The sequence below is a fragment of the Bufo bufo genome, chromosome 3, assembly GCF_905171765.1.
Source record: "Bufo bufo chromosome 3, aBufBuf1.1, whole genome shotgun sequence".
Taxonomy (NCBI): Eukaryota; Metazoa; Chordata; class Amphibia; order Anura; family Bufonidae; genus Bufo; species Bufo bufo.
The window spans coordinates 681,706,099-681,850,277 of NC_053391.1; the positions used below are offsets into that span (position 1 = coordinate 681,706,099).

A 144,179-nucleotide genomic window follows, 5' to 3' on the forward strand; every position below is an offset into this window, starting at 1 on the left:
GTTAACAATGGAAGAACAATGATTTCAAGCATCACCCTCCTTTTAACATGTCAAGTCTGCCATTTTAACCCAATCAGCCTGACATAATGATCTCCAGCCTTGTGCTCGTCAACATTCTCACCTGAGTTAACAAGACGATTACTGAAATGATCTCAGCAGGTCCTTTAATGACAGCAATGAAATGCAGTGGAAAGTTTTTTTTGGGGATTAAGTTAATTTTCATGCCAAAGAAGGACTATGCAATTCATCTGATCACTCTTCATAACATTCTGGAGTCTATGCAAATTGCTATTATAAAAACTTAAGCAGCAACTTTTCCAATTTCCAATATTTATGTAATTCTCAAAACTTTTGGCCACGACTGTATATTGTTTGTAACAAAGCTGAAACCAGCACTGAACCTCACATGGATCCAGAATTCTCCCTGTTTATTTCTCCAATTGTTCTGCTAAATTTATTTCAAGTTGACAGCTTAGGGTGTGTGCACTTTCTCAGGAGTGTGTCCTTTCTGATGCAGCTGGTGGCAGTTGAAGGATGAAACTGAGCATGTGCTTCCATCTCACTGAGCAGGACAGAGAAATTAGAAAAAACGCAAACAGCAGGTGGCGCTATACAGATAGATTTCATTGAATAAGTCAGTAGCTATAATACATTTTTAAGTAAATGCAATTACAAAATTATTCAGATCCAGGTGTTGGTTTGAAAACTGTAGACTATTTTTCGCGGAACAACGCCTTTAAGGGATTAAATGGACAAAAAGACGCTAAATTTTTAAAAAATGCCACCAAAATACCATTAAAAACAGTATAAAACGATTAATATATATTTAAAAAACACTATATCAGTCCTAAATTCTACATAAGAAAAACAGCCCTATAGTTGAGAGGGGCAACTTATTGTAAGAGCAGATTGATAGTGGACATCATATGGCAGCAAGAAGACAATGGACCTGCAGAAAGGGGATAAAATAAGAGCAAAATGTTGCTTGTTTTAGAGAAGGGGCGTCGGGGTTCCTGAACTGTGCAGCTGGATGACTGACAGGTTAAAGATAGGATCTGTGACCACCTAGTGGAAGTAGCTGGAAGCAGACAGGCTTCCTCCCATGTGCTCCAGTGTATGACCACAACTTCCCCAGGATAACACAAGTAGTAAAATATTTCCTAGGTTAATGCAACATCATGTGTTCGGCCAGAGGAAAGCACATGCAAGCAAAAAAGAGCAGTAAAGTGCAATTTGATATTCAAAGAAAGAAAGTTGCATTTTTTTTGGTTAAAAATATACAGTATAAACATTTCTTAAAGAGCAAAATCCCTGTATGGATTAAGGAGGTATTTTCTGAACTGGCACATATTAGAAGGGGGGATATTTTGTACAAGTTGACATTATAAGGTATTTTTTATACTGGCACACATTATAAGGGGGTAATTTCGGCACTAGAACGTGTTATAAGTAGGGCATGTTTTGTAGAAACAAAAAATAAAAAAATAAAAAATGCCCCTTATAGTGTGTGTCGGTACAAACAATGCCCCCTTCTGTGTGCCTGTACAAAAAATACTCCATCCTAGTGCCCCCAGTAGAGCCAATGTCCCCATAGTGCCCCCCATAATGAGTGTCAATACAAAAATATGACCCCTTATGCCTGCCAGTACAAAATGGCCCCTATTTAGTGCCCCTAGTAGAAAAAAATGCCCCATACTTTTGAGAAATGAGCGCATCCACAATAGAAGTGCTCATTGCCCACGGCCGGCTGCCACCATTGCCTCACCTTGCCTTGTTGGTGGTGCGCTCCTAAAGAGCTCCTCGGGTCACCACATGGGGGAGCTCTTTGAGCTCCAGGAGTGCAGCAATACCAGGGAAAGCCATCTCAGAGGGGTCAAATGTCTGTGATCAGCGTCATCGCCAATCGCAGATATTTGCCTTGGATGTCTCCCGTGTGGAACAGCAGAAAACAGACAGCTATGGTGGCTCACTCCACTCTGGAACGGGGGTCATCTGTACAGCAGCAGTCAGGAAGGGGTTAAAAGTCTAAAGCTTGTCCTACTTGATAAACCTATTTGTAAGAATTAAAACATTGACTGATATAGTCAATGGACCTTGAAAGTTTGGAGGATCAGTAGAAAGCAATGTTTTCATGAATCTTTTCCAATAATTAACTTACAAGGAAATCTTTCATCGGAAAATGGTCATAGTTGAATTGGAAATGAGCGAATCGATTCCAGACTAACTGAATTTGTCTAGAATTTCCCCAAAAATCATCTTCCGAAGTTGACGTTTTTGAGATTCGATTTGTCTGATTCGCTCTCAAAATGGCGCCCACCATTTTACATATCAAAGTACAGCAATGAGCACAGCAGGACAGACGATCACATGATCCTGGGCGGGGCTCTGGCTGGTGGGCCCGCCCATAATGCCTTGCAGTCAGCTGCAGCCAATCAGGAGGGACGATATAGACATAATAGAGTTTTTTTTAGCTAAGGACATTTACTGTACTGTGTACTGTGTGTTACTTCACTGCATCCGGCCATTGACAATCCTGTGCTTGATTTGCTATTTAAAGCTACAGTACTCCTTTTTTTCAAATGTTTAGAAGCCAGCTAGCAGCCCAATTTATATTAAAAAAAAAATCGCAGATTTTTTTAACCATCATAGTTGCACTGGACCCGGCACATTTAAAAAAAATAAGCTGTTACAAAGTTTCTCCACGTTTCTTCTTTTCTGAAGTGTCGCAGTCTGTGTATAATTTTACTGCATTTAGGGGGGTCGCTTATCAAACAGAAATACACCTAAATTAGGCGTTTTTCTGGCGCAGATTGCACCGCAAAGGTCACACTCACACCAGGTCTAAAAAGAAGTGGGCGTGACATGGGCGGGTGAAGTGCCCTGGAGAAAGGGGTACTTTGAAGTCTGGACATTTGTGGACATTTGCTTATTTCCCCCTATGCAAAGTGAAAACTTTTAAATTTATTTCACTTGAAAGGGTTAACTTGCACTGTTTATTACTGTGCAGCTGCAATTTATATGTATGTTGCGATATACAGTTGCTAGAAAAAGTATGTGAACCCTTTGGAATGATACGGATTTCTGCACAAATTGGTCATAAAATGTGATCTGATCTTCATCTAAGTCACAACAATAGACAATCCCAGTCTGCTTAAACTAATAACACACAAAGAATTAAATGTTACCATGTTTTTATTGAACACACCATGTAAACATTCACAGTGCAGGTGGAAAAAGTATGTGAACCCCTAGACTAATGACCTCTCCAAGAGCTAATTGGAGTGAGGTGTCAGCCAACTGGAGCCCAATCAATGAGATGAGATTGGAGGTGTTGGTTACAGCTGCCCTGCCCTATAAAAAACACACACCAGTTCTGGGTTTGCTTTTCACAAGAAGCATTGCCTGATGTGAATGATGCCTCGCACAAAAGAGCTCTCAGAGGACCTACGATTAAGAATTGTTGACTTGCATAAAGCTGGAAAGGGTTATAAAAGTATCTCCAAAAGCCTTGCTGTTCATCAGTCCACGGTAAGACAAATTGTCTATAAATGGAGAAAGTTCAGCACTGCTGCTACTCTCCCTAGGAGTGGCCGTCCTGTAAAGATGACTGCAAGAGCACAGCACAGACTGCTCAATGAGGTGAAGAAGAATTCTAGAGTGTCAGCTAAAGACTTACAAAAGTCTCTGGCATATTCGAACATCCCTGTTAGCGAATCCACGATACGTAAAACACTAAACAAGAATGGATTTCATGGGAGGATACCACAGAGGAAGCCACTGCTGTCCAAAAAAAACATTGCTGCACGTTTACAGTTTGCACAAGAGAACCTGGATGTTCCACAGCAGTACTGGCAAAATATTCTGTGGACAGATGAAACCAAAGTTGAGTTGTTTGGAAGAAACACACAACACTAGTTACTGTATATTGCGGTGTCCAACTGAACATTTGTTTTGCACAGGAACAGGTGATGCCTCCACTGTACTGTCAGAGAGTGGATTCAGCCAGGCAGGCGGTGTCATCACATTGTCACAGTGTGGAAAACAATACGTTTGTCAAAAGGAATCAGGTGTGGATCCATGAGGATTTTCACACACTGATGGCTCAGGCCAATGAATTGATCTGCCACTGCCGACAGTGGCTATTACCTGCGCAACCATGTCACTGCTGCAGTCTGTCTGCCATCATGTTGTTTATTGTTGCTGCAGAAACTACTACCCCTACTGCCACTACTCCTACACAGCCACATATCTCCTGTTCCATACTATACTGCTACCGCTGCTACTACTACTACCGTTATACAGCTGTTACCTCCCCTGCTTTGTCTGTCAGGTTCCATTCTGTTCTACTTCTCTGGCTACTAATGCCACTACTACTACCCCTACACAGCTGTATATTTCCTCTTCCTTAGGTTCCATACTTTATTTCTGCTACTACTGCTGCTATTACTGCCACTACACAGCTCCACATTTCCTGCTTGGCCTGACAGAATCCATCTTGTGCTGCCTCTGTGGCTAATACTGCCTCCACTACTACCCCTACATAGCTGCATATCTCCAGCCTTATCCATACAGTTCCAGTCCTGTATCTGAAAAAGGGATAATTTTAAGATGCTTGTTCAGAACAAGCCAATGCTTCTTCTGATACTAATGTGTGTATACAAACACGAGGAGGCATCACCCCCAAAAGGGGATCATTTTTAGGATACTCTTTCATTTTAAAACTCATAACAAATCCGACGACACAGAGTGTTATTATACAGGCTGTTTGTCACCATCCATTTACCCTTAGTCATATATGTCACTGTCACTTTAAGATTGCTAAGGCTATCTTGCCATTAGGGACGCCACACGTGCCAGGAGCTGGAAGCAGCGCTCTCTCCACCAGCGGTTCCATCCACCGACTTGAAAAAGGCGTCCGCAGAACCCCGAAACGCGTTGTCACTATAACAATATTAATAAAAACCTATTGGTTTTTAAAAAATATACCCCATTAGGGAGCTTGAAAGGGGTTGGATTCAGTTCCTAGGAGACCCCAGATATTCATACTGGACTTTTCCGAGCAGTTTCAATTTGGGTAGCATACCTGATTTGAATCTTCTGACTGATTCGTTAGAATTGGACAGGAAAAGAATTTCAAAAAAGTCAGTCCTTTTTAATCTACACCAGGGATTCTCAACCTGCGGCCCTCCAGCTGTTGCAAAACTACAACTCCCAGCATTCCCGTACAGCCTACAGCAGGGAATAGTGGGAGTTGTAGTTTTACAACAGCTGGAGGGCGGCAAGTTGAGCATCCCTGATCTGCACAAATACATTCCGAAGTATTGAAGTTTTCAAACTGGCCACTAGAGGGCACACAATTGACTGGCACTGCCTATATAGTACATCTCTTTTTACAGCAGTGCTGCAAATTGCAGACTTAGTGTTATTAGAAGGGTCATTCTGGAGTAATTAATGACAGAAACCTTTGGATGCATCCCCTTGTGTATATCACTGGGGCTAGCCGCCCTATAGGGGCATTTACTCCCAGCATTCCTTGTAGACACAACATTGGTTACTTAGCATATTCTTCACACCAGACACTGTACCAGATGTATCTAACTGCTCCCCCCTCCCGCATGATAGCAGCCCAGCTTTTAGGGGGGAGTCTGTTGATCACACACCCTTGCTGACTGCTTCCAATAATAGCCAGTAGAACCGTGAATGCAGCTCTGTATACCGTAAACCCAACCTTCAGCAGAATTTCCCAACTTTTTATCTGTTAAAAGCTTGGAAAGGTGACATTTTATAACCTATTATTATGGCTTAAATCTTTTATTTAGTGCAACAGTGGAGTCATGTGACAGGCGGGCTGCGTACATAATACGGAGCAGTGAAAGTGAAGGTCCAGGCGGGAGCGCAATGTATCAGAGATATAAATAGTGCACATGATGGAAGGAGGAAAAATTCCCAGTCCATTGTATAAAAATCAGCTACGTAATAATGAGATAACCTGGGGGAAGATCCAGTGATGGCTGTCGCCAAGTATTACAGCTCGGGGAGGTCCGCTCACTTACACTGGGGGTCCGGCATGACTTCACTCGTTATCTCTGTTAGTTCCCGGCGGAAACTTTTCATTCAGAGAATTGGAAGGAGCTGCGGTCATCTACTAAACAGGCAGGTGATTTATTATTATTATTATAACTATATTTAGTTTTTAGTATTATATTTCATAATTAATTTATTATTATATTTATTATTGCATTATATATTTTAAATATATTTATTATATACTTACCAACATCACTACTACAGCCTTTCACCTGCTCTCAGTCACATGTATATAGGGCAGGGATCAGGAACCTTCGGCACTCCAGCTGCTGTGAAACTACAATTCACAATGTAGATATGTGACTACTATAATACCGCCCCTAGTGGCCTGGAATGCAAATATGTGGCTACTATAATACTGCCCCCTAATGGCCTGAAATGCAAATATGTGGCTACTATAATACTGCCCCCTAATGGCCTGAAATGTACATATGTGACTACTGTAATACTGCCCCCTAATGTCCTGGAACGTACGTATGTGACTACTATAATACTGCCCTCTAATGGTCTGAAATGTAAATATGTGACTACTATAATACTGCCCCTAATGGCCTGAAATGTAAATATGTGACTACTATAATACTGCCCTCTAATGGCCTGAAATGTAAATATGTGACTACTATACACTGCGTGCAGAATTATTAGGCAAATGAGTATTTTGACCACATCATCCTCTTTATGCATGTTGTCTTACTCCAAGCTGTATAGGCTCGAAAGCCTACTACCAATTAAGCATATTAGGTGATGTGCATCTCTGTAATGAGAAGGGGTGTGGTCTAATGACATCAACACCCTATATTAGGTGTGCATAATTATTAGGCAACTTCCTTTCCTTTGGCAAAATGGGTCAAAAGAAGGACTTGACAGGATCAGAAAAGTCAAAAATAGTGAGATATCTTGCAGAGGGATGCAGCACTCTTAAAATTGCAAAGCTTCTGAAGCGTGATCATCGAACAATCAAGCGTTTCATTCAAAATAGTCAACAGGGTCGCAAGAAGCGTGTGGAAAAACCAAGGCGCAAAATAACTGCCCATGAACTGAGAAAAGTCAAGCGTGCAGCTGCCAAGATGCCACTTGCCACCAGTTTGGCCATATTTCAGAGCTGCAACATCACTGGAGTGCCCAAAAGCACAAGGTGTGCAATACTCAGAGACATGGCCAAGGTAAGAAAGGCTGAAAGACGACCACCACTGAACAAGACACACAAGCTGAAACGTCAAGACTGGGCCAAGAAATATCTCAAGACTGATTTTTCTAAGGTTTTATGGACTGATGAAATGAGAGTGAGTCTTGATGGGCCAGATGGATGGGCCCATGGCTGGATTGGTAAAGGGCAGAGAGCTCCAGTCCGACTCAGACGCCAGCAAGGTGGAGGTGGAGTACTGGTTTGGGCTGGTATCATCAAAGATGAGCTTGTGGGGCCTTTTCGGGTTGAGGATGGAGTCAAGCTCAACTCCCAGTCCTACTGCCAGTTTCTGGAAGACACCTTCTTCAAGCAGTAGTACAGGAAGAAGTCTGCATCCTTCAAGAAAAACATGATTTTCATGCAGGACAATGCTCCATCACACACGTCCAAGTACTCCACAGCGTGGCTGGCAAGAAAGGGTATAAAAGAAGAAAATCTAATGACATGGCCTCCTTGTTCACCTGATCTGAACCCCATTGAGAACCTGTGGTCCATCATCAAATGTGAGATTTACAAGGAGGGAAAACAGTACACCTCTCTGAACAGTGTCTGGGAGGCTGTGGTTGCTGCTGCACGCAATGTTGATGGTGAACAGATCAAAACACTGACAGAATCCATGGATGGCAGGCTTTTGAGTGTCCTTGCAAAGAAAGGTGGCTATATTGGTCACTGATTTGTTTTTGTTTTGTTTTTGAATGTCAGAAATGTATATTTGTGAATGTTGAGATGTTATATTGGTTTCACTGGTAAAAATAAATAATTGAAATGGGTATATATTTGTTTTTTGTTAAGTTGCCTAATAATTATGCACAGTAATAGTCACCTGCACACACAGATATCCCCCTAAAATAGCTAAAACTAAAAACAAACTAAAAACTACTTTTTTGGGTTCATTGAGAACATGGTTGTTGTTCAATAATAAAATTAATCCTCAAAAATACAACTTGCCTAATAATTCTGCACTCCCTGTAATACTGCCCCCTAATGGCCTGAAATGTAAATATGTGGCTACTATAATACTGCCCTCTAATGGCCTGAAATGTAAATATGTGACTACTATAATACTGCCCTCTAATGGCCTGAAATGTGAAGATGTGACTACTATAATACTGCCCCCTAATGGCCTGAAATGTAAATATGTGACTACTATAATACTGCCCTCTAATGGCCTGAAATATAAATATGTGACTACTATAATACTGCCCTCTAATGGCCTGAAATGTAAATAGGTGACTACTATAATACTGCCCCCTAATTTCCTGGAACGTACGTATGTGACTACTATAATACTGCCCCTAATGGCCTGAAATGTAAATATGTGACTACTATAATACTGCCCTCTAATGGCCTGAAATGTAAATATGTGACTACTATAATACTGCCCCCTAATGGCCTGAAATGTGAATATGTGACTACTATAATACTGCCCCCTAATGGCCTGAAATGTGAATATGTGACTACTATAATACTGCCCCCTAATGGCCTGAAATGTAAATATGTGACTACTATAATACTGCCCCCTAATGGCCTGAAATGTGAATATGTGACTACTATAATACTGCCCCCTAATGGCCTGAAATGTAAATATGTGGCTACTATAATACTGCCCCCTAATGGCCTGAAATGTGAATATGTGACTACTATAATACTGCCCCCTAATGGCCTGAAATGTGAATATGTGACTACTATAATACTGCCCCCTAATGGCCTGTAATGTAAATATGTGACTACATTAATACTGCCCTCTAATGGCCTGAAATGTGAATATGTGACTACTATAATACTGCCCCCTAATGGCCTGAAATGTGAATATGTGACTACTATAATACTGCCCCCTAATGGCCTGAAATGTGAATATGTGACTACTATAATACTGCCCCCTAATGGCCTGAAATGTGAATATGTGACTACTATAATACTGCCCTCTAATGGCCTGAAATGTAAATATGTGGCTACTATAATACTGCCCCCTAATGGCCTGAAATGTGAATATGTGACTACTATAATACTGCCCTCTAATGGTCTGAAATGTAAATATGTGGCTACTATAATACTGCCCCTAATGGCCTGAAATGTAAATATGTGGCTACTATAATACTGCCCTCTAATGGCCTGAAATGTAAATATGTGACTACTATAATACTGCCCCTAATGGCCTGAAATGTAAATATGTGGCTACTATAATACTGCCCCCTAATGGCCTGAAATGTGAATATGTGGCTACTATAATACTGCCCTCTAATTTCCTGGAACGTACGTATGTGACTACTATAATACTGCCCTCTAATGGCCTGAAATGTAAATATGTGACTACTGTAATACTGCCCCCTAATGGCCTGAAATGTAAATATGTGACTACTATAATACTGCCCCTAATGGCCTGGAATGTGAATATGTGACTACTATAATACTGCCCCCTAATGGCCTGAAATGTGAATATGTGACTACTTTAATACTGCCACCTAATGGCCTGAAATGTAAATATGTGGCTACTATCATACTGCCCCCTAATGGCCTGGAATGTGAATATACGATTAATATTCTGTACTTCTGGTCGCTTCCTTCTGAGGGAATAGATTATATTTTTTTAAATCAAGTTCTTGACATGACATCTGCAACGATAATGATGTTCTTAAAAAGTGCAGATTGCAGCAATCGCCTGATGATCAGTGAGGGCTGTGTACGGTACATTATATTCAGACTGGAATCCCCTCGATGCATCGACATAACCTCTGAAATATGTTCTGTATGTAGCAGTTCTGAATCCTCTGATTACTCATTCTGTTACATGTCATGGAGGTAGAAGCAGTGAAAACAGAAAGACAGATGTAGCAGTGCTGACTGTGTAATTGAATAAGTGTCATTGAATGGATGCAAGAGCGAGCAAAAATGTAACTCTGCTACACTGACTTACTCTGCTCTGCTGCATCTGTACCGCTATGTAGAACTAATCTCAAATAGAATAAGGCTGTATATATATATATGTACAGTCCTGATCAAAAGTTTAAGACCACTTGAAAAATGGCAAAAAAAATCCTATTTAGCATGGCTGGATCTTAACAAGGTTCCAAGTAGAGCTTCAACATGCAACAAGAAGAAATGGGAGTGAGACAAAACATTTTTTGAGCATTCAATTAATTGAAAATAACGATTAAACTGAAACAGGCTGTTTTTCAGCTGATCCAAAGTTTAGGACCACATGCCTATAAAAGGCCAAATCTGTGCAAAGATGTGGATTCATTGTCATTTTCTGTCAGGTAGTCACACGTTGTGATGGCAAAGGCAAAAAAACTCTCCCTTTTTGAACGTGGTCGGGTTGTTAAACGGCATGAGCAGGGTCTCTCACAGCGCGCCATCGCTGCTGAGGTGGGACGCAGTAAGACAGTCATTTGGAATTTTAATTCTAATTAATGATTTTCGTTCAGTAGAATTTGCTAAAAATCGATTTTTGAAATATGTAAATTACCTTGCTACCAGCAAGTAGGGCAACTACTTGCTGGTAGCAGCCGCATCCTCTGATCCTAATGACGCCCCCTCCGCTTGTTGATTGACAGGGCCAGGGAACGGAATCGTTCTCTGCTGGCCCTGCCTGTTTTCATTCAATATCTGGCGCCTGCGCCGCGGCCGTACCTATCTTCAATCTGCGCAGGCGCACTGAGAGGCGGCCACTCACTCGGCCGCTCCATCCTCAATGCGCCTGCACCGGGTGTAGATGTGACGTCATCGGCGCAGGCGCATTGAGGATGGAGCGGCCGAGTGAGTGGCCGCCTCTCAGTGCGCCTGCGCAGATTGAAGATAGGTACGGCTGCGGCGCAGGCGCCAGATATTGAATGAAAACAGGCAGGGCCAGCAGAGAACGATTCCGTTCCCTGGCCCTGTCAATCAACAAGCGGAGGGGGCGTCATTAGGATCAGAGGATGCGGCTGCTACCAGCAAGTAGCCGCCCTACTTGCTGGTAGCAAGGTAATTTACATATTTCAAAAATCGATTTTTAGCAAATTCTACTGAACGAAAATCATTAATTAGCTTATGTATGATGAGATCGCAGTGTAGGGATTATTGGTAAAGAAAAAAAAAAAAACGGTTTAATGGGGTGACAGAAGCCCTTTAAATGATCCTGAGGGTTATGGAACAAAAAAGTCAAGTGGAAGACCCAAAAAAATGTTACCAGCACTGAGCCGGAGGATCCAATTGGCTGTCCTTCAAGACACTGGACGATCCTCGACCCAAATTAAGGCCCTTACTGGTGCTGACTGCAGCCCCATAACCATCAGACGGCATCTGAGACTGAAGGGCTTCAAAAACAAAAAACGTCTTCAAAGACCTCGTCTCCTTGAACGCCACAGAACTGCTCGTTTGGACTTTGCAAGAGAGCACCAAACATGGGACATTCAAAGGTGGAAGAAAGTTTTATTCTCTGATGAGAAAAAATGTAACCTTGATGGTCCTGATGGTTTCCAACGTTACTGGCAGGACAAGCAGATCCCACCTGAGATGTTTTTGGAACAATGGAGCTGCAGGAAGTGCAGGGGCGTCAAACGGCAGCTGGCTATGTCCAGATGTTGCAGAGAGCATTCCTCATGACTGAGGGCCCTCGTCTGTGTGGTAACGACTGGGTTTTCAACAGAGGACAACGCTACAGTACACAATGCCCGCAGGACAAGGGACTTCTTCCAGGAGAATAACATCACTCTTTTGGCCCATCCTGCGTGTTCCCCTGATCTAAATCCAATTGAGAACTTTTGGGGATGGATGGCAAGGGAAGTTTACAAAAATGGACAACAGTTCCAGACGGTAGATGGCCTTCGTGCGGCCGTCTTCACCACTTGGAGAATGTTCCCACTCACTTCATGGAAACGCTTCCATCAAGAATGCCGAAACGAATTTTTGAAGTGATCAACAATAGCGGCGGAGCTACTCATTACTGTTGGAAGTTCATGTTTGGAAGTTGGATTTCTGTTTTGGGGGGGTTTAGTTTTTTTTTGGAGGTGTGGTCCTAAACTTTTGATCAGCTGAAAAACAGCCTGTTTCAGTTTATTCGTTGTTTTCATTAAATTGAATGCTCAAAAAATGTTTTGTCTCACTCCCATTTCTTCTTGTTGCATGTTGAAGCTCTACTTGGAACCTTGTTAAGATCCAGCCATGCTAAATAGGATTTTTTGCCATTTTTCAACTGGTCTTAAACTTTTGATCAGGACTGTATTTATATATATACAGTTTATGATGGTGTTGAACATGTTTGTACACTCATTGACCAAAAAAATACCTTACTACATGTCTGATTGCTGCAGAACTCGGCCTGTGTTATGTCTCAGGTAGATATATAGATGATTACAGGTGTGGTCTGATTAGACACTGAGTGTTGCCACAAGAGAGTGTAAAAGTGCTCCCCTCTCTGCCCTATAAAAAGGCTCTCAGAGGCTACTTTTGGGCAGTGTACTTCTTGGTGTCAGATCATTGACTGATAGACATGCCTCTACGATGCACTCAAAGACATTTTGACCAGCTGACAGACATTGAGAGGGGGCTCAATGTTGGACTGTGAGAAGCAGGATGGTTATTTGGATGAATTGCCTGCCATCTTGACTCTTCTGACCTACCGGTTAGGAGGTGTTGGGAGCAGTGGTTACATGAAGGCACATATGGTAAACCGGAACGGTGCAGACAGAGCACCTGTCACGTCAGTGTGTGGGAGGGAGACACCACACGGGACGAAGAAGGAGAGGGAACAAGGAACAAGACCTGAAAGCAAGGGAAGAAGGAAGGACACCTCCTAGTCAAATCCCTAGTCACAGTCCTGACTGGCTATCAGTATGAACAGACCCCAAAGGTAGGTGAGTTTATACGCAGGAGTACCTAGAGTCCTAACTCACCCTATAAGACCCTGGCAATAGTGACAGCACTGAGACTACCTGTTCCTCCAGAAAGGAAGGACGACCAGGAGTCTCCCTCAGGCCTACAACAAAGGGCAGGTAAAAAACAACACACAGATAAACCAAAACAAAATGCAAAAGGGAAAGGAAACAACTTTCCAGTAGCTATGGCAGCACCAGGAACTCAGTCGAGAACCAAGCACCAGCAGATCACAGATACCACTAAAGCTATAAACCACACAGCATTGTGGGAAAAGCAACTATAAATAAGGAAAGTTAAATGACCACAATAGCCACACCTGGAGGTTAGAGATGTGGCCAGTATCAGAAACAACACAGACGTCTATTGATCCACAAGGAAACCTGTCAGATCAAAGCACGTGTTGCCAGTCTCACAGATCTTCTGTCACCCACAGTAGCGCGGACATCCGTGACAGCTCCAGTACAGGATTGTTTGATCCTCCAACAAGCAACAGCAGCTCCCACAGTTTCACTGTCCACCATCCAGACACCGGTGGCCCCTTCATTACACCCCTGTCTCTGCCCAAACCATTTCCAGGAGCTTAGCAGAAGAAAACTTGGTGTCATGTCGCCCATTACGTGTCCTACCATTGACAGCCTGTCGCCTTTGATTGCAGTGGTGTCATGAACGAGAAACCCGGACTACTACAGACTGGAGCCATATTGTCTTCAGTGATGAATACAGGTTCTGTTTAGGATCCGGTCGAGTGGGAATATGGAAGCCTCGTGGTGAGACCTTCTATCCTTCCTCTGCTGTGGAGCGACCCACTGCCCCTACTGTGATGTGTGTGATGATCTGCGGAGCCATTGCATATGACATCACCCCTAGTAGTGATATAAGGGACACTGACAGTGATATGTGCAGGACATCCTACCGCCACATGTGTGCTCTCATGGCAGGGCTGACAACTGGTATTCTTCAGTAGGATAATGAACACACAGCAAGGGTTTCCCAGGATTGTCTCCACCAGATTACAACACTTCCCCGGTCACCAGAATCATCACTAATCCAACATTTATGGGACTAACGGAGACGCCAGCTTCACCAAACTACGAGGCTGCAGCATCTGTGGGCAAATGTTCCACAGGACACAATATGGAACCTGTATGCCTCCATGTCCAACTATATCTCATCTTGTATCCAGGCTAGAGGCCATATCTCATCTTGTATCCAGTCTAGAGGCCGTATTTCATCTTGTATCCAGGCTAGAGGCTGTATCTAATCTTGTTTTCAGGCTAGAGGCCGTATCTCATCTTGTATCCAGGCTAGAGGCCGTATCTCATCTTGTATCCAGGTTAGAGGATGTATCTCATCTTGTATCCAGGCTAGAGGCCGTATCTCATCTTGTATCCAGGCTAGAGGCCGTATCTCATGTTGTATCCAGGCTAGAGGCCGTATCTCATGTTGTATCCAGGCTAGAGGCCATATCTCATCTTGTATCCAGGCTAGAGGCCATATCTCATCTTGTATCCAGGCTAGAGGCCATATCTCATCTTGTATCCAGGCTAGAGGCGGTATCTCATCTTGTATCCAGGCTAGAGGCCGTATCTCATCTTGTATCCAGGCTAGAGGCCGTATCTCATCTTGTATCCAGGTTAGGGGCTGTATCTCATCTTGTATCCAGGCTAGAGGCGGTATCTCATCTTGTATCCAGGATAGAGGCCGTATCTCATGTTGTATCCAGGCTAGAGGCCGTATCTCATCTTGTATCCAGGCTAGAGGCCATATCTCATCTTGTATCCAGGCTAGAGTCCATAACTCATCTTGTATCCAGGCTAGAGGCGGTATCTCATCTTGTATCCAGGCTAGAGGCCGTATCTCATCTTGTATCCAGGCTAGAGGCCGTATCTCATCTTGTATCCAGGCTAGAGGCCGTATCTCATCTTGTATCCAGGCTAGAGGCTGTATCTGATCTTGTATCCAGGCTAAAGGCGGTATCTCATCTTGTATCCAGGCTAGAGGCCGTATCTCATCTTGTATCCAGGCTAGAGGCCGTATCTCATCTTGTATCCAGGCTAGAGGCCATATCTCATCTTGTATCTAGGCTAGAGGCCGTATCTCATCTTGTATCCAGGCTAGAGGCCGTATCTCATCTTGTATCCAGGTTAGGGGCTGTATCTCATCTTGTATCCAGGCTAGAGGCCGTATCTCATCTTGTATCCAGGCTAGAGGCTGTATCTGATCTTGTATCCAGGCTAGAGGCCGTATCTCATCTTGTATCCAGGCTAGAGGCCATATCTCATCTTGTATCCAGGCTAGAGGCCGTATCTCATCTTGTATCCAGGCTAGAGGCCATATCTCATCTTGTATCCAGGCTAGAGGCCGTATCTCATCTTGTATCCAGGCTAGGCTAAGGTAACCTCAACATTCTACTAGTTTTCTGCACTCAGACTGCAGTGCATTGTGGGAGCACAGACCAGTTATACAATGAGGGCTCAGCTGTTAGGTCACATGACCGCCAGCAGGGTGGAGCCAAACCTTACACTGATTCTAAGGAGGAGCTGACAGAATTCTTACTTTCGCTTTGGAGTAGAAATGAGAATGAAAAGAAATTTAGATCAAAATCAGCGCAAAATAAATAAAGAAAAGTATTTACAAAGCTACTGAACTTTGGATGTAAATTCTAAAGGTGAACTTTTTTTCTTGAAGTGGAGTTTTCCTTTAAACTCTCAATGTAGCCCTTTTAAGAGCTTGCCCATTCTAAGCGTACGGTTCCTGGAGAAATACTGGACACATAGAGTACCAAGGTAGTGCCATAGAGCACCTGTGTACGGCATACAGATACAGGCTATGTACATACGGTATATGTTATAGCCTAGAATTCTGCATTTTTCCAAATACCATCATACAGCGTCCATACAGGAGGCATACAGGGGTTGGCTTTGACCCCATTCTCCCTTACACACGTGTTCACATATTGCTACCTGTACTTATTATTTCCGCCGCTTTGTCCATTCGTTTCTAGTCAAAGACTAAACATGTAATTAATGATCAAAAGACTTCAGACTTTTAACCCGGGGCAAAAAGATTCCGTTCCACCAACAGCTGTCCGCATCTGCTTCACCTTCCTGAAGGCCCTTGTTCCTGCTATGCCTGATCTCACTCAGGTGTTAATACGTAGGGATATAAGGGGAATCCCACGGAGTCTAGAATAAGAATTTACTATATCAGCTTTGTAAACCTTCAGGCTTCTAGAAATTTGCATTTTGGAATTTCAGATGTAGCAGAGCTGGGTTTGTCGGATACTTCTTTGAGGATGCATTGTTTGGCGATCGTGATACCGGAATAATGCAGGAAAATTAATCAATATAATGAATTGCTATAGCATCATGCGCAATCAGCTCTGCTACATCTGTGTTTTATAGTCTAATCCTTGGTTGGAAAGTGCAGCGGTGGCAAGCAGACTAGGAGAAAAGACTGGTATACAAATCTCTTGTTTTGAAAGATTTTTTTTTTACCATGTCAAGATCCGTGTATATATTTATATAAAATAATACCGCCATAGAGTACACAAATAATACCTCCTTACTGTTAATATTCAAATAATACTACTACTATAAAATTGCTTTACAGTGTTCTCAAAATACAGTCCTTTAGTGCCCAAATAATTCAATGCAATTCAGTGCCTAAATAATACTCCCACAGAGTATCTACATAAATACCGCCATATACATATATATTTCTTCAAACTAATGGGGATGGTTAAAGGGTGTGATTACTTTTGCTATAATTTTTAATTGCCCTAATGCCTCTAAAAAATAAAAAAAAGTATCATTTTGTGTAGACGGTTCTTATGAAGGTCTTTCCTTGGTTAAAAGGATATTCTGGTTTTGACCTCAGGATAGGTCGTCAGTTTCAGACTGGTGGAGATCTGAGTCTCGGCACCCCACCGATCAGCTATTTGCTGTGTCCTCTTCATTGTTTACCTGCACAACGTGTACATTATAGCGGCGGTGCAGTGTAACTACAGCTGTTTGTCCTGTACAAGTGATAGGGAGATGGATTTACACTGCACCACCGCTATAGTGTAGAAGTTGTGCAGGTAAACAATGAAGAGGACAGAGCGCTTACACAAGAGCCACGTCCCCTTCGAATAGATGATCGATGGGGTGCCGAAACTCAGATCTCCATCAATCTGATGGGAGGTCATCAAATTCACAAATTCGGACTACCTCTTTAAAGATGAGAATAAATACTTGTCATGTGCTACATAATAGGAATATGCAGGAAGATCCATCTACAGGTAATAAAAATAACAACAGTTTCTATAAGGCAACTAGATATATATATATAGACTGAGCAAAAATATAAACCCAACACTTACAGTTTTGCCCCCATTTTGCATGAGCTGAACTCAAAGGTCTGAAACATTTTCTACAGACACAAAAGACCCATTACTCTCAAATATTGTTCACAAATCTGTCTAAATCTGTGTTAGTGAGCGCTTCTCCTTTGCCGAGATAATCCATCCCACCTCACAGGTGTGGCATATCAAGGTGCTGATTAGACAGCATGAATATTGCACAAGAGCCTTTTTCTTTTTCTTTTTTCTTGTTTGAGCTGAAACGTTGCCATCTGCATGGGTGATTAAATACCACTTTTCTACTTGGAGTGCTGTCCGTGTTTCTACTTTATATATATATATATATATATACACAGTACAGACCAAAAGTTTGGACCCACCTTCTCATTCAAAGAGTTTTCTTTATTTTCATGACTAGGAAAATTGTAGATTCACACTGAAGGCATCAAAACTATGAATTAACACATGTGGAATTATATACATAACAAACAAGTGTGAAACAACTGAAAATATGTCATATTCTAGGTTCTTCAAAGTAGCCACCTTTTGCTTTGATTACGGCTTTGCACACTCTTGGCATTTTCTTGATGCGCTTCAAGAGGTAGTCCCCTGAAATGGTTTTCACTTCACAGGTGTGCCCTGTCAGGTTTAATAAGTGGGATTTCTTGCCTTATAAATGGGGTTGGGACCATCAGTTGCGTTGAGGAGAAGTCAGGTGGATACACAGCTGATAGTCCTACTGAATAGACTGTTAGAATTTGTATTATGGCAAGAAAAAAGCAGCTAAGTAAAGAAAGACGAGTGGGCATCATTACTTTAAGAAATGAAGGTCAGTCAGTCAGCCGAAAAATTGGGAAAACTTTGAAAGTAAGGGCTATTTGACCATGAAGGAGAGTGATGGGGTGCTGCGCCAGATGACCTGGCCTCCACAGTCACCGGACCTGAACCCAATCGAGATGGTTTGGGGTGAGCTGGACCGCAGAGTGAAGGCAAAAGGGCCAACAAGTGCTAAGCATCTCTGGGAACAAGACTGTTGGAAGACCATTTCAGGGGACTACCTCTTGAAGCTCATCAAGAGAATGCCAAAAGTGTGAAAAGCAGTAATCAAAGCAAAAGGTGGCTACTTTGAAGAACCTAGAATATGACATATTTTCCGTTGTTTCACACTTGTTTGTTATGTATATAATTCCACATGTGTTAATTCATAGTTTTGATGCCTTCATAGTCATGAAAAGAAAGAAAACTCTTTGAATGAGGTATGTCCAAACTTTTGGTCTGTATATATATATATATATATATATATATATATATATATTCTTTACATGCCACATAATACCACCATACAATGCTTAAACAAGACTCCTACACAGTGTCCAAATAATATCTTCATACAATTACGGAATAAAACTCTGATACAGTGTGAACTGATGACCTATCATCTGGGTAGGTGATCAGTATCTGATCAATAAGGGTTTAACACCCGGGACCCCCACCGATCTGCTGTTTGAGAAGGCACCAGAGCTTGAAGTAGCGCCACAACCTTCTGCAACTTTGCGTAGGCCTGTGTCAACGCATTCATCGCTCACATGGCCTAGGTGTAGCCAGGGCCGGTGCAAGGATTTTTGTCAACACAAGCGAATCTACATTTTGGCGCCCCCCCCCCCCCATCATTTCACATTTCTGCCCCTCATGATTCATGTCCATTTCTTGCCCCCCCATGTGCCAATATCATAGTGCTATCCTCTCCTCCTGCCCCCTAATGTGCCAGTATCAAGTGCCTCTCTCCTCCCCCTCCATGTGCCAGTATTATGGCGCCAATAGCCCCTCCTAACAGTCTGGTATTTTAAAAAAAACACAATTTTTTTTTATACTTACCTCCATGTCAGTGATGTGATTGATGCAGGCCTCTTCCAGCCTGTGTTCCCACCAGCCTCGACTGTTGAAGATTTGGTGCTCGTGTTCTTATTTACTCTGTCTTTCAGAAAAGTTTATGCTGGGATTCGAACCCATGACCTTCTGTATCAGAGGCAAAGCACTTACCCACACAGCTATGAGAGCTGTATAGCCAGTTACTTAAAAAAAAAAAAAAAGACTTCTACTGTAGATAACTTTGATACCTAGTGTACAACCATACACATGACAGTTGCCCCAACACACCCAGCTCTGCTACATCCATACACAGTGTGCTGGGGAAGCTGTCATGTGTATGTACACTAGGTATCAAAGTTATCTACAGTAGAAGTCTTATATATATATATATATATTTTTATTTTTATTTTTTATTTTTATTTTTTAAAGTAAGTGGCTATACAGCTCTCATAGCTGTGTGGGTAAATGCCTTGCCTCTGATGTGAAAGGTTGCGAGTTTGAATCCCAGGAGAAACTTTTCTGAAAGACATGCTAAATGAGATTTAAATGCACCAGGGTCTCGTAGCTCAGAGAGTGTGTTGCTGCGGCTGCTGCCTCAGCCTGTCAGCTGCGTGCCGCTCGCTCTGTGACTGAGACAGCGAGGGCCGGGGGGCAGCCGGGCTGCTCGGCACACAGTAAGTTAGCAAGTTAATTGTTTGCCGCCCCCCCTTCTCTGCGCCCTCAAGCAGCCTTATGATAGAGCTGGCCCTGGGTGTAGCTCAACCCAATTGAAATCAATGGGGTTGAGCTGCAATACCAAGCACAGCTGTTATACAATCTACTGCGAGCGCTGCTGCCTTCTCGGGTGTCGTACCCCCACCAATCACATACTCATGACCTCATCCAGAGGATATGTCATCAGTTCAAAAAGCTCCAAAAACCGCTTTAAATAACACACCCGTGCAGGGTCCACGTAATACAGCCCCACAATGCTTAAATAAGACCCCCATACAGTGTCCACATAATATCTTAATGCAACGACTGAATAAGACTTCCATACAGTGTCCACATCATACCGCCATACAATGCTTAAATAAGACTCCCATACAGTGTCCACATACTGCCGCCATACAGATCTGTGCACAGCAGAATGCATTCGACTGACTTTGTTTCGAGGATGTATATTGACCGTGTCTGGAAGAGCTGAAATTCACGGTGATGTTAAACTTTTTGCCTTTTTTGTAGCGTAGGAGCACAGTTTCACGGAACGCCAGGGCAGTATTTCTACCTGCCATTTCCTATTTGGTTTAGCAATAAGACTTCTGGTGGAAGGATCTTCAGGAATTCTATTCATTAAGCAATTAAACGGCATGAAGAACAAGGTAAAGTATTCTGTGATCAAATGTCGCCCCTGTACGAGGCGAGACTCCCACATCTGGCACTGAGCATTCCTACGAGCAGGACAAGCCAAAACCACAGGGCTTATTAACATACATAAGGAACCATTAACATATGGCGGAGCAGCAGATTCTCTGCCATGATTACAATTCTTCACTTTCCGGCTCAGACCTGTACACACCAGCATTCTGGGCACTGCCATGTGCACTATATGGTACATTTATATAGACATGTCTTTGCGGTTGGTTTTGGGATCAATGTTATGCGCCTTTTACAGCTTTATTGTATGGCTGTTGGCTTTTAGGTATGGGCACATCAACTTTGGCACTACAGTTATCAGGCGGTAATATTATTTAGCCCAGGGGTGTCAAAGTTTGGTTTAGTTTGCTGACCTAGACCTTATAGCTAAATGCCTCATTCAAGACCAAGTGGCTTACTGGAACTCTGAAATCGAGGCACATGCTCCAGTAGTCCACCTCTGCACAGCAAAGTTCCTCAGCAATCCCAGTCTGTGAAGATGACCCAACCTAAAGAAGGTTTGGACAAGGTCACCTTTTTTCTTAGGATTTTGGAACTTTTATGTTTTTTTTGTCTGGCCATGATGGTTAGGATATCTCTGTTCTTGACTACAGCTGACTTTTGCATACTGTAGGATCTGAACACTTTGTTCCCTCCTGGTTAGATGCGCTTCACAGAAAGCTGAAGAATCACAGCTTCTATGATCTAGGGATGGTTGATGGTCCTAGAGGTCAGACCTCCACTGATGGCATACCTACCTGCATCCGTTGGGCATTCATGCCATGAAGTTCAGATGCTCACCAAAATCTCAATAGGTTATCTGCCTATATCTTACTTTAAGGATGAAGACACAAGACAACAAAGTTTTGGTCAATAACTATTTAATGTCTACGACAGAGACATCCTGGACCCCAATATAAAATCGGTAGCTTGGCCTTCCACCTACCTTCCACCTAATACTGTCTTCTGATCCAGTAAAGGGGTCATTGGGCAATAGATTTTTCATAGAAGAACCTGCCAATGTAGACAGGTTCCACCACCAACAGAAGATCCTTCCTTGACAGATGACATTGTGAGACACTTGGATGGAATAGGCTGGACTTCTCCAGACCTGTTGTATTGGCTACATGACTCCAGAGGTGTCTTATCGACTCCGCAATCATTGAGCTGATCAGTTTGTTCAATGCCACTTTGTCTAAAGTCTATGGTCAACTTTGGCATCCCTTTAAGTTGACCCATCCAAGTGTCTCAACGTCAGTTTTGGCAGCTATGCCTCATGGTCCTCACAATGTTCATCAATAGTTCCTAAGAACTTTTTTTTAGTTATTTTGTAGGTTGCCATTTTTTTGGGACTAACCTCAAGAATTCCCAAACTAACTGATGTCCAAACGTTCTCCATTTGGGAGATGTTTTCGCGGGACTCTTCTTCATGGGCCCTGCTATACCTGAAGCTTGTTAAACTCTGCAGAACACTTCCATTTGAAAGATAGGGAAAGTCTAATAAAAGGTTCCAGAAACAACAACTCGGAGATGAATACCTTACAGATGTCAGCGCTATAATTTGTAATGGATAGCAGCTCCTTGCCGGTAACGGAGATATGTTTTTCTTTCCGATCACCTCCCATAATTTAACAACCTTCAACTCAGGTCACTGGTATTCGAACAATGACCTGCTATTAGAAAAATGAATCTGAGTAACTGGAAGTTGTAGTGAGTAAATGTGGTAATAATCCCTGAGGTAAAGCCAATGGGACCTTCTCCAGATGAGTCTTGGCTGCTATTCCAATGACCATACTGCAGCCCTCACCATCATCAATGTTCTCAGTGTGTTAAAGAAGTTCTTCGCTTTAGACAATCCTTATTTGAGAGTCCCTTGACCCCCAATGATCAGCTGTTACTTGGAAGTAAGTGTTCAGTTTTCCTGCAGTGCCACCACAGGAGAAATTAGGTATTACACAGTGTCCATTCATACCAATGGCATAATGTAGGACAAGAAAGGCCCTCCAGTAGCTCTGCTGGACAAGACAATAATGTAGGACAAGACAATGGTTCTTCCCATGTGTTTGCCCAGTTTGGGTAAGGTGCTGCTTATCAATATGGGCTGGTTTTGTCCACTACTTTTATCTAATGCCTCCATCCTATTTGTTGGGAGGTGGTTGTAGTGGACGCCACTTATTCATAAGAGTATACAAAGCATAGACTAGCTGATTCCATACTTTGGTATACAGCAAAAAGCACACTATAAATTTTTTCTTGCGCTGGGACCCTGTGGGCAATATTTCGCACTGTATACCTGGTTACATAGCTGCTTTAAGTTATAGGTATTGGTCAGGATCTTCTGGGAGGATATGGGTGGCCAATAGTTATAGTGGAGCTGTGGTGCTTTAATTGAGTCACCACCCCTAACTCCTCCCTGGTCTAACTCATGGTCTGGCAGAGAGTGTTAAGTAAATCCTCTCTGCCGAGGGAGTTTAAAAAATTCTATCAAAAAGATAAGCAGCCTTTATGATCTATAATCTATGACTGGTTGATATGTGCAAGTAAATTTCAGTGGGAGTGTGGGATTTCTAGTGTTGGCCATGGGATTTCTGGTGTTGGCCATGGTATTATCGAGTGGAAACTGGGGAGGACATATGACTTAGATATCAAAAGAAATGTAGCAGACCAAAATGTAAAAGATAGATTGTGCTATGTAGAGTCACTTTACAAAAAAGTAATGAGGAAAATAATAACCTTGGCGGCCTGGGCTGAGGGGGTTGTGCATGATTCAAAGACCATCAAAAGGAGAACTTCTATCCTACGCTCCGACCCCTCAGGAGGTTCCTTTTCTTTTAAAATCTTTTAGGAGGCCATAACGAGCATCGATCGACAATTAAACAAGGTGATCGTTGCTTGATTATACAACCTTTAAGAGGGCTGATTATAACTGCGTGGGAGATGAATGATCGTAAGAATGATTTACATCCATCAGATTCTGTAGAGGTCAAGGGCACTAGGTCAAGGTCACTGTTGGAATCGTTACAGTTTTCCCAATGTGCTATTCCTTTGAGTCTGTGGATGCTGTGGTTGATCTCAATGGAGGCAAGTGGTCATTCAGCGACGTTCCACAATGATCGTTTTAGCAGACTGACAATACACCGTCATCATCTGATGACAAGTCGGCCATGTTTAATTTTTTTTTTCTGACAGATGGAAGTTTTTTCATTCAAAGATTGATCTTTCATGGAAAAAATTTACCTGGAAACATTGTTTCTCTTCTTATAGACTTAAAGTTAAACCATAACAATCTTCCCAAAACATCTCCAGCTTATATGTATTTTATTACATTTCATTATTTATAGGGCTGGAACTTCATTTTTTTCTGATACAGAGCTCCACGTCGCCTGCTTCCCTTTATATACAGCCATTGAATTATAAAATTCTTCTGCTTGCAGCCACCACTAGGGGGAGCTTAGGAATTTACTGAAGATTGGCTCATTGTGGAGATTAATGTATGAGTGATCGCCCCCTAGTGGCAGACGCAAGCAGCAGGAATTAAATAATTTACAGGAGCACTAGGGTTAAAGCTGATAGATTGAGCATCTAGAGGAGCCCAAAACATGGGAGTGATAATTAGAAGATCAATAACATCGGAGAGCGGCACATTACAGAGATGGTATCAATGAGCGGATTTCACTCGATGTTATGGTTAATTTAAAGAAAGCACAGAAAATTAGCCAAGTGAAAGCTGAAGAGTCCTAAACACAGGGACACAGAGGATCAGGAATGTTCTGGATGAGAAAGAAAGAAAGAGATACACTTCCGATTTTGCATGTTTTTCCACCTACAAAGAATGTAATTTTTTTGATTTTTAAATAATTAATTTGCATTTTATTGCATTAAATAAGTATTTGATACAATAGAAAAACAGAACTCAATATTTGGTACAGAAGCCTTTGTTTGCAGTTACAGAGGTCAGACGTTTCCTGTCGTTCTTGACCAGGTTTGCACACACTGCAGCAGGGACTTTGGCCCACTCCTCCACATAGATCTCCTCTAGATCTGTCAGGTTTCGGAGCTGTCGCTGAGCAACACAGAGTTTCAGCTCCCTCCAAAGATGTTCTATTGGATTTACAGTACAGACCAAAAGTTTGGACACACCTTCTCATTCAAAGAGTTTTCTTTATTTTCATGACTATGAAGGCATCAAAACTATGAATTAACACATGTGGAATTATATACATAACAAACAAGTGTGAAACAACTGAAAATATGTCATATTCTAGGTTCTTCAAAGTAGCCACCTTTTGCTTTGATTACTGCTTTGCACACTCTTGGCATTCTCTTGATGAGCTTCAAGAGGTAGTCCCCTGAAATGGTCTTCCAACAGTCTTGAAGGAGTTCCCAGAGATGCTTAGCACTTGTTGGCCCTTTTGCCTTCACTCTGCGGTCCAGCTCACCCCAAACCATCTCGATTGGGTTCAGGTCCGGTGACTGTGGAGGCCAGGTCATCTGGCGCAGCACCCCATCACTCTCCTTCATGGTCAAATAGCCCTTACTTTCAAAGTTTTCCCAATTTTTCGGCTGACTGACTGACCTTCATTTCTTAAAGTAATGATGGCCACTCGTTTTTCTTTACTTAGCTGCTTTTTTCTTGCCATAATACAAATTCTAACAGTCTATTCAGTAGGACTATCAGCTGTGTATCCACCTGACTTCTCCTCAACGCCACTGATGGTCCCAACCCCATTTATAAGGCAAGAAATCCCACTTATTAAACCTGACAGGGCACATCTGTGAAGTGAAAACCATTTCAGGGGACTACCTCTTGAAGCTCATCAAGAGAATGCCAAGAGTGTGCAAAGCAGTAATCAAAGCAAAAGGTGGCTACTTTGAATAACCTAGAATATGACATATTTTCAGTTGTTTCACACTTGTTTGTTATGTATATAATTCCACATGTGTTAATTCATAGTTTTGATGCCTTCAGTGTGAATCTACAATTTTCATAGTCATAAAAATAAAGAAAACTCTTTGAATGAGAAGGTGTGTCCAAACTTTTGGTCTGTACTGTAGGTCTGGAGACTGGCTAGGCCACTCCAGGACCTTGAGATGCTTCTTACGGAGCCACTCCTTGGTTATCCTGGCTGTGTGCTTCGGTTGTCATGCTGGAATACCCAGCCACGACCCATCTTCAATGCTCTTACTGAGGGAAGGAGCTTGTTGGCCCAAATCTCGCGATACATGCCCCCATCCATCCTCCCTTCAATACGGTGCAGTCGCCCTGTCCCCTTTGCAGAAAATCACCCCCAATGTATGATGTTTCCACCCCCACGCTTCATGGTTGGGACGCTGTTCTTGGGGTTGTACTCATCCTTCTTCTTCCTCCAAACACGGGGAGTGGAGTTGATGCCAAAAAGTTCTATTTTGGTCTCATCTGACCACATGACTTCTCCCATGCCTCCTCTGGATCGTTCAGATGGTCACTGGCAAACTTCAAATGGGCCTGGACATTGCTGGCCCTGCAGGATTTTAATCCATGACGGCGTAGTGTTCTACTAATAGTAATCTTTGAGACTGTGGTCTCAGCTCTCTTCAGGTTATTGACCAGGTCCTCCCGTGTAGTTCTGGTCTGATTCCTGACCTTTCTCAGAATGATCCTAACCCCACGAGGTGAGATCTTGCATGGATCCTCAGACCAAGGAAGATTGACAGTCATCTTCTGTTTCTTCCATTTTCTAATAACTGCGCCAACAGTTGTTGCCTTCTCACCAAGCTGCTCGCCTGTTGTCCTGTAGCCCGTCCCAGCCTTGTGCAGGTCTACCATTGTGTCCCTGGTGCCCTTAGACAGCTCTTTGGTCTTGGCCATGGTGGAGAGGTTGGAGTGTGATTGACTGAGCGTGTGGACAGGTGTCTTTTATACAGGTAACGAGTTCAAACAGGTGCAATTAATACAGGTAATGAGTGCAGAGTAGAAGGGCTTCTTAAAGAAAAACTAACAGGTCTGTCTGTGGTACAAGTGGTGATCAAATACTTATTTCATGCAATAAAATGCAAATTCATTATTAAAAAATCATACAATGTGATTTTCTGGATTTTTTTTAGATTTTGTCTCTCACAGTTGAAGTGTACCTGCGATAAAAATTACAGACCTCTCCAATCCTTGTAGGTGGGAAAACTTCGCCAGTGTATCAAATACTTATTTCCCCCACTGTAGATAGATAGATAGATAGATAGATAGATAATAGATAGATAGATAATAGATAGGAGACAGATAGATAATAGCTAGATAGATAGATATGAGATAGATGGATAGATAGATAGATAGATAGATAGATAGATAGATAGATAGATAGATAGATAGATAGATAGATAGATAGATAGATAGATAGATAGATAGATAGATAGATAGATAGATAATAGATAGATAATAGATAATAGATGATAGATAATAGATAGATAGATAGATAATAGATAGATAGATAATAGATAGATAGATAATAGATAGAGATAGATAGATATAAGATAAATGAACATATTATTTACCAATTCGCCCCCATTATGTCACCTCACAGTTATCACCATGCTAAAATATTGCAGTCACAAATGATGCAGCAGAGCAGAGTTTGTCAGTTGACATAGTTGCAACGCTCTACCAGCAGGGGGCAGCAGTGAGCTGGTGACTCCTTACTTTGGCATTCCGTTTGTCATGGCATTGTCCACAAGGCGGTTGTCCTCTAAGGTCCTGCTCCACGTCTGAAAAAGTGAGACCCGTAGTGGGCATTTCTGGGTGTTTTGTGGGTGTTTGGGGTAAATCAAGGGCAGAGGATAAAATGTCCTGTAGAACTGTATTCAGATGTAGGGAGGAAGGGCGTCAAAGTAGACGTGTGTTATTTCAGTCATGGTAAGTACATGCTTAAAGGGATTCTTCGGGTGCTGGTAAATCTGAACACTTAAGGGGTAGGTCCACACATAAAGAGTGTGTACATTTTTGCAACTAGTTGTGATCATGTATCTAAAATAGAAAAAAATAAACAACTTTGTAAACAGTCTGTAAGGTGCTGTCTCCACAGAAGTGCACGCCCAATTACACACTCAGGTCATAGGGATACTCAATGACATAACTCAGGAGCGCCACTCAAAGGCTGCTACCCTATAAATCCACTGATAACTCTTGATATCAACTAACTACATCTTACAAAACCAACTTAGGGCAGACCCTCAGTCCTCCCTCATAAATCCCTATGACTCCAAATCTACTTCACTGCAAAGTAAAAAGACAACATTTTGACTGCCTGTAGCCACCAGAAGGGGGAGCTCATTGGGAAGACATTGCTACAGCTCCTACTCATGTCAAAGAGAGCCTAGAAGAAACTCCCTCAGGCATAGGGAGCGCCATCTGGTGGCTAACACAGACATCCAAAACTTTATCATTGTGCTATAATGCATAACCAGAATAAGGCTACTTTCACACTAGCGTTCGGGGCTCCGCTTGTGAGCTCCGTTTGAAGGGGCTCACGAGCGGCCCCGAACGCATCCGTACTGCCCTAATGCATTCTCAGTGGAGGCGGATCCGCTGAGAATGCATCCGCCTGCCAGCGCTCAGCCTCCGCTCCGCTCAGCAAGCGGACACCTGAACGCAGCTTGCAGCGTTTTGGTGTCCGCCTGGCCGTGCAGAGGCGAGCGGATCCGTCCAGACTTACAATGTAAGTCAATGGGGACGGATCCGTTTGAAGTTGACACAGTATGGCTCAATTTTCAAACGGATCCGTCCCCAATTGACTTTCAATGTAAAGTCTGGACGGATCCGAATGAAGCTACTTTCACACTTTGAATTTTTTCTACAATATAATGCAGACGCATCCGTTCTGAACGCAAGTGTGAAAGTAGCCTTATCATGTCACAATCTTTTCACAGTCCCAAAAGGTACAGCTCTGGGTGTGAAGGATGTTACCCAGAATCAGTAATGTAGGTACACAGTGAGTGCAGCTCTGGAGTATAACACAGGACGTAACTCAGGATAAGTAATGTAATGTAATGTACACAGTGACTGCACCAGTAGAACAGTGAGTGCAGCTCTGGAGTATAATACAGGATGTTTTAACTCAGGATCAGTACAGGATAAGTAATGTAATGTATGTACACAGTGACTCCACCAGCAGAATAGTGAGTGCAGCTCTGGAGTATAATACAGGATGTAACTCAGGATCAGTACAGGATAAGTAATGTAATGTATGTACACAGTGACTGCACCAGCAGAATAGTGAGTGCAGCTCTGGAGTATAATGCAGGATGTAACTCAGGATCAGTACAGGATAAGTAATGTAATGTATGTACACAGTGACTGCACCAGCAGAATAGTGAGTGCAGCTCTGGAGTATAATACAGGATGTAACTCAGGATCAGTACAGGATAAGTAATGTATGTATACAGTTACTCCACCAGCAGAATAGTGAGTGCAGCTCTGGAGTATAATACAGGATGTAACTCAGGATCAGTACAGGATAAGTAATGTAATGTATGTACACAGTGACTGCACCAGCAGAATAGTGAGTGCAGCTCTGGAGTATAATACAGGATGTAACTCAGGATCAGTACAGGATAAGTAATGTAATGTATGTACACAGTGACTGCACCAGCAGAATAGTGAGTGCAGCTCTGGAGTATAATACAGGATGTAACTCAGGATCAGTACAGGATAAGTAATGTAATGTATGTACACAGTGACTGCACCAGCAGAATAGTGAGTGCAGCTCTGGAGTATAACACAGGATGTAACTCAGGATCAGTACAGGATAAGTAATGTAATGTATGTACACAGTGACTGCACCAGCAGAATAGTGAGTGCAGCTCTGGAGTATAATGCAGGATGTAACTCAGGATCAGTACAGGATAAGTAATGTAATGTATGTACACAGTGACTGCACCAGCAGAATAGTGAGTGCAGCTCTGGAGTATAATACAGGATGTAACTCAGGATCAGTACAGGATAAGTAATGTAATGTATGTACACAGTGACTGCACCAGCAGAATAGTGAGTGCAGCTCTGGAGTATAATACAGGATGTAACTCAGGATCAGTACAGGATAAGTAATGTAATGTATGTACACAGTGACTCCTCTAGCAGAATAGTGAGTGCAGCTCTGGAGTATAATACAGGATGTAACTCAGGATCAGTACAGGATAAGTAATGTAATGTATGTACACAATGACTGCACCAGCAGAATAGTGAGTGCAGCTCTGGAGTATAATACAGGATGTAACTCAGGATCAGTACAGGATAAGTAATGTAATGTATGTACACAGTGACTCCACCAGCAGAACAGTGAGTGCAGCTCTGGAGTATAATACAGGATGTAACTCAGGATCAGTACAGGATAAGTAATATAATGTATGTACACAATGACTGCACCAGCAGAATAGTGAGTGCAGCTCTGGAGTATAATACAGGATGTAACTCAGGATCAGTACAGGATAAGTAATGTAATGTATGTACACAGTGACTGCACCAGCAGAATAGTGAGTGCAGCTCTAGAGTATAATACAGGATGTAACTCAGGATCAGTACAGGATAAGTAATGTATGTACACAGTGACTGCACCAGCAGAATAGTGAGTGCAGCTCTGGAGTATAATACAGGATGTAACTCAGGATCAGTACAGGATAAGTAATGTAATGTATGTACACAGTGACTGCACCAGCAGAATAGTGAGTGCAGCTCTGGAGTATAATACAGGATGTAACTCAGGATCAGTACAGGATAAGTAATGTAATGTATGTACACAGTGACTGCACCAGCAGAATAGTGAGTGCAGCTCTGGAGTATAATACAGGATGTAACTCAGGATCAGTACAGGATAAGTAATGTAATGTATGTACACAGTGACTGCACCAGCAGAATAGTGAGTGCAGCTCTGGAGTATAATACAGGATGTAACTCAGGATCAGTACAGGATAAGTAATGTAATGTATGTACACAGTGACTGCACCAGCAGAATAGTGAGTGCAGCTCTGGAGTATAATGCACGATGTAACTCAGGATCAGTACAGGATAAGTAATGTAATGTATGTACACAATGACTGCACCAGCAGAATAGTGAGTGCAGCTCTGGAGTATAATACAGGATGTAACTCAGGATCAGTACAGGATAAGTAATGTAATGTATGTACACAGTGACTGCACCAGCAGAATAGTGAGTGCAGCTCTGGAGTATAATACAGGATGTAACTCAGGATCAGTACAGGATAAGTAATGTAATGTATGTACACAGTGACTGCACCAGCAGAATAGTGAGTGCAGCTCTGGAGTATAATACAGGATGTAACTCAGGATCAGTAATGAAAGAAAAAGGAAAAAGCCTGGTACTGTGTGAGCCAATAGAAAACTAGTTTAGTGTTCTCATTAAGAGAAGCAAAATCAGAGTATTGCAGGTAACTTTTAATGGCTAACAAAAATAGAAGTAATGATGTTACACAGAGAGCTTTCGAGACATCACCAGTCCCTTCATCAGGCGTCCTACAAGAATATATGAAGAAACAGCAATATATATACAATAAGAACAGAGACCTGGGGGAATGAATGGGCATTTAAAAAAAACAGAACATATTAAAGATCTTGAGAATGAGTCCTTAATTATCTTACAGATAAAGGGTGTGGAAGTTTTATGGTCTCTGAATTGATGTTGTCTCAGAGACCTGGTGCCCCCACTATGTCTATAGAAGACTCTTTAGATCCTGTAGTATAATGTATGTCCACAGCGATCTCCATATACTGCTGTGAGAGATAACGCACTAGACTGATATAAGATGAGGCGGTTGCTGTACTTTTGTCTGGAGCTTTATTATAAGCAATGAGCTCAGCGCAGCCCTGTCCGGTTGCCTCCCCATTAACACTACTAGCACTAAGACCTGGCTCCCACCCCGCCGACCACAGAAATGGAAGCGGGCAGGGTCCCATATAAGGATAGCAGGATATTTCCCTGAAAATGTCTTAGTTCCTGTTCAGTTTTGCAAAGTTTCCAGTGACGCTTCCCACATAGGAACATCAAGGCACAGTGATGAATGACTTCAAGGAACTGGCAAAATCCTTATTTCATAGAAAGCCAAGGAACCCGACCAACCTCCACTTTAGATAAGGTAATAATAACAGTTCACTGTAATATAGAAAAAAATATATAGATGTAGCAGAGCTGAGTTTGTCACTATATGTTAACAGGGCACCATAGAACTGCAAATAAACTACTAGTTAAAATTCATGGTGCAAAAAGACACAGTTACTAGACCAGTTCAGCTCTGCTACATCTATACATATAATGCATCTTCTTTGTAGGGTTGCGATGACAAGAGGCATGTAAAGGGTTAAATTATTACAGCTTGTGCGGCGTCTATACATTGATTATTACGCTCCAGTCAGTCCTGACTTTTCCGTGCACAGCGTCGCTGGAACAGATGTTTATGTTGTCTTTCTGTGGATAGCTGCATATACAGATGTAGCAGAGCTGACTGGGACGTGCGTGTCTGTCTGCCAAAACTAGTTTCTGTACATATACAGAGTTCACTTCCAGGTCTGTGTATATCCAGAGTCATCACCGACAAACTGTCATCTGTCGCATCATTTGTGACTCCAATATTTGTGCAAAGTGACATAACGGGGAAGGTCTGCTAAGTAATATGTCTATCTATCTATTATCTATTTTATATCTATGTATATATCTAATGTATATTATCTATCTATCTATCTATCTATTATCTATCTATTATCTATCTATCTCATATCTATTATCTATTATCTATCTATTATCTATCTATTATCTATCTATTATCTATTATCTATCTATTATCTATCTATCTATCTATCTATCTATCTATCTATCTATCTATCTATTATCTATCTATCTCATATCTATCTATCTATTATCTATCTATCTATCTATCTATCTATCTATCTATTATCTATCTCATATCTATGTATTTATCTAATGTATATTATCTATCTATTATCTCATATCTATCTATCTATTATCTATCTATCTATTATCTATCTATCTCATATCTATCTATCTATTATCTATCTATCTATCTATTATCTATCTATTATCTATCTATTATCTATCTATTATCTATCTATCTCATATCTATCTATCTATTATCTATCTATCTATCTATCTATCTATCTATCTCATATCTATCTATCTATCTATCTATCTATTATCTATCTATCTATCTATCTATCTAATATCTATCTAATATCTATCTAATATCTATCTATTATCTATTATCTATCTATCTATTATCTATCTATCTATTATCTATTATCTATCTATCTATCTATCTATCTATCTATCTCATATCTATCTATCTATCTATCTCATATCTATCTATTATCTATTATCTATCTATTATCTATCTATCTATCTATCTATCTATCTATCTATCTATCTATCTATCTATCTATCAGTATAGCCACGATGGGTCCCTCCTCTCATTATACTGGGGTCACCAGTGATTCCTGGAGATGGACTTCCAGTGGTCGGCTTTCTCCTGAGTGACCCTCAGACAGGAGACATTGGCAGATGTCCCTCTTTTCCTAAGCCTAGCAGCCATCGTACCGGCGAGGTCCCTGCAGCTGCTATGGTCAGCAGTGTGACAGTGCAGGGTCCATAGCTCACATTGTGGCCCCGCATTGACCCTCTCACCCCATTTCTCCGGTACAGTCATTGAGAATCCACAGTTATCAGAAGGGAACCCCCTTGTGGGGGAGAGAAGGGTTTTTCAGAAGGATATGAACAGTTGTTCCTGTTTCCAATCTAGGAAAAAATACTTTTGCCTGTAGGTGCCCGGCTCAGAATAACGGACCCTGATTATGTTCCCATCAGTGGCGTTCCCAGGGTGTTTGGCACTCGGGGCAGGTCCTTTCTCTGGCCCCCCCTTCCCAGTGTCATCCTGCTGCCACCCCCAATACTGTGCCCGTTGTGCCCCCCAATGCCCCAGGTAATATACTGCAGAAAAAATTGTGACCCCAGTAGATATAATTGGAGTCCTTTATCAAACTGGTGTAAAGTAGAACTGGATTTCCAAAGGAGCTGTCAAATATGAAAGGTGGAACCTGATTGGCTGCTATGGGCGACTAAGCCAGTTCTGCTTTACACCAGTTTGATAAATTACCCCAAATGTCCCTATAGTGTCCACAGCAGCTACAATGTCCCCTAGAGTGCCCCCGAGTAATAATAACACCCTATATTGTGCTCCAGGTAATAATCCCTGTATAGTGTCCCCAGAAATAATAGACTGGCCTCTACAGTGCCTCCCCAATAACAACGCCCCCCACACTGCCCCTCATAGTAATCCCTCCATAGTAATTTCCCACCCCACACAGTAGTTTCCTGCCTCTATATAGTAATTTCCCCCACACTGCCCCTATATAGTAATTTCCCCCACACTGCCTCTATATAGTAATTTCCTCCACACTGCCCCTATATAGTAATTTCCCCCACACTGCCCCCCCACAGTAGTTTCCCCCACACTGCCCCCACACAATAATTTCCCCCACACTGCCCCCACACAGTAATTTCCCCCCCACTGCCCCCATATTGTAATTCCCCCCCACAGTAATTTCCCCCACACTGCCCCCCCACAGTAATTTCCCCCACACTGCCCCCCCCACAGTAATTTCCCCCACCCTGCCCCCCACAGTAGTTTCCCCCACACTGCCCCCACACAATAATTTCCCCCACACTGCCCCCACACAGTAATTTCCCCCCCACTGCCCCCATATTGTAATTCCCCCCCACAGTAATTTCCCCCACACTGCCCCCATATAGTAATTTCCCCCCCCATAGTAATTCCCCCCCCCCCCCCCGCAGTAATTCCCCCCCCGCAGTAATTTCCCCCACACTGCCCCCACAGTAATTTCCCCCACACTGCCCCCCCACAGTAATTTCCCCCACACTGCCCCCCCACAGTAATTTCCCCCCCCGCAGTAATTTCCCCCACATTGCCCCACACAGTAATTTCCCCCACACAGTAATTTCCTCCAATAACAATGACCCCACACAGTAATTTCCCCCCCACTGCCCCATATAGTAATTTCCTCCCCACAGTAATTTCCCCCACACTGCCCCATGTAGTAATTTCCCCCCCACTGCCCCATATAGTAATTTCCCCCCCACTGCCCCATATAGTAATTTCCCCCACACAGTAGTTTCCCTGACAGTAATTTTCCCCATCGAATGATCTCAATATCTTCTGGATCTGCTGGTGGACACAATTCTCACCATTCTGTCACAATAGGGTCACATAGTTCAAGTTACAACCATTTGGGAGATGTTAGGGGACAGTAGGAGCAGACTGGGAACTTAAAGTGGCCCTGGAAAAAATACTAAAAGTGGCCCTGTTTTGTAGTTGGGTCCAAATTCATGGAAGGCCGGGCAAGCAATACCATAGTGTGGCACATTATACCACCCCAACATAGCCAAAGACCACAGTCCATCACAAAACATATCCCCCAAAACTTCCACTGGCCGGCCGTGAGGAGGGCCCAGGTGGCCCCAAGAACATCGTCCCACTGGGAAATTTCCCTGTAAGGTCTATGGCCAATCCGCCCCTGCGGGACAGTCTGGAGGGTGTCATGGACAAGCTGGTGGAGAGATTGCGTTCCTACTAAGTTACTAATGTTTTTGGTTTGGTGCTCAACCGAGGATTAAAATCTAATGGATTATCCATTTTTCATCATGAAAGTCCTTCAGGAGGATACAAATTTTCCAAGAGTAAATTTTTGGGTGACTTTCCCAGAGTGGTCTTCATTAGTAGAAGCCAGGAAATCCAAAGAGCGGTACCAGAACATATAGGTAGAAGCGAAGTTCTGCAAATCTGTGGTGAGGGCAGACAGACAATGCAAGTCAATCCTCACTCAAGGGTGTGATATCAAAGACAGGGTTAAAGGGGTTCTCAGGTTCAAAACCCCATTTCCATACACCCCATCAAGGAATTTTGAGTTTAGAGACAAGGGTCCTCTGTTGAGAGTGAAAGTTTATCTTGGCCAAAGCGGACAGCGGTTACAAGGAGTGTCTCTCTCACTTTGAAGGACCTGCCCAGCATTAAACAGACCACCCTGTGAATGGACATTGTGTAATGCTTTGATTCGCCTGTGGTGGCGCTGCAAGGGAATTGAACAGTTACACTCTGGTTTCCCCATTGACCAGAGCTGATTTTTGTGATCTTTGTGACTGACATTCACTTTGTGATTAGCTTAGAAGAACCCTTCTATCAAGTAGGGATTGTCCAAAGTGGAGAAACCCTTTGAAGAGTCTAAAATGTTCAGCTATTGACCAAGGGTCAGTCAGCATGCATTGGCTCTTTAAGAGGCCATGCACCATTATGAGAAGATGACTGCAGAGTCAGCAGCACACAGACTCCACAGTATATACTGTATGTGGTCGGTGTCCAGCTTTGGAATGGCCATGGCTACCCAGGAGTTGTGGTCATCACCTGCAGAACACATTGTAGGGACAACCCCAAACTGAGGAAATATATGTGTCTGTGTCATATCTCAGTGCAGTAAGGATGGAACGTACTACAGTAAGTCGCTGAGGATGGAAACCACCTTGAAAAAGCAATCGGTGACTTGAGGTGGAAACTCCTCTACATACTGCAGGTTCAGCAGACGTTGCTACTTCCAGTAAATGAAGAAGAAAGTCACCAGTCATTGCATGTTCCCCGGACTGTAATACAATTATTATAGCAGGCTGTTGATAACAGCTTCAATGTGATATCACTTGGTGCTAATTACATGAGATTACAGCTACACAAGTGACATGGAAAACACCTAATTCAGTTAGGCTTTGTAGCCATCCGTTCTCCAATCCATCCAGAATTTAAAGAAAAGAAAGCAAGTTTAGTTCTCACATTAAGAGAAACACAATAAGAGTCTTGCAGGTTTGATACCTTGTAATGGCTAACAAAAATAGAAGCAACGATGTTACACAGAGAGCTTTGGACACATCACCAGTCCCTTCATCAGGCGTCCTACAAGAATGTATGAAGAAACAGCTATATATACAATAAGAACAGAGACCTGGTGGAATGAATGGACAACAGAATATCAAAGATCTTGAGAATGAGTCCTTAGTTATCTTACAGATAAGCGGTGTGAAAGTTTTATGGTCTCTAAATTGATGTTATCTCAGAGACCTGGTGCCCCGACTATGTCTATAGAAGACTCTTTAGATCTTGTAGTCTGTCATAAATCCCGGGGACAAATTCAGTCCAGTATTCAAAGTGTCAAGCAGTGTTATAAATTTGTATTCCCAAATTCTTCTGGCTCTTTGAGATTTGAAGATACTTTCATGTCATGTTCTTCGTTGTGTCCCTGGCAACAGAAATGCTTGGCCACAGGAAAGTGTAGCTTCTTCTCTTTAATTGTGTGGTGGTGGGACCTCATCCTTGCATTAAATTTCTGTCCTGTTTCTCCAACATAGAGGTCCCCAACAGGACATTTAGTGCAGATAATCAGATACACAACGTTGGATGTAGAACATGTGAATGTCCAAGGAATCTTATAGTCCTGTGGTGTGTTGGAGATCTGGATCTTATCTGTTGTCATTATATTGGAACAGGTTTTGCATCTTCTTATATTATAGGGATGGGTTCCTTTTTGTGTGGTCCATGGCAATGATCTTCTGATCAGAATATTCCTCAGATTTGAAGGTTGTCGGTAAGCTAGAAAGGGGGGATCTTGGAAAATTGCTTTTAGCCGGTCATCCTTATGTAGGACATGGTGTAATTTTTTGGCAGTTTTCCTCAGTACCTCTAGTTGTGGGTTGTTGGTCGCAACCAGGGGTACATGCTGGTTCTCTTTCTTTTCCTTGTATTGGAGAAGTTGACTTCTGGAGATCCTAGTGTCTCGTGTGATCTGATCTTCAATTGAAGGAGAATGATAGCCCTGGTGTAAAAATGTCCTTTTCGGATGCTGTAAATGCTATGTAAAAGCATAAATGGCAGTGTTTAACTGTATCCTGTTCTGTAAAGTTCTGAAAAATTATGGAAGCGGCTCAGGGACTGGCACTGAGAGTGACAATAGATATATATAGATATAGAGTTCAACGCTACAGGGATCAGAGGATTGAGGACAGAGCTGAAATATACAAGAATAAGAGACAAGAGATATAGAGGCCAGAGCTTAGAGATATAGAGACTAGAACTCAGAGATATAGGGAACAGAGCTCAGAGACATAGAGACTAGAACTCAGAGAAATAGATGCCAGAGCTCAGAGATAGAGATCACATCTCAGAGATTTAAAGACCAGAGCTCAGAGATATAGAGACCAGAACTCAGAGATATAGAGACCAGAGCTCAGAGATAGAGACCAGAACTCAGAGATATAGAGACCAGAGCTCAGAGCTATAGAGACCAGAGCTCAGAGATATAGAGACCAGAGCTCAGAGATATAGGGAACAGAGCTCAGAGACATAGAGACTAGAACTCAGAGAAATAGATGCCAGAGCTCAGAGATAGAGATCACAGCTCAGATATATAAAGACCAGAGCTCAGAGATATAGAGGACAGAGCTCAGAGATATAGAGACCAGAGCTCAATATAGAGACCAGAGCTCAGAGATATAGAGAGCAGAGCTGAAAGATATAGAGACTGGAGCTCAGAGCTATAGAGACCAGAATACAGAGATATAGAAACCAGAGATATAGAAACCAGAGCTCAGAGACATAGAGACCAGAGCTCAGAGATATAGAGACCAGAGCTCAGAGATATAGAGACCAGAACTCATAGATATAGAAATCGGAGCTCAGAGATATAGAGACCAGAGTTTGGAGATAAAGAGACCAGAGTTTAGAGATATAGAGACCAGAGCTCAGAGATATAGAGACCAGAACTCATAGATGGAGTCCAGAGCTCAGAGATATAGAGACCAGAACTCATAGATATAGAAATCGGAGCTCAGAGATATAGAGACCAGAGTTTGGAGATATAGAGACCAGAGTTTAGAGATATAGAGACCAGAGCTCAGAGATATAGAGACCAGAACTCATAGATGGAGTCCAGAGCTCAGAGATATAGAGACCAGAACTCATAGATGTAGAGTCCAGAGCTCAGAGGCATAGAGACCAGAGCTCAGAGATGTAGAAACCAGAGCTGAAAGATATAGAGACTAGAATATAGAGATATAGAGACCAGAGCTCAGAGATATAGAGACCAGATCTCAGTATAGGGACCAGAGTTCAGAGATAGAGAGAGCAGATCTCAGTATAGAGACCAGAGTTCAGAGATAGAGAGAGCAGATCTCAGTATAGAGACCAGAGTTCAGAGATAAAGAGAGCAGATCTCAGTATAGAGACCAGAGTTCAGAGATAAAGAGAGCAGATCTCAGTATAGAGACCAGAGTTCAGAGATAAAGAGAGCAGAGCTGAAAGATTTAGAGATCAGAATGCAGAGATATAGAGATCGGAGCTCAGAGATATAGAGTCCAGAGCTCAGAGATATAAAGACCAGAGCTCACAGGTATATAGACCAGAGGTATAGAGACTAATTGTAGAAATATTAAATAGTATCTGTCATTTTGAACAGTTTGTGCAGAGCGAATCACAAACATTTTGTATTCTATGAAATTAGAGTAACAAGTAAGTTGACTGCTTTAGACAACCTGTTCTTGACTGCAGGTCTGAAGACATCTTCTTGAAGTGTCCTCCTCATAAGCATTCATAAAGTCTTTCATATCCTATGAGAACCTTAGTGTTCTCCAGTGCCAAGAGTGTCCTCCGTCTCCAGATCTTAGAGAGGCTCCCCATTAGATAACAATACACCTCATTTTATTGCTTGGGAATAACTCATAAACCATGAACCAGCAATTAATGCCACAAATCTACTAGTAAACGCCCGACTGGTTCTTTACCTAAAGCCTCCCATAGATATTTCTTCTGTTATTCTTCCCAGGCACAGGCGAGGACATGAGAAAGCATGGCCGCAATATCAACGCTGCAGAACACTGATGTCATTGTCATAAATCATCAGTAAAGGAATGGTTTGATGGAGACGATGCCCTTAGACGGATTTCCACCGTCACTTTTCTGGAAAAACGAGTTTCATTCTCCGACTGTTGGAATTTTCTTTCAGATGTTTTCGTTAAGACGTTATTTTTATTTTTCACAAGTGACTCTGAACCCACCTGTGTCTCACCCCGCCTTCCTTATGGAGGCCAACTGTTATAAAGCAGTTACAGGTGTCTGGTCCTGCCCAAAAAGGTTACAATGTACATTGCTGGGGCATCAGAAAGTCAGTCCACCATATTTCTCAGGACTTCCAAGATGGGACCCATCACCCAACCTTGAAAAATGAGGTCTATTCTCTACCCAGGTGTTAACTGACAAAAGTGGCCGTGGCCACATCCAGGGCTATTATTCAGCCCAATAAGATGAGCAGGATGAAAATTGGGGCACGTGGTGGGCAGCACTTGAGATTATTTCCACAAAAAATGGAAATTCAAAAATGTCCTGCCTTTCTCTCATTCAGGATCTCTATCAATTAACCTGAGTCATTACAAAGAGTGTCTCTGTCCCTGGAGGACTCCGTGTGTCCCCACAGCCCACTGGTTTCACTGGACATTATGTAATGCTTCATTTGCCCTGTGGTGGTGCTGTAGGGGAATCAAATCCTTGCTTCTGGGATCCCCTACAGATTACATGTGATCTTTTCAAAGGGTTTTCAAATTTTGACAACCAGGGATAACAACAATTACACCTCCCCCACTAGGTGTCCCTTAGTTTTTCATAGGTGTGTAAATGCTCTATGAACCCACAATGCTATGTTGTATATTCACCTTGTCCTCTACTTGGCTAAGTATCACAGCAGATTCAGGAACCAGGTATCTCAGTATGAGCAGTGCTGGATTATAAGGAAGATGCAGTAGGCATGTGTCCAGTAGACCTGGCCTTCTTGGTGACCTAGGTACATCCATTAAACACACCCAACATCTATCTTCTATCTATCTATCTATCTCATATCTATCTATCTTTCACAGAAAAAGGTTGTGGAACCACTGTGCCAATTAATGGATTTGGCTTAGGGCTACACCTAAGGTCATTATTCTGTCCGTCCCCTGGTTTTCACCCTTTACCCCTAGACAGGATTCTGGCCTTTGCTGCAGGGAGCCACCGGGCCGATCACCACTTTCTGTGTGGTTAGTTGCTGACCCACGGGGATCAGAGACATCGGTGCAGGCACCAAGGGATCAAGCGAAACTTGTAGTCAATATCAGGCCGAGGTCAGGGCATGCAGAGTTCATGCAAATCCGTGAAACATTCCAAAGGTCAGGGCTGGCAGCACAGGGTCAGAATCCAGGAATCAGGCAAAAGTCAGTACACAGGCAGACAAATGGATTATAGCACCTTTTTTTAATTCTGTTTCCTGAACTTGATTATGGGGGCGGCCATCTTGACTGAACTGTTCTTAACAACATTTAGAAATATGCTTTACAGCAGCCACATGTACCATAGATCCAACTTACAGGAGGGGACCCCATTGATTTCTATGGGAGAGGTCTCTGTGACCTGTGCAGAGGTCAGGGGGGGGGGGGCAGATAAGATGTCATATCACTTATTGTGAAAGGTGGATCCTGTGTTATCTATACGCAGTGGTGATATCTGTCATTCTAATCCTGTCTGTAATGATAGGCAGATAACTGAAGTAAAGTGATCTGTACAAACCAAGAAGTGCCGCCTATTATTAGGCTTAGTGTCCAGTGCAAAAACTGCAGATTTTTAAAAAAATATTATTATTATTATTATTATTATTATTATAGATAGTGACATGGAAAATTAAAAGTATCACCACAAAGTATCTCATATCTATCTATCTCATATCTATCTATCTATTTATCTCCATATCTATCGAATATCTCATTATTATTTATCTATCTATTATCTATATGTCTGTCTATCTATCTCATATTTATATAATCTATCTATTATCTCTCTATTATCTATCTATTATCTATCTATTATCTATATGTCTGTCTATCTATCTCATATCTCTATAATCTATCTAATCTCTTAAATCAATGATCCTTTAAGGAGGTAATTATAACCTGGGAGCCTACATTTATCAGGAAAGGTTTGTAGCAAACTATAAGTGGTCCCCAAAAAACGGGATGTCAATTTCAAAACTTTACAAGTGTTTTCTGGTGGCTATGGCAGTGTATACACCCCTAACCCCTGGGACCTCCACCTTTCAGGATATCCCGGTTCCACTGATGGCTTCTCAACCATCCTATGAAGCTGTGTACTGGTGAAGACACATGCATGTGATACTGTTACTTAAGTCTAAGGAAGTTGCTAGCTCGGTGGAGAGGACTGAGCTATCAGGAGTCGGGTGGGGTTTGAGTTCCAGAGGATCCCACCAAACTTTTTGTGCTTTCACATATCTTAATCCAGCTATGACTATAATGTAGGTCCTAGAGCTATAGCTGCAGCAGAAGTAAAGGTGAGGCCCACTGGAGACACTGCTATGAGGACATTCCCTGATGCACTCTGCAGAATATGCATATATAGCCATATAAAATCAATTACAATTATAATAATAATTTATTGCATGCAAAATGTAGTAATAAATATTTGACATTAGTCACTTGTTTCCTGGAGACTTGTTGACTAAGACTATGTAAACCAATGTTTAATGTTAACTGGAAATCACCTGAAATAAAAAAGGAAGTCAGCTGTGAGATCTGGTCACATCAGACGAGGGCAGGTGACATGGGCAACCTAAAGGGAAACCATGAGAACAATAGTGTGCCTCGTGAGCAGCAGAGGTGGGTACCAGGGGTGCAGAAGCTGTAACTGTGCCAGAAGCCCCATACCTGAGGGGACCACTGGTTCTCCTGCCAAATAAGACAATAGCAACACCAAAGACACAATATGTCAGGGGGGTTAAGCTATGGCAATTTTAGCAATTATATATCTAAATCTTGCAATTGTATCTGATCAAAGGTGGATTCTCATCTATTCCGGATTTCTGGATTGTGTATAGAATTTCCGACTAGAAACAATCTTATCACCATTGTCTCTCGTCTTGCTTCTGGTCTTAGAAATTTGCAAATTATATCACAATGTATAGAATATTAAATGCTGTGTTACAGAACGCTTTACCTGTACTGTATATAATTGCATAGTTGGCAAAGAAAGCAATCTTTTCAAGATAGTGGCAGTAGTTGTAGAAATCAATCTGAAAATAGCTCCAAAGCTTTAGCACCAAAATAGCAGAACATGGTAGACAAGATATATAAACCACCATGTTTATGAGATATCATCACCCTAGGAGCTCCAATAGCACATATCACATGGGCTTGATGGCACTCTCCACTATTCATTAGATGTAAAATGCTGGAAATGAACCACTTTCATATCAGGGGTCGATTGAGACCCCATAGCTGTACCCTGTGTCCAATAAGTACAGAGAGAACAGGAGCTGTCCTTACAAGTTACGGAACAGATTTTCCCATGAAATACAGACTGCCAAAAACAAGGATTCTGTTGGCAGTACCGTGTCTGCAGAGCTGTCACTGAAGATGTAGAACCGGTTTATAGGCTTCTAGAGAAACCAATTGCTAAAGTATATGCGCACATTATGATTAGTAAACTGACTTCAAGGTGGAGCTTCACTTTGAAGATTTTGAGGTTAACCAATTTGACTCACATAAGGTAGATCTCATCTCCATACACATTTCCTTTATTTTTTTTCCTTTTGATTGAACTGAAGAAACTAAAAGCAATTTGAAAACAGGAAACTTTCTCAGTGGAGCTGAATAAGAAAGCAAACATCCAGAATGTCTTTTGTTGGAATGCTTGAGGAAATGACTGTCCTTTTTGGCTTAGTTGGTGTGAATCGCTGATAAACACATTTCACTTGGAGGACATCTCCCCAAAAGGCCAGGGGTTCCTGACTCTGCTCCCTGGAGGGCAAGTTCACGGGGCATTTAGTAAGGATATTTCTGGAGAAAGTGGCAATGTTTGAAGAGGTAAGAAAGAGCCAGTAACTGAAAAAAGACGATAGATAGATAGATAGATAGATAGATAGATAGATAGATAGATAGATAGATAATAGATAGATAATAGATAGATAGATAGATAATAGATAGATATGAGATAGATAGATAGATAGATAGATATGAGATAGATAGATAGATAGATAGATAGATAGATAGATAGATAGATAGATAATAGATAGATAGATAGATAGATAGATAGGAGATAGATATGAGATAGATAGATAATAGATAGATATGAGATAGATAGATAGATAGATAGATAGATAGATAGATAGATATGAGATAGATAGATAGATAGATAGATAGGAGATAGATAGATAGATAGATAATAGATAGATAATAGATAGATAGATAGATAGATAGATAGATAGATAGATAGATAGAGGATAGATATGAGATAGATAATCTGATTAACCCCTGGTGTGCTGTGTGGCCTCTCGGCAGTGTATACAGATGGGTGCTGCCTCCTGTTAGTTTCCTCATGTTTCTCTCTGGAATTTACTGCCGCATTCTCAGAGAAAACAAACAATGTGACTTCCTTCTCCCAGGACGTCTGGATGGAAGATCTAACTGCTTCATTAGTCCCTCCTAGGGATGGCATGCATTCTCACAATATATTTTATATCAGTGGCCTCCAAGCTGTGGCTTTCCAGCTGCTGGGAAACAACAACTCTCATCATTTCCAATCTAAATCCATCTTCTTTCCCCCTTCACAGAGCCATGCTGCTATATCTTCCACTACTACTGATAATGGTGAACGAAGGGTCTCTCACCTACCGCGCAGAAGAGAAGCCGCCTTGTGCGATATCGGTATGAGCTGAGATTTCCTGCCTGTGCTAATTTGTTGTCATCTTATGAAACACCTGTTGTTTACATTCAATTTGGTTTTTAAGAGCTCTGCTTGAAGTCAGTGAATGGATGTTGCTTATTTCCAGATGTGATGACACACAGGTGTACGGCTCGTGACAGGCGGGCTGATAAATCTGCTGAAACAAGCCCGGCACCTGTGTGATCACCACCAGACACAGGTCCATGCCCTGGAGGAGAGCAATCAGGGGTTCCATTCACTGACTATAAACAAGGATCTTACTATGCAAAGTATGGAAGTCTGATCCCTCTGACCCCAGAAAGAAAGAAAACTTTTAACAGTACTAGGCAGGATTTTGTGGATGGATCCTAGAGGGAATCCTTATGTATCTATTATCTATCTAACTATATGTGTATCTATGTCATATCTATCTGTCTAATATCTTTCTATTATCTGTCTGTCTCATATCTATCTATCTATCTATCTATCTATCTATCTATCTAATATCTATCTATCTAATATCTATCTATCTATTATCTATCTATCTATCTATCTATCTTATCTATCTAATATCTATCTATCTAATATCTATCGCTCTATTATCTATCTATCTCATATCTATCTATCTTATCTATCTAACATCTATCTATTATCTATCTATCTATCTAATTATCTTATATCTATCTATCTATCTATCTATCTAATATCTATCTATCTAATATCTATCTATCTAATATCTATCTATCGCTCTATTATCTATCTGTCTAATATCTATCTAATTATCTAATATCTATCTCATATCTATCTCATATCTATCTATCTATCTATCTATCTATCTATTATCTATCTATCTATCTATCTATCTATCTATCTATCTATCTATTATCTATCTATCTATCTATCTATTATCTATTATCTATCTATCTATCTATCTATTATCTATCTATTATCTATCTATTATCTATCTATCTCATATCTATTATCTATCTATTATCTAATATCTATCTCATATCTATCTACCTATCTATCTATCTATCTATCTATCTATCTATCTATCTACCTATCTATCTTTCTATCTATCTGTCTAATATCTATCTAATTATCTATTATCTATCTCATATCTATCTCATATCTATCTACCTATCTATTATCTATCTATCTATCTATCTATCTATCTATCTATCTATCTATCTATTATCTATCAGAATACTGATGATTTATAATATGTTAGGAGTAGACTGACACTCTTCTGTATTCATACCTGCAATTAGTGATTAAAGGGAACCTGTCACCCCAAAAATCGCATATAAAACCGCCAGCATTACCTCATAGTAGCCCCCAGTCTGTTATTAATGATGTGTTTGATCCGCTAATCTGATGCTCCATACATGACAAAAACGATGTTTTAATCGCCATCAGTGCTATCTCGCCGGTCAGTCTGAAGTCAAGGGGGCAGCGGCGTCCTTGCTCCAAGTCAAGACAAGCTCGCCCCCTAACCGTCCCCTCCTCTGTGTGATTGACATCCTGCACGGCGGACTGGGATCGCGTTAGTCTCGCGCATGAACGGTGTGCTGATAAAACCCAGCTAACTGCGGGAGCCGGGATCGCGCAGTAACAAGGAGCGCACCGCGCCTGCGTGAGACTAACGCGATCCCAGTCCGCACTGCAGGATGTCAATCACACAGAAGAGGGGACGGTTAGGGGGCATGCCTGTCTTGACTTGAAGCAAGGACGCCGCTGCCCCCTTGACTTCAGACTGACCGGCGAGATAGCGCTGATGGCGATTAAAACATAGTTTTTGTCATATATGGAGCATCAGATTAGCGGATCAAACACATCATTAATAACAGACTGGGGTCTACTATGAGGTAATGCTGGCGGTTTTATATGCGAGGTGACAGGTTCCCTTTAATTACATCACCTTGCCTGACATGATGTCATCACGTCTGACCTATAATATATATATATTCCAACGTAAATTGTATATTTGGATAAATGTCACTGAAGAACAGATGAAAAGCCTGTAGTTCACACCGCCTCGGCACAAGACTGAAGCGGTGGGATACATAGACATACTGTTCTTCCATACAGGCTACCACCTTATTAGCTAGAGTAGGGGCCACGTTAGACCCCATGGCGGTCCCCTTAATTTGCATAACAAAACTCGTCACCAAATAGAAAATAATTATATGTCAATTACAGATATGACAATGACATGATAAAGTCTTGACATTCTGGTGGAAATGTAGAAGTATTTATTGCTGCCCTCACTGTTTCTAACCCAATTTCATGCTTGATAGATGTACAGAAGCTTCTGACACTGAAGGAGGCTAAAATAGCCCTTCTTGGTGCCGGTATTTCTGTAAGTTTATTACAAAAATCTGTGACATCCTGTAAGTAGTAAGTTGCCTTCACTGTATACTGCCGTAATATTTTATCAAGATAGATGGAAATATTACTTAATAATGATCCCTTACTGGACACTATGGGGGTCATTTACTATACTGAAATACGCCTAAATTAGGCGTATTTCAGACACAGAACAATAAAAAGGGCAGTAGTAGTAAAATGAAACTTTTAATGTTATACCTTAAAAATCAAAAGGCCCACAATTCTATTCATAGACACCACCCCTCACGGGGCCAATACCACAAACATATCGCTACCATGAGAGTGTGTTTATGCCTGAAATAGGGTAAACCAGCATTTATAAATACACACACTTCTTACCGTAGAACGTGTACAGGTAGGACCTTGCTTGAGTCTCACACTCAATCAGGTTGTTCCCATCCCCACAAGTGAAAAAATGGGGATTCTGCTGTATTCCACAATCCGTGGCCACACCGATTTCTGTGATGTTGCAGAAAGAGCTGGAGGGTAGAGCCCTACCACTGATAGCTCAAAGAGAGCTCAAAGAAGCCTAAATATTAGTGCTCAGATAAATAGATATATGTGTCCCTACGCGTTTCATCTATTTATATAGCCCCAGATTTATCAGGGGACACAGGGCTAGTGCTACATCTATATGGGCTGGTTAATCCCCGATGTAGCCGTCCTGGAGAGTGTATGGTGGCACCTCCGGATATGTTACTCCTTACAGGATGAGGGGACTGTTACATGGGATAAAGGCCATTAACGATACATGGCGTCCCATGTTGTGTGATGGTTTCCCAGTAAGGCAAAACGGTGCACATTTCAGAGTGGACTTTTATTGTGGGCAGTCTAAGGCGCACCTGTGCAATATTCATGCTGTCTAATCAGCACCTTGATATTCCACACCTGTGAGGTGGATGGATTATCTCGGCAAAGGAGAAGTGCTCACTAACACAGATTTAGACAGATTTGTGAACGATATTTGAGAGTAATGGGTCTTTTGTGTTTGTAGAAAATGTTTCAGATCTTTGAGTTCAGCTCATGCAAAAATGGGAGAAAAACCGAAAGTGTTGCGTTTATATTTTTGCTCAGTGCATATATATATATATATATTGCAAGGGATCGGTCTCTCTCAGGGGGGTCACAGTCACAGACTTCTTCGCAGACAACCGGATTTAATGTCTAAACTGGTGCTTTATTGTGGCACTTCAGCACCCACACAAACATAAGCATCAAAATCAAATAAACACCTGCCCGTCTGGGCTCTAACTAATACACAGTAGTTTTCCCTGACTCACCTCTAAGCACAGGTTATACACAGGGTCTTAGTCTCCAAGCCTTAGCAGATCCGGTCATCAAACACTAGTCCATACGGGGAAGAGGTCCGGCTACACGTAGCCTCGTGGCCCCTTAGCCCTCCACTAGGCCTCTGTTTATCCCTCCTTGATTACAGCAGGCCTCACCTGCCATGACCTCAGGTAAAAAACAATACCCGTACTGGAAGGGTGTGGACTGGCAGATCCCACTACCAAACCTATCCACCAGTCCAAATTAAATCCAGCCCAGGACAAAATGTAAACAAAACTGCCTCAGCAAACTACACTTTGCTGAAACCCCTGCAGCTTTCTGGACTTTATTTATCTCACCCAGCTGAGGTATCTGGGTGGGATATACACGCCATCCAGAAGTTGTACTTTGCACATCACCACAATATATATATGTATATATATATATATATCATATTGCAGGTGTTACCCGGCTGCAGGGACTCACAATAGGCTGATACTTTCTGAAATATTTTAGCTTGTGTTGTGCACACTAGGAGGAGGGTCAGCAGTCCTCTCATTATCATCATAGAGCAGGATTATAATGAAAGGTAACATCTACATTATAAAGCTGGAGTCAGATGGCAGAAGATGTTGGATATAGCTCAGCTCCACCACCCTCCTCCCTCTCATTGCACACACAGCATGCTCACTACACTTCCTCTTGAAGTTTTCTAACCTGCAGTTAAGTCCTTCTGCTTGTTCAGTGTCCACTTCATCCCATTTGAGCCATCTTGCAAAAAAAAAAAAAAATGCTGATATTGATGACATTAGTCACATCCTAAGCAGCAAGAGAGTAGGCTATGAATTTGGAAAAAAACTGGTCATAAAATGTGACAGTGATGGGGAACAGAAGGACTGAAAGGAATTCTTAGCATCACAGTGTCTCCAGAAAGAGAAGGAGCACTACTACTCCCCCTCTCCTCTGCCTCACAGTAAGCAGCCAGTGGCTTAGGTCTCCAGCAGTAGGGAAGATCTGCCATTCAGCAGTTATCACTATAACCTACAGGGATATCTGGAAGAACTTACATTTCATCTGCCAAAGTTGAAAAGATCTGAGTCCAAACCAGATAGCGCCGTCTAGTGGTCAATCTGAGAACAGCAATAAATTAGAAAAAGAAAAACAACAAACAAACAAACAAACAATGAACCTTTATGAAGATCACCCAAAACAGACGTGAAACAGGCTCTTCTAGAGGGTTAGTCCTACCAAAGAGTGGTCTTTTGGAAAGGTTTTGCTTAGAAAAGAACACATAGCAAGCAATAGAATACTGCCACCTAGAGAACAATTATTATTCTATGCACAATTTACGCACAGAGTTACAGCTGATTTTGGAATCCAGGGGATTGATCTCTATAGCAGTAAATATTTCACAGGACTCTGAATATGTTATTTACAGCTATGCAGGATATTAACATCAACACATATTTAGGACCTCCAGGGAATACGTTACCCCCCCCCCCCCCCCCCATACATATGATGCATTGTGAATGTTGGCTCCTCTGTAAAGTATTGCACAATCCCTGGAGGAATATTTCCAGTGGAAAGTGATTAGTAACTGATCCATGACAACAGGATTATGTAAGCAGTAAAAAATGAATTAATACCAAACACCAAATGTCCTGAAAGCAGAACAAGGATCCAAATTCATAAATTGCTCTGAAAAACACGGCATGAGACATCTGTTGCTGATATTGTACTCTGTGCTGCAATGCACGGGCTGTCTATTCTTAAGCATTGCTCAATATGCCTTTTTAGTCTAAATCATCGCTAAAATTAATCATGTGCTGACCTCAAGTTACATCTTCATGTCTTACACCTCAATCGTAAATAGAAACTTTTCAGTGTGTAATTCTGTGTGAGGAACAAGATTGTCGCCTTTAAAGTTCATTCCAATATACTCGTCACGTAGGGAGTAGTCAGGCCCTGAACTTTGCTGGCGCCTCAGTCACTACGTATTTGCACGATTCGCCCTAACCGGCGGGCAACAACTGGACGACAGTCCCTTCCTTTCTATGTGCTGTGCCTGAACCAGGGAGACAAAATAACAGACAGCTAGTGACAGAAAGACATAGTGGACTAAAGACAGAACCAGAAAACCAGACCAGAATTAGAACCATAGGTCTAACCAAGAGATCATGTCAAATCCGAGAAGTCAAAAACAGGTCAGAGTGAAGGTACAAGCTGAGGTAAAAAATCCAGTAGCAACAATCCAATATGAAAATGCTAAAGTGATAATCAGTAGATATGACCAATCATAGGTAACCGGTGGCCAGCAGGTTGCCTGTTTAAAAAGACTGTGTCTGGGTCACGTGACGCATGCCGTCAGTAATGCCAGTGAGCGAGCGCCTCCTCTGATTGGTTGGCAATCCTTCCCTTAGACACCACCTAGTAACCGGACGCCAGCGGTGCTAAGGAGAAGAGATGTGCCAGGCAGGGGACATGACAATACTCTTGACAAACTAAGCCAAATATCTTTTCTGCATTAACTTTTGATTATACTACTTCTACAGACAAGAGAAAAATAATTAAAATACTACCTCCTATGTGCAAGAATATAGCTACTATAATACTGCTCCTATGTACAAGAATATAACTACTATAATACTGCTCCTATGTACAAAACTATAACTACTATAATACTGCTCCTATGTACAAGAATATAACTACTATAATACTGCCTCCTATGTACAAGAATATAACTAATATAATACTGCCTCCTATGTACAAGAGTATAACTAATATAATACTGCCTCCTATGTACAAGAATATAACTACTATAATACTGCCTCCTATGTACAAGAATATAACTACTATAATACTGCTCCTATGTACAAGAATATAACTACTATAATACTGCCTCCTATGTACAAGAATATAACTAATATAATACTGCCTCCTATGTACAAGAGTATAACTAATATAATACTGCCTCCTATGTACAAGAATATAACTACTATAATACTGCCTCCTATGTACAAGAATATAACTACTATAATACTGCTCTTATGTACAAGAATATAACTACTATAATACTGCCTCCTATGTACAAGAATATAACTACTATAATACTGCTCCTATGTACAAGAATATAACTACTATAATACTGCTCCTATGTACAAGAATATAACTACTATAATACTGCCTCCTATGTACAAGAATATAACTACTATAATACTGCCTCCTATGTACAAGAATATAACTACTATAATACTGCTCCTATGTACAAGACTATAACTGCTATAATACTGCTCCTATGTACAAGAATATAACTACTATAATACTGCCTCCTATGTACAAGAATATAACTAATATAATACTGCCTCCTATGTACAAGAGTATAACTAATATAATACTGCCTCCTATGTACAAGAATATAACTACTATAATACTGCCTCCTATGTACAAGAATATAACTACTATAATACTGCTCCTATGTACAAGAATATAACTACTATAATACTGCCTCCTATGTACAAGAATATAACTACTATAATACTGCCTCCTATGTACAAGAATATAACTACTATAATACTGCTCCTATGTACAAGAATATAACTACTATAATACTGTCTCTTATATACAAGAATATAACTACTATAATACTGCTCCTATGTATAAGAATATAACTACTATAATACTGCCTCCTATGTACAAGAATATAACTACTATAATACTGCTCTTATGTACAATAATATAACTACTATAATACTGCTTCTGTGTACAAGAATATAACTACTATAATACTGCCTCCTAGGTACAAGAATATAACTACTATAATACTGCCTCCTATGTACAAGAATATAACTACTATAATACTGCTCCTATGTACAAGAATATAACTACTATAATACTGCCTCCTATGTACAAGAATATAACTCCTATAATACTGCTCCTATGTACAAGAATATAACTGCTCTAATACTGCCTCCTATGTACAAGAATATAACTACTATAATACTGCTCCTATGTACAAGAATATAACTACTATAATACTGCTCCTGTGTACAAGAATATAACTACTATAATACTGCCTCCTCTGTACAAGGATATAACTACTATAATACTGCTCCTATGTACAAGAATATAACTACTATAATACTGTTCCTATGTACAAGAATATAAGTACTATAATACTGCTCCTATGTACAAGAATATAACTACTGTAATACTGCTCCTATGTACAAGAATATAACTACTATAATACTGCCTCCTATGTACAAGAATATAACTACTATAATACTGCTCCTATGTACAAGAATATAACTACTATAATACTGCTCCTATGTACAAGAATATAACTGCTCTAATACTGCCTCCTATGTACAAGAATATAACTACTATAATACTGCTCCTATGTACAAGAATATAACTGCTATAATACTGCTACTATGTACAAGAATATAACTACTATAATACTGCCTCCTATGTACAAGAATATAACTACTATAATACTGCCTCCTATGTACAAGAATATAACTACTATAATACTGCTCCTATGTACAAGAATATAACTACTATAATACTGCTCCTATGTACAAGAATATAACTACTATAATACTGCCTCCTATATACAAGAATATAACTACTATAATACTGCTCCTATGTACAAGAATACAACTACTATAATACTGCTCCTATGTACAAGAATATAACTACTATAATACTGCCCCCTATGTACAAGAATATAACTACTATAATACTGCCTCCTATGTACAAGAATATAACTACTATAATATACTGCTCCTATGTACAAGAATATAACTACTATAATACTGCTACTATGTACAAGAATATAACTACTATAATACTGCCTCCTATGTACAAGAATATAACTACTATAATACTGCTCCTATGTACAAGAATATAACTACTATAATACTGCTCCTGTGTACAAGAATATAACTACTATAATACTGCCTCCTCTGTACAAGGATATAACTACTATAATACTGCTCCTATGTACAAGAATATAACTACTATAATACAGCCTCCTATGTATAAGAATATAACTACTATAATACTGCTCCTATGTATAAGAATATAACTACTATAATACTGCTCCTATGTACAAGAATATAACTACTATAATACTGCTCCTATGTACAAGAATATAACTACTATAATACTGCTCCTATGTACAAGAATATAACTACTATAATACTGCCTCCTATGTACAAGAATATAACTACTATAATACTGCTCCTATGTACAAGAATATAACTACTATAATACTGCTCCTATGTACAAGAATATAACTACTATAATACTGCTCCTATGTACAAGAATATAACTACTATAATACTGCTCCTATGTACAAGAATATAACTACTATAATACTGCTCCTGTGTACAAGAATATAACTACTATAATACTGCCTCCTATGTACAGGAATATAACTACTATAATACTGCCCCTTATTACTAGAATATAGTATTACACGAATACTGGAGTATGGGGCTGGCAGTACGGTATATAATCTAATATATGGATATATACAGTCTACTCCCCCCGTTATATTAGGACTGGGCTCTTCTGGAGATAACAATACTCATATTTGAGCCAAGTTCCTGTAAGAGAAGGAATCTGCGCAGAAGCGCTGGGAGTCGTTCCTCCGGGACGCTCTCGTCCTCTGTGCTGCTGCAGATCGCTATGTTGCTCGTAGCGGGGAAATGTCCAGCAGGACGTGAAATATGCGAAGCGAGATTTACAGAAATGAAATAAACTCCAAGAATCTGTCAGGTTTAAACCTCCTGAAACTGCGCAGAGTGGAGCCAACATCCTGAGTTCTTGGAAATCTTGGCGTCTGAAGAGACACAATGTCACGGGACTCAGGAGAAACTGCTTGTTACATTGTTACCACCAACGTTTCATGTGGAGGCCTCTTGCACACGGATATATTATGGCTCTATACAACAAAATGTAACTATTGTTACGTATATGGGGCTATACTGCCCCTCTGTGCACCTCCACACTCATAGAGGAAGAATACTGCCATAGTACGGCACTATACCGCACACTGGCGCTATAGGAGTGCCCGCCAGATGCCTAACTTTAACTTTCTGGGCACAAATGCAAAATCTGTTACAACAGGACCCCTCCTATTGTGTGTCTTATGTGCTGGGGGCCCTTTCAAGCACCAGGGCTTGGGTGCAATGGCTCCCATTGCACCCTAAGTAAGTTCAATGCTGTCAGCTCTGCAACCCATCCATATGATAGAAATATGTTGTCAGAAAGATGCAATTTTTCCATGTATCCATGTGGTGGCACCAACATTCCTGGACCCATAGGAGGTCTGGACACAGACTGCATAGGTACTTAAAGGGGTATTCCCATTTGAGAAAGGGAATATGCCATAAATCAATACCCCTATCCCAAGTTAGGAATACCTCTTTAAATTGAAGCCTTGTGTCTGAGCAGTGCACTGGACTGCCCACCTGACCATGCACTGGACCATATTATCATGCTTAACAGGGGCTCTCCAGGAATTTCATACTAGGTGTATCCTCACTGCAAACCAAATAAAGTACAAAATTGCATCATAATAGCAAATGCTGAACTAAGTGTTAGGAACCCGTCTAACTAGAGATTGCCTTGACGTGCGGCAGACGGGCTCAAATAATTTTGTACAAAACGATTTGCCAAGTATCTCTAACTTATTAGTTCAGCATTTGCTATTATGATGCAATTTTGTACTTTATTTGGTTTGCAGTGAGCTGTTGCATTGCTTGTTTTGTTTAACAGTCTTGTTCTCAGCCATAGCAACGTGCCCCTGCGCTTTGGGATGTGCTGACTGACCCCCTTTTTCTTTGCAGTAGTGTATCCTTAGCATTGGTCATCATTATGAGTTCGGCAGAGGTCCCACTCCTGGCAGGAAACTGGTGAGCGCCACGGCCTCCTCACAGCTTACCAAGCACAGCGCCACCCATTGGATAGTGGCTGTGCTTGGTATTGCAGGTCAGCTCCATTCACTTGAACAGGACTAAGCTGTGCCTAGGCCATGTGACCGATGATCGCACATGGCCTAGGAAACACCGCGGGCCTCTTCGTACAGCTGATCGGCCCCTACTGATCAGATATTGATGACCTATCCTGAGGACAGGCCATCAACATTATAATCCCAGAAAACCCTTTTAATAATTTTGATGCAAACTGAATTATCAGGATTTACAGGCTAATCGAAAAACACGGCTGATTTTTTCTCTCCAAAAACAGTGCCCCACCTGTCCACAGGTCGTATGCGGTATTGCAGCTCAGTCCCATTCATTTCTGCAAAACTGAGCTGCCGTATTAGGCACGACCCACGAGCAAGTGTGGCGCAGTTTCTGGAGGACAGCAGCCATGTTTATCTAATCCGATGCTATACATGTTTTTGGTCAGGATATCCCTTTTTAAAAGTGCGCATGTCCAGAAGATCTGGAGGATGGACCCTGAGGATGACTTCTTCCGTTGGGTCCAGCCTGACACTGCTCCTCCATGTTCATGTCTCAGCCAAGAAGTAACGAATTCCCAGTGACAGCAGGCAGCGGTGGCCTCCAGAGAGTCCTTAGGAAGTGTTGCTCTTGGAAAGGAAAGTTTATCTTCAATGAAAATACCATTCTTTAGCGGCGGCCAATCACTCCCAGCATCTGCTGTCCGACTGTAACCTCCACTGGAGAACATCAAAGTGTCCACTAGACAAACATGGCCTGCAAGAATGTGCTATGTGTCCTGATGTAATGCGAGGCTTCTCCTAGTGAACCCCACATATATCACATCCCCAGTCCTCATCCAAGATGAATATCTTCAATATGCTGTAGAGAAATTGTCTTTAATGCAGGGCTAAGCGCATTTGCCCATTGATTTCAATGGGAACCTGTGTAATACTCCCGTTGGCCTGCGGGAGTGCTGTAGCGAAATGAAACACTTGTTGCCCGGCTCTTCCACGGATTGCTGATTGCTGGTAGTTCCCAGAAACGGGACTTAATTTGATCCACTTTTTTTTTTTTTCTGTGGTTCATTGCAATAAAATAGGATTTTGCAACAGAGGGGGGCCTATATTGCTTTTTTAAGGAAAAATAACAACTAAAAGGGTGTTGTCCATGTTTAATGTCTTCTTTTCTGCCCAAAACATTCCATTTTCCCCATGGGCTGCGTCTGGCATTGCAGCTCATCCCCATTGAGCTGAATGGGACTGAGTGACAATACTAGACATAACCCCTACACAAAACTGGGACCGTTCCTGGGAAATGTCAAACCCTTTTTTCTGCCGTTAAAGGGTTTCCTATTCATGGCCCATTCTCGGGATAGGTCATCAATCTGAGATGAGAGGGGGTGGTGGAAGGAATCGGTCGTTTGAGGAAGACGCCGCGCACTCCAGCATAACAGCGCCGTACATTGTATAGTGGCTGTGCTCGGTATTGCAGCTCAGTGTGATTCACTTGCGCCTAGGCCATGTGACCAAAGAATGGGACATCATTGGCCGAGGAAGAGGCCCAAGCGCTCATAGAACACAAGCCCGGAGTCTGACCTCCACCAATCAGATATTGATGACCTGTGCTGGGAATAGGACATCAATATCCAAATCCCGGAGGACTCCCTTAAAGTGGCTTTCTATAAAGTTTAAATGAAAATTTCTCTAACTCTCTATCAGATTTTGTATTTTCATTTTCAGCATCTCTGCTTTCTGTCAATGAATATAGATCATTCTTCTTTACATCAAAAGACTGGAAAAAAAAAGTACAATACTCACAATAGCTGTTACAATTGTATCCAGGTTGGACAATCCTCTGAATTAGGGCTCGTGCGCACGACCGTATGTATTTTGCAGTCTGCAAAACACAGATCCGCAAAAAAAAATACTCATGACGTCCGTGTGCATTCCGTATTTTGCTGGCCCCTAATAGAACAGTCTTATGCCAGTCCGTTATGCGGACAATAATAGGACATGTTCTATTTATTTTTTTGCGGAACAGACATGGAGTCATTTCAGGTTTTTTTTTCTCGGCTCCGTTGAAGGGAATAGTTCTGCATACCGGCCGCAAAAAAAAACAAAAACGGAACGGACGCGGAAACAAAATGCGTTCATGCGCACGAGCCCTCATACACATCAGCACAAATCCGTCTCCTGTCACGATAGCGCGTTACAATGTAACGATCTGTCCGAGGATTGTTTAGACTCTCAGCAGTGAGAATTTACGTTAGGAGAGGTTTTTAATAAACGAGAATGTTGCCGTTCGTTGATGGCAAGTAGAGGTCTTGACAATTTTGAGGATTTGAAACTCGAAAGTACCGTACATTAGAAAGTTGCAATCGTTATCAGTTCAGGGAACATTTCTGATTATGGAGCGGGGGGGGGGTGTCAGAAAATTCCACGAGGTGCGATGCAGAGGTTACGGGCTGTCTGGATCTTCTTGTATTCCTGTTCCACATCATGCCAGTCCAGTGTCTTACTTAAAGGGGTATTCCCAATTTTGAAAAGGATAGGCTCCTCCGCCAAACAGCTGTTCCAGTGTAGCTCCGGCGTCGACGTTCATCCATTACTGCAGCACTGCTCCCATTGAAGTCAATGGGAGCAGTGCTGCTGTACAAAGCCCTGGCAAGAGGTGTCAGATCTCCACCAATCAGATAGCATTAGGCCATCTGTTTCCAGGATAAAAAAAAAATACTTGGCTGTTTGTTTTTTTTTACAAAAAACAGCACCCCCTGTCCATGGGTTGTGGCTCTGCTCCACTGAAAAGAATGGGGTTAGAGATTGGAAGGAGGCAACCATGTTTTTCTCATTTTGGACAACCCCTTTAATTGCTCCTACTTGGGATTCCTGTGATAACATTGAAGTCTCCGGATCATTCGTCTTGATGGTATGCCTAGTTGCCAACTGTCCTGGGACTGGCACATTCAGGCTGTCCTGGGCCAAAAATATGGGCGGGGCTAACATAAACCCCAACCATAAGTGGGCATTCACAGGCGGGATCGGGCTCTTCTGGGTCGGGGCTTAGATGTCCCGATTTTACCAACTAAAATGCTGCTAATTATGAGTATGTGGTCCACCCCTTATCTGAATGAGGCCGCTGACACCCTCCATGACAACAGCGGCCACTGCAGGCGAAATGTGGTATTACATGGCACCCAAGACAAGGGCTGTCAGAATTGGAAAAACCCTTAGGCCCCTTGCAGACGAGCGTGTCCGGATGTGTTCAGTGAAAAATGCGATTTAATGCGTCTTGCACGCGCGTGATAAAAAACTGAAGGTATACAAACAACATCTCTTAGCAACCATCCTTAAAGCAAGCAAGTGCGTATGCGATGCGATTTTCATACGTGAAAAGAATATAGAACATGCTGCGATTTTCACGCAACGCACAAGTGATGCGTGAAAACCAACGCACATATACACAGCCCCATTGAAATGAATGAAGGTCCGGATTCCGTGCTGGACCAATGCGTTCGCATCACGCATTGCACCCGCGCGGAATGCTGGCTCGTGTGAAAGGGGCCTTAAAGAAATGTATGGAAGGAAGGAGAAGGTTGATTGTGGGGAATATTCCATCCTTGCCCATCCTTCTATACTATTGAAGGTGGGGGAAGTACTGAACTGCCTCTTCTTACGGTTATTATGGGGACCTCTATATCTGTGGCAATAGGAAGTGTGCTGCCCTCTAGTGGTGGCTTTTAGAAGAAGGTTAGCCAAAGTTTCCCAACAGGCTAGTATATCTCCAGTTCCAGGTCTGTCTGTCTGTATCACTCATAGCTTCACCCCACTACAATAGTCAATGTGAGCACAGAACAACACCCATTTGCAGCCATCCCAATGCGTCACTTGCAATGGTTGACAATATGATGGAGGTACAATCCAAAAAAAGCATTGCCTGTCATCCCAATGTCAGGTTGGCACATGGCGGATTTACCCTCGGCATTATCTTTCATATTGTGACAACCCCTTTAAGATAGACATCCCTGCAAAATTCAGTGCAAACCCCACCATGTATACAGTGCCTTCTGATAAAGAACATATGTAAATCCAGTGAGAGACACATGATTTTATATCAAGACACGGAGGCTCATATTTGCTTAACTCTTTCTTTACTAAAATTTAGCAGCAAAGACAATTAAAGAAAAAAACCATCAGAGTAACCATGGTAACAACTCCACCCCTTCAGTCCCCATATAAGGAGTATCACTGGCCGGACACTTCCTCTTTCTTTGCTGCTCCAGCTCAGATAAGTAGTCAATTTTTACACGCTGTTTTACTTACTTAAAATTGTATATATATACACATTTTTGGTAATTTTCTAGGGGGAATTTGATTGATATTCCTTTTTATTGATTATATTTCTACTCTGACCCCTTGCTGGGGGGTCTTCTGTCTCTCCAAGGATTTTGTCCACTATCTTTTCAGTTTCCTTTCTTTTTTCCCTCCGATAGGGTTAATCTCTTGCGATTCTATTGTCTGGCTAATCGCGCCATTTCGCGCATGTTTAAGTCCCCATTCCGGTGACCCGTTTTTTGCCCGTTTCCCTGTGGGTCTCGTGGCCATTTTCTTTATTCCCCCTCCCTCCCCTCCTTCTTCATTACCTTATCTTGGCTCCCGCTCCGTTTTCCCGGGCTTTTTACCTCACAGATCTCTTCAGGCACCGAGATCTCGCGCTACTGAGCGAGATTCTCGGGCGCCATCTTGTTTCTCCCAGTCACCGTATTGGACGCTTAGGGTGTAGTGGGAGGAGTCTTGTCCCTGCTTCTCCCCGCTCTGCTCCGTTCATTCACTGCGGTCTCCGGATCTGTTTGTACATCACTGTTGTTCTCTGCACCGTTTATATTTCTCTTCAGCGCCGATTATTCCGATCTGTTGGGGTGACTAACTCCTCCAGGTCTTTTCCTTCATCATGTCCAACGTCCCTGTGTCCCCAGCCAGCTCTGTTCAGGTGAGACACTCTGGCCAGATTTCACCATCCCCTCCTCATAGAGTTAATGAAGCCTCTGCTCAGGAGTTACAGGCTGCTAGTTTGCAGCAGTCTATTTCTGAGGCTATAGTAGCAGCTATGGGTTCTGTGTCAGTATCATTATCTCATTCTATTTCCCAAGCCCTGAGGGCTCAAACTATTACTGACATGCCCCCTCCTGCCTCCAGAACACTTGTGAATGTGGGCTCTGTCCCATCTAATGAATGCGCGATCAAGTCGCGTAAAAGAGCTAATCCGCGCCCGGCAGAAAGGGTGCGATCATGGAAAACCGCCCGGTCTCAACCGGAGCCGGTTTCAGATTCAGACGCAGAGTCTGTTGAGGAGGCTTATGATGATGGATCCCACCAGTCTGGTGAGGATGATTTGGTTGATGTGGCAGTTGATCCTGCTATTGAGGATGACCCGTCTAATGTAACGGGAATGGATTTGAACCCTCTAGAGTCTGACAAAGACGCAATACTAGATCCCATGGGTGACCCGTTATTCAACCCTGACCAATTGCACCACCCGAGATCCTCAGAGTGGCTTCCGGCCACTCATGTGGCTCAGTACCTGGAAGCAAGGATCCGTACTCCTCTCTCCAAAGAGGCGCGCAGTAAGCTACGGGCCGAATGTCCGCGACCCCTGATTCCTCACAAAATATGTGAGACCCCAAGCGTGGACCCTAAGGTGGTTCAATTTCTTGCTAAGACAGGATTCAACCCGCGCAAGGGGTTGGACTCTGCTCTGAAGGCTTGCCAGGACAAGCTGCTTGATTTGACTGGCCCTCTGGCCAAAATCTTTGATCTTGCTGAAGCCGCTAGAGCAGCTGGCACACAAGTTGACCCTGAGGCCCTCAGTGGCTGGGCCCAAAGGGCTATTTGTTTGACGGGCAATGTGAACACTTCAATTGCCATAGAAAGGAGAAAGGCCATTTTAATGAAAATAGACCCCAAATTGGCCAATTTATCCCTATCAGAATCTGGGAAAGAGGCGCAAGGCCTTCTCTTTGGTGACCCATTCATAAAAGAATTGGGGAAGTATGTGGGTGCTTTTACGGCCCTTGATAAGGCGCAAAGCTCCATGCGGCGCGTTTTCCAAACACGTTTTTCCTCCAGGGCCGGCAGTCTTAGGGGCCGTCTGTCCGGCCGATCCAATTTCCAGCCCAGAGGTACGGGCCGTGGCTCCTTTAATTACCGCCAGTCGCTGCAGGACTCCAAGTACCAACCTACTTTCTTCCCGTCCCGCGGAGGTCATTCTCGCTTCAGAGGTTTCCGAGGCGCTTCGGGATCAAGACGCCCATATGGTAAGTCGTCTTTGTGTGTCGTCTCTGATTCCCCAGAGAGTTGGGGGAAGACTCCGTCTCTTTTCCCAGGTGTGGTCAAGCATCACCTCAGACCAGTGGGTGCTTTCTACGGTGCGGGGTTTCACCATCGAACTGATATCTACCCCAAAGGACCTTCCCACTATTCTATGGGGTCCAGTGTCAGACCAAACGCTCCTGCATTCAGAACTCTCGTCCCTTCTATTCAAAGGGGCCATAGAATTGTCTCCCGACCCTCACCTGGGGGTACTGAGCAGTATCTTCCTGGTACAGAAGAAGGGTGGCCAATTCCGTCCAGTCATAAATCTCAAACATTTGAATGTCTTCGTTCGTTACAGACATTTCAAAATGGAGGGCATTCATCTCCTAAGAGATTTGCTTCTTCCAGGAGACTGGTTCGTCAAGTTGGATCTGAAGGATGCGTACCTTACAGTCCCAGTAGCTCCTTCGTCTCGAAATCTCCTTCAGTTTTTATGGAACGGCCAGACATGGCGGTTTACCTGCCTCCCATTTGGCCTATCTTCCGCCCCATGGTGTTTTACAAAACTCATGAAACCGGTGGTGGCTTGGCTCAGAGCAAGAGGAGTACGTCTAATCATCTATTTAGACGACATCCTGATCATGGCCCAGAATCCTCCTCTTCTTTTGAATCATTTGGAGATGGCCAAATCCCTTCTTCAAGGGTTAGGTTTTATTCTCAATCTCGAGAAGTCTTGCCTCGTACCAGCTACCACTGTAGAGTTCCTAGGTTTTGCCATAAACTCGTTGGATCAATCTCTCAGTCTCCCCTTATCCAAAGTCAAAACGATCCGCAAGGAGATTCATCATGCGTTATTGCTCCCACACTTATCTCTCCGTCACCTGGCTCGCCTGATCGGTCTTCTCACTTCTTCCATTCAGGCGATATTCCCGGCTCCCCTCCATTATCGTGCGCTGCAGAGACTAAAAATTGCTCACCTGAGAGCAGGAGCCTCATACTCAGATACACTGGTCCTGGATACAGAGACCAGAGACGAGTTAGTGTGGTGGATACACAATTTGTCGGTATGGAATGGCCGGGCTATATTCGGCCCACAACCGGATATGGTCATCGAATCAGACGCCAGTCTGTTGGGGTGGGGAGCACACTGTCAAGGAATCTCCACGGGTGGAGCGTGGTCTCCGGAGGAGTCTCATCTTCACATCAATGCCCTCGAGCTCTTAGCGGGTTCTTTTGCGATCCGCAGTTTCGCTCAGGGTTCAGTTCGGGCATGTATTCGCCTGCGTATGGACAATGTCTCTGCTGTCCGGTACGTGAACCACCTGGGGGGAACTCGGTCCAGGGTTTTGTCTTGTCTGGCCAAGGATTTTTGGGAGTTTTGTCTTTCCAACAGAATTTCGGTGGTGGCGGAATACATTCCAGGCCTCCACAACACCTTAGCCGACTGGAGTTCTCGTTACATTTCGGACTCCAGCGACTGGAGGTTGGATCCGAGGGTCTTCCGAGATATTTTATCTCTTTGGGGCCCGTTTTACATCGATCTGTTCGCATCACGCCTGAACACACAACTACCCAGGTTCTTCAGTTGGCGTCCGGATCCGCAAGCAGAGGCCGTAGATGCCTTTCTCCAGGACTGGGGCAACTCTCTCCACTATGCGTTTCCCCCATTCGCGCTTATTCCTCGCGTACTCGCTCAGGTTCGTCGCCAGCAGGCGCAGTTAATACTATTGGTACCCTTCTGGCAGACGCAGTCGTGGTTTCCTCAGTTACTGAATCTTCTCACGGAGGTTCCTCGTCTTCTACCGTTTTTTCCGCAGCTATTACTCGACCCTTATGGTTACCAGCATCCACTCCTGCTGGACGGATCTCTGCAGATCCTAGCTTGCCGGGTTTCAGGGGTTCCTGGGATACCTCTGAATTTTCGGCAGCAACCAGGCAGCTGTTGGAGTCAGCTTGGGCTCCAGGCACTAGACGAGCCTATCAATCTGCGTGGGACGTCTGGGTTCGTTGGTGCGATTCACGGGACTTGGATCCCATTCATGCCCCTGTAGCCGCTATTCTTCAGTTCCTCACTTCACTATTTGAGGCGGGTAAGGCTTACCGTACCTTAAACGTATACCGCTCCGCTATTTCATCTAGACATTCCGGTTTTGACGGTTGTCCCGCCGGTCAACACCCTTTGGTTTGTAGGTTGTTACGTGGGTCTCGTTTGTCGCGCCCTCCTAGGCCTCGTTTCTCTACCACTTGGGATGTCGCTACAGTTCTTCGATTTCTGGAGGGCTGGCCCCTCAACTCTCTTCTGTCTCTTCGGCAGCTTTCAGCCAAGTTAGTGACCCTTCTTTGTTTGGTGTCTTGTAAGCGCGTCTCGGACGTCCGAGCTTTGGACATTGACGCGCGTTATTTTACTCCGCAAGGCGTTATGTTCAACATTTCTCGGCGCACTAAAACGGGTATTAAGTCGGTTACCTTTCCGTCGTTTCCTTCTTCCCTGCAACTGTGCCCCGTTGCTTGCTTGAGGGAATACGAGTCTCGCACCCGATCCGTTCGCTCCGGGGATTCCCCTCAATTGTTCATTTCCTTTCGGCGCCCATTTGCTCCGGTAACCAGTGTTACGCTTTCCCGGTGGGTGAAGTGGATTCTTTCTCTCTCTGGAGTTGACACTTCCATTTTTACCGCGCATTCTGTGCGTGGAGCAGCGGCTACCTCATTAACGGTGGCCGGTGCTCGTTTGGAGGATGTCATGAAGTTGGCAGATTGGTCCCGGGTCTCTACCTTTCGGGAATTCTATTTCAGACCTGATCCTCACGTTTTTACCTCAGTCATTGCTCAGCTTTAAACTTGCAAATATGAGCCTCCGTGTCTTGATATAAAATTGAGGATTTTACTAATATATGACGTAAAGTCATGATTTTATGAAAGACACGGAGGCGAGTATTTCCCTCCCGCTACTTGGTGTTCGCCCTCCCATCTGGTCTCTGGTGTTGTTTTTTCTCTTGTGTTAATGTATGATTTTATTTATCTATTGTTTCCTGATGCACTGCCGGTTGGTAGCTGTAATTGTACGAGAAAACAAAACTTTTATAGTTTACCACCATGTTGTGTTCTTTTTTCTCCTTTCCAGGTTGATTCCTTGATTGTCATCAGATTCTCACCTTCCAGAGGTGCCGTTTTAGTTGTTCCGTGGCTGAGGTTCCGGCTGCTGTTCTCCGTTTCAGGTTTCGCTGTTTGAAGACCGCAAAGAAAGAGGAAGTGTCCGGCCAGTGATACTCCTTATATGGGGACTGAAGGGGTGGAGTTGTTACCATGGTTACTCTGATGGTTTTTTTCTTTAATTGTCTTTGCTGCTAAATTTTAGTAAAGAAAGAGTTAAGCAAATACTCGCCTCCGTGTCTTTCATAAAATCATGACTTTACGTCATATATTAGTAAAATCCTCAATTGTATTATGCAACTCCATCTGGCATTGCTCTGGAGGGCCTCATGTGAAACAGATGTCTCTGTGCAGCTACAGCAATTAGCACAAGCTCCCACAGTTTTGGTCACGGGGATTTTTCTTCCATCCTTTTGTGGATTTGCCAAATGTGCAATTTATTGAAGACTGGACTGCGATAGATTAAGCGAGCCGCATTCTGTATCTGGAATGTGAGCTGCTCTGGTTGCAATTTGCTAATAGACGCATTTGAGAGAAGCACAAAGTAGAAGATTGAAGGGAGGCACTCATTACACCAAACTTCTACAGGAAAACAACTGCATAGAAGGGTTAGGTCAATTTTTGTCTTCAGGTTCCTTTAAAAAACAAAGGTGGGCACAAGTAATGGTCATGGGTAAAGGCAAAGGTATTTGAACCATAAAGGCTGCCCATAGAGTTGGGGCTCCAGCACAGGTTGGGCCAGTTTTTCATGGGAGATTTTCAGCTTTGGCATCACACTAGGGTTGAGGAAACCAACCTACTGGTTAATCTATCCCACCTTCGATGGAAAGTGGAGCGTGAAGTACCGAAAGGGAGCTCTATTTGGTCAAGCCTTGTATATATAGCCCTTTTCCTGGTTGTTGATGTCAAAGTGGAGGAGGTCTCTTGCTTAGTATCCCCGCTCTGTGAGCCAAAGAAAAGAGCCATCAATTAGCAGCTCCCACTTTGGCAGATCCAACCCATCAATGTATTAGACAGCTGGAACAGCTGACATGCTATACCAAATTTCTGTGAAATAAACATATTAGGTGCCATATTACCTAAAAGAGGACTATGTGTATAAATGTAGTCCCTCCTCTTTGCTTCAATTAGACTAGAGCTTCTTCATGAAAAACCTCCGGCTGCAACAATCTTGTGATATAGAAAAAAGTCGTGTCGAACGAATGTGTTAGCCAAACAGATTTGACTTGGGGCTGCTCCTAAGAACATTATCCTTCGAGTCCCCTGGTTTTCACCCTTTAATCCCTGTACAAGGACCTGGACTTCGCAGCAGGGGAACGACCAGGCCGCTACCTCCTGGAGTAGTTTCTGGTTGACTGCTGACCCACGCTAGTCAAGAGACACCAGTGCGGAGCACTGAGGAATCAGACAAAATTGTAGTCAGAGACAGGCCAAGGTCAGGGCAGGGAGAGTACGTGCAATCCGATAAACAGTCAGAGATCAGGTCGGGCAGCGAAGGGTCAAATTCAGAAAACAAGCAGAAGGTACCTACGGGCAGAAGTGCCACAATGGAGCAGAGGAAGGCCGGTGGGTCCAGGTCACTAAAGCAGGGGAGCGGAGGTGAGCAGAGTGGCGGCAAAGCCAGCTGGGAAAGCAGAGCAGTGGCAGACATGGGCCACCAATATAACAAGTTACAGATATGGTCGAAAAAGTCTCCATGCCCTAGCCAAAATTCTGGTCAAATGAGTTCTATAAAATGTTTCTGCATCTAACCTGATGTCATGTTGCACTTATTAATATTTTCTATTTCTTCTTTCCCCATCAGATAAATATGGTGGCAAACTGTCAGAACAAATCTTTTCAAGAGATACCTCTGGGACTTCCCGTAAAAATTAATGCACTCTATATGTCAAAAAATGACCTACGCAACCTCACCAAGATCCCATTGACTTTGTATTCCTTTATAGAGATCCTTGATCTAAGCAGCAATAAAATACGTTATATCCAGCCTGATACCTTTGAGGACATGATCAATTTGAAAGAAATCAATCTTTCTGACAACTATTTGGACAGATTTGTGAGTTATAGGTCACTAGGTATAGGTCTCTTACCCAATGTCCAAAAGTTAGACCTGTCAAGGAATAGCCTGTACACAGATATGATCACATACTTTCTCGAAAATGCTCCTCACCTCCGCTACCTTTCTCTGTCAGAAAATAGCATCACAATGATTTCTCCAGAAATGTTTTCGGGCACCCCGTCTCTTGAAGAACTCGACCTTCACAACAATATCATCATGGACATTGAAGAAGGTTCTTTTGAGCACCTTCTTCATCTCAAGAAAATTGACCTTGCCATGAATTCCATCACCTGCATATCCCAATTTAACCTCCGGCAACTTCAAAGTCTTAATCTCAGCAAGAATAGTTTACAATCATTCTACACATCCGAGTCCGATGAAGAATATAATTTAAGATATGTTGACCTCAGTGACAACAAACTAGTACGTTTTCCAGTTTTCCCAGATGTTAACAATATAATTTTCTTAAACCTATCCATGAACCTCATCCGGTACGGTGAAGAGGCATCTCAGAAGGAATACAGTTGGTTGGAAGAGGATGGTGGTAGGAATGCAAGTATGGTTAATTTACAAAAACTCACCCATCTAGACTTGAGTTACAATAACATCCAGTCCATCACTGAAGATGTCTTCATCACCATGCCAATGCTAAAATTCATCAACCTGAGCAGAAATTGTCTTCAGTCTTTTCAATTTGGAGAGATAGTTAAACTGAACTCGTTGGAGGAACTTGATTTGAGTGAAAATCTGATGCAGAACATGTCACTGGGTACCAGCTCGCTACCATCCTTACAAGTTCTTCACTTACAAAATAACCAGCTCCAACTTGTAGAGTCTAGGACCTTCCAAAATCTTCCCAGTATTACCACCATTAACCTTCAAAACAATATGGTTGACTTGTGTGGCATGAACTTAGAAGCAGCAAGGCAAAAACCAGGCACCCACTCCTGTTTATTCTTTTATAACATCCCCACTTTACAATATTTAAACCTCCGGCAAAATATGCTGGAAACTCTACCACAATATGTATTTTATGGCACTTCCTTGACTTTTCTTGACATCTCCATGAACCTTGGACTCACCATTAAACCAAATGCCATGAAGGGGTTGGAAAGTTCTCTTGAAGTTCTACACATCGAAGATAATTCTCTCATTCAGTTGAATGTTGACTTACCTTGTTTAGTCCAACTTCGGTATCTAAACCTCTCTGGAAACCAACTGACATGGCTTCCTTCTTGGAACAAAAATTGTCGTTTGGAGACCCTTGACTTAAGTAACAACAGCTTCAGCAATCTGAAGGACAGTAATATCCCTATCTTGGAAAACACTTTAAAAACTCTTTCTTTGTATGGAAACCCCCTCAGCTGCTGTGCAAATTCTTGGGTCACCCACATGGTCAGAAGGAACATGGCGAACTTCATAGACATAGATGCTACCATGTGTCAGAACTCTAACGATGAAAGAGTAGAGATACTTCTAGGTCAGAACAATTCCGATAACTGTGAAGAGGAGGAAATGAAAGACATAAACTTGGTCATCATTATAACTATAGTCCTGGTCTTACTGGTCACTGGCGTAGGCGTTGGATTGTTGGTTTTTTACTGCAAACAAAAAGTTAACCAGCAATTTAAAGCATAACGTGGAGGTTCTGTTGTACGGGCCCATGGTTGAGAACTTGTAAAAGTTATGGCAGCAGCTGGACTTTGGATTACGTCTACATCAAATGACTTGATTTGAGAGCTCTCAAAACTTGTGACCAAAACACTTTTAATGGATTCTGAAAGTCTTACCGTCACCGTTATTGGTGATTGTTTCTGGACAGTAATGATGAACTTTTTTGCATTGCTACAGAAACAAAAAAATTGAATTAATTCTTTATTTTGTGCTTCCTATGGCAGGTTACAATATAAAGGAAATCATTTATAAAATACGGTTGGTTATTATTGGAGATGAGCGAATTTCTCAAAAATTTGATTCAGTCGGTTCGACAAATTTTCCGAAAAGATTCGATTCGATCCGAATTAATTTGTGGCAAATCGCATTAAAAAAAAAGCTATTTCCTGGCTGCAGAGAGCCTGTATAGTGGTGTAGAACACTGTGCCTTGCAGTAACACACATAGTGAGTCTGCTGTGGTAGTGAAACAATACTGTGAGTCCGTATTACACACAGATGACAGGCGTCGCTCTTAGAATCACTGCACACTTCACTGGGCAGTCACGGGGCCAAAACTGACCAAATAACTCAAGTGTGAACTCAACCTTACAGGTCGATGTTAGCATCAGGTATAAAGAACCGTGCAGAGGCCCAAGATTGTACTATAGCGTGAAAGAGCGCACTTCTTTTACACCATCGTCACTGATTCCACATAGATGTCTACAGAACCTGTTCTATTAAACGCTTATACAAGCAGAGCCCCCCGACAGAGTGGAGAGGGTGTCAGCAGCAAGTTTGTGTTGACGTCAATGATTATTTTGCCCTTCCTCTGATCCGTCAGAACAATAACCCCCCAAAAAATTGATCCTGTCTGTTGAGCATCCGCCTTCATTTGGTCAGTAATCCATCAGTATTGCTAATGCCAAAAAAAACAGGAGTGGATCCAAAACAGAGATGACACGTGAATGGAATATTTGTCTTCTGTGTCTTCTGTGTTTTGTACCCACTCCTGCTTTTGGCTACCAAATCATAAGCCAATTCTGAAGGGACCATACAGGCCCTACAGCTGCTACACAGACAGGAATCGTTGTGTGCCTCATTTTTCCTTCCTTCTGACAGATCAGAAGAAGGATCAAATAAATGATGATGTCAACCAGGCCGAAAAGGCAAAATAGTGGCACAGTCATGAAGTGGGGAGGGTGTGAACAGTCCACAGAGTGGCACAATGACATAGTGTGGAGGTGGCAGCAGCATCAGGAGACCACAGAGTGGCAAGGTGACAGAGTGTGGAGGTGGCAGCAGCAGCGTGAGGAGGCCACAGAGTGGCATGGTGAAATAGTGTTGAGGTAGCAGCAGCATCAAGAGACCACAGAGTGGCAAGGTGACATAGTGTGGAAGTGGCAGCAGCAGCATGAGGAGGCCACAAAGTGGTACAGTGTGGAGGTGGCAGCAGCAGCATGAGGAGGCCACAGAGTGGCAAGGTGACATAGTGTGAAAGTTGCAGCAGCATCAGGAGACCACAGAGTGGCAAGGTGACATAGTGTGGAGGTAGCAGCAGCATCAGGAGACCACAGAGTGGCACAATGACAGAGTGTGGAGGTGGCAGCAGCAGCATGAGGAGGCCACAGAGTGGCAAGGTGACATAGTGTGGAGGTGGCAGCATTAGGAGACCACAGAGTTGCAAGGTGACATAGTGTGGAGGTGGCAGTAGCATCATGAGACCACAGAGTGACCAGTGAAAGAGTGGGGAGGTGGGTGGCAATAACAGTACCAGCTGAAGATGGTGGGTGAAAGAAGGAGCACTTGGCATCAAATGTGGCATCAGGCAGGTGGCAGCATCAGAATAGTAGCTGAGGCAGCTAGCCAGAAGAAACTGGTCTCCTTTGTCAAAGTGTTGGTGTGGCTCCATGGATGATCTAGTCTGATGCATCAGGCATTGGTGGGTGGAAAACCTGGCTTATCCATGCCTGATTTATCTTGACAAAGGTCAGTCTCTCCACATTTTGGGTGGACAGGGGAGATCTTTTTGGGGTAACTATGGCTCCTGCCGCACTAAACACCCGCTCTGATGCCACACTATTGGCTGGGCAGGACAGCTTTTCCAGGGCAAACTCTGCCAGTTGCGGCCACAAATCCAGTTTGGCTGCCGAGTAGTCCAGCAGATCTTTAATGATGGCTGGCAGGGTGCACTCCAAGTATGCCACCAGCTGCTGGTTCAGGTCCTGCTCTATGTCTAGATGCTGGTGAGTAGTTTCTTCACTATGCTGGTGAAGATAGCTGCTCATCAGCGACTCTAGACTCAGGTTGCTGCTGATGGAGCTGGAACTGCTCCTGCCACCCCACCCCTTCCCCACCAGCATCCATGGCAGTGAAACATGAACGCAGAGGGCCCCCCGGTCAGACCTGCAAAAGGATGGATGATGGCACAGATAGGCAGCGGCCAACTGACTACATAGGATGTCTCTATAGTAGTTCAGTTTGTTCTCCCTCTCAGCCGGTGTAAAAAAGGCCCCCATTTTGGACCGGTAGCGAGGGTCTAACATGGCGGAGAGCCATTAGTCATCCCTCTGCCAAATGGTGACAATTTGGCTGTCACTACGCAAGCAAGTGAGCATGCATCGGGCCATTTGGCAAGTGACTCGGAGGGACTCATTGCCTCCATCTCCACTGCATACTGCCAGTCTGGGTCCTCTGCCTCATCTTCATCTCCCTCTTGCTCCTCAGGCTGCTCCTGCTCCTCCTTTTGCTACACATTGCTTGTACTCCAATGTCCTCCTCCTCCTCCAGTTCAGCCCCCACAGGGTTCATGTGGCCGTGAGATGTAGGCGCCATGTCTCCAGTAGAGATTGCCTTGCGGTTCGCCCAGTGGTCGTTTCGCAGCAAACTTTGCTCGTTCGTGATTCACCGAACATGCGATCATATGGCGATATACACACGCTCCATATTTTTTTGCATAGCGCCGAACTTTGACCCGTGACACATTCATCAGGTGGGACAGGTGTCACGGAACCATGAACCAGACGTACAACAAGAGATAAGAGAAAATAAGAAGGCTTTATTGAAAATAAAGCTGTAAAGCAAAAGTCCAAACGGATGGTGAAACCGAGCAGAGTCTTTGCGAAGCCAGAGGTCAGGAACCAGAAGGGTAGTCAGACGAAGCCAGGATCAGGAACCAGCAGGGTAGTCAGACGAAGCCAGGATCAGGAACCAGCAGGGTAGTCAGACGAAGCCAGGATCAGGAACCAGCAGGGTAGTCAGACGAAGCCAGGATCAGGAACCAGCAGGGTAGTCAGACGAAGCCAGGATCAGGAACCAGAAGCAGCAGCAGTCTAGAAGCATGTGAACACAGGAGGACCAAGCAAGGAACTGAAGCCACAGACCTCCTATATATATGAGCTAGGCATCCAGCTCCTCCCAGGGGAAGGAGGAGCCGCAGGGTGGAAGGCTACAAGAAACCCAGAACCCAAGATGGCCGCCAGCACATGTCAAACGAAGGAGAGCAGCAAGCAGGTAAGACCATGACAGTACCTCCCCCTCAAGGGCCCCTCCTCCGCGGAGCACAAAACGGTTTCTGAGGGAAGCGTGCGTGGAAGGCTCGGAGCAAGGCAGGAGCATGGACATCTGCGGAGGGAACCCAGGAACGCTCCTCTGGACCATAACCACGCCAATGGACCAAAAACTGCAACCGACCGCGGACCAGGCGTGAGTCCAGGATATTGCTCACCTCATATTCCTCACGATTGCCCACTTGGACCGGACGAGGCCGAGGAACCGAGGAAGTGAAACGATTACACACCAGTGGCTTCAACAGGGAGACATGAAACACGTTGGAGATCCGCATGCCAGGAGGAAGCGCAAGGGCATAGGCTACCGGGTTTACCCTGCGAAGCACTCGGAAGGGACCAACAAAGCGAGGCGCCAGCTTGGGAGTGGGCACTCGAAGGTTGAGGTTGCGGGTGGACAACCATACACGGTCTCCGACCTGGTAGGAAGGAGCAGGCGCTCGTCTGCGATCAGCCTGGAGTCTCTGGCGCTGCGCAGTGACCTCAAGGGACTTCTGGATCTGTACCCAAGAAGCACGTAGGACGGAAAGGTGATCCTCCACAGCCGGAATATCCTGGGGAGAGAATACCTCCGGTAACACGGCAGGTTGGAACCCATAATTGGCCATGAAGGGAGACGTCCCAGAGGAAGAGTTCACCGCCGTGTTCCTGGCAAACTCAGCCCAAGGCAGGAGGTCAACCCAATTGTCTTGGTGATCGGAGACATAGCAACGAAGGAATTGCTCCAAGGCCTGATTGGATCGTTCTGCGGCCCCATTGGACTGAGGGTGGTAGGCCGAGGAGAAGGAGAGATGAATCCCCAACTGGGAGCAAAAGGCGCGCCAGAACCTGGACATAAACTGACTCCCCCGATCCGACACAATCTCCTTAGGCAAACCGTGCAACCGGAAGACCTCCCTGGCAAAAATCGTGGCCAACTCTTGTGCAGAGGGTAACTTCTTGAGAGGAACACAGTGGCACATTTTGGAAAACCGATCCACAATCATGAGAATGACCGTATGGCCTCGGGATGCAGGGAGGTCCACAATGAAATCCATCCCCAGGTGTGACCATGGGCGCTCCCCGGTGGCTATGGGTTGCAGAAGGCCCAACGGAAGGTGCCGAGGGGACTTACTCTGGGCACAAACGGAGCATGCCGCTACATATGCGGCGATGTCGGAACGTAGGGAAGGCCACCAGAACAGACGTGAAACAGCCCAGGACAGCTGATTCTTTCCAGGATGCCCCGCGGTCTTGGAGTTATGGTAGGTTCGCAACAACCGAGTGCGCAACTCCTCAGGCACAAAACATCTGCCGTTGGGTCTCCCAGAGGGAGCACCAGATTGAGCCGCCAAAATCTGCTCACCCAGGGGAGAGGTCAGGCTGGTGCGAATGGCGGCCAGGATCTGATTCGGAGGTATGACCGAAGTCGGAATCGACTCCTCCCTGGACAGCTCGGAGTACTGCCGTGATAAGGCATCCGCCCTGATGTTCTTGGAACCGGGTAGGTAGGAGACCACGTAATTAAAACGTGACAAGAACAGAGCCCATCTGGCCTGACGTGGTGTCAATCTCTTGGCCTCAGAAAGGTAGGTCAGATTCTTGTGGTCCGTCAGGATGAGAACCGGAACCACCGAACCCTCGAGCAAGTGCCTCCATTCTTTAAGGGCCTGCACGATGGCCAATAACTCCCTGTCACCAATCTGATAGTTGCACTCCGCGGAAGACAGTTTCCGGGAGTAAAACCCACAAGGAAGCAGAGGACCCTCTGGTGTTCTACGCTGAGACAGAAGGGCGCCTACTCCCGTCTCAGACGCGTCCACCTCGAGGACAAAGGGCAACCCAGGGTTGGGATGCGACAGAATCGGAGCCGACACAAAGGCGGACTTTAGGGCCTCAAAAGCTCGGATGGCCTCGAGCGGCCAGACCTGGGAATTACTGCCCTTCCTGGTCAGATCCGTGAGAGGCTTGGCCAGCATGGAAAAGTCCCTGATGAACTTCCGATAATAATTGGCGAAGCCCAAAAAGCGCTGCAGGGAACGAAGACCACTGGGCTGGGGCCACTGTAAGACAGCCGAAACCTTCTCAGGATCCATGGAGAACCCCTCAGCGGAAATGATGTAACCTAAGAAGGTTACCTGGGATCGGTGAAATTCGCATTTCTCAAGCTTACCGAACAGCTTGTTCTCTCGTAACCGTTGCAACACTCGTCTGACATCCAGAATGTGGGCCTCCATGGATTCAGAATATACCAAGATGTCATCCAAATAGACTACCACACACTGCTGCAACAGGTCACGGAAAACATCGTTGATGAATTCCTGAAAGACTGCGGGCGCATTGCACAACCCAAAGGGCATAACCAAGGATTCGTAATGACCGGTCCTGGTGTTAAACGCGGTCTTCCACTCATCGCCCGCCTTGATCCTTACCAGGTTATATGCCGCCCTCAGGTCGAGTTTGGTAAAGACCGTGGCCCCTTTAAGGCGATCGAACAGCTCGGAAATCAAGGGTATCGGGTAAGCGTTCTTGATCGTGATGCGATTGAGACCCCTGTAATCGATGCAAGGCCTCAACTCACCGCCCTTCTTTTTCACAAAGAAAAATCCAGCCCCTGCCGGGGACGAAGACTTGCGAATGTGTCCGCGTGAAAGCGCCTCCCTCACGTACTCCTCCATGGCCTCATTCTCCGCTACCGACAGTGGATAGACTTTGCCACGAGGAGGAACGGCACCAGATTGTAACTCTATGGCACAATCGTATGGGCGGTGCGGAGGTAGGGCAACCGCGCGCACCTTATCGAATACATCCCGGTACTCCTCGTATTCAGGAGGCAACAGAGAGTCCGAGGAAGTACACAGCAACTTGACAGACCCATGGATGCAACTAGCCCCACACTGCGGTGACCACGAGAGGATCTCGACCGATCTCCAATCGAAAGTCGGATTATGCTTCTGGAGCCAGGGGTACCCCAAGACCACCGAGTAGTGTGGAGACGAAATAACCTGGAGGCAGACCGACTCTCTGTGAACGGCACCAATGGCTATCCCCACTGGAAGGGTCTCATGAGTCACGTGTGGCGGCAGAAGGGGTCTGCCGTCTATCGCCTCAAGAGCCAGTGGGGAACCTCGAGCCTGCAGAGGAATGGAATTGGCGGCAGCGAACACACTATCGATGAACAAACCACCAGCACCAGAGTCCACCAACGCCTGGGTCGTCACCGAGCCCCCGACCCAGGAGAGGACAACAGTGATCAGTGGTTTGTCAACACGGGAAACCGGGGACGAGGAGACTCCACCCAAGATCTGCCCCCGACAGGATCTCAGGGTACGAGCGTTCCCCGGACGGTTCGGACATGCCAACCGAAAATGCCCACCGAGACCACAGTACATGCATCGGCCCTCGCGTCTCCGGAGTGCCCTCTCCCCCTCGGACAGGCGAGCAAACCCCAGCTGCATGGGTTCACCCCCAGACAAGTCATCCCCAGGAGGCGTGGGAGGAGAGGGAGGCACGGGTGGGACAGCAAACGTAGGCACCAATCTGTTAGAAGACCTCCGCAGGTTCTCCTTAAAGGAAGGTCTCTCCCTGAGTCTGGTGTCAATCAAAATCAGGAAAGAAATAAGAGACTCGAGCTCAACTGGTAGGTCCTTAGCTGCAACCTCATCCTTTAAGGCATCCGAGAGACCATGAGAGAAAGCAGCGACCAGAGCCTCATTATTCCAGCCCACCTCTGCTGCCAGGGTACGAAACTCAATGGCGTATTCAGCTACGGATCGTGAACCCTGTCTGATGGACATAAGGAGCTTCGCAGCAGAGGCAGCACGAGCCGGCACATCGAATACCTTCCGAAGAGAAGCAACAAAACCGGAAAACTCGGCAACCACCGGATTGTTGTTCTCCCATAAAGGGCTGGCCCAGGCCAAGGCCTTGTCAGAGAGCAGCGAGATCAAGAAGCCCACCTTTGATCTCTCAGTAGGAAAGGCATGTGGCAGCAACTCAAAATAAATGCCCACCTGGTTAAGGAAACCTCGGCACTGAGTTGGCTCTCCCCCAAAGCGCTGTGGAAGAGGGGCAGAACCGGTCATACCCCGAAACACCGCAGGCGCAACAACAGGTGTCGGGGTAGACTCTGGCGCAACAACCGGAGCGGCAGTAGGAGCGAGCCCAGGAGCGACAACCGACCCATCGGCAACGGGAGCGAAATGAGCCGTGCGTTCAAGCAGGGTTTGCAACGCCACAGCGAACCGACCCAACAGGTGATCCTGCTGATCAAGTCTGGCAACCAGCGTGGGTAGCGAGGATGGCCCTGTACCGTCAGAATTCATGGCTTGGTCCTAATGTCACGGAACCATGAACCAGACGTACAACAAGAGATAAGAGAAAATAAGAAGGCTTTATTGAAAATAAAGCTGTAAAGCAAAAGTCCAAACGGATGGTGAAACCGAGCAGAGTCTTTGCGAAGCCAGAGGTCAGGAACCAGAAGGGTAGTCAGACGAAGCCAGGATCAGGAACCAGCAGGGTAGTCAGACGAAGCCAGGATCAGGAACCAGCAGGGTAGTCAGACGAAGCCAGGATCAGGAACCAGCAGGGTAGTCAGACGAAGCCAGGATCAGGAACCAGCAGGGTAGTCAGACGAAGCCAGGATCAGGAACCAGAAGCAGCAGCAGTCTAGAAGCATGTGAACACAGGAGGACCAAGCAAGGAACTGAAGCCACAGACCTCCTATATATATGAGCTAGGCATCCAGCTCCTCCCAGGGGAAGGAGGAGCCGCAGGGTGGAAGGCTACAAGAAACCCAGAACCCAAGATGGCCGCCAGCACATGTCAAACGAAGGAGAGCAGCAAGCAGGTAAGACCATGACAACAGGACAGCCAATTAAGACATTTCAGCACATGAACACACCCTTAACCCTATAACAGAACCCGATCTGGCAGCCATTTTACATTATGTGTTTTCCCAGTGTAGGGAGAGGTTGCATTTTGGAGCAGAGACAGTTAGGGACACCAAACGCTAGCTAATAGGGCCACAAAAGTCCTTTTAAGGACTGGTATAGGTGTGCTATCGATAGGTGTGACATACTGAGGGGTGTGATATACTTACAATATACTTTCCAACATAGAAATTATATTATAGTGTATTTGCATTGTGCAGCATTGTGTGCGGTTCTGCTGCGAAACCGCAGCTATATAGAGGGACAAATGCTATTGGAGTAACTAATTGCAACAGGTGTGATATATCTGTTGCCCCAAAAAATAACTGCTTGAGGGCTGCGATATACCTTCTTCCACAAAATCCTGATTGAGGGGTGCTATATACCTGTTTCTGCCAAATACTGATTGAGGGGTGCCATATACCTTCTTCCACAAAATACTGATTGAGGGGTGCCATATACCTTATTCCACTAAATACTGATTGAGGGGTGCTATTGCTATATACCTTCTTCCACCAAATACTGTTAGAGGGCTGCAATACACCTGCTTCCACAAAATACTGATTGAGGGGTGCCATATACCTGTTTTCACCAAATACTGATTGAGGGGTGCCATATACCTGTTTCCGCCAAATAATAGTTGAGGGGTGCCATATACCTGTTTCTGCCAAATACCGATTGAGGGGTGCCATATACCTTCTTCCACAAAATACTGATTGAGGGGTGCTATTGCTATATACCATTTTCCACCAAATACTGATTGAGGGTTGCGATATACCTTCTTCCACAAATACTGCTCTTCTCTACGGACTTAGGCAGAGGAAGAAGCAGACCATTCCACAGGGATGATAGGGGTCGGGCAGGTGCACCAGGCCAGAGCCTAAGTGGGAAGTTGGAGAAGGCGCGTGCAATAACTTCAAAGGGCGCAGCAGAGTTGGTTGAGTGGCTCACTCAGCCTTCTGCTTCTGCGCCCTCCTCATCCTCTGTATCTGCACCCTCCTCACTCTCTGCTGTGTGCACCCCCAAAGACACCACCACCATAGCCCCTCCACTCGAGTCAGAGGAATTATTTTCCCATCCATTCCCAGACCTTACCAATGCGCAGCTATTCTTGGCATCGGATGAGGAAGAGGTGGTAGCAACGGCCGCTACCCAGCGGTCTGACGACAGAACCCAGATCGGCCCAAGGAGGCTGGTCCCCGCTGTTGCTGCCTATTCCGAGATCTCTAATGTCAGTGGTGGTGAAGGTGACGATGACGTTTCGATGGATGTCACGTGGGTGCCCACAAAAGAGGAAGAGGAGGGGAGTTGAGAGGGAGAGACAGAGCAGCAGATAGGGAGGAGAAGCAGGCAGATCTTGCAGTGCACAGGAGGCAAAAAGCAGACTGCAAATGTATCTGGAGCGAGCCATCCACCATGCAGGGGTCACATCTTGTGCTCCTAGGACGCCGGCATATGGCTCCGCAGTGTGGGCTTTTTTTAAAGTGTCAACTGCTGATAATAGTGTTGCCATCTGCCTCCTGTGCTGTCAGCGCATAAGTCGCGGTAAGCCCAACACTCACCTAGGGACGACAGCCTTAAGAAGGCACCTGGCCTCCCATCACCGAGCCCAATGGGAGAAAAGCCGTCAGAATCCACAAAGCCACACTCTCGTTGCTCCACGTCCTGCCTCTTCTACTTCTCCTCTCTCCTCCCATTTGTCCTCCACTCCACCGTGCCGTAGTCGCGTTCATCTGGCACAAGGCAGGCTTCCGTGGCCCAAATGTTTGAGCGTAAAAAAAATTATGATGCTGGATAATCCTCTTGCCCAACTGCTGACCGCTGGCACACAGTGTCGGTGCCAAGATACATCTGAACACAGACACGTGGTCTAGCAAACATGGGCAGGGAAGGTACATAACTTTTACTGCCCACTGGGTGAACCTTCTGACGGCCATCAAGCATGTAACCCCTGGCACTCGTGTGGATTTGGTGCATGAAGGCCGGCCTCTTCTTCTACTCCTCCTACTCTATCCTCCATCTCCTCCTCGGCTGACTCCTCCTTTTCCGCTGCTACCGTCTCTTCCGCTGCGCCCCCCCAAGATCCCCAGAACCTATTCGACGTGCCAGGTGAGATGTTGCCATGCTGTGCTACGGCTGCTGTGCTTGGAAGCCAAGAGCCACACCGGTCCTGCACTGCTTTCAGCTCTGCGGTCACAGGCCGATCTGTAGCTCACACCGCTCAATTTGACAGTTGGTAAAGTGGTGTGCGACAACGGTGTCGATCTGCTGAGCGCGCTGAAACAGGGCAAAATGACACACGTGCCGTGCATGGCACACGCTCTGAACTTAGTCGTGCAGCAATTCGTTTCCAAATACCCTGGGGTCCATGACGTCTTGCGGCAGGCCAGGCTGACGGTCAGCGGCGACACCACTTGCCCGTCAGACGTCTGATTTGTGACAGCCCAATGCACTGGAACTCCACCTTGTATCCTTGTACATGCTTGATAGGCTGCTCCAGCAGAAACGTGCAGTTAACGACTTCCTGTACGAACTCTGCGGCAGGACAGGTTCTGGGGAGCTTGGTTTTTTTCACCGCATTAGTGGCTGCTCATGTGCGACGCATGCAGACTTCTGCGGCCATTTGATGAGATCACCAAACTGGTCAGTCGCAGCCAGGGCGCCATCAGTGACATTTTATCTTACGCCTTATTTCTGGAACGTGCATTGCGTCGTGTCATTGATCAAGCCGTCGAGAAGCAGGAGCTGGAAGATGAGGAAATCGCAATGCTGGATGAATTCCCAGGTGGGGGCTACCCCATCGGAGACAAGTAAGCAGGAGTCTGAAGAGGAGTCAGAGGAGGATGATGCCTGGGGGGAGGAGGAGCAAGAAGAGCAGGCTTTAAACTTTTCGTGGATCCCTGGTGTTGTCCATGGCTGGGGGGAGGAGACCGAGGACAACATTCTCCTGGGCGATGAGCAGGAGCCAGGGCACTCCACCGCTTCCAATTTAGTGCAAATGGGGGCCTTCATGCTCCAGTGTTTGAAGAGGGACCCCCGTATGAAAAGCATAAAGGTCAAGGACCTGTATTGGGTGGCAACGTACTTAGACCCCCGGTACAAACACAAAATGGCAGACATGTTACCAGCATCACACAGGGCTGTCAGAATGCAGCATTTCCAGGTCTTGCTGCGAGAGATGCTGCATTCTGCTGTTACGGACACTGGCAGAGGAATTTCCACCCACAGAGAAACAGTTGTGGGTACCAATCCTACCGCGCCTGCAAAAAGAGGGCGGTTTGAAGATGTGTTGGTCACTTCGGAAATTAGATCATTCTTGGAGCCAACCCATCGACAGCCGGCCTCTGGATCCAGCCTCAGGGAACGTCTAGACCGACAGGTGTCCGACTACATAGGGTTAACGGCCAATGTGGACGCTCTTAGAAGCGAGGAAACCCTTGACTACTGGGTGTGCAGGCTTGACCTGTGGCCAGAGCTGGCACAATTTGCCATTGAACTCTTGGCTTGCCCCTCATCGAGTGTCCTGTCCGAAAGGACGTTCAGCACAGCAGGGGGGATCGTGACCCATAAGCGCACTCGCCTAGCTCACGACAGTGTGGACTACCTCACATTTAAAAAAATGAATGAGGCATGGATCTCGGAGGAATTCAACACCTGTGACGACCACCTGTAATTGAATTTCCTCATGCCAGCCCACACATATCCGCCACAACCCAAAACAAAGAATGGTCCTTGTCTTATGTATATATAGCGGCATAAAAGGTCTTTTATGTCAGATGAATGCCGAATTTTTAGGGCCTATACTGGCCGACCGTTACATATTTATCCTGTGACCGCCCAATGTACCTCCAGCCACAGAATCCAAAGTTCTTTGCTATCATGTGAATGCCTATTGGCTAATTTTTGGGGCCTGTACTGGACGACAGTTACATTTTTAATCTCTAGCCACATAATCACAGCCATGTCTCACTCCTCTGCCTCTCATTATGGTGGCATATGAACCGAAATTCACCATAAGGATCTTTTAATGTCACAGGGTCATGTGACTGTGCCCCCCACCCTGTGCAGTGCCCTCTTATATCCTTTTATCCAGTCACGGAATGGCAGTGTTATCCGGTCACTGTGCAGAGGTGTTATCCGGTCACTGTATGGCGGTGTTATCCGGTCACTGTGCAGAGGTGTTATCCGGTCACTGTATGGCGGTGGTATCCAATAACTGGAGGGCCATAACTGTATCCCTTTCCCTGCCCACGCCATACTTTTTTAGACCTGGCATGAGCGGGAAAAATATGCAGATTGCGGTGCTAAGGACCTTTGCGCCACAATCTGTGTCAGAAAGACGCCTAACATAGATGTATTTCTATATAATAAATGACCCCCTAATTGTATTATTATTCGGGGGTAGGGCTAATATCTTTATATTATATAGATTCTAGTGTATTATACTGTGCCCTGTATTTCCCAGTAGAAAATTACCCTTGGGAAGCACAGTCCTCACCCCTGACCACCAGGACCAGGTAGCGCTCTGTCAGTACATGGCGGCCTCCCCTATTCGCCACGCTGCTCCGCTGTGTACTGGTGCTTATTCTGACACTAGGGCTGGGTTCACATCCTATTTTTGCCATCCATTTAATGTATACCAAAAATGTATGCGTTAACAGATGCCTCAGGCTGATGCCGTACAGTGGAGTCCGTTCACCACACAGTTCCATGGTAGAAAAAAAATTATGTTAACATATGCATTTTTTTTATGGACTCTGCAGGATACAAAGGTGTGCTGCACATTTGTGTACATCAAACCGATAGGAAATAAAATGTTTCTAGGCTCCAGCAGGGCATATTTTTGAGAGTTTCCCTTTAAGACGCATAAAAATGGCCCCTGATTAAAATACATATTTTTTTGTGGGAATTTTTGCCAATGATCCCCCTCTGGTATGTCACTGTCCATGTTGTGGGACTATTTGTGCACTTCTACTTAGTGTTTGCTGCCTCAAATATGACCTGAAAGTTTTTCAGGTTCGCTTGCCATTAAAGTGAATTGGGGCCCACCGCGAACGCGCAGTTCGCGAACATTTGAATGTCCCGGCCGATGTTCGTCCATCACTAGTCTCCAGTTTCCTGACCAGCCAGATTTACGCATGAGCTGCCACTGGCTGACATCGAAGTTACACAGGGGAGAACCTCTGTCCACCTATATCATTAAGAAATCGTTTATGGCCTTTCTCTGTTCGTATAGTCGGTCCAACATATGGAGGGTGGAATTCCAACGGGTGGAAACGTCGCATATCAGCCTATGTTGGGGGATACCGTTCTGCTGCTGCAGCTCAAGGAGGGTGTGCTTTGCGGTGTACGAGTGGCTGAAGTGCATGCAAAGTTTCCTGGCCATTTTTAGGATGTCTTGCAGATGGGTGTAAGACTTCAGGAACCGCTTGACAACCAGATTGAACACATGCACCATACAGGGCGCATGGCTCAGCCCTCCTTGACGCAGCGCCGACACCATGTTCTTCCCGTTGTCGGTCACCATAGTTCCGATTTTGAGTTGTCGCGGAGAAAGCCAGGATTCAATTTCTTGATGAAGGACACGGAGCGGTTCCTCCCCTGTGTGACTCCATTCGCCCAGGCAAATGAGGTGCAGAACAGCGTGACACCACCGTGCCCAGCACATGTGGTATGCTGGAGGGGCACTGTGAATTGTCCCTGCAGTGGAGGCTGAGGACACAGTGGTGGATGAGGAGGCAGAGGCGGACATTGTCGCAGGACCAACGGCGTGAGAACGTGGAGGCGGAAGCGGCGTCACCTGGCCAAGTTGCTGGTTTGGCTGTGCAGGAACCACATTCACCGAGTGGGCCATAAAGGACATATATTGTCCCTGACCATAGTTACAGCTCCACACGACGGCGCTGCCGTGCACTTTGGCAGACACGACAGGCTCAAGGACTGGCCCACCTTCTGTTCTACATATTTGTGCAGGACTGGTACTGCCTTTTCAAGAAATGACGGCTTGGGCAGTGGCATAGCTAGAAATGACTGGGCCCCACAGCATATTTTTGAATGGGGCCCCCCTCCCCCAGCAATTTTTTCGCAAACCCCTTCCTTTCATGCCGCCCCCATTCCTGTGGCTAGTAAAGATCGCTCTCAGACCAGGCCCGGCAGCTATTCCATGCGTTTTCTACACTGTCTATACTGTCACTTGATATAATTTCATTGTGTAATACTGTTGAGGGAGCCGTGACAAAATCTTTTAGTCCTCCTCCTCCTGGATGGGCCCCTTCGGGGTCAGGGCCCCAAAGCAGCCGCTTCCCCTGCTTCCCCTATAGTTATGCCCCTTGGGCTTTGGACTCTCCACATCGGCTCTGCACAAGCCATCAGTTCTCTGAAAGGTGCAGAGTCCACCACTTGCAAAGGGAGGGACTGCAGCACCAGCAACTTGGCCAGGAGCACGTTCAGCTTCTGCGCCGTTGGATGAGTGCACGGATACTGTTGTCTCTTGGCAATCGCTTTGGTGATCGATTGCTGAAGGAATGCGTGACGACTCCGAGGAGTAGGAGGAGCAGGAGCAGGAGCATCAGGACCGGCAGATGATGAGAAGGACAGACAGATCCCTTCGGCTGAGGTGGTGGAGCCTTGACTGCCTGAAATCGGGTGTGTGCCAATGGGTGATGCAGCGGTTGCTGCGGCAGACTAGACCACCACATCGAAGCAACGGTTCTCCCAGGTCACTTTATGGCGACGCTGCATATGTTGACGCAAGGCCATGGTGCCAACATTGGCACCTTGGCCACACTTCACCTTCTGCCCACAGATTCTACATATGGCTATGTTCACCTCCCCCGGCGGCTTAACAAAAAAACTGCCACACTGCCGAGTAGGTGATTTGACCCCACCAACACTCCGCACTGACTGACTGCTACCACCACTGCCTCCGTGAACCCCTGCAACACTACTTTCCGGGCCGGTAGGGTCCTGACCTCCCACTGCTGCCACCCTGCTGACTCCCGGCCACGCTACCGACTTGCTGGCTCTACCGCTGCCTCACGGGCAAGCTGCCACCCTCTTCTCCCGATGATGATGAAGCCCCTTCTGCACCCAACTCCCAATTGTGATCGGCACATCATCATCCAGTACTTTCTGCACGTCACTGATGTCCTCCTCAACGATCTCTGAGCCAGGAGCCTGACCGCTCGCAACACCAGCTCCCACACCACTCTCCTCATCACTACTTGCCGCCTACCGGAGGAAGCGGCGGATGTCTCCTCCACATCTTGGCTTACCAGTAACTGCTGACTGTCCTCTAGTAGCTCTTCCTCGCTGTATAGTGGAGCTGAGCCCACAGCATATAATACTTCTCTCGCTGAGGGAGCAGAAAAGGACAGAGGCAGGTTGTAGACAGGTGAGGGCACAGGGCCTGCTCCCGGGCCATGCCAACTGAGGGTTGTGTCTGACGAACCCACCGACTCTTGGCTGGGGGTGTCTGATGTCACTTGCGACGAAGTCGAAGATCAAGTCAACCATTCAAGAACCGCTGGGTTACTGGTCAAGACACGACCGCTAGAGGACACCGGGAGCTCAGGCCTTTGGAAGTGACCCCTGCTGCCACGGCCTCTTACTCTGCTGCCACCTCTGCCTGCGCCAGAAACATTTAGGCCTCTGTCACTTCCCTGTGCAGGGCCGCGCACTTCTCTGTCTGACATACTGTTAGATCAAATGAGTAAATAAAAAGGAAATTAATATATGCCAAAAAGGGCTGTAATTTTCTCACTTCAACACACGACGGCTAATAAGCCCCCCCCCCCCCCCCCCCACTAATACACAACAAAAAAAGGCTGAAATGAACAGCAGTATAATGGCAATTTGGATACGCAGTCAGTGCAGCAAGGTGTAATCGGATTGTTCCTATTACCCAGGCTGTAACCTCCCCTACTGAAACCTGTTCTGCTTCAATACTGTGGAATGATTCCTCCCTATCCTTTCCCTGAACTTCTATTGAACAAAATAAACGTTTAAAGTTTTTCCTAGCACTGTCCCTAGCGCCTGCTGATGTCTCTCCCTGCACTAAGTGCGCTGGAAAATGGCTGAATCTAAGATGGCTGAGGCTATTTATAGGGCTGTGACATCACAGGGCTGGCTGCTGATTGGCTGCATGCATGGCATTGTGGGTGATCCCTCATTCCCAGAGTTCTTTGCTCCATGTCCTAACATGTGCAGCAGCCATTTTAGGAAAAAATGTGATTCGTTACCACGAAGCACCAGGAAATTCGGACTCGGTGCAAATCGAATAATTCCTAAAAATTCGGATCCAATGCCACTTTGTCAGCTTCGATTCGCTCATCTCCAGTTATTACGTGTTTTTTACACCATAAGGGTAGGTTCACATGGAGTTTTCTGGAGGAGGTTTTGAGCTCGCAGTTTTTTCAGCCAAGGCCAAAGTGGATTCAAAAGGAATCAGAAACATAAAGGAAGGGCTTATACTTCTTCCTTCTGGATCCACTTCTGGCTTTGGCAGAAAAACCTGCAGGCATTATGCAAATGAGCTCACCAGTGGCGTACACACAATCCATGGGGCCCCTGTGCGAAACTGATCCATGGGCCCCCCCCCCCCCGGGCCCCCCCCCCCCCGGTCTCGGGAGGGGCATTTCCCCGGGCAATAGGAGATTATGGGGCCCCTGTGTCCCCACCCGCCCTCAAACCACACCCACACACAGCCCCACCCATAAATTGCACCCGTACCTCTTACATCCAGTGACGTTTCCTTCGATGTAGATGTTCTCTGTCCTCGTCTTCTCCTTTCAGACCAGACCACCATTTTTACACAGTTTTTAATCTCTGCAGTTTGACAAAAAAAAATCTTAGTTTACTACTTTTCCATCATCCTACCATCTTCTGGACAAAACATCCTACTACCCCAATACTGTGCCCTGTGGTCCCCAATAGTGCCCCCAATAATGTGCCAGTAACAAGTGCCTCTCTCCCCCCCATGTGCCAGTATCAAGTGCCAACCCCCCATGTGCCAGTATCAAGTGCCAACTGCCCCATGTGCCAGTATCAAGTGCCAAAACCCCCGTGTGCCAGTATCAAGTGCCAACCCCCCGTGTGCCAGTATCAAATGCCAAACCCGTGTGCCAGTATCAAGTGCCAAACCCCCCATGTGCCAGTATCAAGTGCCAAACCCCCATTTGCCAGTATCAAGTGCCAACCCCCCTTCATTTGCCAGTATCAAGTGCCAACCCCCCCTTCATTTGCCAGTATCAAGTGCCAAACCCCCCCTTCATTTGCCAGTATCAAGTGCCAAACCCCCCCTCATTTGCCAGTATGAAGTGCCAAACCCCCCCTCATTTGCCAGTATGAAGTGCCAACCCCCCCTCATTTGCCAGTATCAAGTGCCAAACCCCCCTCATTTGCTAGTATGAAGTGCCAACCCCCCTCATTTGCCAATAAGAAGTGCCATCCCCCTCTCATTTGCCAGTATGAAGTGCCAACCCCCCTCATTTGCCAATAAGAAGTTCCAACCCCCCCTCATTTGCCAGTATGAAATGCCAACCCCCCTCATTTGCCAATAAGAAGTGCCAACCCCCCCTCATTTGCCAGTAAGAAGTGCCAAACCCCCCCTCATCTGCCAGTATGAAGTGCCAAACCCTTTCTATTTGCCAGTAAGAAGTGCCAACCCCCCCCATTTGCCAGTAAGTGCCAAGTTGCCAACCCCCCGCCTTGATACTGGCAAATTTGCCAGTAAGAAGTGCCAACCCCCTCCCCCTCATTTGCCAGTATTAAGTGCCAACCCCCCTCATTTGCCAGTATAAAGTGCCAAACCCCCCCTCATTTGCCAGTATCAAGTGCCAAACCCCCTCATTTGCCAATAAGTGCCAACCCCCCTCATTTGCCAGTATGAAGTGCCAACCCCCCTCATTTGCCAATAAGAAGTGCCAACCCCCCCTCATTTGCCAGTAAGAAGTGCCAAACCCCCCCTCATCTGCCAGTATGAAGTGCCAACCCCCCTCTATTTGCCAGTAAGAAGTGCCAACCCCCCCATTTGCCAGTAAGTGCCAAGTTGCCAACCCCCCTCATTTGCCAGTATGAAGTGCCTCCTCGTGTCCCAGTAAAGTCCGGTATTAAAAAAATAAAATAAACCCTTATACTTACCTCCTTAGCAGCGATGCGATGCAGGCCTCTTCTGGCCTGTGTCCCGCGCTGTATGGCTTAGGCGGCGCGATGACGTCATCGCGTCATCGCACCGCCTGCACCGCTCTGATAGGCTGCCGGCACAAGGCCCGCAGCCTATCAGAGGAACAGGGAAGGGAGACTGGTGGTGGTAGTGGATGGCAGAAGTATAGCCAGGATATCTAGGTAAAGGTCTAGGATAGTAACTGTTTGCTTTGGGTGAAGGAAAACCTTGATATGACTTGTACAGCAGGTAGAAGGAGGAGGGTTGATGGCCCTCATATACATGGTATATATCAGTTTGGGATGATTCTCAAGTTAAGGTAAAATAATCCTTTAATAGTCCTACCAGGGGGAAATTCACAGTGTTACAGCAGCACAGAGAATACTAAAACTCCAAAATAAAGGCATTACAGTGACAACAGATTACAGATTTTTTTTAAAATGTAGAAAATAATGTAAAAAATAAGTATTATAGATATCATAGCTGATAGAATTCAGTCTCTGGATGGAATGATATCCACAGGAACCTGTAGGCGATGAGGGGAGTCTATCTTCTCTTGGGTCGGTGTTGGTTGTACAGCCTAACAGCAGCAGGGAGGAATGACTTCTGATAGCGCACCTTCTCACACTATGGGTGAAGCAGTCAGTCACTGACAGTACTGCCCAATGTTATCACCATCTCATGCATGAGGTGGGAGTTATTCGTCAGCATGGAGATCAACTTGGATAGTATCCTTCTCTCACCCACCACCTGCACTGGTTCTAGGGGACTCCCCAAGACGGAGCTGGCCCTTCAAATTAAGTTGTCAACTCTTCCTCTCCCTGGTTGAGATGCTGCAGGCCACTACGAAGAACATGGCTGATGCCACCACAGAAAAATGCCCTAAGGAGTGCCCTCTGCACTCCAAAAGCTCTCAGCCTCCTAAGCAGGTAAAGCCTGCTGTGGCTCTTTCTGTATAGTGAGCCCATGTTATCTGCCCAGTCCAGCTTATTATTGAGGAGTACAGCCAAGTACTGTACTTATAAATGTTGACTATCTCAATGTCCATCCCCTGGATGTCCACTGGTTTAGGAGGATGTATGTGCTTGCGGAAGTCCACAACCATCTACTTAGGTGGTTATGCTAGCACCAATCCCCAAATTGGTCAGTTCTCTGTATTCCATGTCATCCTCGTCTGTGATAAGGCCTACTATTGCCGAGTCATCAGAGAACTTCTGCAAGTAGCAGCTAGATGAGTTGTACATGAAGTCTACAGAGTACAGTATGAAGAGGCAAGAAGCAGGAACTGTACCCTGAGGTGCCCCTGTACCACAGATCACCATGTGGACACAGTTCTGGGCTCTCACATACTGTTCTCTATTTTAAGTTCTCTCTTGTCAGGTAGTCTAGGATCCAATTGGAGAGGTGGTGGTCCACTCCCACAAGATCCAGCTGGTTTCTTAGTAGCCCTGGCTGTATGGTGTTAAAAGCACTGGAGAAATCAATGGACACTATCCCCACAGTGTTCCCTGGTCTCTCCAGGTGAGAAGGAGCTCGGTGTAGAAGGTGGATGATGGTGTCATCCACCCCAATGCCAGGCCAATAGGCAAACTGGAGGGGTCCGTAGATAAGCTCACTAGAGGATGGAGATGTGTGAGGACCAACCTCTCCAAGACCTTCATCAAGGTTTATTTATGAATAGAATCCAAAAAGGGGGATTCAGGATTAGAAAAACATGGCTGCTTTCTACCATAAACAGCACCATGCCTTTCCATGGGTTGCGTCTGGTGTTGTAGTTCAATTCCATTTAAGTGAATGGGGTTGAGCTGCAATATCCCACAAAGCCTGTGTTACAGTGGAAACCTGTGGCTACCACAGCACTGCTAAACTGCTTCCAGCGGTTCAGACCCACCCACCTTTTTCTCCCCAGTCCCTGCAGGCCTGGCTGCCAGACTAGCTCTGTCCCTCCGCATAGGCTGTGGCCTTACTTCTTGCTGGCTTGGCCCCTTACTGCCCAAAGGGCGCACGCTCCCTTAGGCTCCTAAAGCGCCAGCACCTACGCACCCTGGTTTTCCCCAGCCAATGGCAGGGTACTCTTGACTTTTTTAGGCACCTTCCCTTCCCTATGGGAAGATGCCTGAGCAATAGGTTCTAGTTTGCTATTGTCCTGCAAAGATGTTCTACATTCATCTGCTAGTGTATCAACCGTCTGCCTGTTTCCCGGATTTTGACCCTTCGCCGCTTGTCCTGACCTCCTCCTAATCTCCCTTCTGATCTTGAGCTGCCTGCCCTGACCTTGGAATGTTTATTGGATCACACAAACTCTGCCTGGCCTGACCTTGGACTGTTTATTGGATCACACAGCCTTGGCCTGTCGCTGACTACAGTTTTGCCTGATCCCTTGCTGCTCCACACAAGTGTCTTTTTGCCCCAGTGGGTCACCCCTCACTTGAACAGAGACTACGCAGAGCGGTAGTAGCCTGGTGGTTCACCTGCAGTGGAGTCTAGATCCCTGTACAAGGGTTAAAGGGTGAATACCAGGAGATGTTTAAATAATGACCTTTAAGTAGTCCCAAGTCAAATCTGTTCAAATGATACAGAAGATCCACATTCGCTTCATAACGCCATAGACAGGCAGGGAAAGCAGCCATGTTTTTGTAGTCCTGGACTATCCCTAATTAATAACAGGGATCCGTCTCTTTATTTATAGTAGTAATCATCCAATAAATATTTCCATTACACCAAAATCTTGTCACCTCCAGTGGACCATCACAGACCTTTCAGCCGATATTTACAGTGTGTAGTCCCTCGAGCTTTTCCCTGATGCCGGATACAAGCAAATGTGTGAGGTTTCAGGAAAGGCCTATGCTAAAGACGAAAACCCTCTGCAACAAACCAGAGCGCTGGGCCTCCTCCTAATGTATACATGCTTGACATTAAAATGTGGAGAAGTAGGCTTCTGGATCGGGGCCAGGAAGGTCCTCTGACTACATATATACAACAAGGTTCTCTTTGCTTACATCGGATTCATCTTGAAGCCTATAAATCTATGAAATTCCGTTTTTTGTGTATCATTTCTCGTCTTTGCTGGTGTGGACCCCTCAGCTTTATGTTAACCCATGATTTACAGTATGCAGACAGTTATACTGACAGAATTAAGGCTAGGGTTGCCACCTTTCCCAACAAAAAATACCGGCCAAGTTAAGCCACAAGGGTGTGTGGATGTGGGGGCGTGGCTTAACACAGGGTGTTAAGTCGCTGTCATAATGCGGCTCCCAATAATAATAATGCCCCCTAGTAATATTAATGCCCCCATTAGTGCTCCCCAGTAATAGTAATACCCCATTAGTGCACCCCAGAATTAATGCCCTCCATTAGTGCTCCCCAGTAAGAGTAATGGCCCCATTAGTGCCCCCCAGTAAAATAATACCTCCATTAGTGCCCCCCCAGTAAGAATAATGCCCCTATTAGTGCTCTCCTGTAAGAATAATGCCCCCATTAGTACCCCCCAGTAAGAATAATGCCCCCATTAGCCCCTCCCAAGGAAGAATAATGCCCCCATTAGTGCCCCCCGTAAGAATAATGTCCCCTTCTCTGTTTCTGCCCAAAAAAATAAAAGTGCTCACCTCCTCCATTTGCTCGCGCTGTGGTGGATGCTCACTGCTGACTGGATGTGCAGGACAGGACCTGTGCTCCAGCGCGATGATGTCTCGAAAGTCCTGTCCTCCAGTGAGCTGCGCAAGCAAATGGAGGAGGTGAGAGATTTTTTTCTTAAATTAACACAATGGAAGTCTCATTAGTGACAGTCTCATTGCCGGTATAAAAAAATTACCGGCACCAGCAGGGCCACTAAAATACTGGCCTTGCCGATGAGATACCAGCCGGGTGGCAACCCTAATAAATAAATCAATTATATAGAAAGGACACTGACAACCCATGCCAGGGGCGGATTGGCCACAGACCTTAAATAAAAATTTCCTGGTGGGCCGATGCACAGGGGGCCGCTTGATCCCTCCTCACGGCCGGCCAGTGTAAGTTTTTGGGGATGTATTTTGTGCTGCTGGAAGTTTTTTGTGATGGACTGTGGTATTTGTCTCTGTTGGGTGGTATAATGTGCCACACTCTGGTATTGATGTCCCTGCCCAGGGCCGGCGTCAGCACCCGGCAAAGCAGGGCAAGTGCCAGGGCCCACTCATGTCTAATCGCAGATCGCTGAACAGTGGGGAATCCCGAAGAGTCGGGCTTAGGAGTCCCTACTCTGTCTCCATATATGGAATCAGTGCTATGACCATAAAGGTGGTATCCCCAAGAATTGTCAGTATGCCATTGGGGACACCCTGTGTATTTAAGTCTAATTACCCTCTCTTTCTAAAATGTTCCTGCTGGGATTTAAACTCACAACCTTCTATATTAAAGGCAAGAACATTAACCACTGAGCTATTGAGCTCAATGCTAAGCTAGGGCAGAAAAACCTCATAGTAGTTTCTCATGTATTAGGTAGTCCTATACAGCAGAAGAATCATTTTATATTTTTTAGTAATTGTAAAAAAATATATGGCGCAAAATAAATGTGTAATTACAAAAAAAAATTATATAAAATCATATCTCTGATATACTGTATATGAATGCATATTATGTGGGAAACTACTACTCAAGTTTTTAGCCATAATATAGTTACAGTAGGTTAACATGAAGCTCTATAACTCAGTGGTTAAGGTTCTTGACTTGAATGTAGAAGGCTGTGAGTTTGAATCCCAGCAGAAGTGTTAAAAAAATAGAGGCTAAATAGACATACCAACCTTTCTAATTTGTGTAACTATTATTATTTGTTTAGAAAGGTGGCAACCCTAACAGAATTCCTGCTTCCCCGGTGACCCCCATAACTTTTTTTTATTGTTATGTCTACGGAGATGTGTTGGGGCTCATTTGAGGGGAAATCTGTCTTTTTTGACAATACCATTTTGGGGTGTGTATGACTTGATCACATTTATTCAATTTTCTTGGGAGATAAAGTGATGAAAAAAACGGTAATTCAGCCTTCAGATGCCGTACAAATGCCACAAGGGGGCCCAACTGAGATTTATCGCCCAAAAGGGCCCACATGGACTTGGAGCCGGCCCTGTCCCTGCCTTCCATCAATTTGGACCCAACTACACTTTTAATATTTTCTCCAGGGCCACTTTAAGTTCCCAGTCCGCCCCTGACCCATGCTATGAGCCCACGGAGGAGGTCCAGCTAGACCCTGAAGTACTAGGAAATGAGGGGGAAAAAACGCTACGGTACAGTGTCCTAAACTGAAAGAAAAACCGCCTGTGCTGCCCATAACAGCCAATCGCAGCGCAGCTTTCATTTTTCAGACATAGGATATAAAATGAACACTGTGCTGTGATTGGTTGCTATGGGCAACATAGTTTGTCTTTTAGACAGAGCTATAATCCCTCCTTGTGGCAAAATAGTCCATGTTGCCCATAGCAACCAATCACAATGCAGCTTTCATTTCATTTTCTGCATGTGAAAAATGAAATCTGCGCTATGATTGGTTGACACAGACTGGTTTTCTTTTAGACAGTTTAGGGCACGTTACCACAGCATTTGTCCATATTGCCGGACCTCCTTCAAGAGCAGCTGTGCTGTGATTAGTTGCTATGGGCAACCAAAAAAGCTGTTTTTCTTTTCATCCATTTTCGGTTTCATATTTTTTACCCAAAACTGCGTTGCTCATAGCTACAAATCACAGCATGGCTTTCATTTTTCAAGAGCCGAATACAAAATGAAAGCCGCGCTATGATCGGTTGCTATGGGCAACAAAGACAGTTTTTCTTTTAGACGCTTAGGGACGTCATTTATCAAAACGGTCCAATAGTCAGACCGTCTGTGTTGCCCATAGCAACCAATCAGGGCTCAGTTTTCATTTCTCCAGAGCAGTTTAAGAAATGAAAGCTGAGCTCTGAATGGTTGCTATGGGCGACAAGAGACCATGTTACTATTAGTTTAGATAAATGAGGCCCTTCATTTTTGTGGCCATGTTTTGGTGGGTGTTCTTGGTCTGGTGGAGATATTCCTTGCATTGGGTTACTCCTGGTGGTGTATAGCGGTTGTACAACCTCGATTCCTATGATGGTAGAGAACCAATTCTTGGACGGCACAATTTCACTGAGAGCACGCCTTCCCCCCCGCCTCACTACTTCATCTAGCTCCGGGATTTAGGTGCCTCTAGCTGGTCCGGCGCTTGGCCGCCTTTATAATGGCTAATTGGGATGGAATCAAACCCATAGTTGACAACAGTCCCAATTTTGCTGGGAGAACTGGATTAAGAAAGGGGTGGTGCTTATGCAAAACCCCCCAAAAAATGTATGGTTGCTATGGGCGTAAACGTAAAAATTTCAAAAATTTCTCAGTAATGGCATTGAAAAGAGATGGGTAACCGAAGTGTGGTCAACAAGGGGGCAGATACAGATAGAGTACTGAGGTGAAGGGTATATGTAGAAGCCAAGTGTAATGGTGGACAAGCAGAGCCAGTCATGTGGTACCACATAGGGGAGTTCAGTGGAGTAGTCAGTGGAGTCTAGGATTTGGTAAGGGTGCTCAAGTAGACTGAGAGATGGCATAAATTAGGGAATGAGGGGGTCAGGAGACCATCAGTTCTGCGCATGTGCCACCTGGCTTATTGTGGCAGTGGGGGGACTGGCCGACCGATGGGCTTGGATCACCAGGAGGGGACTATGGTGCAGTAGTCCAGGAACAGTCCTGATGAAGATGACCACTGATTTCTACAGTCACATTGGATTAGGGTGAAGAAGACCACATCCATTAAGGTCATCAACCATCCAATCACCTTTTGTTTTGATCCAAGGGCCACATGGTCAGATAGTATCTGTCACAGCCTTTGGTTTGCGCTGTGACACTGTTGCCACACTTGCGGTTGCCCGCGGCAATGTGTTGCTGTGAGGGCATGCGGTGGCAGTGTCTCGGCCTTCTGGGTGATTGCCGTGACATGGTTGCCACGCATGCTGTTGCCGGTAGTTACGTGTTTGGTATGCTTCTGTGTGCACTTCCCCTTTAAGTTGTAGCCTCCCTCTGTCTGGTGCTGTGAGGGTTAACTCCCTGACTGGGTGTGGTCACTTGGCTTATATCTTCTGTGGTTTCCTGGCTGGAGTGAGTTGTAATTCAGCTGTTGTTGGTGCTGGAGCTCTGCTCCAGTCCAGGGTGTTCCATCTGTCCAGTGAGCAGGGCCGGTACAAGGCAGGGGCTGAAGCAGCGGGTGCCCTGGGCGCTACCATTTGCGGACAGGAGGGGGGCGCAGGTGAAGTGCCAGCCACGGCCCCCCCTACATCATGCTGTGCCCCCCCATGTGCCCCCCCAACTAAAATGACCCCCCCCCCCCAAGTGAGCAGCCGCCGCCGGGCACAGGGAGATGAGCGCTTCCATTGCGCTCATCTCCATTGTAAACTGTCTGTGCCAGCGGAGGTGCAGGGGAGGGAGAGGCGTGTCCCTTCCCTTTCCTCTGATAGGCTGCAGGCAGGCACCGAAGTGGAGGAGAGGCCCCGCCCCCTAATTACTCCTGTTTACCTTTCTAAAGCTAAAGGACCTTTGATGATGTCATCACAGGTCCTGTAAGGGAACTGCACAGTGTAAAGTGTAGTTCCCAGGTTAGAACAGTGCATCTGCCAGGACCTGTGATGACATCATCTTCAACATCACAGGTCCTGCAGAATCTAGCAAAGGAACTGCACCAAAAATGGTGTAGTTCCTAGGTTTCAAAGGTACATCTGCCAGGACCTGTGATGACATCATCACAGGTCCTTCAACCCCTAACAGCAAGTATTAAAAGTTCACAAGCAGCTCTGTATTGATCCATACAGACTGGAATGGAGAGGTAAGAGGAGGTCCTCCACTTTTCATCATTTACCCCCCCCCCCCCCCCTCCATGCCCTGTTTTTACTCATTGCTCACTCATGTATACTACTTCAGACAGTTACCACTACCTCATGTACCTCACAGTGACTATAATGCATAACTGACCACATATTTCTATAAACACTGCATCTACAGTATTATACCTTCTATGTGTCACATCAATACACTGCTCTGTATATATATATATATATATATATACACACACATACATGCACACACACTGCATATATTACACAGTATTATACATGCAATATGTACAGATATATAGTATATACCGCAGTGCACTGATATGTGAGGTATGAGGTATAATAGATGCTGTGTGTACAGATATCAGTACACTTCTGTATATACTATATATGTGAGGTACGAGGTATAATAGATGCAGTGTGTACAGATATATAGTATATACAGCAGTGTACTGATATGTGAGGTACGAGGTGTCAATACACTGCTGTATTTACTATATACCTGTACACACTGCATCTATTATACCTCGTACCTCACATATTACACTACTGTATACACTGCATATATTATACCCCGTACCTCACATATCAGTACACTGCTGTATATACTATATACCTGTACACACTGCATCTATTATACCCTGTACCTCACATATCAGAACACTAGGGAATATACTATATACCTGTACACACTGCATCTATTATACCGCGTACCTCACATAACTGTACACTGCTGTATATAATATACATCTGCATCTATTATACCTCTTTTGTGTGCCAGGGCTGTTTTGAAATCCCATTCCGGCCCTGATGGCATAAATTATAAAACGCAGCAGCAAGAATAGTTCATGGAACAAAGGGAGGGGCTATAAAAGGGGAATGGGGGCCCAATTTAGATTCCTGCTATGGGGCCCAGTGATTTTTATGTACGCCCCTGGCTGCAGGCACTAGGCCGGCAGCCTATCAGAGGCCGGCGCAATGACGTCATCGTGCCGCCTGAGCCTTACATTACAGCGTGGGACACAGGAAGAGGCTGCATCGCATCGCTGACACTTAGGTAAGTATAAGTGTTTTTTTTTTGTTTTTTTTTACAATAGTGTTACTGGCACATTGGGGGGGCTTATTACAAAACTGGCACATGATGATGGGGGGGACTTTATACTGGCACATGATGATGGGGGGGAACTTTATAGTGTCTGTGACTTTCAAAGTCCCACAGTCCTTTGTTCTATTGCTTTAAGTATATTCTTGTTTTGAAACAACATTGATTCTTTCTTAAAAACGGGGGGGGGGGGGGGGGGGGGGGGGGCGCAGTTTGCCATCTTCGCCCTGGGCACCAAATGGCCTTGTCCCAGCCCTGCCAGTGAGGGCCACCCTTGTGGTCATCAATGTTATCCCGATGTCTCCTTCCCTTCCTGTCCCTATTTGTATGGAGTGGGTTATGTTCAGGGTGTTTGTATGTCTAGTTTGGTGTTTCATGTCTGGTGGTGTTTGGTGTCATGTTTACTAGACATTCCCCTGTCTCATGTTTATTGCAGCTATGGTGTCCTGGGTCCCTGTGTGGTTTGTGGTGTGTCCTTTAATGTTGGTGCGGACAGCAGCACTAGTGCACGGGTTCCAGTCAGTGTGTCTGTGGCAGGTAAGTGTGTTATTGGTTTCACTTACCTGCCATCTCCTTATGCTGTATGTGTTCCCCTCAGATAGAGACTCAGATAGAGACTGGCTTCAGATAGAGACTCCTGTTCCTCCATGACTAGGATGAACATGTCGTCTCTTCCCTGCTCCTTGGTGAGGAATTACCAGGGCGACTTAGGGTCTCTAGGAATCCTGAGTATGAGTCGTCCTACCATCGGGGTCCGCTCATACGGTGAGGAGTCAGGGAGCGGATTAGGGACGCTGTAGGAGGTGACCTGCTCCCTTATTACTCCCTTTGTCCAGGCTGATCCCCTTTTACCCCGCACGGTGGGGGGTTTTCCCCACCGTGACAGTATCACTCCCAAGAGCCTTAATAAAACTACATTTCATGCTGAAGATAATTCTTAAATATTTTACATCCGCACGGTCATGAATACAAAGAGTTTGTATATTGGTTTGTCCAGGTAATGTCAGGTATAGCCGTCGACCTCACCCCCCCTTCCCCGTCCGTGTGACTGATGGGTTCCCATGGCCCCTTCTTTATATAGGAAGACACCAGTATGATAGTTGGGCGGCCCGATACAGTTTTTTCATTGGGGGCCCAGGAAATGCAAGTTAGGTTAAGTTTTCAGCGAAATTTTCAAAATTTAGTTTGTAATGCATTAACAAAAGAGAAGACGGCCATGACACAACCTGTCTATTTGAAGGGATTTTCTGAGATTTCACATTGATGGCCTATCCAAAGGCATTGATTGGTATTATGAGCGTATGCTCAGTGTAGTTAGTGTATGATCTGGGAATGATTGGTATGATCAGTATAATCAGTGTATGATCTGGGAATGATCGGTATAATCCGTGTATGATCAGTATAATCAGTTTATGATCAGTGTATGATCGGTGTAATCAGAGAATGATTGGAAGAATCAAAACATGATCAGTATAATAAGAGTATGATCGTTATGATCAGTATAAGGGTCCATTCACACGTCCGCAATTTCGTTCCGCATTTTGCGGAACGGAATTGCGGACCCATTCATTTCTATGGGACCTGGAATTGCGGATCCGCACTTCCGGGTCCGCATTTCCGTTCCCGAAAAATATAGAACATGTCCTATTCTTGTCCGCATTTGCGGACAAGAATAGGCATTTTCTATTAAGTGCTGGCGATGTGCGGACCGCAAAATGCGGAATGCACATCGCCGATGTCCGTTTTTTGCGGATCCACACACACGGACGTGTGAATGGACCCTAATCAGTCCATGATTGCTATAACCAGAGTATGACTGCTATGATCGGTCAAAGTATGATCAGTGTCTGTATAATAGTGTCAGCATAATCAGTGTACGATCGGTACACTGGTATATTTAGTGCATGATCAGTATAATCAGAGTATGATCAGTATAATTAAAGCATGAGCACTGTATGATTGGTAGTGAATGATCAGTATGATTAGAATATGATTGGCATAATCTGAGGTATGATCAGTGCAATCAGAGATTGATCTTTATGATCAGTGTATAATCAGGATAATCAGAGTATGATCGTTATAATAAAAGCATGATCAGTGTATGATCTTTAGGATGAGGGTATGATCTTTAGGATGAGGGTATGATCTTTAGGATGAGGGTATGATCTTTAGGATGAGGGTATGATCTTTAGGATGAGGGTATGATCAGCAGGGAGACAGGAAGCCAGCAGTTACAACCCTCTTCAGTGCAGTACCTGATACAGCGGTAACCTGTACACATGCGCCTGGTCCTGCAGTTGAGCCCCATTATAGGAGGCGCGTCACTCTGTCAGCAGTAAAGTGTCAGCACTCCAGTAATGGCCGCTCCCCCCCGTATTTACCCCCCAGCGATGACACCTTCATGGCCTAGTCCTCACACACCAGGGGTTGTTTCCTGCAGTCATTAGTGTATGGGGGATCGGGAGGACCCCAAAAATTCCCTGCACCTTTAAAGCAAATGCATGTTTTGTACTCGGGGGCTGCAAGGAAAAAGCGTCTGTTCCTGGAGAGACGGAGAGTCAATGAGAGAGGATTTAATTTTAGACTTTGTGAACAGAGTCCGGCCTTTGATTACAAACCCAGTTTATTTTGGTTGCGTGCCCCAGACAAACATGAGCCACATTGTGAATGTGAAATCTCCGGTGACCGCGACGTCACGCCGCCGAGAGAAAAAGTCACTACGAACGCCCCGTGATTCATGGGAAACAATCACGACTAAATATAGTGAAGTGGAAATAAAAAAAATGGAGAATGTAATCCTTCAGGATGATAATAAAATCGGACATCTTGATTATGCGAAGAACCGCACAGCAGATGTCCCGAATCATCCGCCGAGGCACGAAGGGAAGAGATGTTTTCATGCAACATTCTTCCCAAGAGATTTTAGGAGTCTGCGGAATCCGAAGAGTCGCTGCCAATGGTTGTTACTAATTCCGAACGACCGCTGGTCAACTATGACGGAATGGTTTCCATTAGATTGTGCGCCCTTGTGCCTCCGTTTCCATAGATTGTGACACCCCTGTCAGTAAAGGGTGAGTGAACTTTTGGGAAAATGAGTGTTCTCAATTTCCATGCAGAATCTGCCTCAGAAATGGACGTGTCACTTGTTCACACGGATTCGTGGCCCTATACACGACCCTGCTCTGTAGAGCGCCATCTGCTGTTTGCTCTTTTTCTTATTTCTCTGTCCACCTCAGTAACATCTCTGGGGTGGTCGCACATGCTCAGTTCCACTGCCACCAACCGTATCTACTGTGCCCCCTAGTGTTAGATCTGTGTAGTAACGAGCACGAGTAACATCTCTGAGGTGGTCGCACATGCTGAGCTCCATCCTTCAACTGCCACAAGGCGCATCCACTGTTAGAAGCTGTGTCAGTTACAAGGAGAGAACTGAAGCAGAAAGAACACACTCCCTAAGCAGTGCTATGGAGAGAGCTGCAGCAGAAAGGGAACATCCACTGAGCAATGATAGGGAGAGAGAGCTGCAGCATTAAAGACATGCTCCTTAGGGCTCATTCAGAAGGCTGTATGTGTTTTGCGGTCCGCAAATTGTGGATCCGCAAAACACGGATATCGGCCCGAACACACATATATTGCATCCCCGTTGAAATGAATGGGTTTACACCCTTTCTGCAAAAATGCGTACATACGGCCGTCTGAATGAGCCCTTAGGCTGTGACAGGGTGAGAGCTGCAGCAGAAAGGCCACACCCCCAAGCTGTCATAGGAAGAGAGCTGCAGCATAAAGAACACACGCCCTGAGCTGTGATAGGAAGAGAGCTGCAGCATAAAGGATACGCCCCCAACTATGATAGGAAGAAAGCTGCAGCATAAAGGACACACGCCCTGAGCTGCGATAGGGAGAGAGCTGCAGCATAAAGGATACGCCCCCAACTATGATAGGAAGAAAGCTGCAGCATAAAGGACACATGCCCTGAGCTGTCATAGGAAGAGAGCTGCAGCATAAAGGACACATGCCCTGAGCTGTGATAGGGAGAGAGCTGCAGCATAAAGGACATACCCCCAAGCTGTCATAGGAAGAGAGCTGCAGCATAAAGGACACACGCCCTGAGCTGCACTAGGGAGAGAGCTGCAGCAGTTAGGACACAACCCCTAGGCTGTGACAGGGTGAGAGCTGCAGCAGAAAGGAAACACCTCTGAGTTGTAATAGAGAGAAAGCTGCAGCAAAAAGACATGCCTTCTGAGCTGTCATAGGGAAAGAGCTGCAGCAGAAATGACACACACCCTGAGCTGTGATAGGGAAAGAACTTCAGCAGAAAGGACATGCCCCATGAAAATGTAAAAAGCAACTTGGAACCAAAGCTACAGCTCTGCTCTTCTGTATATAATATTCATCCATAAAATCAGGTCTTGTGACAGGTATGGAGCTTGGAGAAGATGGCCCTGATTTCCCCCCGATGACGTAACTGTATTAATTGATTAACAGTGTAGCCAGTGCAGATCTCTGGCACCCATAGGCACACATAATCCCTATTAACAATGTGCAAATAACCACCAACATGTATTGTGCAGCCATATAGTAGAGCATTGTATTGCAAATAATACCGCCATACAGCGCCCAGACAGTCATACATAATAGACCCAGCTGTATGTATGCTCCTACCACAGTGCCAGTCACCTCCCCAAATGTAGATCGCCAGAAAACGTTTGGGGCAGACACTGAACAAGTAAGGGATGCTGGATGATGTGAGCTTGGAGCTTTTAATTGTGGATAAATGCTGTAAATCAAGGCCATTAAAGCCATAAATAAGTAAAATTGCCCCATCGGGTAGATTATATCTATAGGATGTCCACTGAGAGCCAATGAGTGGGCATTGAAGGGGTTGTCCAGGATTTTTATCCTCAGGATGGGCCATCCATATCAGATCGGCGGGGGTCTGGCGCCGGCTCCTGACACCGGAGCTATAACGAATCAGCTAATGGGGGTGCAGGGTGTAGGACCTCAGATGATCCTGAGCGTAGGCCATCAATATGAAATTGCTGAACGGTCCCTTTAACAGAAAGCTGCAATGAGAAGTAGGAAATGCTGGAATGAAGAAACTGTTTTTTCCTGTAGAAATTGTGCCGTTTTTCAGTGAACGGTCCCTGGCGCCCTCCACTCGGTGCCCATGAAAACAATGGCAAATAATATCTAGGCTGGCGCAGAACATAACAGGATAAGGGGGGAGGGGAGCCTTCCTTACAGACTCCTCTTTTGGGTTAACGCCGACCTGCGGATGAACTTCAGCTGAAATGACTAAGGATTAAGACGTGACATACAGATGGGAAACATCCTTCTTCTCAAGTTCGGCCATGATGTGGACCTGGGAATGGAGGAGCAGAGGATCCGTCGGGTGGGTCAGGGCTCGGATACCATAATGGGCCCAGGTTGGAGGTGACTTTGGAGCTCATCAATTCCCTGTAGGGGGGATGACCACAAATAGCCTGAATAGTGGGCGTGCAGACATGGAGCATGACCCTCACAATCATCTCCTCTGGTGGCCCAAGAAACCCCACAAGAAAACACCAAATCCTGAACCATTTATTCATCGCTGTCCACTAGAAACCTCCCCACCTTTAACCCTTTTGCTCCTTTTGTTTTGTAGATATCTGTTACTAGTATTTTTCTTCTATGTCCTTATATTTGTGTTCCTTAAAGAGATTATCCCCCAAATAAATAACTAAAAAACTTTCTGGAGTAATTTTTCTCTTTTTTCTACTCACAAATCTGGAGGATTTGTCTATTCCCTTTCTGTGAGCAGGCAGCAGCTCATCCGATGGGACCATCGAGCAACCGCCTCTCCCAAGACAGCATTGTAACCCCTTCCTCCCCTGCATAGAAAATATCTCCCTTGTGAATGGCCCCAGAGATACATATGGAGACTTACTGGAAGCACCCCGTGGCATGGAAAACTTTTTGGCAGAGCTCCATGGGAAAGGATCTGGCTTGGCATTTTCCCTTGTCATATGCCAAGGGTTGTTCAAAAGTCAGATTTTGACTCCTAAGTTACTTTCACACAAGCGTTAATATTTTCCGGTATTGAGATCCGTCATAGGGGGCTCAATACCGGAAAATAACGCTTCCGTTTTGGCCCCATTCATTGTCAATGGGGACAAAACTTAACTGAACAGAACGGAGCGCTCCAAAATGAATCCCGTTCCGTTTTCATACCGGAGAACAAACCTCAGCATGGGATGCGGAGCAAGATGGATCCGTCATGACCCACAATGCATGTCAATGGATCCGTTTTCTCTGACACAATAGAAAACGGATCCGTCGTCTATTGACTTCCAATGGAGTTCATGACGGATGCGTCTTGGCGATGTTAAATATAATACAACCGGATCCGTTCATAACGGATGCAGGCGGTTGTATTATCAGTAACGGAAGCGTTTTTGCTGAACCCTGCCGGATCCAGTATAAACGCCAGTGTGAAAGTGGCCTTAGGGAGCCGCTTCCACAAGGTGGTGCTAGTGAGATGGTTCTTGTCCGCAGTCTAGAGAGAGCTAGAGCCGTCTACAGTATTTCTATGAATCTAGAAGTAGCGACAAATGTCTGAGACTCTTTATCCAGCAGATCACTGAGAGGAGGAGGACAGCAGGGAAGCCACTGAGCTTATTGGTCCACTACTGAATGTGGGAGAACGTGGACCAGAAGGGGGCGCCACCACGGGGAAAAATGTACATAACAAAATAGTTTTATTGCATGTATATTTCAAGTATTTCAATGAATCTAGAAGTAGGGACAAATGAATGAAAGGTGTCTGGACCTCTTATCTAGCAGATCACTGAGTGGAGGAGCAGGAAAGCTACTGAGCATATTGGTCCATTACTGAATGCGGGAGAAGGTGGACCAGAAGGATAAGCAGCAGGGTGTCACCAGACGGAGAAATGTAATGCACATTAAAAAAAAAATCTAACAATATTTTTCTTTCATGTATATTAGGGCTCATTCAGAAGGCTGGATGTTGCAAAATTGTGGATCAGATGCGGACCCCTTCACTTCTATGGTGCCCCAAAAGGTGTGGACAGCACTTCGCATGTTGCCCGCATCTTTTCTTATGTTCCACAACCCCGCAAAACAAATAAAACATCCTATAGTTGTCAGTGAAAATCAGGATGTGGCCCCATTGAAGTCTATGGGTCAGCAAAAAATGCAGAATGCAATCCGTTTTTTTGCCGACATGCTGAACGGACTGCAAAAAAACAGATCCACAGACAGCAAGAGACATACGGCCGTCTGAATGAGCCCTCACAATGATATTTATTTGAAATGTCCTATTCATTATATATTCAGATTTTTGTGGGATAACCAATTTATAGGGATTTTCCAGTTTAAATATTGTGTATAAATGAAAATTTGCGACAAATTCTTTGGCAAGTGCCCCTTCAGCTTAAAGGGGTATTCCGGTTAGAAGAACTTATCCTGAACTGTAAAGCGCTGCGGAATATGTTGGCGCTATAAAAAGATAATAATTATTATTATTATTATTATTATCCCCTATTCATTGGACTGTTAGATAAGGACAGGTCCAGCCTCTGAGACCTCCACTTCAGAATGAGGGTCCCATGCCCCAATATGAATGGAGCGGTAGGTCGAGCATGCCCACACCGATCCATTTAAAGTCTATTGGTCTGCTGGAGATAGTAGTGCGATGTACGTGGCCTTCTCCGTCAGTCCCATAGAGCGCACATGCTCAACCTTTCACTCCCATCATATAGGGGTATGGGACCCCCATTCTCGTGATCTATTGGCACCCCAGAGGTCAGACCCCCACTAATCTCACAGTTAACCCCTATCCTATAGGTAGCCCTATTGAAATCAGTTGGGCTATAATAAGCATGTGCTCAAGGACCCCCACCAAGGACATGTCTGGGATGTTAGGGGCCAAGTTTTAATATACATCCATGAAAGAATATTTGCCAACGCCAGGAAGATCTCGGGGACCCAACTCCTATTTTTGGAGGACGATGACACTGCGGCTCTGGGTGCCCCCTGTGGCTCCTTCTTTCTCCCTCTGTGTAAACAAGGTCTCAGTTTCCAGCCCCTTCCTGGAAGGTTGCACATTTATGGGGGTCATTGACCTGTCTTTCCAGGGGGTCAGTGGACTTTGCCGCAGGTCAGGGATTTTTATGGAGAGGTGTAAATCACGCAGCTTTGGTGAGCGTTACAAGTTTAGGTCTTGAGTGGAACTGGTGGAATGAGCCTGTGACAGGGAATCTCTCTGAGATGCACACATGTATGTCCCGCAGGGAACACGGACCAGCTGACAGCTGTTACCGAACGGTGCCGAGCTGCGCCAGGGGTGTGCATGGGAACTCGAAAATTGGGCTTCTTACAAGGATGATTACTCATGGTACTCAGATTCATTTAAAGGGGAATGCCCAACGCAGTTTGGGTCCGTTCACACTTGCATTTTTCCCACCACCACTGGCTCCAGGACTAGGAGGGGTCCCTGCATCCTCCATATCTACCCAAATCACCAATAGGCCTTGGTATCTGCCAAGATTTTGTCACTGTCATCATTCATACAAGACTGTGGCCAAACAGGACCTCTAGCTTTAGAGCCTTAGAGCTGCTGCAGCTCTCTCCCTATCACAGCTCAGGAGGATGTCCTTTCTGCTTCAGTTCTCTCCCTATCACCGCACAGGAGGTGTTTCCTTTCCATTGCAGCTCTCTCCCTATCACAGCTCAGGAGGTGTGTCCTTTCTGATTCAGCTCTCTCCCTATCACAGCTCTGGGGGCATGTCTTTTCTGCTGCAGCTCTCTCTCTCTCTATCACAGCTCTGGGCGTGTGTCCTTTCTGCTTCAGTTCTCACCCTATCACCGCACAGGAGGTGTTTCCTTTCCATTGCAGCTCTCTCCCTATCACAGCTCAGGAGGATGTCCTTTCTGCTTCAGTTCTCTCCCTATCACCGCACAGGAGGTGTTTCCTTTCCATTGCAGCTCTCTCCCTATCACAGCACAGGAGGTGTTTCCTTTCTGCAGCAGTTCTCTACCTAGCACAGCTCAGGGGGAGTGTCCTTTCTGCAACAGCTCTTCTCTACCTTGTATCCTATCTGCTGTAGGTCTCTCTCTCTATCACAGCACAGGAGGTGTTTCCTTTCTGCAGCAGTTCTTTACCTAGCACAGCTCAGGGGGAGTGTCCTTTCTGCAACAGCTCTTCTCTACCTTGTATCCTATCTGCTGTAGGTCTCTCTCTCTATCACAGCTCAGAGGGGTGTGCCTTTTCTGCTGCAGCTTTCTTCACAGCTCGCAACAGAAGATATTACTTTTGGCAGTAGAAGGATGGAACTGAGCATGTGCGACCACAGAGGTAGACAAAGAATTAAGGAAAACGCAAACAGTAGGTGGCGCTATACAGATACATTTTATTGAATAACTCAGTGGCTATACTGAATTTTTAATTACATGCAATTACAAAAGTGTTCAGATCCAGGAGCTGGTTTTAAGGATATAGAATATAACGTTAAGTACTGGATTACGGCCACCTAACATCACCCAAGTCAAAACGGGTCAGTCCACATGCCCTCTGGAGACTTAACCTTAACTACCTCTTCACCTTCTTCCAATGCAGTAAGGATGGCATCAAGAGCTTATTTACCCAGTGCAGTCCAATCCCATTTTTTTCCTGAAATTTGTGCAAAACCAGGGCTAAAAAGGATCTGCAACCTACAAGTGTCAGGTCATGGTGAGGATCCGTGTGTGAATGCCAGGAGATTGCGTAGATAATCTAGTATGGTAAAAGTACAAGGGTTTAGCGGTAGCAGCCCAAAGACCGCTCCTCCACATAAGAAGGCACCAGTATTATAAATGGCACATAGTAATTGGTTGTAGGGAGGATGGAAGCATAGAATGATGTTTGATGTTCATCTAAAAGATCAGAACCAAGTCAATCATGTACTTTCCCAAACCATCAGAAAAGGAACCACCCATCTTGATCCAATCCTTACCAGGTGCACTGAAAATGGCAGCAGGAAATTTTATCCACGGAGCTGAGGGTCTTCATTAACAATGAAGCACCCCCATTAACAATGCGCCCTCATAAACAGTACCTCTTAACAGTGGCAGCCATATAATCTGTCTGCAGTTTTCACTGTGCTGAACTGCTGACAGCACTAGGTAGGGGTTGGAGATAGCAGGACAAACATGGCTTTCGAGGAGTTTTCATTATCAGGAGTAGTGTGAACATGGAGTTTCATTCTGCAGATTCAGTTCCTACGAGTCCATGGAGGCAGGGCATCACAGGAATTGATCCTTGTATTGAGCTGCTTCACAGTCCCTCTCCTCTGAGCGACACCTGACTTTTGAGGAATTTTCATTATCAGGAGTAGTGTGAACATGGAGTTTTATTCTGCAGATTCAGCTGCAAGTGCCCAGTAGGCGAAACTTCACATGAATTGCTCCCTGTATTGAGCTGCTTCCCCTCTCCTCTGAGTGACACCTAAAGTGGTCTCCTGGTTGGATGCTACATCTGTCACTCAGAGCAGAGGGGAGGGGCTTTGAAGCAGCTCAATGCAGAGAGCACTTCACAGTGAGGCTCCGCCCCCTGGACACTAGCAGGAGCAGAACCTGCTGAATAAAACTTCATATTTGCACTACTCCCTATAATAAAAGTTCCACAAAAGATGTGTTTATCCTGATCTCCCCAGCCCCTTTCTAGTGCTATCAGCAGTTTAGCATAGTCAAAACTGCTGATAGCTTCCCTTTAATTTCCCACTGACCTCATCAGTATGCTCCTATAAACAGTGGTGGCCAAAGAGTCCCATGGCAGAGTGGTACTACTGGTTCTGTAAGCAAGAACAGCAGTTCAACTTCCATTTGGGTTTTGCTGTTTGGGGTCTTCCTTCTTCACTTTTCCCCCTGAGAAGAACAGGAATATTTCTCCAACGTTTGCAGATGATCCAAAAACGAGGAGCATGATAAATGTCTTTGACCTGTGTTCAGCTCTTTGACAGCGAAGGAGCAGATAAAGATCTGAGATTATAAAATCCATAGACAGAAACAAGGCCCCTGTTAAATCTAATCAGTGTGTTAACAGTGCTGGCAAGACTTGAAACGCGTCAAACACTTCTCCACTTCTCTGCTGGGTCCAGTGAGTCATGTGTGTCCTCTACACACGTGTTACAAATCACATCTGTAATGTAATGAAAAGAGTCTTGAGGCCTCCTCAGCGTCACAAGGAAATGCCAAACAGTCTATGTCAGAAACGGGTTTAAGAGATTACATTGCTGTAACGAGGGCTTTACGGCTTCTGTTCCAAAGTGAAAGTTTCTCTGGCCATGGACTTAAGAAAGACCCTCAGATAATCATGTAACCTTCAAGATGTCTCCCATCCTTTCCCTCTTACTCAGCTTGTATATTCTCATTTGTATGGTCCTTTAAAGGACTGGATTATACAGAGGACATATGCCTTGGCTCCTCCACCATCTTGAAGACCTGGGTTTGGCCACCACTGCCATCCATGATGGCCATTCAGGAACCCATCTAGACATGAAGAAATGAGATGGAGTGCTCCATACTGTCAGAGTGCTGCCCAAGTGCCCTCATAGAAAGAGCCTCCATTCACTGTGCTAGCCAGAGAGCACCCCTATTTATGGTTCTTCGTCACCTCGTAGACCTAGGGGGCCACCACCATGACAGCCATTTGGATGCAAATCCGAGATGTGACCATGCGTGTGAGGTCTGAGTGCCCTCCTAATGCCCCCCTTACTAATATTACTTCATAACCAATGCCAGAGTGCCCCCATAAACAGCTCCCTCATTTAAAAAAAGAAGTCCCTCCATTAGCTGTGCCAGCCAGAAACTACTGCTGTTTATGGTTCTTCATTACCTTGGATGCTTAGGGGGCCACCACTACCCACCACAATGGCCATTTGAAGACCAAACCAGAGGTGGAGAAGTGAGCATGCATTCATGTGAGCCCTGTGTGCCCTCATAGTGCCAGCTAGAGAGCCCCCCACTACCATTACTTCAAAGTCAATGCTAGAATACCCCCACAAAGAGTGCCAGCTACTAGGGAACCCCCCGTTAATAGTGCTTCATAAACAGTACCAGAGTGCCTCCATAAGCAATGCCTTCTTTAGCTAGAGTATCCATATTTACGAAGCTTTATGACCTTGGGGACCTAGGGGCGACCGTGATGTCCATTTGGAAACCCATCTAACTGAAATGAGGAGAAGTAGTATCCACACATTCATGTGTCTCTCTCTTTTGAAGCATTGACTTGGCTGTCTCATAGGAGAGGACCATGGACATGCTCTAATATATTTGGACACAATAGCGGTCAGGTGGTCCTCCATCAGCTGGATGGGACCTGGAATCCGGCACCCTGGACGGGTAACTTACTGTTCAATGCCTATATCTCCACAACACAGTACAGCAGAGCATGTACAGTACAACAAGCAGTGAGATGTTCGTAAAACAGTAAGAAACTATGTACTACTACCCCACCATCCGCCATGTCCTAAGAACATTACATTTTTATAGTGAATTATCTGTAAGTAGCAGAGACAGGAACAGTCATCATATGGTAGTGAAATATTGTGACTCCCTTAATTAGGAACCTTGTCCTCGTTATATTTAAAGAGTTAAAATCGCTTTAATTGATTACAGGACATTTCCCTTCCTCACGTTGTGCAATAATTTCCTTAAACACAAACCAAATGTCTTGTTTCATTCCCGCAGCTGCCACTTTGCTTCTCTTAGGGTTTACCAAACCTAATCCCTGTGAAAATGAAAAGTTCCACAACTTTCTAATATTCTTTGTGTTACGATTCCTCTCTTACTTTCAAGATCTCTGCTTACTGTCAGCGAATGAGAGCACTCATTCAGAGGCAGTAAACCTGTCAAAACCTAGTCCTGCTCTTAGTTGAGAAAATACGATTGTATCCAGTCCAGACCCTGGATACAGACCAGACTCTGCAGGTTTGCTACAATGTATCAGACTGGAGTCTGTTTAGCTCATACTTTGTTTAAACTGGATACAATTGTATCCACTGCTCAACTGAGAACAGGACTAGCTGTGGACAGGGTTAGGGCTCTTTCACACTTGCGTTCTTTTCTTCCGGCATAGAGTTCCGTCGTCGGGGCTCTATGCCGGAAGAATCCTGATCAGTTTTATCCTAATGCATTCTGAATGGAGAGAAATCCGTTCAGGATGCATCAGGATGTCTTCAGTTCCGGAACGGAACGTTTTTTGGCCGGAGAAAATACCGCAGCATGCTGCGCTTTTTGCTCCGGCCAAAAATCCTGAACACTTGCCGCAAGGCCGGATCCGGAATTAATGCCCATTGAAAGGCATTGATCCGGATCCGGCCTTAAGCTAAACGTCGTTTCGGCCCATTGCCGGATCCGACATTTAGCTTTTTCTGAATGGTTACCATGGCTGCCAGGACGCTAAATTCCTGTTTGCCATGGTAAAGTGTAGTGGGGGATCACGTCATTCATGCGCATGGGGCGCTCTGACGTCATTCTGGAGCGCCCGGGGAGCCGCACGGACTGTAAGTATACTGCTCCCCCGCTCCCCACTACTACTATGGCAACCAGGACTTTAATAGCGTCCTGGCTGCCATAGTAACACTGAACGCATTTTGAAGACGGATCCGTCTTCAAATGCTTTCAGTTCACTTGCGTTTTTCCGGATCCGGCGGGCACCTCCGGCAAATGGAGTACGCGCCGGATCCGGACAACGCAAGTGTGAAAGAGCCCTTAGGTAACCAAGTGTCCTCATTCAATGACAGCAAGGAAAAAAATCTTTTAAACAAGGTGGATGAAAAAAGCACAATTTAGAAAAAAATGCATAAAAAGTTGTGTTTATGTGACCCAAATGCCTCGTAAAGGCTGAAGCACAAAAAAGTATTTTCTGTCCGCATCCGATCTGCATTTTTTGCGGGTTGGATGCGGACCCATTCACTTGACAGGGGCAGCAATTGATGCGGACAGCACACCCGTTCTGTAGCATCCGTAAAAATATAGAACATGTCCTATCCTTGTCTGCATTACGGACAAGGACAGGACAGTTCTATTATGGGCCGGACGCTCTGCACACGGCCGGTATCAATGTTTTGTGGATCCGCATTGTGCGTACCGCAAAATAGGCAACGTTTGTGTGTATGAGCCCTAAGGGTGTCCATACCTATTAGACCACCGATTGTGGTAGGAGGGCTGGCCACCTCATGTCAGGGAAAAATGTTGCCATCCTTTTGTTCTCAAAGGAGATAAACCACCACCGGAGGTGTCTGGCAGCAGTTTATTTCTCCCCTCCGCATTGACAACATACAGTGCCTTGCAAAAGTATTCACCCCCCCCCCCCCCCCCCCTTGACTTTTTTCGTATTTTGTTACATTACAGCCTTAAATTCAATGTTTTGTTAATCTGAATTTTATGTGATGGATCAGAACACAATAGTCTAAGTTGATGAAGTGAAATGAGAAAAATATATAAATAAAACTGTTGTTTAGAAATAGAAAACAGAAAATTTGCCTGTGCGTATGTATTCACCCCCCTTTGTTAGGAAGCCCATAAAAAGCTCTGGTGCAACCAATTACCTTCAGATGTCACATAATTAGTGGAATGATGTCACCTGTGTGCAATCTAACGGTGGGTTCACACTAGCGTTATGGAGTCCGTTATGGCTTTCCGTTATAACAGGGTTATAACGTAACATAACAGAATCCATAAGACGGAAGGGTGGATCCGTTTTGCATTATGACAGAATGCAAAACGGACACCTTTAAGAGGCATTCCGTTTTTCTCCGTCCTAATAGAAGTCTATGGGAAAGCATAATGAATCCGTCTGGGTCTCGTTATGCAAGACAGAAAACAAAGTCCTATCGGCAGGACTTTGTTTTTCTTCTTGCATAACGGGACCCAGACAGTTCCGTTATGTTTTCCCATAGACTTCTATTAGGACGGAGCAAAATGGAATGCCTCTTAAAGGCTTCCGTTTTGCATTCCATCCTATGGATTCCGTTATTTTCCGTTATAACCATGTTATAACGGAAAGCCATAACGGAATCCCTAACGCTAGTGTGAACCCACCCTTAGTGTCACATCATCTGTCATTACATATACACACCTTTTTTGAAAGGCCCCAGAGGCTGCCACACCTAAGCAAGAGGCATCACTAACCCAACATTGCCATGAAGACCAAGGAACTCTCCAAACAAGTAAGGGACAATGTTGTTGAGAAGGACAAGTCAAGGTTAGGTTATAAAAAAATTTCCAAACCTTTGATGATCCCCAGGAGCACCATCAAATCTATCATAACCAAATGGAAAGAACATGGCACAACAGCAAACCTGCCAAGAGACGGCCGCCCACCAAAACTGACGGACCGGGCAAGGAGGGCATTAATCAGAGAGGCAGCACAGAGACCTAAGGTAACCCTGGAGGAGCTGCAGAGTTCCACAGCAGAGACTGGAGTATCTGTACATAGGACGACAATAAGCCGTACGCTCCATAGAGTTGGGCTTTATGGCAGAGTGGCCAGAAGAAAGCCTTAACTTTCAGCTAAAGACAAAAAGGCGCGTTGTGAATTTGCAAAAAGGCCTGTGGGAGACTCCCAAAATGTATGGAGGAAGGTGCTCTGGTCTCACGAGACTAAAATTGAACTTTTCGGCCAAAGAAAACACGATGTCTGGCGCAAACCCAACACATCACATTACCTAAAGAACACCATCCCCGACATGGTGGTGGCAGCATCATGCTGGGGGGACTGGGAAACTGGTCAGAGTGGAGGAAAAGATGGATGGTGCTAAATACAGCGATATTCTTGAGCAGAACCTGTACCACTCTGTGCGTGATCTGAGGCTCGGACGGAGGTTCACCTTCCAGCAGGACAATGACCGCAAACACACATGTACAGAGCTCATACGTGTCACTAAAGCCTATGTCTACAGCATCACATAATCACTGGAGAGTAAAATCTGCAAGAAAATGCAAATATTAGTAGTTGACACTAAAGACCACCGTCATGCAACTCTGTATGAAACCTAAGCTGTGTCTGCCAGAACATACTAGGAGTTGAAGCTTTGGGGACCACTGATCCAGAGACCACCAACCTGCAGGAACCAATAATAAACAGGAAACCAGGAGGGTTTAAAAGCAGCTCTGAATGTGACAGTAGTAGATGAATGGAGCAAAGCTTTACTCTGTTTAATTTAGCCAAAGTGTCCTGGTCCATTAAAATCCAGAAAAGAAGCTCTTTGAAATCCTAGGACATTCCATCTCCTTCCATCCGTAGACCGTTGTCAGGCAGGAGAACATGGCAGATCTCACAGATGGGTCTTGAAATGTGGTCTCCTAAATTGCTGATTCTCTTTTAAAAAAAACAGATGAAGACTTCAAAGGAACCAAATGATATTCTAATTCTACTCACAGGATAATCCATCTATTAGAAGAGACGTACAGTATATGTCCAGGCCTGGAGTAAGTCAGCGCTGACAGGAAGGAGGAAGAGGTGGCAAGTGCATTACTAAAGGAATTCCATAGCAAGCATACCAGGTTCCGTATATACATACAACACTAAACCAAGCATGACACAAAAAATACAGCCCCAAAACCAGGTTCAGTACATATATACAGAACCAGAACAAGGTTCAGTACCTATATATAACACTAGAACCAAGCATAATATTAAACATACAGCAGCAGAACCAAGCTAATTACGTAAATACAGAACCAGGTTCAGTACATACTGTATATACAACACTAAAACCAAGCATGACACAAAAAACACAGCACAAGAACCAAGCTCATTATATGAATACAGAACCAGAACCAGGTTCAGTACATACATATAGCCCCAGAACCAGGTTCAGTACATACATACAGCCCCAGAACCAGGTTCAGTATATACATACAGCCCCAGAACCAGGTTCAGTACATACATACAGCCCCAGAACCAGGTTCAGTGCATATACACAATGCTAGAACCAACCATGATACAAAAAATACATCACCGGAACCAAGTTCATTAGATAACTACAGAACCAGAAACAGGTTCAGTACATATATACAGCACCATAACCAAGCATGATACAAAAAATACAGCCCCAGAACCAGATTCACTATATACATACAACACTATAACCAAGCATGATGCAAAAAGTACAGCACAAGAACCAAGCTCATTACATGAATACAGAACCAGAACCAGTTTAGTACATATATAAAGCCCCAGAACCAGGTTCAGTATATATATACACAGGCCCAGAACCAGGTTCAGTGCATATACAGAACACAAGAACCAAGCATGATACAAAAAATACAGCACCAGAACCAAGTTCAGTACATAAATACAGAACCAGAGTCAGGTTCAGTACATATATAGAACACTAGAACCAAGCATAATATGAAATATACAGCACCAGAACCAAGCTCTTTACATAAATACAGCCCAAAACCAGGTTAACTACATATATACAACACTACAACCAAGCATGATACAAAAATACAGCACCAGAACCAAGCTCAGCACATATAAAAAGCATCAGAACCAGGCTCAGTACATATATACAAACAGCACAACTAAGCATAATACAAGAAAAACAGCACCAGAACCAAGCTTATAACATAAATGCATAACATACAATGTCTGCACAATTATTAGGCAAGTTGCATTTTTGAGAATTCATTTTATTACTGAAAATCAGTGCCGTTAGTCAACCTGAAACCTGAATATTTAAAGGAGTTTCCTGGGATTTTAATATTGATGACCTATCCGACACCTGGTACCCCGCCAATCAGCTGTTTGAAGAGTAGCGCTGCCTTCCCTTCATTGTTTACCTGACATAGCAGCCTCCTATTCACTTCTATGGACGGCTCTATAGTATTCATGTGTACAGGAAGGAGGATGGGACATCAATATTAAAATCCTGGAAAACCCCTTTAAGAAAATAAAAGTGAGGTTTTAGCTTTCTAAGCAGAATATGTGTGTGTGCAAAACTATTATGTAACTAAATGAAAAAGGGAACATTTCCCATCTGTTAAAGTGAGAATAATAAACAAGCTCAAAATTTACAAATTAACATTTCTGGCATTTAAAAAAAATAATCTGTGACCAATATAGACCCCCCCCTCCCCCCACACCCTTCATTAACAGTCCTAAGCCTTCCATCTATGGAGTCTGTCAGTTTCTTCATCTGTTGTGCAGCGACCACAGCCTCCCAGACACTGTTCAGAGAGGTGGACTGTTTTCCTTCACCATAAATCTCCCATTTAAGAAGGGCCCACAAGTTCTCAATAGGGATTAGGTCTGGTGAGGAAGAGGCCATGTCATAATTCTTTCATCTTGAAGGCAATTACTGGCTAGCCATGCGGTGGAGGAATTCTATACATGCAATGGAGCATTGCCCTGCATAAAATCATGGTTTTCTTGAAAGGGTCAAACTTTTTCCTGGACCACTGTCTGAAGCAAGTGTCTTCTAAAAACTGGCAGGAGGTTTGGGAGTTAAGTTTTGAGCCCATCTTTAACATGAATAGGTTCAACTTGCTAATTTTTAATAATACCAACCCATGGCATTACCCCACCTCCACCTTACTGGAAGTGGAGCTCTCTTCCCATTACTGATCCAGCCCCAGGCCAATCCATCAGGTCCATCAAGAGTCACTCTCATCTCATTAGTCCATAAAACCTTTGAAAAATCTGTCTTCAGATATTTCTTGGCACAGTCTTGACATCTTGTTGAGTGGGGGTCAGGTTTCAGGCTTTCTCACCTTGGCCATGTCTCTGAGCACTGGACGCCTTGTACCTATGGGCTCTCCAGGAGAGTTGCAGTTCTGGAATATGACATCCCTGGAGGATAATGGCTTCCTGGTCGATTCACGTTTGATTCTTCTCAAACCTTTGGCACTAGTTCATTTGCATCTTTTTTTCTCAACACTTTTCTTGTGACCCTGTTGACTATTTGCAACAAAATGTTTGATGGTTCTGTGATCACTTCCCAATATCTTAGCAGTTTCATGAGTCTTTCTGCATTCCTTTTTGGCCCATTTTGAGGAAAATAAGCTGCTTAATAATTATGCACACCCTGATATAGAGTCTTAATCTCCTTAGGCCACACTCTCCCTCATTACACAAATACACATCACCTGATGCTTCAGTCCAATAAGCATTCAAGCTTATACAGCTTGGAGTTGGAAAATATGCATAAAAATGATGATATGGTCAAAACACTCACTTGTCAAATAATTGTGTACAAAGTATAAATACAGCACCGAAACCAAGTTCATAACATAAATACAGCACCAGAACCAAGCTCAGGACATCAATACAGCACCAGAACCAAGCTCAGGACATCAATACAGCACCAGAACCAAGCTCAGAACATCAATACAGCACCAGAACCAAGCTCAGGACATCAATACAGCACCAGAACCAAGCTCAGGACATCAATACAGCACCAGAACCAAGCTCAGAACATCAATACAGCACCAGAACCAAGCTCAGGACATCAATACAGCACCAGAACCAAGCTCAGGACATCAATACAGCACCAGAACCAAGCTCAGAACATCAATACAGCACCAGAACCAAGCTCAGAACATCAATACAGCACCAGAACCAAGCTCAGGACATCAATACAGCACCAGAACCAAGCTCAGAACATCAATACAGCACCAGAACCAAGCTCAGGACATCAATACAGCACCAGAACCAAGCTCAGGACATCAATACAGCACCAGAACCAAGCTCAGAACATCAATACAGCACCAGAACCAAGCTCAGGACATCAATACAGCACCAGAACCAAGCTCAGGACATCAATACAGCACCAGAACCAAGCTCAGGACATCAATACAGCACCAGAACCAAGCTCAGGACATCAATACAGCACCAGAACCAAGCTCAGAACATCAATACAGCACCAGAACCAAGGTCATCAAACAAAGCACCAGAACAAAGTCCAAGATATACACTAATGGAAAATGAAAGAGACCACCTCCAGTTACACGTAGTGATCACAGTTCCAAAATCCTTACTTTATGTACAGATGCCCCACAGGCTTCTTTTTGTCTTGCATCACTGTTGTTTTTTTGTTTGGCATCACTGTTTATCTTGTTTTTTGTCTGGCATCTCTATTTGTTCTTTGCCTGACAGCACTGTTTTTCGTCTTCTCTCTTACAGGGCTGGATGTTGTACATCTGTGATAATAGCAGACCGCATGAACAGAGACTGGATGTTATACACCTGTGGTAATGGGACTGAATATATGTTGACTCATGATCTATGGTTTCGGCTGGGGTGAGCTAGCGGCTTAGGCTACTTTCACACTTGCGTTCGGTGCGGATCCGTCTGGTATCTGCACAGACGGATCCGCACCTATAATGCAAACTATGGTATCCGTTCAGAACGGATCTGTCTGCAAAACAGCTTTTTTAGATCTGAGTTTTCACATCGAATCTGAGTTTTCACCAATAAATTTAATACTGGGGAGGGAGGGAGGGGGGGCCACACTGGCCACCAATGAATTTAATACTGGGGAGGGAGGGGGGCCGCACTGGCCACCAATGAATTTAAAACTGGGGAGGGAGGGGGGTCTGGCCCCTGCTGCCTGGCAGCACCTAATCTCTTACAGGGGGCTATGATACGCACAATTCACCCCTCAGGTTCGGCATCTGAGGGGTTAATTGTGCGGATCACAGCCCCCTGTAAGAGATCGGGTGCTGCCAGGCAGCAGGGGGCCGTTATGTCCACAGTTCTTAGTATATTCTAACTTGAAGCGTCCCCATCACTATGGGAACGCCTCTGTGTTAGAATATACTGTCGGATCTGAGTTTTCACGATCTAACTCAAATCCGATGGTATATTCTAACAGAGGCGTTCCCATGGTGATGGGGACGCTTCAAGTTAAAATATACCATCGGATTGGAGAAAACTCAGATCCGATGTTATATTAATAGGGACTCCTGACTTTACATTGAAAGTCAATGGGGGACGGATCCGTTTGCAATTGCACTATATTGTGTCAACGTCAAATGGATCCGTCCCCATTATAAGTCAGGACGGATCCGTTTGGCTCCGCACGGCCAGGCGGACACCAAAACACTGCAAGCTGCGTTTTGGTGTCCGCCTCCAGAGCGGAATGGAGGCTGAACGGAGCCAAACTGATGCATTCTGAACGGATCCTTATCCATTCAGAATGCATTGGGGATGAACGGATCAGTTCGGGGCCGCTTGTGAGAGCCTTCAAACGGATCTCACAAGCGGAACCCCAAACGCTAGTGTGAAAGTAGCCTTAGGATGACAATGGGATGCTCCTCTCCATTGAGTTCCTGAGACAGTACAGCACTGAGGTCTACTTCGGAGGCATCTGTTTGTACCACGAACTCCCTCTTGAAGTCGGGCGTCACCAAAACCAGTGACCCACACAGGGCCGACTTCAAAGCGGCAAAAGCCTTTTGCGCCCAATCATCCCAGCGAACCATCACTGATTTTCTTCCCTTCAAGAGTCCTGTCAAGGGCGCGGCTAGAGTAGCAAAGTGGGGAACAAACTTCATGTTATAGCCCACTAATCCCAGGAATGACTTTATTTGCCTATTGGTGACAAGTCGGGGCCAATTCCGTATCGCCTCTATTTTGTTCACTTGGGGTTTGATGACTCTGCGCCCAACGACATACCCCAGAACATATCAGCCAATAGTCTACCCAGCATAGCCGTGGGACTCAGCACATCAGGCTGTAGCCACTTTTACAAGATGTGGAGTAAGTCATAATACTGGGTCCTTGCAGGCTCAGCCGGCTTAAACCCCCACTAATGTACCCGCTGGGCCCGGACCAACACATTCACCCCCTGTCTTGACAAAATCTCACCCTTTACTATTTGGTAGTTGGCCGCTTGATTGTCCGGCAAGTCAAAATACACCCGCTGGGAATCGGATGCCAGGAATGGAGCGACGACCTCGGCCCACTGGTCACAGGGTAGCTTTTCCCTGATGGCCACTTTCTCATACATCGCCAGGTAGGTTTTGATGTCGTCTGCGGGGGTCATCTTAGGAATCGCGGCACGGACTGCTTTCCGGGCGCCGCAGCATGGACTGATGTCTGCAAAGCCATCACGTTTTGTAGCAGCAACTGGTTAGTCTCCAGCTGCTGCTTATTAGCCTCGCGTTGCTGCAGGTTTGTCTCTTGCTGCTGCAGATTAGCCTTCATGAGGGTCTTCACAACAGCCTCCATTTTGTTATGTGGCACTGGTTGTAATACAGCTGGTTTAATGTACGACATACAACCGTGCCTAAAGAATGCAGAAACCAAAAATATTGGCGTTCATGCCCGCCTCACTGCTATTGCCCGCATCCTCCACCAATTATGGGGTTTCGCTCTAGTAGATAAGGTAAGCGGGCGCAGTACAGAGGCAAAATACAAGTTTGTAACTCAAAACGTCAGTGTTTTTTCACACTTGAGGCAATTGCACAAAACAGCACGCAATTTTGCAGTCTTGGTGTTAATTCACACACAATGGAAAGTTCATATAACACAAGTCACCTTGCTGGCAGTTCTGCCTCCAGTAGTCCACAGCAGGCTTTAGGGGGCCCTCCAGCACGGGACAAAGCCTCAGATCCCAAAAACAGAGACATCTCGGCTGAGCCCAGCTGCATATTTAAGGACAGCCAGGTGCTGCCAAAACCCGGACCGGCACTTAAACTTCGGTCCGGTATTTGACCTCACCTGGCTGGAAACCAGCCCAGCCTTACATGCTGGAAGGAAAATACCTGCCTTGCCAGACACAACCCCTCACTGTGTCACAATATGTACAGCTGGTAAAAGTTATACATCTTCTTGTATATAGTGATATGGAGCATGCTGGTATAACCTGGGTATCTCCTGTATATAATTATATATGTACAGCTGGTATAAGTTATACATCTTCTTTTATATAGTGATATGGACCATGCTGGTATAACCTGGGTATCCCCTGTATATAATTATATAAGTACAGCTGGTATAAGTTATACATCTTCTTATATATAGTGATATGGACCATGCTGGTATAACCTGGGCATCTCCTGTATATAATTATATATGTACAGCTGGTATAAGTTATACACCTTCTTGTATATAGTGATATGGAGCATGCTGGTATAACCTGGGCATCTCCTGTATATAATTATATATGTACAGCTGGTATAAGTTATACATCTTCTTGTATATTGTGATATGGACCATGCTGGTATAACCTGGGCATCTCCTGTATATAATTATATATGTACAGCTGGTATAAGTTATACATCTTCTTGTATATAGTGATATGGAGCATGCTGGTATAACCTGGGTATCGTCTGTATATAATTATATATGTACAGCTGGTATAAGTTATACATCTTCTTGTATATAGTGATATGGAGCATGCCGGTATAACCTGGGCATCTCCTGTATATAATTATATATGTACAGCTGGTATAAGTTATACATCTTCTTGTATATAGTGATATGGAGCATGCTGGTATAACCTGGGTATCGTCTGTATATAATTATATATGTACAGCTGGTATAAGTTATACATCTTCTTGTATATAGTGATATGGACCATGCTGGTATAACCTGGGCATCTCCTGTATATAATTATATATGTACAGCTGGTATAAGTTATACATCTTCTTGTATATAGTGATATGGAGCATGCTGGTATAACCTGGGTATCGTCTGTATATAATTATATATGTACAGCTGGTATACGTTATACATCTTCTTGTATATAGTGATATGGAGCATGCTGGTATAACCTGTGTATCTCCTGTATATAATTATATATGTACAGCTGGTATAAGTTATACATCTTCTTGTATATAGTGATATGGAGCATGCTGGTATAACCTGGGCATCTCCTGTATATAATTATATATGTACAGCTGGTATAAGTTATACATCTTCTTGTATATAGTGATATGGACCATGCTGGTATAACCTGGGTATCTCCTATATATAATTATATATGTACAGCTGGTAAAAGTTATACATCTTCTTGTATATAGTGATATGGACCATGCTGGTATAACCTGGGTATCTCCTGTATATATTTATATGTGTACAGCTGGTATAAGTTATAAATCGTCTTGTATAAAGTGATATGGACCATGCTCCCCGCGCTCTATCTCTGCACTTCTTCCTGCTCCACCATTCAGCCTGCTGGCACAGATCGCGCTGCCGGCCTGTGTGGGAGGAGCCTGAAGCCGGTGAATCTGCCTAAGCTCCTCCCACACATGACTGCAGAGCGATCTGTGTCTGCAGGGGAGAAAGGACTGTGAGTTTCAGGAACGGGAGTGAGTAGGTAACTATTGTGTTTTGTTCTGTTTGTTTTTTTTAACAAAGGGGGCATAGCAGGCATTTCTACTATGGAGGGGGCACGGAGGGCATTTCTACCATGGAGGGGGCACAGAGGGCATTTTATACCCTGAAGGAGGCACAGAGGGTATTTCTACCATGGAAGGGGCACAGAGGGCAATGCTCCTACAAAGGGGGCACAGAGGGCAATACTTCTACAAAGGGGGCACAGAGGACATTACTACTACTACAAAGGGGGCACCGAGGGCAATACTACTACAAAAGGGGGCACAGAGGGCAATACTACTTACACAGGGGGCACAGAGGGCAATACTACTACACAGGGGGCTCAGAGGACAATACTACTACAAAGGGGGCATGGAGGGCAATACTACTACAAAGGGGGCACAGAGGGCAATACTACTACAAAAGGGACACAGAGGGCAATAGTACTACAAAGGGGGCACAGAGGGCAATACTATTACAAAGGGGGCACAGAGGGCAATACTACTACAAAGAGGGCACAAAGGGCAATACTACTACAAAGGGGGTACAGAGGGCATTACTACTACAAAGGGGGAACAGAGGGCAATACTACTACAAAGGGGGCACAGAGGGCATTACTCCTAAAAAGGGGGCACAGAGGGCAATACTACTACAAAGGGGGCACAGAAGACAATACTACTACAAAGGGGGCACAGAAGACAATACTACTACAAAGGGGGCACAGAGGGCAATACTACTACAAAGGGGGCACAGAGGGCAATACTACTACAAAGGGGGCACAGAGGGCAATACTACTACAAAGGGGCGCAGAGGTCATTACTACTATGAAGGGGGCACAAAGGGCATTTCAACCATGGAGAGGGCACAGAGGGCATTACTACTACAAAGGTGGCACAGAGGGCATTACTACTACTACAAAGGGGGCACAGAGAGCAATACTCCTACAAAGGGGGCACAAAGGGCAATACACTTACAAAGAAGGCACAGAGGGCAATACTACTACAAAAAGGGGCACAGAGGGCAATACTATTACAAAGGGGGCACAGACGACAATACTACTACAAAGGGGGAACAGAGGGCAATACTACTACAAAGGGGGCACAGAGGGCAATAGCACTACAAAAGGGACACAGAGGTCAAAAGCACTACAAAGGGGGCACAGAGGGCAATACTATTACAAAGGGGCTCAGAGGACAATACTACTACAAAGGGGGCACAGAGGGCAATACTACTACAAAAGGGACACAGAGGGAAATAGTACTACAAAGGGGGCACAGAGGGCAATACTATTACAAAGGGGGCACAGAGGACAATACTACTACAAAGAGGGCACAAAGGGCAATACTACTACAAAGGGGGCACAGAGGGCATTACTACTACAAACGGTGCACAGAGGGCAATACTCCTAAAAAGGGGGCACAGAGGGCAATACTATTACAAAGGGGGCACAGAGGGCAATACTACTACAAAGGGGGCACAGAAGACAATACTACTACAAAGGGGGCACAGAGGGTAATACTACTACAAAGGGGCGCAGAGGTCATTACTACTATGAAGGGGACACAAAGGGCATTTCAACCATGGAGAGGGCACAGAGGGCATTGCTAATACAAAGGTGGCACAGAGGGCATTACTACTACTACTACAAAGGGGGCACAGAGAGCAATACTCCTACAAAAGGGGCACAAAGGGCAATACACTTAGAAAGAAGGCACAGAGGGCAATAGTACTACAAAAAGGGGTACAGAGGGCAATACTATTACAAAGGGGGCACAGAGGGCAATAATACTATAAAGGGGGCACAGAGGACATTACTACTACAAAGGGGGCACAGAGGGCAATACTACTACAAAGGAGGCACAGAGGGCAATACTACTACAAAGGGGGCACAGAGGGCAATACTACTACAAAGGGGACACAGAGAGCAAAACTACTACAAAGGGGGCACAGAAGGCAATACTACTACAAAGAGGGCACAGAGGGCAATACTACTTCAAAGGAGGCACATAGGGCAATACTACTACAAAGGAGGGCACAAGAGGGCACGGAGGGCAATACCACTACAAAGGGGGCACAGAGGGCAATATTACTACCAAGGGGGCACAGAGGACAATACTACTACAAAGGGGGCACAGAGGACATTACTACTACAAAGGGGGCACAGGGGGCAATACTACTACAAAGAGGGCACAGAGGGCAATAATACTATAAAGGGGGCACAGAGGGCATTAGTACTACAAAGGGGGCACAGAGGGCAATACTACTACAAAGGGGGCACAGAGGGCAATACTACTACAAAGGGGGAACAGAGGGCAATACTACTACAAAGGGGGAACAGAGGGCATTTCTACCATGGAGAGGGCACAGAGGGCATTACTACTACAAAGGTGGCACAGAGGGCATTACTACTACTACAAAGGGGGCACAGGGGGCAATACTACTACAAAAAGGGGCACAGAGGGCAATACTATTACAAAGGGGGCACAGAGGGCAATACTACTACAAAGAGGGCACAGAGGGCAATAATACTATAAAGGGGGCACAGATGGAATTACTGCTACAAAGAGGGCACAGAGGGCAATACTACTACAAAGGAGGCACAGAGGGCAATACTACTACAAAGGGGGCACAAAGGGCAATACTACTACAGAGGTCATTAGTACTAGAAAGGGGGCACAGAGGACAATACTACTACAAAGGGGGCACAGAGGGCATTACTACTACATAGGGGGCACAGGGGGCAATACTACTACAAAAGGGGCACAGAGGATAATACAATTACAAACAGGGCACAGAGAACATTACTACTACAAAGGGGGCACAGAGGGCAATACTACTACAAAGGGGCGCAGAGGGCATTACTACTTTGAAGGGGGAACAATGGGCATTACTACTGTAGAGGGGTCACAATGGGCATTACTAATATAAATGGGATACAATGGTCATTATTACAATGAAGGGGGTACAATGGGCATTACTAATGTGAAAGGGGCACAATATGCATTATTACTATGAAGGGGGCACAAAGGGCATTACTACTATGAAGGGGCACAATGGGCTTTACTACTGTAAAGGGGCACAGAGGGCATTATTACTGTTATTAGGGCACAGTAAGGGAATAATTACTCTGAAGGGGTACAGAGGGCATTACAACTGTGAAGGGGGCACAGATAGGGCATTACTACTATGAAATGGGCTCAGAGAGGGCATAACTACTGTGAGGGGGCACAATGAGGGCATAACTACTGTGAAGGGGGCACAATGTGGTCATAACTACTGTGAATGTTTTTAAGTATTGGTGGGGAGGGGGGTGCCAGAGAAAGGACCTGCCCCGGGCGCCAAACAACCTAGGCATGCCACTGATGGCAATAGTATGGCACAGCGGGACGTGACTTGCCACCCAGCGCTGTGCTAGTATGGCACGCTGATCGGGCGGGTGCAGGAGCTGCGCCCGCCCGATCAGCTGCAGAGGACCGGCTGTTCCTGTTAGCCGGACCCCACTGTATGCTGACCGCGACATAAAAGGGGAGTTTCTACTGTAAGGGTGCATTAGGGGGGCTTAAAATGGGACGTGGTATCTAAAAACCAGTCCAGCAAAATCTGCCTTCCAAAAACCATATGGCAATCCTTTCCTTCTGCACCCTGCTGTGTGCCCTTACATCAGTTTACGACCACATGTGGGGTCTTTCTGTAAACCGCTGAATCAGGGTAATAAATATTGAGTTTTGTTTGGCTGTTAACCCTCGATGTGTTAAAGAAAAAAAAATATTAAAATTGAAAATCTGCCCAAAAAAAGAAATTTTGACATTTCATCTCTATTTTCCTTTAATTCTTGTGGAACACCTAAAGAGTTAACAAAGTTTGTAAAATAAGTTTTGAGTAGCTTGAGGGGTGTAGTTTTTACAATGGGGTCATTTATGGGGGGTTTCCACTATGTAAGCCCCACAAAGTGACTTCAGACCTGAACTGGTCCTTAAAAAGTGTTTTTTGGAAATTTTCTTTAAAAATTTTAAGAATTGCTTCTAAAATTGTAAGCCTTCTAACGTCCTAAAAAAATTAAATGACATTTACAAATTGATGCCAACATAAAGTAGACATATGGGGAATGTTAAGTAATAAATATTTTTAAAAGCAGAGAAATTGAAATTTTGAATTTGGGTGAAATATATTGACTCAAATATTTGACTATCATGAAGTACATGTGTCACGAGAAAACAATCTCAGAATGGCTTGGATAAATAAAAGTGTTTTAAAGTTATTACCACATAAAGTGATATGTCGGATTTGCAAAAAATGGTCTGTGCAGGAAGGTGAAAACTGGCCCGGGGTAGAAAGGGTTAAGCTAGAGATCTCATTATAGACATATTATGTAATTTGTGTATATGATTATGCACAGAATTAATTAGCTTGCGAAGGGTCTGACAATGTATCTTCATTGCTGTATTGTAATCCCCCCACCACCTCCACAGCTTCTAATAACCCTATGTACTTGATTATATGTACATTCCTTATGTAATCCCTTGGAGATATCTCCAGCAATCTCAGGCTCCAGGTGAAGATTTAGAAACAGCAACACAGAGAATATCTGAGATAAATGCAGCCCCTGCAGATGCACCCTCATGTTTGTGCAGATTTCTCTTTGCCTCCTGGACAACACTGACATCTAGTGGCCATGTGTAGGCTCCAGTGCACTGGAGAAGTATCTCATTTTACTGCCTGCTGCAATCCACTCACCATCATTAGTAAGATGAGCACTGATGACATTATGACATTCAGGGGTATATTTAGACTCTTTGGGTTTGTTCTCCATTTGCTTATGCCTGTAGGGAACTACAAAAGCCCTGCATACTGACGGCAGCACATTACTTGCTAACATGGCTTAAAAGATCCAATCAGCGTGATTGTGGGGGGGTTTAGATGGGCTAATGGTCAACCAAAAGAACATTTCTACAAATGGTTCTTCCTATTCATCAGCCTTAACTGGAGCAGCTATCTGGGAGGTTATCTGGGAAAGGCTGATGATTTCCCATTGAGAGGGTGGGGTTATCTGGGAACGGCTGATGATATCACATTGATAGGGTGGGGTTATCTGGGAACGGCTGATGATATCACATTGATAGGGTGGGGTTATCTGGGAAGGACTGGTGAAATCACAGTGAGGGAGTGCGATTATATAGAAAGGGTTGGTGATATCACAGTGAGGTTATCTGGGAAGTGCTAGTGATATTACAATGAGAGGGTGAGATTATGTGTGAAGGAATGGTGACATCACAGTGAGTGGTGGGATTATATAGGAAGGCCTGGTGATATCACAGTTAAGGGTGGGATTATCTGGGAAGGACTGGTGATATCCCAATGAGGGGGTGGGGTTATGTGGGAAGGGACGGTGATATCACAGTAATTGCGTAGGGTTATTTGAGAAGGACTGGTGATATTACAGTAAATAGGTGGGATGATCTGGTAAGGGTTGGTGATATTACAGTGAGGGGTGGGGTTATCTGGGAAGGAATTGGTGATATCCCAGTGAGAGAGTGGGATTATATGGGAATGGCCGGTGATATCACAATAATTGCATAGGGTTATTCGGGAATAGCTGGAATAGGCCGGTGATATCACAGTGAGGGGTGGGATGATCTGGGAAGGACTAGTGACATCACAGTGAGGGGATGGGATTATCTGTAACATCTGGTAATATCACAGTAGGGGGGTGGGATTATTTGGTAAAGTCTGGTGATATTAGAGTGAGGGTCTGAAGTTATCTGGGAAGGGCTGGTGATATCACAGTGAGAGGGTGGGATTGGGGGATCATGTAACAAAACAGAGCTTCACTTTGTTCCTTAAAATACAAGTTTCCAAGCTTCTCCATAAACTATAGATCCTTACACTACAGGAAAAAACTAAATGACACTCCCTTCTATGACATCACTTCCTGCTCTGCAGCTATTGGCTGAGGCTGCACTTTACAGACTTCCTGCTTCCTCCCCCGCTCCCAGATATGCCTTCTCCACATAATACTGAGCCCTCTCTGCTACATTTCAACTAACACTCTTAGCTTTGTGGTGCAAATGGTGGAAGAGGCATCTACAATGGAGCAGAGAGCTGTCAGAATTACCATTATTATGTATAGAGTGCATGCGGGAGGCGGACAGAACAGGACGTCTACAAGGTGCAACTTCAACCAATAGATCCCGAGCAGGAAGTGATGTCAGAGAAGGGGCATAGTTTGGGCAATTTCTCCTGTACAGCCCAGTAACATGCAGCCATTTTGATATTCTATTGTATTATATTGTGATATGTAGCACAGCCTGGAAACTTGCATTTCAGGGACCAGACTGAAGGAATTAACAACCCCTATCATGTTACAGGAGCCTAGTAGTTCCATTCTGCAAATTCTGCTGGTGTTTCACTTTAAAATGACTACATTTTTTGCCAATCTTATCATTTTCAATCTCGTAGGTTGGGTTGTCAGAGATGAGAAGATTCTGCAGGAGATGGAGTTGACTCTACGGACCATCCTCTAGGGTGCTGTCCTACAGATGAGAAGGTCTCCAGTCAGTACGGAAACTTTTTAGCAGATGACAAAGCAGAAAGTGTGAGGAGAACATTACATGAGTCATTACTTCTCCTGACACTTTTCCTATCACTCACCCTGAGAGACAAGGCAGATACGTTCACCCTGGAGAATCACTCATTTACATCACCGCAATTCTTAAAATAAACCTTCTACGACTTTTAGGAACGGCCAAGAAGTGACTAAATTCTGGATTTCTGCAATCATCGTCCTCCTCTCTTCCTGCTGCTATTTACTACTCCTGACAAGATTTCACTATAATCCTACAAGAGGAAACCAATCCCCCAAAGTTTAACTTTCTTTCCCGTCTCCCCCATACACATGCATGCTCAGTTTGGCCCACACCTCTGGTGGCTTATCCCCCAAGTGAACATAACATTTTTTTAGTTTCACCCCATCTCTCCCCCAACATTATCTGAGGTCTCCATACACACTAGATTGTAGGACAAACCTGGGGTTCTTGGCAGACAATACACTAATGTCTATGGGGCTCTTGAAGGAGTGCACAATGCCAAGGGCCACATTCATGCACCACTCCACCTCTCTGCAGTTCCCTGGGGGTCAGGCAGCTCCATTCTCCTGCTGTATCATGGTGCCACCTCCTGACCTGTGGATATGCTGCAAGTGTCTCTCATGGGATTATCTCTAATGTAACGGGGCGCCGAAGGCGCACTTGGTCTCCCATCAGCCGCAGGCCTGCTGCTTAGCTTCGGGAGCAAGGATCTGTGTTTGGCCTCGTTCCCAGGGCGGCCTTGCTAGCTGGGAGGCTCCCTGCTCCTAGGTCTGCCTTGAGCGCCGAGCTGATCACTCGGTGCTCGACTTGTTTGTCTGTCGGTCATGTGGCGCTGGCCACGTCACATGACCCTCACTCCCCACTATAAATACAGGCGGCCTGCTGGCTACAGGTTGCCTGTGATTTTCGTCCTATAGGCTGTGTACTTTATTGTTATTTAGCTACCTCTGGAATTGAACCTCGATCCGCCTCTTGACACCTCTTCTGCCTGCTCCCTGTACCTTGATGCTACCTCTTAGATTTTGACCTTGGCTTGATTACGGATTTGTCTTTGCCTCTTCCCTTGTTCTGACGTGACCTCCTGGACTGACCTCGGCTAGTTGACCCGCCTCGCCTTCCGTTTTTGTTCTACCTCTGGTCCGCTTATTGTAACTTCTCAGTGGCTGTCCTCTTCCCTGCTGTCTCTTTCTCTCTGCTTGCACTTAGTAGATTAGGGACTGTCGCCCAGTTGCGCTCCGTCACCTAGGGCGGGTGGTGCAAGTAGGCAGGGACAGGGGACCGGGTGGCAGCTCAGGGGGTGCACCTCCGCTCTATCTTGATTCTCGTGACTCTACCCGTGACAGAATCACAGGCCCAAATTCAGCATGGACCCTATACAGAGCCTCACCGAACATGCTTGCTCAAATAGTACAGGAACTTGGGGAAAGACTACAAGTTCAGGAGACCGTCCGAACTTCCCCTATTCTTGCTCCCCCCACCGTTCAGTTGAAACCTCACATTAAATTTCCCGATCGGTTTTCGGGTGACCGCCGAAGTTTTTTAGCTTTCAAGGAAAGCTGTAAACTTTATTTTCGACTACGACCCCACTCCTCCGGCCCTGACCCACAGAGGGTTGGTTTTATAATTTCCTTCTTTTAAGGGGACCCCCAGGAATGGGCCTTTTCTTTACCACCAGATTCCCCTTGTCTTAGCTCTGTGGACCTCTTTTTCCAGGCTTTAGGGGTTCTTTATGATGAACCTGACCGAGCCTCTGTGGCAGAATCCAATATTAAGGCCCTCACTCAGGGAAATCGTCCCATGGAGGATTATTGTACGCAGTTTCGCAAGTGGTGCGTTCCTTCGGGCTGGAACAAACCAGTGCTCAAATGTCAATTTAGAGCAGGCTTGACTGAAAAGTTTAAGGATATGTTGGTTTGTTATCCCTGTCCTGACTCTTTAGAGGAGACCATGACGCTAGCCATCAGACTAGATAGACGGATCAGAGAGAGACAGCGGGAGCATTTGTTTTCTCCTCATACCCTTCTTCAACCTGAGACCCCCCCCCCCCTTTGAACCCAGGATGGAAGCCCACTCGGACGAGCCTATGCAACTCGGGATGACGCGAAGAGAACTACGTCGTCGTCACAGCTCTTGTTTTTATTGTGGGGATCCGCCTTCTGGAAAATCATCAAAGTCTGAGGGATTCAAGGACAAGGTACTCCCAGAGGTGGTAAGAAGTAAACTATTGCTGCTGGTTTCTATTGCCTTTGGGGTCTTAAAGGGGTCAAGAAATGCCTTTGTGGATTCAGGGTCAGCTTTTAGTTTTATTGATTACAAATTCGTTGATCAGATGGGAATTCCTATACTAGAATTACCCACCCCGATCCAGGTTGTCGCCATTGATTCTACCCCCCTGCTAGGGGGCACAGTAAAACTCCGTACTCCGGAGGTTACCCTATCTGTAGGGATCGGTCACTCTGAGAAATGTTCCTTCTTTGTTTTAGAGAATCTTCCAGTTCAGGTAGTCCTTGGTATGCCCTGGCTTCAGCAACAAAATCCGGTCATAAACTGGAGTTCGGGCGAGTTAGAGAGATGGGTGCCTAACTGTAATTCTTGCTTAACCGTAGTTCAAGCTGGGGTCTCATCAGATATTCCTCATTTTATTGCTGATTATTCAGATGTTTTTTCCACCTCTGAGACAGATACTCTCCCTCCCCATAGGTCTTATGACTGTCTTATTGACTTGAAAAATGCAAAAAATCCGCAGCACTCGCCAGTGTAGTAAATCCAGTGGTGATTTATTCACAAAACAGCATGGTAGAGCGACATTGCTCTACCATGCTGTTTTGTGCATAAATCACCACTGGATTTACTACACTGGCGAGTGCTGCAGATTTTTTGCATTTTTCTAGACGTTGGGACCATAAGCCAAGATCCCCATCTGCGTGCACCACCTCTACCTTAAAGGTACCTTTCCTATTACGGGATCAGTAGTGCTGCCAAAATCTCTGTGTATTTGTGTTATTGACTTGATACCTGAGTCCAATTTTCCTAAAGGACGGATTTATAATCTGTCCGGTCCTGAGCGCAAGTCCATGAAAGACTACATCCAGGAGAGTCTCAAGAAGGGACATAATAGGCCCTCCACCTCTCCCCTGGGAGCAGGATTCTTTTTCTTTAAAAAGAAAGACGGTGGTCTCCGGCCCTGCATTGACTACAGAAATTTGAATAAAATTACTATTAGGAATCAGTATTCCATCCCGTTGATTCCTGATTTGTTTAACCAGATTTTGGGTGCTTCTTGGTTTTCTAAATTTGATTTGAGAGGAGCTTATAACCTAGTTCGTATTAAGGAGGGAGATGAGTGGAAAACTGCTTTTAATACTCCAGAGGGACACTTTGAGTATCTTGTTATGCCATTCGGCCTTTGCAATGCCCCAGCTGTGTTTCAGAATTTCATGAATGATATTTTTAGAGAACTCATTGGCAAAGTTATGATTGTTTATCTCGATGATATTATTGTCGTTTCACCTGACTGGGATTCTCATGTGTCTCACATCAGACTGGTTCTTAAAATCCTCAGGGAGAACCATTTGTCTGTTAAATTAGAGAAATGTGTATTTGGAGTTCAAGAGATCCCCTATCTTGGCTATATTCTTACTCCTCATTCATTTAAAATGGATCCCAGTAAGGTTCAGGCTATCCAAGACTGGGTAAGACCATCCTCCTTAAAGGCACTCCAACAATTTTTAGGATTCGCCAATTTTTACCGTAAATTCATAAAGAATTTTTCTGTTATTGCCAAACCCCTCACGGATCTAACTAAAAAAGGTTCAGATCTGGTTAACTGGTCGTTGGAGGCCTGTCGAGCCTTTGATACCCTAAAAAATTGTTTCCAAATGGCTCCAGTCTTGGTTCAGCCCGATACTGAGGAACCTTTTGATGGTGTGGGGGCCGTCCTTTCACAGAGGTCCTCTAACCTCACTAATTTAAGGCCACGCGCCTTCTTCTCTCGCAAGTTCTCTCCTTCGGAGAGAAATTACGATATTGGAAACCGCGAGTTACTGGCCATTTGAGGAGTGGAGGCATTTTTTAGAAGGGGCTAGACACCTTATTACTGTCCTCACTGATCATAAGAACTTAGTGTTTCTTGAGGCGGCCAAACGCCTTAATCCTAGACAAGCCTGATGGGCCCTGTTTTTGACTCGTTTTAACTTTTCTGTTACTTTCAAACCAGGAAGTAAAAATGTTAAGGCAGATGTCTTGTCCCGGAGTTTTAATGTCGTCCAACCTCCTGATACCCCCCCGGAACCCATCTTGCCAACAAACATTTTTGTGGCAGCAGTTTCTGCAGATCTTTCTTCTGAGATTCAACAGGCTCAGCAACTTGCTCCTCCACAAACACCGGCAGATAAGTTGTTTGTTCCCGAATGCTTTCGTGTTCAATTATTGGGTGAATGTCATGACTCCGTGCTCTGTGGTCATCCAGGTATTGCTGCCACTAAGGAATTGCTGCTGAGGTCTTTCTGGTGGCCCACTTTGTCTAAAGATGTACGGTCTTATGTTTTAGCTTGCGATGTTTGTGCCCGGTCTAAGACCCCGAGAACACATTCCGCTGGTGAACTACAACCACTACCCATTCCCTGTAAGCCATGGTCTCACATCTCCATGGATTTTATTTCTGATCTGCCCCTCAGTGGTGTGGGTAGTGGCTGACCGTTTTAGCAAGATGGTGCACTTTGTTCCTTTAAGTAAGCTCCCTGATGCAAAGACTTTAGCATCCTTGTTCATTGAACATGTGGTACGTCTGCATGGTGTCCCTGAGAATATCGTCTCTGATAGAGGCGTTCAGTTTGTTTCTAGCTTTTGGAGGGCTTTTTGTAGAAGATGCGACATCTTTTTGTCCTTTTCGTCTGCTTTCCATCCACAGACCAATGGGCAGACAGAACGGTTAAATCAGGCAGTGGAGCTTTTTCTAAGGTGCTATGTATCGCATAATCAACTCCTATGGGTGAGATACCTCCCGTTGGCAGAATTCACCATCAACAATCGGGTTAATTCTTCCACGGGGGTGTCTCCTTTTTTTTGTAACACTGGTTTACATCCTCGCTTTAGTTCTAATCCCTCTGTATCCTCACTCAACCCGCAGGCAGATTCTTTTACCTCTAGACTGTGCACAATCGAACCTGGAAAAGGCCCAGGAAACCCAGGGTAAACACGCCAATAAGAGACGTTCCAAGGGGGTAAATTTTGTACTCGGCGATAAGGTGTGGTTGTCGACTAAAAATTTTGCTTTGAAACAATGTTCTAAGAAATTCTCGCCGCGTTTCATTGGACCATACAATATTATTGAGCATATTAACCTAGTATCTTTTAGACTTAAGCTACCCGACTCCCTCCGTATACATGATGTGTTCCATAAGTCGTTACTTAAGAAATATGTGTCAAAAACCTCCTCCAACTGTGAAGGTTGAGGGTCAGGAGGAATTCATAATTTCTAAAATAATAGATGTCAGAAAGATTAGAAATTCCTTTCAATACCTGGTCCACTGTGAAGGTTTTGGACCTGAGGAGAGGTCCTGGATACCTATGTCTAGGATGCATGCTTCCAGGTTAATTACTAAATTTCACAGGGAACACCCTGAGAAACCTTGTCCACAATGCTTGGGTCTGGTGGCCCCTCGTAAAAGGGGGGGGGGGTACTTTAACGGGAGGCTTTAACGGGAGCTTCGGGAGCAAGGATCTGTGTTTGGCCTCGTTCCCAGGGCGGCCTTGCTAGCTGGGAGGCTCCCTACTCCTAGGTCTGCCTTGAGTGCCGAGCTGATCACTCGGTGCTCGACTTGTTTGTCTGTCGGTCATGTGGCGCTGGCCACGTCACATGACCCTCACTCCCCACTATAAATACAGGCGGCCTGCTGGCTACAGGTTGCCTGTGATTTTAGTCCTATAGGCTATGTACTTTATTGTTATTTAGCTACCTCTGGAATTGAACCTCGATCCGCCTCTTGACACCTCTTCTGCCTGCTCCCTGTACCTTGACGCTACCTCTCGGATTTTGACCTCGGCTTGTTTACGGATTTGTCTTTGCCTCTTCCCTTGTTCTGACGTGACCTCCTGGACTGACCTCGGCTAGTTGACCCGCCTCGCCTTCCGTTTTTGTTCTACCTCTTGTCCGCTTATTGTAACTTCTCAGTGGCTGTCCTCTTCCCTGCTGTCTCTTTCTCTCTGCTTGCACTTAGCAGGTTAGGGACTGTCGCCCAGTTGTGCTCCGTCACCTAGGGCGGGTGGTGCAAGTAGGCAGGGACAGGGGACCGGGTGGCAGCTCAGGGGGTGCACCTCTGCTCTATCTTAATTCCCGTGACTCTACCCGTGACATCTAAGGGCTGATGCACCCCCATCTAAGGGCTGATTTCTTTCCATGTCCGTTTTGCGGACCGCGTGCGGAACCCTTCATTTCAATAGGTCAGCAGAAAAAAAGAAATTTAGGCCCCTTTCACTCGGGCGAGATTTCCGCGCGGGTGCGATGTGTGAGGTGAACGCATTGCACCCGCATCGAATCCGGACCCATTAATTTCTATGGGGCTGTGCAGATGAGCGGTGATTTTCACGCATCACTTGTGCGTTGCGTGAAAATCGCAGCATGCTCCACTTTGTGCGTTTTCCACGTAACGCAGGCCCCATAGAAGTGAATGGGGCTGCGTGAAAATCGCAAGCATCCGCAAGCAAGTGCGGATGCGGTGCGATTTTCACGCACGGTTGCTAGGAGACGATCGGGATGGAGACCCGATCATTATTATTTTCCCTTATAACATGGTTATCAGGGAAAAGAATAGCATTCTTAATACAGAATGCATAGTAAAATAGCGCTGGAGGGGTTAAAAAATAAAATAAAAATTTAACTCACCTTAATCCACTTGTTCACACAGCCCAACTTCTCTTCTGTCTTCATCTTTGCTGTGCACAGGAAAAGGACCTGTGGTGACGTCACTACGCTCATCACATGGTCCGTCACATGATCCATCACCACGGTAAAATATCATGTGATGGACCATGTGATGAGCGCAGTGACGTCATCAAAGGTCCTATTCCTCAAAGAAGAAGACAGAAGAGATGCCGGCTGCGCGAACAAGTGGATTAAGGTGAGTTAAAAAAAAATTAATTTTTTTTTAACCCCTCCAGCCCTATTGTACTATGCATTCTGTATTAAGAATGCTATTATTTTCTCTTATAACCGTGTTATAAGGGAAAATAATACAATCTACAGAACACCGATCCCAAGCCCGAACTTCTGTGAAGAAGTTCGGGTCTGGGTACCACATTCAGTTTTTTATCACGCGCATGCAAAACGCATTGCGCCCGCACGATAAAAACTAAACAACGGAACGCAATCGCAGTCAAAACTGACTGCAATTGGGTACCTGCTCGCGCGGGTTTTCCACATTGCACCCGGGACGCCTCCGGAGCCAAAACGTGATGCCCGTGTGAAAGGGGACTTACTCCGTGTGCATTCCGTTTCTGTACGTCCGTTCCGCAAATGGATTGAACATGTCCTATTGTCCGCATTACGGACAAAGATAGGACTGTTCTATTAGGGGCCGGCTGTTCTGTTCTGCAAAATATGGAATGCACGCGGACGTCATCTGTATTTTTTGTGGATCCAGTTTTTGGGGACCGTAAAATACATAAGGTCATGTGCATGAGCCCTAAAGGTGTTGTCTGGGTTCAGAGCTGAACCCGGACATAACCCCTTCTTTCCTCATTTAGCATGAACTAGTGGAGCATCGGAGCATTTCATACTCTAATGCTCCCCCTTGCCCTGCACTGTATCTGATGACATACTGGGTTTCTGAATCGGAATGCTAGGTGGAGACTTCCACCTCCTAACAGTGAGCCCGGTGACGTCATCAGCACTAATGTGAGGTCCTTAGTGTTACCCTAGCCTGTAAAATAGCCTAGGGCAGCGATATAGACTGCCCATTAGTGCCGGTGATGCCTAGCAGTGTAAAAATGTTAAAAACAGCCCTTGTCCTGCGCGAAATGCTCCGATGCTCCACTCAGAGGTGCTGAATGGGTGAAGAAGGGATTATGTCCGGGTTTAGCTCTGAACCCGGACAACCCCTTTAAGGTATCACACTAGGTATGTAATGTTCCAATGTCCCCTTAACCGTGCCAGACACACAGTGCCCCCAACGGTGACAGTCCCAAAGAGCCCCCTATTAGTGCCAGACACACAATGCTGTCCATTAGTGCTAGCCACTAGTGCTTCCCACATAAAAGTACCTGCAATACAATGCCCCATTTAGTGCTAGCCACATAGTGCCCTCCTGTACTGCCAACCACAGGCAACATAATGATAATATCCACACAGTGCACCATCCATGACCATTAACAGTTACCTGTCCCTGCTCCGGCACTGAATGCTGCTTCTCCTCTGACATATGGGCAGCCACCAGAGGGCCCACACATGTGTCTTTTAAAGTTGGCACTGAGCTCTTAGGCTACTTTCACACTGGTGGTTCTATTTTCCCGGTTTGGTTGCGTTCTCATATCAGAGAGCAAACCGCAGCATGCTGCAGTTTTCTTTCCGTCAAGGGATGTGGCGCAAAATGGATCCAGCATGACCCACAATGCAAGTCAATGGGGACGGATCTGTTTTCTCGGACACAATCTGACACAATAGAAAACGGGTCTGTCCTCCATTGACTTTCAATGGAGTTCATGACGGATCTGTCTTGGCTAGGTTAAAGATAATACAACTGGATCCATTCATAACGATGCAGATGGTTGTATTATCAGTAACAGAAGCGTTTTTGCTGAACCCTGTCGGATCCAGCAAAAATGCTAGTGTAAAAGTAGCCTTCCTAACCTGCATCCCAACAATCAGAAAACACCCAGTAACCTCTGAACCTGCATCCCAACATGCAAGAAACACTCACTGAGCTCTGAACCTGCAGCTCCACAAAATGGGAACACCCACTGAGCTCTGAATCTGAAGCTACACAAACAGGGAGCACCCACTGAGCTCTGAACCTGCAGTCCAACAAGCAAGAAACACACATTGAGCTCTGTACCTGCAGCTACACAAACAGGACACACCCACTGAGCTCTGAACCTGCAGCTCCACAAAAAGGGAACACCCACTGAGCTCTGAACCTGCAGCTCCACAAAAAGGGAACACCCACTGAGCTCTAAACCTGCAGCTACACAAACAGGGAACACCCACTGAGCTCTGAACCTGCATCTCCAAGCACTTGAGATTATATTACAGCATCTGCACACAGCTCTCCAGATGTATAGGTATGTATCAAAATGATTTCTGTGAAAAGGCTGCAACGGATGTAACTCTGACTAAAGAACTGTCAGCTCACAATTTAATGTGAAGGTGTATGAAGGGCTAGCTTGTCTGTTCCCCAATGTCTGTTGTCATCTGATATATTGTTCTGCTGGAAGATGAGCAGTATCAGATGTTTCAGATGACGCTTATCTCCGCTGAGGTGGCAGCAAAATGAGGTGTCTGATTGGAGATGTGCACATTAGGGTTGAGCGAACCTGAACTGTAAAGTTCGGGTTCGTACCGAACTTTAGGATTTTTGGACCCCGAACCCGAACTTTTTCGTAAAAGTTCGGGTTCGGTGTTCGGTGCTTTCTTGGCGCTTTTTGAAAGGCTGCACAGCAGCCAATTACCAAGCGTCATACTACTTGCCCCAAGAGGCCATCACAGCCATTCCTACTAATGGCATGGCTGTGATTGGCCAGTGCCGCATGTGACCCAGCCTCTATATAAGCTTGGGTCACGTAGGGCTGCACGTCACTCTGCTGTTACAAGTGTAGGGAGAGGATGCTGCTGGTGATTTCAGGGAGAGAATATGAGAGAATCTAACTCAGCGATCTACAGAGAAATAGTTGTGTGGGTGCAGGGCACAATCGTTTCACCCTGCCCTGAGGCCATTGACCAAAAATACTAACTTTTAGAATTCTGTTAGTTAGGTGGGTGGCGGCCATTTTAAAAATGCTCCGTGCACCAGCACTGCATCTGAGCTTTTGGGACATTGCAATCACCTTTTTTTGGGGCAAACTACAACATCTGGATTAGTCAGTGTGCAATTTAAGGTAGAAATACACCCATCATTTTCTGGGGTTTGAAAAACACTTTTTTTTCCCCTCAAAAAACAGTATTTGCCAGATCTGCAAGTGTTAAATTCAAGTTAAATATATACAGCATTCATATTCTGTTAGCAAAAAAAGACTTTTTGGGCAATCTACAACATCTGTATTAGTCAGTGTGCAATTTAAGCTAGAAATACAACCATCATTTGCTGGGGTTTGAAAAACACACTTTTTTTTCTTTCAAAAAACAGTATTTTCTAGATCTGCAAGTGTTAAATTCAAGTTTAATATATACAGCATTCATATTCTGTTAGCAAAAAAACACTTTTTGGGCAATCTACAACATCTGGATTAGTCAGTGTGCAATTTAAGCTAGAAATACACCCATCATTTTCTGGGGTTTGAAAAACACACATTTTTTCTTCAAAAAACAGTATTTGCCAGATCTGCAAGTGTTAAATTCAAGTTTAATATATACAGCATTCATATTCTGTTAGCAAAAAAATACTTTTTGGGCAATCTACAACATCTGTATTAATCAGTGTGCAATTTAAGCTAGAAATACAACCATCATTTGCTGGGGTTTGAAAAACACACTTTTTTTCTTTCAAAAAACAGTATTTTCTAGATCTGCAAGTGTTAAATTCAAGTTTAATATATACAGCATTCATATTCTGTTAGCAAAAAAACACTTTTTGGGCAATCTACAACATCTGTATTAGTCACTGTGCAATTTAAGCTAGAAATACACCCATCATTTTCTGGGGTTTGAAAAACACACTTATTTGACAGAAAACACTATTTTCAGGCCTTGCAGCATCAGCACGTGTGAAATTACAGGCTTATGTACTGCTGTCAAATTCAGTTGTTAAACAAACAGTCGTTTGGGCTCCAAAAATTTAGTTGGCAGCCTTTGATGCAGATGTCATTGTGAGATACACCCTTAATACATTTGGGTTACATTAAGAGATTTTAAATGCCGCCATTTGGTGCACCAATATTAAATTCAGGCCTACACTGGTTCAGACCGTGTGAGATGCACCCTCTACATACAGGGGTTTGAATTAGGCATTTGAAATACCGCCTTTTTGTGCAAAGATATATTTACTTCAGACCTACACTGATTCAGGGCGTTTGTGATCCCCACTATACATACAGGGGTTTGAAACAGGCATTTGAAATACAGCCATTTTGTGTAAAGATATATTTACTTCAGGCCTACAGAGGTTCAGGCCCTCTGAGATACCACCTCTACATACAGGGGTTTGAACCAGGCATTTGAAATACAGTCATTTGAAATACATCCTTTTTGTGGAAAGACATATTTACTTCAGGCCTACACTGGTTCAGACCGTGTGAGATACACCCTCTACATACAGGGGTTTGAATAAGGCATTTGAAATACAGCCATTTGGTGCAAATAAATCTTTAATTCAGGCCTACACTGATTCAGGGCGTGTGTGATCCCCCCTATACATACAGGGGTTTGATTCAGCCATTTGAAATACAGCAATTTGAAATACAGCCATTTTGTGCAAATAAATCTTTAATTGCGGCCTAGTCTGGTTCAGGCTGTGTGAGATACACCCTTTACATACTGTCGTTCTTTTTTACTATTAATTAAACACCCATTTAGGGCAAGATCCTAAATTCAAAAAATATGAGGAGAGCGTCAAATAAGGGACGTGGCCCAGGTCGTGGTGCTGCTGGTGGAGCTCCTGTTGCAGGGAGAGGACGTGGTCGATCTGTGCCAGCTACACGCACAAGTGAAACCCCTTCCTCAGGTGCGAGTAGGCGACAGAACCTGCAGCGGTATTTGGTCGGGCCTAATGCTGCTCTACGAATGGTGAGGCCTGAACAAGTACAGACGATAGTAGATTGGGTTGCTGACAGTGGATCCAGTTCCTTCACATTGTCTCCCACCCAGTCTCCTGCTGAAAGACCACAGTTGGCACCTGCAGATGATGTCCATCAGTCTTTCACCTCACCCCCTTGCAAAGCAGCCAAGCAGTCTGAGCCCCAAGTCATGAAGTCTCTTCTGCTTTTTGATGACTCTGTTAGCAGGGTTTCCCAGGGCCATCCACATCAGGGCCATCCACATAGCCCTGCCCCAGAAGTGGAAGAGATTGAGTGCACCGATGCCCAACCACTTATTTTTCAAGGTGAGTACATGGGAGGACCATCGCAGCACATCTCTGATGATGACGAAACACAGGTGCCAACTGCTGGGGCTTTCGAAAGCGTGCAGACCGACAAGGAAGTCAGGGGTGAAGACTGGGTGGAAGATGATGTGGAGGACAATGAGGTCCTCGACCCCACATGGAATCAAGGTCATGCGAGTGACCGATGTAGTTCGGAGGAAGAGGCGGTGGTCGCACAGAGCCACCAGCACAGCAGAAGAGGGAGCAGGGTGCAAAAGCGGAGAGGCCGTCCTCTAGACAGTACGCCTGCTACTGCCCACCGCAGCAAGGGACCGAGCACACCAAAGCCAGCTCCAAAGAGTTCCCTGGCGTGGCAGTTCTTCAGACAATGTGCTGACGACAAGACACAAGTGGTTTGCACGCTGTGCAATCAGAGCCTGAAGCGAGGCATAAACGTTCTCAACCTGAGCACAACCTGCATGACCAGGCATTCAAGTGCAAAGCACGAGCTGCAGTGGATAGACACCTCAAAAACCAAGAAAGGTCTCTGGATCCTCCTGCTTCCTCTTCTGCTGCAGTCGCGGCTTCTTCATCCATCTCTGGAGTGACAGTGCCACCTGCCGCCCCACAAACAGAGGATCTGCCAGCAACACCAACACCTGGGTCACCAAGCATCTCCACAATGTCACACGGAAGCGTTCAGCTCTCCATCTCCCAAACGCTGGAGAGGAAGAGGAAGTACCCCCCTACCCACCCGCGATCCCTAGCCCTGAATGCCAGCATTTCTAAATTACTGGCCTTTGAAATGCTGTCATTCCGTCTGGTGGAGACGGATAGTTTTAAAGGCCTTATGGCGGTGGCTGTCCCACAGTACGTCGTGCCCAGCCGCCACTACTTTTCAAGGCGAGCCATACCTTCCCTTCACAACCAAGTAGGGGACAAAATCAGGTGTGCACTGCGCAACGCCATCTGTGGCAAGGTGCACCTGACTATGGATACGTGGACCAGTAAGCCCGGTCAGGGCCGTTATATCTTCATAACAGCACACTGGGTAAATGCAGTGGCGGCTGGGCCTGAGGCAGATAGCAGTTTGGCGCATGTCCTTCCACCACCGAGGATTGCAGGGCGCTTCAGTTTGCTTCCTGTAGCTTCCTCCTCCTACTCTGCTTCCTCATCCTCTACCAGCTCCTCATCCGGTCAGCGTAACACCTTCACCACCAACTTCAGCACAGCCAGGGGTAAACGACAGCAGGCAGTTTTAAAACTTATCTGTTTGGGGGACAAACCCCACACCGCGCAGGAGCTGTGGACGGGCCTTTAACAACAGACCGATGAGTGGTTTGTGCCAGTCAGCCTCAAGCCCGGCCTGGTGGTGTGCGATAATGGGCGAAATCTCGTAGCAGCTCTGGGACTAGCCGGTTTGACAGAACCTGCAGCGGTATTTGGTCGGGCCTAATGCTGCTCTACGAATAGTGAGGCCTGAACAAGTACAGACGATAGTAGATTGGGTTGCTGACAGTGGATCCAGTTCCTTCACATTGTCTCCCACCCAGTCTCCTGCTGAAAGACCACAGTTGGCACCTGCAGATGATGTCCATCAGTCTTTCACCTCACCCCCTTGCAAAGCAGCCAAGCAGTCTGAGCCCCAAGTCATGAAGTCTCTTCTGCTTTTTGATGACTCTGTTAGCAGGGTTTCCCAGGACCATCCACATCAGGGCCATCCACATAGCCCTGCCCCAGAAGTGGAAGAGATTGAGTGCACCGATGCCCAACCACTTATTTTTCAAGGTGAGTACATGGGAGGACCATCGCAGCACATCTCTGATGATGACGAAACACAGGTGCCAACTGCTGGGGCTTTCGGAAGCGTGCAGACCGACAAGGAAGTCAGGGGTGAAGACTGGGTGGAAGATGATGTGGAGGACAATGAGGTCCTCGACCCCACATGGAATCAAGGTCATGCGAGTGACCGATGTAGTTCGGAGGAAGAGGCGGTGGTCGCACAGAGCCACCAGCACAGCAGAAGAGGGAGCAGGGTGCAAAAGCGGAGCGGCCGTCCTCTAGACAGTACGCCTGCTACTGCCCACCGCAGCAAGGGACCGAGCACACCAAAGCCAGCTCCAAAGAGTTCCCTGGCGTGGCAGTTCTTCAGACAATGTGCTGACGACAAGACACAAGTGGTTTGCACGCTGTGCAATCAGAGCCTGAAGCGAGGCATAAACGTTCTCAACCTGAGCACAACCTGCATGACCAGGCATTTAAGTGCAAAGCACGAGCTGCAGTGGATAGACACCTCAAAAACCAAGAAAGGTCTCTGGATCCTCCTGCTTCCTCTTCTGCTGCAGTCGCGGCTTCTTCATCCATCTCTGGAGTGACAGTGCCACCTGCCGCCCCACAAACAGAGGATCTGCCAGCAACACCAACACCTGGGTCACCAAGCATCTCCACAATGTCACACGGAAGCGTTCAGCTCTCCATCTCCCAAACGCTGGAGAGGAAGAGGAAGTACCCCCCTACCCACCCGCGATCCCTAGCCCTGAATGCCAGCATTTCTAAATTACTGGCCTTTGAAATGCTGTCATTCCGTCTGGTGGAGACGGATAGTTTTAAAGGCCTTATGGCGGTGGCTGTCCCACAGTACGTCGTGCCCAGCCGCCACTACTTTTCAAGGCGAGCCATACCTTCCCTTCACAACCAAGTAGGGGACAAAATCAGGTGTGCACTGCGCAACGCCATCTGTGGCAAGGTGCACCTGACTATGGATACGTGGACCAGTAAGCCCGGTCAGGGCCGTTATATCTCCATAACAGCACACTGGGTAAATGCAGTGGCGGCTGGGCCTGAGGCAGATAGCAGTTTGGCGCATGTCCTTCCACCACCGAGGATTGCAGGGCGCTTCAGTTTGCTTCCTGTAGCTTCCTCCTCCTACTCTGCTTCCTCATCCTCTACCAGCTCCTCATCCGGTCAGCGTAACACCTTCACCACCAACTTCAGCACAGCCAGGGGTAAACGACAGCAGGCAGTTTTAAAACTTATCTGTTTGGGGGACAAACCCCACACCGCGCAGGAGCTGTGGACGGGCCTTGAACAACAGACCGATGAGTGGTTTGTGCCAGTCAGCCTCAAGCCCGGCCTGGTGGTGTGCGATAATGGGCGAAATCTCGTAGCAGCTCTGGGACTAGCCGGTTTGACACACATCCCTTGCCTGGCACATGTGCTGAATTTGGTGGTGCAGAGATTCCTTAAAAATTACCCCGACACGTCAGAGCTGCTGCATAAAGTGCGGGCCGTCTGTGCGCGCTTTCGGCGTTCTCACCCTGCTGCTGCTCGCCTGTCAGCGCTGCAGCGTAACTTCGGCCTTCCCACCCACCGCCTCATATGCGACGTGCCCACAAGGTGGAACTCCACCTTGCACATGCTGGCCAAACTGTTCAAGCAGCAGCAGGCCATAGTGGAGTTTCAGCTGCAGCGCGCACGGGTGAGTCGCTCGGCGGAACAGCACCGCTTCACCACCAATGACTGGGCCTCCATGCGAGACCTGTGTTCCTTGTTGCGCTGTTTCGAGTACTCCAACAACATGGCCAGTGCCGATAACGCCGTTCTCAGCGTTACTATCCCACTTCTATGTCTCCTTGAAAAAACGCTCATGGCAATGATGAAAGAGGATGTGGCATAGGAGGAGGAAGAGGGGTCATTTCGTAGGGTTTCCGGCCAGTCATTCATAAGTGGCTCCGAGGGTGGGTTCCTGCACCCACAAACCCAAGGTACACAATTGTCCAGCCAGGGCACAGTTCTGGAGGATGAGGAGGTGGAGGATGAGGAGATGCAGGAGGAGGAACCATGTTCACAGCAGGGTGGCACCCAGACCAGCTCATGGCCATCACTGGTTGCGTGGATGGGGGGATACAGAGGACACAGACGATACACCTCCCACAGAGGACAGCTTCTCGTTTCCTCTGGGCAGCCTGGCACATATGAGCGACTACATGCTGAAGTGTCTCCGCAACGACCACCGAGTTGCCCACATTCTAACTTGTGCTGATTACTGGGTGGCCACGCTGCTGGATCCCCGTTACAAGGACAACGTACCGTCCTTAATTCCGTCACTGGAGCGTGATCGTAAGATGCGCGAGTACAAGCGCATGCTGGTAGACGCGCTGCTGGTGGCATTCCCACCTGACAGCGGGGGCACAGTGGAAGCACAAGGCGAAGGCAGAGGACGAGGAAGAGGTCGCCAACGCAGCTGTGGCACCGCCAGCACCTGAGAAGGCAGGGTTAGCATGGCCGACATGTGGAAAAGCTTTGTCAGCACGCCACAACAACCAGCACCACCAGCTGATATGGAACGTCTTAGCAGGAGGCAGCATTTCACCAACATGGTGGGGCAGCTGGTGTGCACACGCCTACACGTACTGAATGACGGGTCTGCCCCCTTCAACTTCTGGGTCTCCAAATTGTCCACATGGCCTGAGCTTGCCCTTTACGCCTTGGAGGTGCTGGCCTGCCCTGCAGCCAGTGTATTATCTGAACGTGTGTTTAACACGGCAGGGGGCGTCATCGCAGACAAGCGCAGCCGTCTGTCCACAGCCAACGTGGACAAGCTCACGTTCATTAAAATGAACCAGGCATGGATCCCTCAGGACTTGTCTGTACCTTGTGCAGAATAGACATGTATACCACCATCAAACATACATTCTTGTACTCAAGTCAAGTGCAATGATTCTTTTTTTATTTATTTTTTTATTTATTTTTTTATTTGTCCCAATATTTTGGGGGCTACCTACCCCCAAAAAAATAAAAAATAAACATTGTTGGCTACCTCCTCCTCCTCTATTGCTCCCTCCATCTACAACACCACATTCACCGATTCCTCAACCTCCGACTCCATATCCACCTTCTTCTCTGAGTTGCAGGTTATTAATTTGTAATTTTTCGTTATTTTATTTTAAGTTATTTCCCTATCCACATTTGTTTGCAGAGCAGTTGCTATGCTCTTAAGCACATTTTACTGCCTTTTACATCCCTCTAGCCAAGGACTATTTTAGAGCCATTTTAATGCAAAAAAGTGCCAATTTTAGTGCCCTAAATTGAAAAAAATCTTATTT

General features: G+C 45.2%; 1 protein-coding gene across 3 annotated transcripts; it reads left to right on the top strand.

Annotated features, from left to right (window-relative positions):
* Positions 1–5,807: 5,807 nt before the first annotated feature.
* On the top strand, positions 5,808–68,630 carry LRRC32 (leucine rich repeat containing 32). Of its 3 annotated transcripts, none has more exons than XM_040426433.1 (3): positions 5,808–6,153; positions 44,479–44,572; positions 66,446–68,630. In XM_040426433.1, exons 1-3 carry the CDS (start codon positions 6,008–6,010, stop codon positions 68,336–68,338), a joined length of 2,133 nt encoding a protein of 710 aa, XP_040282367.1. In that variant the 5' UTR covers positions 5,808–6,007; the 3' UTR covers positions 68,339–68,630. The 3 variants fall into 3 exon arrangements, with proteins under 3 accessions (XP_040282367.1, XP_040282368.1, XP_040282369.1); XM_040426434.1 differs by lacking the exon at positions 5,808–6,153 and adding an exon at positions 31,711–31,850; XM_040426435.1 differs by lacking the exon at positions 5,808–6,153 and adding an exon at positions 42,706–43,732.
* Positions 68,631–144,179: the final 75,549 nt, after the last annotated feature.

Coding starts and splice junctions, on each gene's coding strand:
- LRRC32 (XM_040426433.1), top strand. CDS start 6,008: ATGGCTGTCGCCAAGTATTACAGCTCGGGGAGGTCCGCTCACTTACAC. Junction 6,154..44,478: donor TGCGGTCATCTACTAAACAG/GCAGGTGATTTA, acceptor CCCCCTTCACAG/AGCCATGCTGCTATATCTTC. Junction 44,573..66,445: donor AGCCGCCTTGTGCGATATCG/GTATGAGCTGAG, acceptor TTTCCCCATCAG/ATAAATATGGTGGCAAACTG.